The sequence below is a fragment of the Cnephaeus nilssonii genome (assembly GCF_951640355.1).
Source record: "Cnephaeus nilssonii genome assembly, chromosome: 11".
Taxonomy (NCBI): Eukaryota; Metazoa; Chordata; class Mammalia; order Chiroptera; family Vespertilionidae; genus Cnephaeus; species Cnephaeus nilssonii.
The window spans coordinates 44,183,392-44,327,570 of record NC_137082.1 but is presented as its reverse complement, the minus strand read 5'-3'; the positions used below and the strand labels follow the sequence as shown (position 1 = coordinate 44,327,570).

At 43.3% G+C, this 144,179-nt stretch overlaps 1 protein-coding gene across 5 annotated transcripts; it reads left to right on the top strand.

Annotated features, from left to right (window-relative positions):
• Positions 1-32,150: 32,150 nt before the first annotated feature.
• Positions 32,151-104,581, top strand: RNF152 (ring finger protein 152). 5 transcript variants are annotated; one of them, XM_079783652.1, is made up of 2 exons: positions 32,151-32,185; positions 96,541-104,581. In XM_079783652.1, the coding sequence occupies exon 2, from the start codon at positions 96,691-96,693 to the stop codon at positions 97,300-97,302; it is 612 nt and encodes a 203-aa protein (XP_079639778.1). In that variant the 5' UTR covers positions 32,151-32,185; positions 96,541-96,690; the 3' UTR covers positions 97,303-104,581. The 5 variants fall into 5 exon arrangements, with proteins under 5 accessions (XP_079639778.1, XP_079639776.1, XP_079639775.1 ...); XM_079783650.1 differs by lacking the exon at positions 32,151-32,185 and adding an exon at positions 32,449-32,675; XM_079783649.1 differs by lacking the exon at positions 32,151-32,185 and adding an exon at positions 32,449-32,679.
• The last annotated feature ends 39,598 nt before the right edge of the window (positions 104,582-144,179 follow it).

The following is a 144,179-nucleotide window of genomic DNA, read 5'->3' as shown; positions in this document are numbered from 1 at the left end:
GACCCCTCAGGGCACAACCTAATTTGGGGGGGGGGAGGGGGGGAAGGGGCCGGGCGCCCAGGACAGATCCCACAAATTACTTCACTGTTATTGTTATCATGTTAATTGTTGACTGTTAACTATTCTGTTTCCATCTAAGTAAAAGAAGTATGTGTCTATCATTTTACTCTTTATCCAATCCCAGAGGTTCTCCCTACCCCCCCCTACCCCTGCCTTGCTTTCTCCCACCTCTCTAATCTATCACCATTGGATTTCATGTAACCCACCTATATCTTCTCCTTTGATTGTAATGTATAAAAATAGGTGAAAAACCGCCATTCTCTAGTAGAGCATTATCCCAATCCATTGAGATTCTGCTTCCCTGCAATTGTTGACAGTTGGGCTCAAATAAACTCATAAAAATTCTTTATAGGTTTGAATGTTTCCATGCTAACAATAGCATCCTCTGAAAGTGACCAGTGAGTTTGTTTCATAGATTTAAACACATTTCATTGCTTCCAATCCATTGTTGTTATTTTTAAAATTTATTTTCATTGTTGACACTATTACAATGTCCCCCTTTTCCCCTCTTTTTTGCCCCCCTCCTCCCAGCCTGTGCCCCCTCCTTCCTCCCTCCCCTGGCTTTCACCACACTGTTGTCTGGGTCCATGGGCTGTGCATATATGTTCTTTGGCCAATCTCTTCAACTTACTTTATTCAGTCCCTCCCACCCCCTCTTCTCTGACATCCCTCAGTCTGTTTCAATGCTCCATGCCTCTGGCTCTATTTTGTTCGTCAGTTTATTTTGCTCATTGGATTCTACATATAAGTGAGATCATATGGCATTTGTGTTTCTCTGACTGGCTTATTTCACTCAGTATAATAATCTCCAGGTCCATCCATGCTGTCACAAAGGGTAAGAGTAGTATTTTATTGTGTAAATGTCTCACAGCTTTTTCTTGCTGAAATTGTCCCATTTTGGCCACTGGGAACTTTTTCAAGTTGGCCCTTGACTTATTTTGATAGAAAACCAGTGGTTGACTTGTCTTTTTGGATGAGAATAGTTCCAGGCTTATATTATATTACATTTCCTGCCCCAGACCTGGAATCAACCGTATCTCCAAGAATCCCTGTTCCTTTTAGAAACTATAATGTCATCACTTTTCACTGCTCATTGCTTCTGAGTCTTATCAATGGAGAGAAGAAGGAAATTGGTTCTAGGTCTTATCAATGGAGAGAAGAAGGAAATACATATATAAATAATTGGTTGACATGTTAATTATTTTTTAAGTATTGATTTCCCTTCTCATTTTTTCTTTACTTAGGTATACTCCCTTTCCATTGGATTATTGAGTTCATACTGATACTTCCAACTCAAATTCAGGTACTAAGGTTTTTTTCTCTAACTTTTTCAATAATACATCTGTATCACGTTTTTTGATGCTGAAAATCTGGTTCCCAATTCAAACCATCATATTTACTCATTTGCTTTACCTCAAAATACACAGATGATAGTCTCAGAATAACAATTGCCACACTACCACCAACAATGTAACTGAAAACAGTGTCTTTTTTTTAAGAAAATATGTTTTTATTGCTTTTTAGTGAGAAGGAGAGAAAGATAGAAACATGGATGAGAGAGAAACATTATCAATTGACTGATGCCTGCACGCCCCCTACTGGGGATTGAGCCTGAAATCTGGGCATTTGCCCTGCCCGGAATCGAGCTGTGACCTCTTGGTTCATGGGTTGACACTCAACCAATGAGCCACACCAGGTGGGCAAACAGTTTCATTTTTTAATAGTTCTTTTTGTCCTTAGTTATATTTCACTAAAGGATGTTCATTTAAATTCTATGCTTTAGAGTCATTGAAATAATCTATCTCAGTGTGGTTATGCTATATAGTTCAGTTCTCCACTAGCCCATTCACATGCGTCATTCTGGTTTAGCTCCTTAAGGATTTATAAAATTTAAATTTGCTTTATAGTCAAGGTATACTCCTAGAAAGCTGGCTTTTATCAGTCTTCTCCATCCTGTTCCCCTTGCTTTCATTGTTTCAGTTTTTGGCTAATCTTTTCTTCTTCTCTTTTTCCCTTTAAGTATAAGCAAATTTTAAAACTATAAGCAAATACTGTTCCACCTCCCAAATATAAAGGTACATACTATAATATACATACTTTTATTCACCTTGCTTTTGTCACTTAATATGTATGCTGCAGATCACTAAATAGGAATATTTTAAATATTAAATAAAATACAAGTCCACAGACTCTTATCCACAATTCCCAAATTCTCAGAGTTCTGAAAAGCCATAATTTTATTATAAGCTTACAGCAAACTCGTTTGGGGGGAAAAAATCAGATCTGAACACATATAAACTTATTTATTATCTTTATTTTTATATTTATGTGCATTTATATTTGATACATTTTTGATGCTGGAATATTTAATATATTTGAGTCTGGGTCCAGCCTGATAGAGGGGTTAAATAATAGATCTCCTATACACTGAATTACCTTTCCTTAACCTGAAAATTATGAACTCTGAAATATATCTGGCTCCAAGAATTTCAAATAAAGCATTCTGAACCTATCCTGTCTAATAAAAGAGAAACATGCAAATTGACTGTACCTCTGCTACGCCCACCAGCCACGCCCACCAGCCAATCAGGAGCAAGTATGCAAATTAACCCAACAAATATGGCAGCGGCCATGGAGCTGGAGCAAGCAGGAGGCTTGGGTTGCCCCTGGTGATGGAGGAAGACAAGTTTGCCACCCACCCTGGCCTGCCCTGGCCTCCGCTCAAGGCTACAAAGTTTCAATTATAGAAGATAAATAAATCCCAGATACCTGCTTCCAGCCTATGCTTGGGTCGCTGGGGGGCATGGCCAGCCTGCAAACCACCACAGGCCCCTCACCCAGGCCACCTCCTGCCCCAAGGGAACCCCCATCCTGATCCAGGACACCCTTCAGGGCAAACCAGCCGGCCCCCACCTGTGCACCAGGCCACTTACCTATCTAATAAAAGTAATATGCAAATTGACCATCACTCCAGCACACAAGATGGCTGCCCCCATGTGGACACAAGATGGCTGCCACAAGATGGCCAGCAGGGAAGGGCAGTTGGGAGGGACCAGGCCTGCAAGGGAGGGCATTTGGGGGCAATCAAGCCTGCAGGGGAAGGCAGTTAGGGGTGACCAGGCTGGCAGAGGAGGGAATTTGGGGGGCGACTGGGCCTGCAGGGAAGGGCAGTTGAAGGGGACCAGGCCTGCAGGGGAGGGCAGTTAGGGGCAATAAGGTTGGCAGAGGAGCAGTTAGGAATCAATCAGGCTGGCAGGGGAGTGATTAGGGGGTGATCAGGCTGGCAGGCAGAAGCGGTTAGGGGCAATCAGGAAGGCAGGCAGGTGAGCAGTTGGGAGCCAGCAGTCCTGGATTGTGAGAGGGATCCAGATTGGAGAGGGTGCAGGCTGGGCTGAGGGACACACACACCCGTGCACGAATTTCATGCACCGGGCCTCTAGTAATATAATACCGTATTTTTCGGCGTATAAGACAACTGGGCGTATAGAAGATTTTCCTGGGTTAAAAAGTTGTCTTATACACCAGAAAATATGGTAAATCACTTGTTAGTAACTGTTAGTCCTTTTCTTTCTCCCAACACAGGTTTTTGGATTTTTAAAAAATGATTCTCACTGTAATGCTGAGCCTCCCATTTTAGTACAACCAGGTAAATCATGCGGTTCTCTCAGTGTGAACTGTATGGGACCCAGGAACCCATGGGTTTTGTTTCCACAAGTCAAGACTGGGTGGGATTCTACGACCTCATAAATAAATCAGGAGCAAAGATTTCTGGTGAGAGGCTTACAGACTTAGGTTAGTATTTTGAAATTTTGAGTATAACTATAAAGCAGACGTGTTTTTTAACCCTTTGCACTCGCTTGCTTTTTTTCTCGATTCCTTTATTCTAATGCTAACAGTGTCGAGTCACACTCGACATCTGAGTGCAAAAGGTTAAATATATTTTTATTGATTTCAGAAAGGAAGGGAGAGGGAGAGAGAGATAGAAACATCAGTGATGAGAGAGAATCATTGATGGACTGCCTCCTGCACTCCTCATACTGGGGATCGAGCCCACAACCCTGGCATATGCCCTGACCGGGAGTCGAACAGTAACCTCCTGGTTCATAGGTTGATGCTCAGCTACACCACTGGCTAGGCTGAAGCAGACATGTTTTAAAGAAATTCCTGGCTAGAGTGTTTTCACAAAATTCCCAGATTTTGTGGCCCTCTCCTGTGTAGAGTATCATAGAATTTTGAGGTGGAAAGAGTATTGCTCATTGCTGGTAAGCATCCTCCAGAAGAACAGGGGTGACTTAGACTTGAACAAGAAGCCTTTCCTAACTTTGCCCGTTGCTTTTATGAGGAACCATTGCATTTATGATGCGTACAGCAGGCAGGTATGAAAGATAATAATACTACTGCCCTACTTTATTGCTAAGTGGTTTACAGAATTATTATGTAACTAGAGGCCCTGGTGCACGGATTTGTGCAATGGCGGAGTCCCTCTGCCTGGCCTGCGGGAATTGGGCTGAAACTGGCTCTCTGACATCCCCTTAGGGGTCCCGGATTGCGAGAGACCAGGTTGAGAGACTTCACCGGTGTACGATCAGGGTCGGGGAGGGACCACGGGAGGGCTCCAGGGCATGTCTGGCCCATCACACCAGGTCCTGATCGGCCGGACCCTAGCAGCAAGCTAACCTACTGGTCGGAGCGTCTGCCCCCTGGTGGTCAGTGAACATCATAACGACTGGTCGAATGGTCAGACAATTAGCATATTAGGCTTTTATTATATAGGACTAGAGGCCCAGTGCACAAAATTTGTGCATGAGTAGGGTCCCTAGACCTGGCTGGCAATCAGGGCCGATCTGTGGGGCGACTGGTGGGGTGATCAGGGGGGCCCCCTGCTGGCACCCGCCTTGGCTGGCCTGGGGCCTGAGGGCTGGGGGCAGCTCCTGCGTTGAGCGTCTGCCCCCTGGTGGTCAGTGCACGTCATAGTGACTAGTCGTTCCGCCGTTTGGTCGATTTGCATATTAGGCTTTTATTATATAGGATAAGCTTTATCTGGGAGATAACTTAGGCCACATTTTTTCACAAGTAAGAAAACAGAGGTCTCTCACTGTGATGACTGTATATCGTTCATAGTCCTGGCTTTCCTCCTTGTGAGCTGTTTATGCATCCCTGTCCCATGGACAGATCCCTTGAATTTGCTCTGGCCAGCAGACTGTGAGTGGAAATGACAGGGCCACTCCTGAAAAAGTGTTAAGGGCCAGCATGTTATTTCCCACATGATCTTTCCTTCTGTCACAAGACTGATCAGGTCCAAATTAGAAACCGCTCCATCAGCCAGGACCTGAGAGTGAGGATGACGTGGCACAAAGCCAGGACCACCCAGTGATGGACATGTGGTGTGAATAGGAAATAAACCTTAGTTGTTATAAACCATTGTTGTTACCAAAGCAAAGTCCATATTCCAGTCATTTCCAAAGGTGAAAACTCAAAACGTCAGGGTTTGGAATAAGGAGAGGTTTACTGATGGAAAAGGTGCCAATCGAGAAGATGAGAGACCTAGTGGTGCCTCAGATACATCTTGCTCGCTGGTCCAAGAGATTTTAAGGGGCTGGGGGAACAGGTATGTGGAAATGCTGGTGGGGCCAGTTTTAGTTAGAGGACCTCGGAATTTGACCGTTTATGTAACTGGGCGTCAACATTGGATCTTCCTGAACAAAGAACGCTTGGTTTCTGAAAGGGTTCCAGTGTTTCAGTTCCCGTTATGTCCTGGTCTTTTAGTTCAGTGGGTGGTTGGGGAGGCAAGACTTTGGTTCTGGGTACAGTTGGAGGTCAAGGTATCTCCTTTGCACATGCCGCAGGTGCATGACTTGTAGTATTGGGCTATTGTCTCTGAAAGGCAACTCAGCTCCTCATCAAACAGGATAGGACCATTTTGAGTTGGTGCTGTGGTTACACTGTCGTTTTGAGTTTTTTGTTATCACAGCATAACCTAACTTGTACCTCTGGTCATGCAGCCAATGGTTAAATGTGATAGGAACCCCCAGTGTCTAGATAAAATCTAGAAGTTTTTACTAGAGACAACAGTTATAGTTTTGATTTTTATAAAGCTTGTTTTCCTTACCTATTCTAATTTCTGAAATAGCTTGAGGTACCTAATTAATCTTCATAAAGTTCTTTGAAATCCTGTGCATATGGCAAATATTTAGTACTAAAGCACCAGTATCTTTAGATATAGCAAGTATTAAGTATTATAAATACGTTCACCATCTGACAGGGAGTGAAAACAAGGTGACTGAGAGATTAGCAATTTAGGAAGTAAAAGAAAGATGGAAAGGAGACAAGAGGCATATCATGATGGATGAGTTTGTTTGATAGTTTCATTTTGCTGGTTCTAAACTGACAGAGAGGACTTCTGAAAGAAAGGTGCTTTCGTCAACCTTTCTCATTTCTTTCACCAGAATAAGGAGATGGAAAACTTTCATTTTATGGAAAAAAAAGAAAAAAGCCCTTCCTAGGATGGAATTTTAAGAGCTCAATTTTGCCCTAGCAAGTCTGACTCAGTGGATAAAGCATTGGCCCATGGACTGAAGGGTCTCAGGTTCGATTCCAGTGAAGGGCATATACCTGGGTTGCAGGCTTGATCCCAGTCCCGGTTGGGGTGCATGGAGACAACCAATCGATGTGTTTCTCTCACATCTTTATTTTTCTCTCTGTGCCTCTCCCCCTCCCTTCCACTATCTCTAAAAAATCAATGGAAAAAAATATCCTCAGGTAAGGATTAACAACAACAAAAAAAGAGCTCAATTTTGACATTGCATCTTTTTGCTCTTATATAATCATATGAATATGCTGAATTTGGGGTTGAAACTCCCTCTCTTCCTCTCTTATTTTTCTCTTCCTCCCTCCCTCTCTTTTTCTTTCTTTTTATTAAAAGAAACACCCCCAGAGCCAAACTATCATGCTAGTATCTGAGCTCATACAAGAGGGTATATGACAGGGCCTTGTAGCTCGGGCTGCAACATGTCTTGGGTAGACTATTGAATTGTACATCCTCATGGAACTGTAAGGCTCCAGTTTACTCTATCTGTGGGTCTTTGAGGAAATCAGTTAAGAGTGGGATATGACACGATCATAAAGAATCTGGGAGAGCTCATCCCTTCCAGGAATCCTGTTTAGTGCTCCCTATTATCAAGAGACCTTGAGTCAGTGTGTCACATGCCAGGAACATCTTGCTTCTGTCTATTGAAAATATAAATTATCTCAGTAAAAAAAAATACCATGTATAAATACCAGGATTCCATGCACATATATTGAATGCCTACAGTGTACAAGACTTTCTAGTACTCATCTCCCAAAAAAGCAATTTGGAATAACTTCAGGATTGGCACAAGATTCTGAATCATCTTGAATCTAACTCATAATCACAGAACAGTGGAAGAGATTGGAATAAACCCTTGAAATGCACTAATTTTTTTGCCATTATTATTATTTTTTAATTATTTACTATTTAAAGTATTACATATATCTCCTCCCCCCCCCCCCCACATTGACCTCTCCCTAGCCGTTCCCACACACCCCCTCCCCAGCACATGCCTTCATCCCCTACTGTCTGTGTCCATGGATTATGCTTATATTGAAATGTACCAATTTGACTTGGCCTACAGAATCTCCATTTCAAGTGTAAATTGGGATGGCAAGAAAGACCCTCAGATGAGCATCCAAATGGAAGAGGCTCCAACTGGGCACTGATATAGTGGCACCTGGACTCTTGGGCAGCTGAGTGTCCAGCATCTGAGATGCTCATGAACTCCCTGACTCACCCTGGGAATTTTTATTACCAGGTAAAACATGTTTTCTTTTTTTTTGAAGGATGATTTCAACATAATAACTGTGATGAGCCACACTCTAATTGACTTGGAAGTTCCAAATCATGCCAACAATATTTTTTAAGAACATGAGCATATATATTTATACCCACAACCAGCATTCTGTTTCACTCTCTAGTTCTGACAGAACTGTAGGAAAAAATATCCTTGATTCTATCCTGGTGTCAGTATGAATTGCGTTCTTTAGTCACTCATAATTTGACGACAGCAAGGTACCCTTTCCCTTCCATCAGCCTTTCCTCACTCATAGTTGTTTGAACGGATATAAGAAAATAAGTTCTGGCAAGCAATAACTTGCAACTGCAGCTGTTTGGTGAAAAAGAAAACAAGGTAAATTCAATCCGCCGCAAGGAGAAGCCTAGTGGCTGCTGTCAGAGAAGTGGTATCAAGGACCAAAGGTCAGCTCTTTACCCCACTAATTCACTGTTTTATTACTTCCCACAGCAGTCTGGAAGGTACAGGCCACCCTTGCCTTATGTGGGAATACTTCTCAGCTGAAATACTAATTGGCCAGAGTCAATGGAGTTGGCTGGACTGTTCCTTATTATTTTGTTCTCAAGGTACCAAAGACAGGGAGGCATTTTTTTTTTTTTATGGCCAGAACCAAATATTGCTATTATAAGATCAGTAGAGGCCCGGTGCACGAAATTTGTGCACAGGTAGGGTCCCTAGGCCTGGCTGGTGATCAGGACCCATCTGTGGGGCGACTGGTGGGGTGATCAGGGCCCTCGCTTATACCTGCCTTGGTCTGGTGCCGCCCGCTTGCTGGCCTTGCACTCCCATCGCCGCTCACACCCGCCTTGGCCTGGTGCTGCCCACTCACCTGCTCCACCATCCCACCGCAGTCCCGCTCTTGTCGGGCCCATCAGGGCCGACAGCACCTCCACTGCCACCTGCTGCTAGAGCCGCATCGTCGACACCTGCCATGTTTTGAGCCGCCCCTGGTGGTCAGTGCACGTCTAACTCCCGGTCAATCAAACTTCCACCCATGGGGACAATTTGCATATTAGCCTGTTATATAGGATTTAGGAAAGGGGCTAGGAAGAGAAATATAAAAAAGTTAATCAATGAAACTAACCAAAATAAGGCCTCACCCTGCTACCCCTGGCTCTTCCCCATTCTAGTTAAGAAATGTGCTCTATAGCTCTTAGGGTGAGATGGTCGGACATCTGTTGATGGGATTTAAGTCCTGGTAGTGCAACTATTGGCAGTTTTAGCATTTACATGGCTGAGACTGGGGAGGGGGCAGGGGTGAGATAGGTAAAAACTTGCAATTCAAGAAATTGTATTGGAAAACTTATTGATAAATGATTAATAATTTCATTAAGAACTAGAGGAAAATGGCGATTTCATGACAATAAACCACAAAAAAGAATTCTGCCAATTTCAGGCAAAAAGCTGATAATTTTTGATTATTTAACAAGACTAATTGGCCATGCATGCATTCTCTATGTATTAGTTATCTATTACTGTACTGTGAGACAAATTACCTCCAAACATAGAAACCACAGATATGTGTGATCTCACCTGGTTTCTGAGGGTCAGGAATTCAGCAGTGGCTTTGCTGGTGGTCTGGCTCAGGGTCTGTCATGAGGTTGCCATCAAGAAGTTCACCAGTGTCCTGGCTGGTGTGGCTCAGTCGGCTGGGCATTGTATCTCTCTCTCTCTCTCCTCTCCCCCCTTCCTCTTTCTCTAAAATCAATTAAAAAACATATTTTAAAATATTTACTATTTGTCCTTTATTGAAAACATCTGCCACCCGCTAGTCCAGAGGTAATCTTTGGGCCGGACAAAATTAGTCTCTGTAACATGGATATGTATAGGGGGGCAAACCTTTTCCTACATAAAACAAAGTTGATTTTATAATAGAAGAATATTTAAAATAAAAAAAAACCACACAACTTTTTTTTTTTTTTTTTTTTTGCTCTGAGAATTGTGAAGCTTCTCTATATTTAGGTCAGGCTTCTCTATATTTAGTGATGGCTGCAGAAGAGGGGAGTGATCAGGCTTAAAATTGAGGCTGTAATGTTAATTGGCAGCAAGTATTAGCTTCAATGGGAAAGCCTCTAGCCTCTTTATTTAAACTGCAGTTAAGAGAGAAAATGTTCACTCTTATCCCCCAGGGCTGGGTCTGTCAAATGCAGGACTAGTTCAAGGAGGAGGGCTTCTTCCTCCCAGACCACACTCCCAAGCTGCTCCTTTCCTAACTACATGTTCTGTGTGCCTTTGTGGTAAACATTAGACCTCCGCTGCACCCATTTACCTCTCCAGCCTCACCAGCCAGCCCTGCCCCCGTGACTGTGTGTGTGCACGTCTGTGCACGTGTACCTGGGCGCGATGAACACACACACACACACACACACACACACACACACACACACACACACACACCTGTGCTTTGGCTGCATGAACTCTCTGCATACTTGAACTTTCATTCCTCCTGTCTCTGCTTTTGCCGATTCCTCACCTTGTGTATCTGTTGAAACCACTCATTGGCCCCTAAAATCTGGCTGTGAAGAACATGAAACCAAATTCAGTTTCTCTTCATTGGCGCACGTTTGGGAAATGTGCTGGTCTGTTTCAGGTTTATGTTTTCGAGCGTTCGTTCCCTTGCCTTTGGGTGAGTGAGAAGAAATTCACAGGGTCCAATGAGTGGTCTGCTGCCCGGAGTCTCCTGAGCTACATTTTAAATACAAAGAGGAAAGTCCTAAATTCACTAAACAGCTGGAGTCTGCAAACCACAGGGAAGTTTTCTGACTTTTTCAGGAAAGGACTGAAGCTTTTCAACTTCTACCACAACTTCCCAGTAAGCCCTGTCTGGGCAAAGCTAGTGTTTTGTCCTCTGAGTGGCCACAGAAGGTCTCAAGGCAGTGGCTGTGTATGAAGTCATGTAGTATACGTTTATTCTAAGAAAGAATGAGTGAACCTGGACACATGGACATAAAGGGATGCTTGGTAGGAGGGTGAACTATTATAGTCGGACTAGGGGCCCAGTGCACAGATTTGGGCACCTTGAAAGGAACTGTGGACCGTGAGGCTGCGGTGGGCACAGGGGCGGATCTCGGCCCATCCTTCGCACCCCCACCCAGCCCCTCCCGCTGCGGCCCCCAGTCTCCTGTCTGCCAGCAGCCCCACACCTGCTGCCGCTGGAGCGATTGGGGCCAGCGCCTTCAGCTGGTGCAAGCAGCTGCTGCTGCCCTGATGGCTCCTCGAGAGCAGCGGGAGGTGGAGAAGCCCTCAGGGGCGATCAGTGAGGGCAGCCACCACTCACACCCACTGATGGCGCTGAGCGATCAGGACCGGTGCCAGGCGCTGGCGGCAGGTGCGAGCCATGGCTCCAGCACTGGCTGCGGGTGTGAGCGGGGCCGCCACCGGCAGTGGGTGCAAGTGGGGCCATCGCCGGCAGCAGGTGTGAGTGGCGGCTCCAGCGCCAGCAGCAGGTGCCAGCGGGGCCAGCTCTGGCAGCAGATGTGAGCGCCGGGGGGACCGTGGTGGCACGTGGGAGCAAAGAATTTTCAGTAACCGCTAGAGGCTCGCTCCGATAACAGCCGCTGGTGCCCCACCTTGGTCTGGCGCCCCGGCTCACCTGCTCCACTATCCCGCTGTGGCCGATGCCCACCATGTTCTGTGCTCTGCCGCCTGCTGCTGATGCCTGCCATGTTCCACATGCACCCCCTGGTGGTCAGCGCATGTCATAGCGACTGGTTGTTCGGTTGTTCTGCTGTTCGGTCTCTTTGCATATTAGGGTTTTATATATATAGATTGCTATCTGACATTTTAGTGGCATATTAAACAATGCTGATGTGTCTGGCAATTTCTCTTAGCTTCTTTGCAGTGGTTGCGTCCCCATGATCCAGTGTGGGGCTGCTGTGTTCACCACCACGGTGGTGAAAAAGCATGGGTCTCAAGGTACGCATTCCCAGATTTGATTCCCAGCTTCAGCATTGACTAGTTTATTGACTGTAAGGAAGTTCCTTAAAGTTCTCCAAACATCTTTCCTCATCTTTCAAATGGGGAGAATAATACATCATTGTGTTGTTAGGAGGATTCAATGAGGTCATGTATGCCACTGAAAAAAGTGGCAAACTAGGTACGTGCCTGTGACCAGGCTAAAAATGAGCCCGGAGACTCACGTCTCATGAAAACCTAAAATAAGGGACAAAATTCTTTAGTCTAGCAAATACTCCATAAAGGAGACTATTTGTTTCATACTTATGAAGCAATTGAACATATCTCATAGCCTAGAAGAACCCTTGGGGTCTCCCTAAAGCTTTCTTGTTAAATAACTTTTAAATCCCAATGCTACTGGAGTCTTAGAAGTTGTGTTTTTTGTTATGAATGATGTCATTACTTAGGAAATAAATATCCAAACCACATCCTTTTTCAGGATTATATTGAATACACTACAAAGGTGTAGATTTTTTCTGTGTATGCAGAAACTGTATGCCTTAATGTATACTTGCTAAAGTGATTATGTAAATTTTGGAAAATAAGCAAATATTTGCTGCATAAATATTTCTAATATCTTTACTCTATATTACATATACTAGGAACTATATTTTACCTTTCTATTAGGTTTTGCAAGTATAGCTTCAGAATAATAATGATGATAATAGTCAAAATAACACTGCATAATTTTAATTGAGAATAATAAAATGCTCTGGAACTTGATAGTGAATATAAAACTCACACAACTGTGCAGTTAATTTCTTAATTTATTAGGAAAGGGTTGGCAAAGGTAAAATTCAGCCTGGGTCCTATTCATATAACACTGGTTATGAATTAGTGGCATCTGAATTAACAAAGTTTTCTTTCTTTTTTTTTTTTAAATAAATCTTTATTGTTCAGATTATTACAATTGTTTCTCCTTTTTTCCCCCCATATCTCCCCACCACCCGGTTCCCACCCCCCCTTCTGCCCTTACCTCCCCCCCGTTGTCCTTATCCATAGGTGTATGATTTTTGTCCAGTCTCTTCCCATACCCCCCACACAGACACCCCTTTCCCCCTGAGAATTATCAATCCACTCCCATTCTATGCCTCTGATTCTATTATGTTCACCAGTTTATTCTGTTCCTCAGATTTTTAATTCACTTGATTTTTAAGATCACTTGTTGATAGATATGTATTTGTTGTTCATAATTTTTATCTTTACCTTTTTCTTCTTTTTCCTCTTTTTAAAGAATACCTTTCAGCATTTCATATAATACTGGTTTGGTGGTGATGAACTCCTTTAGCTTTTTCTTATCTGTGAAGCTCTTTATCTGCCCTTCAATTCTGAATGATAACTTTGCTGGGTAGAGTAGTCTTGGTTGTAGGTTCTTGTTATTCATCACTTTGAATATTTCTTGCCATTCCCATCTGGCCTGCATAGTTTCTGTTGAGAAATCAGCTGACAGTCATATGGGTGCTCCCTTGTAGGTAACTAACTGTTTTTCTCTTGCTGCTTGTAAGATTCTCTCTTTGTCTTTTGCCCTTGGCATTTTAATTATGATGTGTCTTGGTGTGGTCCTCTTTGGATTCCTCTTGTTTGGGGTTCTGTGCGCTTCCTGAACTTGTAAGTCTATTTCTTTCACCAGGTTGGGGAAGTTTTCTGTCATTATTTCTTCAAATAGGTTTTCAGTATCTTGCTCTCTCTCTTCTTCTGGCACCCCAAAAGTTCGGATATTGGTATGCTTAAAGCCATCCCAGAGGCTCCTTACGGTATCCTCACACTTTTGGATTCTTCTTTCTTTCCGCCTCTCTGGTTGGGTGTTTTTTTCTTCCTCATATTCCAGATCTTTGGTTTGACTCTTCGGGTACGGTGGTCTACAGTTGAGTGTCTGTATATTCTTTATTTCAGACAGTGTATGCATAATTTCTGACTGGTCCTTTTCCATTTTTTTGGTATTCTCATTTAGGTCCTTGAAGGTCTCTTCAAGTTTCTCAGCGGTTTTTAGAAGATTCTTGAGTAACCTTATAAATGTGGTTCTGAATACTGTGTCGTCCATTAGTTTGCTTTCCTCCATCTCTCCTACTCATGACATACTTTGGTGTCTCGCATTTTGGCTGCCTCCCTGTGTTGATGGAGTGGCTTTGTGTGGTCAGTGACCTATAGGGGCCGGTAGCTCAGCTTCCCCAATCACCCTAGGTGGTCGCTCTTGGTACACCCCTTTGTGGGCTGAGTGGAAAGTCTTGGTGTAGTTAAAAGCCTTGATTGCTCTTGGTACACTGGGAGGAATTGACCTCCAGGCCAATTGGCTGTGAGGACCTGCTGTGTCTATAACAGAAGAATTGCTGTGCTGGAGACACAGTAGGGCTTTGGTGCTCACTGAGTCTGCCTCTTGAATGTGTCCCTTATGAGAGTGGTTGAAATATGGTGTCGTCCACACCGACCACTAGATACCCTAGTGTCTGGATCTCCAATGGGGTGCAGGTCTGAGGCCTCCCAGCAGGAGCTACAGCAAGAGCTACAGTTTTCTCCTCTTTGCTTGGGCGGTTTTGGAGCAGTCTGACTGGAGCTGCAGTTAATTTGGTTGAGCTGCCACAGAACAGGCCATTTATATGTAAAAGCTGCTGTGTGGAGCCTGGGCGGGTTTGTAGAATGTGTGGGGTGGGGTCTCAGGGCGGGGCGGGGTCTCAGGGTGTCACTAGGCCGGGGCGTGGCAAACGGCGATGGCTGCCATCAGCCATCTCTGCCTTTCCGCGTTTCCAAGTCCCCGTGTCCCTCACTCCAGCGCAGCAAACCCTGATTGCTGGGCGCACCTCTGCAGAAAAGTCACTCTCACTCTCCAACCAATGGCTGAGAGTCCAGCTTCTCCCCGTAGGCGTCTGGGTCCCCCACGTGTCCCCAGAAACTGGAGTTCAGAGTGATCGGGAGTTTGTCTCCCTTCGGTTTGAAGAAAAGCCGCGTGCCCAGTTGCCTGCCGCCAGCCTGCTTCGTGTGCGCCTCCGTACCTCAACTCTCCAGCGTTTGCGCTCCCTTCCCTTCTTAGTTGTAAATCTACCACTCAGCCAGCTTTCCCGTGGTTCTGGGTGGTAGACGTTTTGTTTTTTAGTTGTATTTTTGAAATTGTTGTGCAAGGCGGCAGTTTAGTTGTTTACCTTTGCCGCCATCTTGGTTCCTCTCCCAAAGTTTTCTTTTTAATGAAACTACTTTTAAAAAAGATTTTTTCAATTAAATAGCATTTTTTTGTGTGTGGTTGCATCCATGATGTCTCAAATACCTGAATGTGCCCATTCATGAAAGCTAAAGATGTCACCCTGAAGGCTGTTGTCTCAGAGGCAGCTTTTTAAAAAAATCCTCACCTAAGGATATGCTATTATTGATTTTAGAGAGAGAGGAAGCAAATAGGAGAGAGAGAGAGAGAGAGAGAGAGAGAGAGAGAGAGAGAAGAGAGAAACATCAATGTGAAAGAGAAACATAGATCCATTACTTCCTGCATGTCCCCGACAAAACTTGGGTATGTGTCCTGACCAGGAATTGAGCCCTCAATCTTTTGGTGTACAGGATGACACTCCAACCAATTGGGCCACACCAGCCAGGGCTTAGAGGCATCAGTTTTGAAGACATGCCTGATTCATTATTTGTGATCAAGACTGGTTATTTTAATCCTGAGCTGTGGTTTGTTCCACAGCAGTCTGCTCTCTCATGATGGCTGGGAGGCAGCATGGTACAGTGGAAAGAACTCCAGAGTCAGACAGACCTGAATTCAAATAACATTTCCACTCCTTACTAACACGTGACCTTAACTTATCTAAGCCTCAGGTTCCACATCTGTAAAATGGGTCCTTCTTCATAGGATAGTTAGCAGGATTGTACTGGATAAAGCAGGGACCGTGCTCGTCAATGCACCATGTAAATGGTGCCAGTGGTATGAACTCACTCCAGGTCTTCCTCTCCTAAGCCCGGTAGTGTCCAACATCCATAAGTGGCTTAGAGGAAATGTTTATGGAACAAAATTGAAATCACCGCTATCTGTACTGGGGGGCTCACGTGAAAAAGAATTGGGCCTCATTTGATTTTACTGTGGGACAGTTGGTTTGCAGTGGTTCTCAACCTTTCTAATGCCGCGACCCTTTAATACAGTTCCTGATGTTGTGGTGACCCCCAACCATAAAATTATTTTCGTTGCTACTTCATAACTGTAATTTTGCTACTGTTAATGAATCGTAATGTAAATATCTGTGTTTTCTGATGGTCTTAGGCTCTACAGCATCGGTTCTCAACCTATATTCACAACCCACAGATTGAGAACCGCTAGCAGGGTCGCCTAAGACCATCGGAAAACACAGATATTTACATTACGATTAATTAATGGTAGCAAAATTACAGTTATGAAGTAGCAACGAAAATAATTTTATGGTTGGGGGTCACCACAACATGAGGAACTGTATTAAAGGGCCGCGGCATTAGGAAGGTTGAGAACCACTGGGAGGAGCTCACAGAGCCCTTTTAGGTTGGATGCTAGATGAGCCTACGTAGTATAATCAGAAATAGATATTTGGTCTTTGTCCCGGGTTCCTAGCACAGAGCTCCGAAATCCCTTTGAATTTCCTGAGTTATGGGGTGATTGGGCCTTTGTTTTTTGTTTGTTTTGTTATTTATAATGAGCTCCTTTCAACCACTGAGATTTTGTTAATGAGGTGACTCTTGGTGGGGGCGGTGGATAGCTTCAGGATGCGGGCTGGTGGCCAGAAAGACCAAGCCCAATCAGAAGTTTGGAACTCCCTGGTCTCTGAGGAGGAGAGAGTGGCTGGAGTTTGAGTTTCATCACTAATGGCCAATGATTTAATCAATGATGCCTACTTAATAAAAACTTCATAAAAAAAAAAAAAAACAAATTAAGGAGTTCAGGGATCTTCCAAGTTGGTGAACATATCCATGTGCCAGGAGGATGGTGCACCCAACTCCACAAGGACAAAGGCTCCTGCATTGGGGGCCCTTCTGCACTTGCCCTGTGTAGCTCTTCATCTGGCTGTTCACTCGTACCCTTTATAATAAACTCCAATAGTAAGTAAACAGTTTCCCGAGTCCTGTGAGTTGTTCTAGCAAATTATGGAACCTGAAAGGGGGTGGGGTGTGGGAACCCTGAAATCTCTAGTCAAGTGGCAGAGAAGTGTGAGCAACCCGGGCATCCCGTTTGCGACTGGCGTTTGAAGTGAGGAGTCTTGCCGGACTGAACCCTTACAACCACTCAGTCTGATGCTAGCTCCCGGCAGTTCTTGTCAGAATCAAACTGAATGGTTGGACACCCAGTTGGTGCCAGAGAACCTGAGAGCGTACAATGACCATTTCCGCTGAGTTTTGTAACCACCCCACCCATGTCTCTTGTTTCTAAACCATTAACTGGAAGGGTGGCTGGAACAAAGTTTCTCAGAGGTGTGTGCATTTCTTCCCAGCATCTCCACAGTGTGTGTGCAGTGACACTGAGGGCGGGTCGCCTCTCTCTTCGCCATGCTGTTAGCAGATGGGCATTTTAGAGTGAGAAATTGATGGCCTGAATGAGCAGCTGTAGGGCCAAGAGTCAAGAAAATAGGGAAGTTAATTACCGGGGCAAAGGTCATCCTTGAACTGCAAATGGGGAAGCTGTGTGTATGACCTGCCACAGGTACCATTCTTAGTATGACAGCTTTATAGATATGTTCAAAACACTGCCTGATCCAGACTAAAAATATCCCTCCTGCTCCCTAGGATTTTCTCATTCACGGCAAATCCTTTCCGGAAGTGGGTAGAGTATAATAAACATAAATAACTATGTCTCATCTTCTTTATCTTGCTATATCTCTAGGATGAATCTCATTAAGAAGCTTCCATGCTCTCAGAAATCATGTCTATGACTGTGGTTCATATTTTCAATTTTGAAAAGCTTTCTCACAAACCATTTTCTTTCACTTCTGAGTCCATGAAGCAAAATTAATTTCCTTGCCTCCTTTCTGTGGTGTGTCAGCTCAGCCCTGTTGAATTGGAAGCTAGAGGACATGTGTTACAACGCTCCATGAGAACTAAAAATGTTTTCCAGGTTGTAAATTGTTTTTTGTTTATTTAATTTTGTCTTTCACGAATTATATATTCAGCATTTGCCTCAGGGGTCTTTTATACATTAACAATTCAAAAACCATTGACCTATAATCATATTAAAACTTTCATTTTATCTCTAGTTTAACTACAATAGAATCCTCTTACATGAGTTGGGCAGAAGCCTTGTGAATAGATAATCTCGCCTCTAAAATGCAAGGGCTTAATGGAGTAAGTAGGGATTGTAAATTTAAATTGTGGGCCATTTTATTATTGTAGATTCTGTCATTACCATACAGTTATAAAGCATTGCAAATTTTATTAATCTCTCTAGCCATCTCCTGATCAGTTTTATTGTATTTTTTATTTTGTCAGGATTACTGACCTGTCCAACAGGTGAAAAGGAAAGCAGTTCTCAGTGAAAGAAGCTGTCTCCAGTTTCCTCCAGGTGGTCAGTGAGACCTGGGCATCTCAGTGATTCAAAATCAAGGCCGTTTCCACAATAGCCTGGGGGTGGGGGATTAGGTTATGCCACAAAGCATCTTGTCCATACAAAAAGTAGTTTCAGGCTGGACATTTTGATGGCTTAGCTGAAATTAATTTCTCCAGCTAAATGTTGTCCTTAATCATTGAGGTTAGTCCCTTGTCCTATTCCTGAGTGGAAAACCAACAGTGTTTAAAATAACAATGATGCTAAATGTCTGCCAGGTTTTGATGATCCAGACAAGTCATAATGTCCTGTTAATGATATCTTGATCTAAATTTCACTATTCTGTTTAATTGGGGATTATATTATATCGCAAAGGGAGACAAGTCTAAAGCTGTAGCTAGCTATATTTGGCTATTTTAGTTAAACTTCTGTGTGGCTGTTTATTTTATTTGATTTTTGCACAATTATTTGGAATACCCTATAGTTAAGCCAACTGGGTCATTACAACAGTGAACAGAATTGACTATGTAGCATTTACTTTGGACATGTTAGGACAAATGAGGTGATGTTTTAAGACTGTGTAGCCAGTTTAGTGAATGGGATGATCTCAATGGATATAAACAGGACATGGCGTGACTTATTTTTCCCTTTGCAGCTCTGTGAGATCTCTGTCCCCCTGACCCGTGATGGCACCACGAGTATGTCTCATTGTTTTTGAGTGGCTTTCAGTTATGAGCACCATCTCACTTAGGAAGCTGTGACTCCCTTTCAAGGGTTAAAATGTCTCCTCTAGTCTAAATCAAAAGTTTTCCCATTCAAGCCAGAGCTTCTTTCTTCCCTACCTCTGCCTCACTCTAGGCAGGTGACAGCCCAAAAAGGCTAGTTCCTTCACTCTTCTTCCTGCTTTCCTTACCCTTCCCCTCCCCTTCCCCATGATCCAGTCTTGGTGGCTTCCCACTTCTGCCCAGGAGTGGAAGGAAGCTGTCATTCTGACACCTTATAGTTCTACATTTATCTAATTACTCTTTCCTATTTCTAATCTTTCTTAAATAAGCTAGAGGTGGACGACAGGGTTTTCCCCCCTATTATTCTCAGCATTAGGGCTGTACTCACAACATGTGACAACAAGAAATGTCCCATTGCCCAGCAAGCGTGGTTCAGTGGTTGAGTGTCAACTCATGAACCAGGAGGTCATGGTCCAATTCCTGGTCAGGGCATATGCCTGGGTTGTGGGCTTGATCCTGAGTAGGGGGCATGCAGGAGGCAGCCGATCAATGATTCTCTCTCATTATTGATGTTTCTGTCTCTCTCTCCTTCTCCCTTCCTCTCTCTGAAATCAATAAAAGCACTAAACACTTTTTTACATATATTACAGCACAGGTAGATTCGTTGGTAGCAATTTCACTTCACATAATCAGAGTTCATCAGAGATCGATACAATTCTTAGAGATTCTTTCATTTATTAGGAAAGAAGTGACTATAGAAAGTGAATGGTGAGCCCTGGCCGGTTTGGCTCAGTGGATAGAGCATTAGCCTGCGGACTGAAGGGTCCCAGGTTTGACTGGTCAAGGGCATGTACCTTGGTTGTGGCCACATCGCCAGTGGGGGGTATGCAGGAGGCAGCTAATTGATGTTTCTCTCTATCCCTCTCCCTTTCTAAAATCAATGAAGATATATTTTTTAAAAAAGTGAATGGTGAAAGAATAGCCAACGTTGACCTTTGGATGCTATTGTTATGGTCGGGGGAGAAGTCCTCATCCCCGTCAGTGGCTGGTGGGAGTGGGCTTCTTGCAATATCCTGAGAAAAGGAATCTTCTAAGACTTGCATAAGAGGACAAGGTATTATAGAAAGTTTTATTTCTGTGGAGTTATACCCCTGAATTTCCAAGGTCCCGTTTCCCTTTGTTCCACCAAGGAAGAAGTCCTATTTTGCCTTTAACAGGACTAAGATCAGAGCCAGTGTCCAGAGTTTTTGTTCCATGTTGAAGCAGTGTCCAGTCCAGCATCAGGCTAGCTTAGCTTGTGTCCCCAGCTGCAGTTCATCAATCCATTGTGTGTGGGGTCCACATGGCTACATGGCCATGGAAAGAACATAGGCAGGAGCAAAGCCAAAGGAACCAGAAAGCTAAGAGAGCCACGAGCCAAAAGAGTGAAATCTTTTGTTCGGGGGATTATGTATCCCCAAATTTTCACAGGCTTGTAGTGGCCCTGCCCATTCTTGCCAAGATCTCTGTTCCCAGGTTTGACTGACAGGCACCTTCCCTAGTCACCTCAACTTCACTGCACATGTGTCTACCTTCCCTTCCCCCAGTGACCTGCAGGGAATGGGCCAGTGGTTCCCTGGGGAGTGTGAAATTGTAGCTTCCCGGTGAAGCTGCCTGAATGGCCATGCTTATGTCTGGCCTCCCTTTTGCTCCTTTCCTATTATTAATAACTAATTATAATGTTGTCACTATTATTTTACACGTTAGGGCCTAGAAGATCTGAGTGTCTTCTTAGGTTATCTCCCTGTCCACATGATAAGGTGACATTGGTGTCCACATTGACAATGGTTTTCCCATTGGTCAGAGACAGAATCAGGGCCATCTGTCTCCTCTTGGTACCACATTGGTACCCCCTCGTGGGTGGTCTGAAGATGGAGAGGCATTCTGAGCTTGGTGCTGTCTCTACTTTAAGTTGTTTATGTTTTCATTTAACTACATTGTTAGCATTAAATCAATGTGGATGATTTTTGAAGAATATAATCTACACAATTCAATTATTTAGTGCCTGGAGCATTTTTCAAAGATTAAAATGCTGTGTAAAAATGTGTAAGCCTTTATTATTAAAATTAAATAAATGTTTGCTCCATGCAATTAAATTGCATTGTCAACATGGTTTGTATAACTCCTCAAAACACATTTTGTGTTATTTTTATTTCCATTTTTCCTAATTCCCCCAGGGAGACTTAGAAACTGCTTTCCTCTGTTGCTCCCATAGCTTTTTCTTTACACTTCTATTTTAGGTAGATTCAATTCAATTTGATTTGATTTAGTTTGGAATAACATTTATTAAGGGTAAACTATGTGCTAGTTACTGTGGTAGGCTCCAAGGAACAAAAAGTTGAGTTACACCTTCCTTCCAACATCTAGAGTGCGTGCAAATGTGTGTGTGTGTGTGTGTGTGTGTGTGTGTGTGTGTGTGTGTGAGCTTTAATGTGCTGAGGAAAGAAGATCAGCCTAAGAAAAAGTCTTATAAAAGTTTATTAAGCCAAAATGATGACAATGGTTAGGAAACAAAATCTCAATGGATTGAATAAAACGCTCCAGGGAATGGCAATTTTGCAGCTTATTTTATACATTAGAATCAAAGCAAGGGATGTAAGGAGGGTGACATGAAATTTAAAGTTAAAGACTGTCCTTTGCCTGCAGACTCAGGACGTGACTACCCACCAGGACCCACTTAAAGTTAGGAATTTTGATGTTCAAACCACCCTGTATGATTACTTTGGTTTCTGAAAAGAAGGAGAGAAACACCTTCCTGTTTACTTCTTATCTATAAACATGTTTCACAGCCTATTCAAACTCAGAAGCAAAAATACTTTTTAAACCATTTTTGTGAGGCAGCAAGTTTGATAGAATATGAGGTTAACTGAGTGTAAAGGACCAATAAAATAAATAAATGGTGAAGATAGGGGCAAAAGAAGGTGGAAGAGAAGGACTACAAAATTAATGGAGTAATTTCCATTTTTACATGCTCTGGAACAAATTAGGGAGGTTGTGACATTTTATTCCTTGGGAATTTGAAAGACTATTAGTAAAATTATTACATTCTGGAGACTTTTCTGGGGAAGTATTTTTTAAATTGTTTTTTCAGCTTATTTTTTATTATTTTTTATATTTCTGGTTTCAATTTTGGAAATAAACATTTTTCAGAAAATCACCAGAGTTTGAAATTTATTAGCATAGAGTTGAACATGGTATGATAATTGCATATTCAAGTCTATGCTAATCTATTTAAATTCCCCTCCATATTATTGTTGCACACTTTACCATTCCTAAATTTGTGTTATTTCTATTTTTTTGCTTTCTTGAATTTTTCAGCCATGGCCTATTTTGCTTATTCTCTCTCAGATTTGTTGACCATAGTTTGGTCCTTGAACCTCTTTCTTTCTTTTTTTTAAAAAAATGTTTTATTGATTTTTTTTTCTTAGAGAGATAAGGAGAGAGGGGGAGAGAGAGAGAGAGAGAGAGAGAGAGAGAGAGAGAGAGAGAGATCAATGCCTCTTGCACTCCCCCTACTGCAATACAGGCATGTGTCTTGACAAGGAATCGAACCAACAACCTCTGGGTGCATGGGACCATGCTCAACCAACTGAGCCAGAGCCTCTTTTCTTTCTTTATGGAGTTTCTTGGTGATCTCATTCACATCTAGGATTTTAACCAATGTCTACCTGGATTGCTTTAAAATCTAACCTAGATATAATGTCAGTGATCCAGGCTCACATCTGCAATTGCTTGTTGGTCTTTTCCACCTGGATATGTTACCAGCATCTCAAATACTTCTGGCTCCTATATTCACCTTCCCTTCCAGCCATTCTTCTAACTGACTGCCTGGAATCTTGAGGATGGCACTGCTACCATTGTCACCATTGTAAACAAATTCTGCAGGACTCTCCAGAGGAATTAAAGAGAGTTTTATTCTGATATGATTTGCAAATCAGAGAATGTAGCCTTCAGCATGAACTGAAGATATGCTCAGAGATAGGAAGAATAAGGCAAGGATTTTAAAAGTGAGAGTTAAAGGAAAGGGTTGCTAGGGAAACAGACCATGAATTTACATCTTTCATTTTCTGACTGGACTTTCAAGGATCAGCTGACTCAGTGGTTGAGGTCAGCAAGGTGGGGGTTGTGAGATAAGAATGATGTGTAGTTTGGTTGACTCGTGGTCAGCAGGGATATGGCCAACAGTTGGAGTCAATCTATTGTAGGTGGCAGGAATGGCCCCAGGTGTCTGACCAGTGGGGTCAGACCAAACCGAGCTTCAGCAACCTGGGTACTTGGGTTCTGGCTAGGAAAGAATTCAAAGTCCAGACCCAAACTGTAAGAGAACATTTATTGGGTCAACTACAGAGGTAGAAAAAGTAATTCCTAGAAGAAATGGGCGTAGGAAACAAGTTATAGAGGTAAAGGAGGGGCCCTTGGAGCTTGGGAGTGGGGAAACTAATGGTAATGTGGGGGCGGGGGGGAGGAAGGGGAAGGCACTGGCATGCTCCCTGAAGGGAGAGTGCACTGGGTCATCTGTCCTAAGCGTTTTAAGGGTGGAGAGCTTAGGGAAGGTCCCAGGGGAAGATCTCAATAGACTATTCAGCAGTTTTCCAGGTGTGTCCTTTCAGGGTTGTGGTCTCCACAGATTGATTGACCTGCACTAGGGCAGCTGGTCCTGATGTCAGCTGTGGCTGGTTTTGTTGCTCTGGGCCTGGAGCTGAAATACAATGGAGTCATAGATATTATCTCTAGGGAGGAAAGTTCAGGGGGCCAAACTGCTTGACCAGTGATGTGCTAGGGTAGGAAAGTCACCCTGGGGGTGAGGTCCCACCCTACAATTGATTGTCCATTGCTAGGCACCTGGGGCTTTCCACCTTGATGACCTTCTGTACCTGGCTCATGGTCCTTGCTCGTCTGTCTTACTGCCTACAACAAATCGATGCGATCGGCAGGGGAGCCGAATGGTCACAGGTAGGGTCTAATGCCTCCGTTTCCCTTGGAGCCTGCAAAATCCATTAGTAAAACAGTTTTGTGGCGAAGCTGAAGCAGACATTGCAGAGAATGCAATTCGTCAAGTAGACGGAGTCAGAGTTTAAACAGCAAAATGGCCTTCCTTGTCACCCGAGCAGGGTCAGAGACAGAATTGCAGAAGGCAGAAGGATCTAGATATTCGGTCACAAAATGATGATATTAGAATCCTCACCATCCAGGTTGTTTTCCCATGGACCACTTCTCTGGGGATAGTTGTGGGAATCCAAAGGAAAACTCTTGTGGAATGTTTCCAAGGACAAATTTCATGGCACTGAAAGGAAGTCCAGGGGACAATCCAGAGGAAGCAGTGGCCATGTCTCCTCTTTCTAGTTAGCCCCTCCCCCCATATTTGTCATATACTCACTTGCTACCAATCTATGGGTGACTGTTGTAGACCGCAAGGAGCCATTTTTCTTTTGGTTGTAACCCTGAGTGCAGCTGTTGCAGGTGGGAAGCATCCATTGGAGCCTGGTGAGATGAGGTTGTTGAAGTTAGTTCCTCAGGCTAAAAACTATGTCATCACATTGGTATTTTTCTGAAATTACTTGTCAAATCTCATCACTGATGTTTCCCCATTATCTCCAGTTTTTAGCCAAATTCCCTCCAACCCCCAATTGGCCTGGCTGGTGCTGTTTTCCAGAGGTTCTTCAAACTGGCTGCCAATTAGAATCTCTGCAGAGCTTTTAAAAACTCCCTTGCAAAAAAAAAAGAAAGAAAGAAAGAAAAGAAAAGACTGGTTTTGCTCAGTGGATAGAGAGCATTGGCCTGTGGACTAAAGGATCCCAGGTTTGATTCTAGTTAAAGGGCACATGTTCGGGTTGTGGGCTCGATCCCTAGTAGGGGCCACGCAGGAGGCAGCCAATCAATGATTATCTCTCATCATTGATGTTTCTATCTCTCTCTCCCTCTCCCTTCCTTTCTGAAATCAATAAACAAACAGACAAACAAAAAAACTCCCTTGCTCGGGCCTCACTCTAGACCAGTGGTCGGCAAACTCATTAGTCAACAGAGCCAAATATCAACAGTACAACGATTGAAATTTCTTTTGAGAGACAAATTTTTTAAACTTAAACTTCTTCTAACGCCACTTCTTCAAAATAGACTCGCCCAGGCCGTGGTATTTTGTGGAAGAGCCACACTCAAGGGGCCAAAGAGCCGCATGTGGCTCGCGAGCCGCAGTTTGCCAACCACGGCTCTAGACCAATTAAATCAGAATCTCTGGGGTGGAGCCTAGACATCTTATTGTTTAAAAGTTCATCCTGCAATTCTATTGTGTAACCATGGTGTCCATTGGGATCTGCTGCTGACCTGGTTTTTAATTGCTCTGACCTGGGAAATCATTCACATTTTGTGAGAATCAATTTCCAGTTCTATAGAATGTGATAATGCTTGCCAGCAGGATTATTGAAGGAGCAAAGGATAGAGCAGTGTGAAAAGGCTTGATATCGGTAAGGAACCAGGCACTATTATTATGATGATCACACTCTCACCAGTTCTAGTCACCTTCTGGGCACATGGGTAATGGCTTTCCAGCTGCTCTCCTCACTTCCACCATCTCTGCCCTTCAACTCACCCTCCAAGCCAGGACCAGAACAGCTTTTTAAAATCACACTTTTGCTCAAAAACTATCCTGCTTTTCATTTCCAAACAAAGTTCACCACTCTAGACATCCTCAGACAGAAACTCAAACTACTTTTCTAACTTACTTTCTATTTCCCAAGTAGAGCCAGCCAACCAGTGAATGTCTGAGTTCCTGTCATAGCCTAGCATAGGCCTAGTGCTGTGGGGCGATGCATGGACATGTGACCTGTAGAGTCACACAGGGCCCAACCCTCTAAAGGGCCCAATGCTTCCTTTAATGCTCTTGCCACCATCTTAACATTTTTGATGACTTCTGAGCCACAGTGTCAGGCTTGGAAGCCACTTGCTGACCTTGAGCTCTCATAGAAGAGACTTTGGAGCAATTGAGATGGTTTTAAGCCAAATCAAGCAGAACCACCTTGATTTTGTGGTGCATGGGAAGAATCTTGGTCTAGGATTTAGGGAAAGTGCTTTGGGTTCAGCAGACCTGGATCAAGTTCCTGTTCTCTCTTTACTGGTTATGTCACGTTGGGCAAGGTGCTTAAATTTTCTAGGCATCAGTTTCCTCATCTATGAAGAGGGGATGATCATACTACTTACAATTCTTGCCAGGATGAATGGAAATACAGTAGGTAATGGTCAGCTACACTATCTGTTACATGGGCTCAATAACCATTCACTAACAAAAATTATTGTTATTTACTGATTTTAGACTTGATTTCTCTCCTGAAGTCCCTTGCCTTGTGGCAGAACAATTTGTATTCTTTAAAGTAATCTAATATGTGAACATGCCAAACTGCTGTGGACACTCTGAAGGGGGAGATATGTACTTTACTCCACTCCCACTCCCAGCACACTCCACCCACTGGGAAGTAAGGGAAGTAATAGCAGAGGAAAGACACTGAAGCAAGAAGAGGAAGAAAGGATCTGGAGAACAATTTATTTGGCTCTGCCCTGTGCTGACCTCTTCAAAGGTCTGACCTCTGGGTGATGCCAGAGGATGCCATTTCTCCTCCTGACCACTAGAGGATGCCCTAACTTGATCCTCTGGATCCAGAAGGGACAGCAATGGAGGTTTGTTCCAATGATTGTGGCTGGTCCTGGCTGAGAGCAGACATTGGGGAGAGGGGGCTGGGTGAAGCCAGGTACAGGGGTGCCAGGTCAACTTGGGTAAGTTGCAGCTAGGGATGGAGTACTGAGATCCTGGAGGAACTGGAGCCAGGTTCTGGGAACCAGTGGGGCAAAACATTGGATTTAGACTTGGGTCTTGAAAAATAGTGGTGGAGCTTCCTCCTGCTTTTATTCCTCAAATCGGCACCATTTCATTAACTGGCAGTTGGTTTAGTGTCCAAGTAAGGGGAGGAGCTAAGTGGATGCCAGGCCCTTGACAGCTGATGGAAAGGAAAAATAGGGAGAACAGGAGGAAAGGCATGGATGAACAGAAGGCGAAGTGTACCTGGTGGGAAGGAGAATAGGACAGATGATAGAAGTGAGGGACAGGGGGTAAGAGGAGCTATACCTTCCAATCCTTCCCTGGCTGATCAAATGGAGTCACTCCAGCCCTTTAGGCAGTGAGAACAGCATCTCACATTAATTGTGCAGGAATGGAGTTCAGTGTATTAGACTTCCCTCTGCCATACTTAAAGCAAAGACACTAGCAACTTACTGGTGGGTGTACCCAAATGGTACAAAAGTGATGAGAAAACACCAGATACCTGCTGTTAAGGAGGGTGTTCAGAGGCTGGTGGCATCATAGTCTAAGTTGACCTTCAGCCAGGACACATTTTGTTCATGGTCATCATCCAAACTGATTTGTGGATGCCTAGCCTACAGCCTGTTAAACATGTTGACTGTCACTCCTGAGTATGGTCACATAATTCCAACCAGCTGTTTTGGATGCCTGTTATAGAAATCAAAGGTGAGGTTAAAGTAAAAGAGAGATGTCTTTGTTCAGCCCATCACTACTGTAGAAAAGCAATCTGAATATAGCTCCTGCGAAATCCTTTGGGGTGTCCAGAACACTTCAGTATTTCGTTCTGACGAGGCTTTGTTGTCCTTAGATAGTGCCTGGTTCTAGACAAGTTGTCCAGTTTGGTACCCCTTTCACTCATCAGAGTAATTAGTCCACTGGAATTGGCTTAAGTAGGGCCCCAAAATAAAAACCAGTTTTGATATGTGTACGACGCTATACTTAGCCGTCATTATTAGTAAACTATCATAGACTATATGTGCTTGAAGACTTTCTTTTATATTTTTAAAAAGACTATATATACTTTCAGGTGACAAATATCCCATAAGGGAAAAATGCATTTTCAAATTGAGTAAAAAAAAATTCACTCTTCTTCCCATGTTTCTCTTCTTTAACTTTCACACAAAACACTTCCCTTCTGAGACTTCTGGTCACCAAATGTGTGGATTTTTTTTCTCCCACAAGTGATTCTCTGCAACACCAGTTGGGTGTCGATAATTTAACTCATTTACTTGGACATAGTGGCAGATCCCACAGGTTCAGGGCTCAGTCCTACAAGACTGCTTCCCACCAGGAGTTGCCAAGCACAAGTCCAGGTTGTCACCCGTGCTTCTGACAGACGGTTTGTAAATCGGAGGTTCCCAGGGCATCCTCCTCAGGTTTGATTAATTTGCTCACAGAACTCAAGGACAGCACTTACTGCTTTCTGCATGGAGCTGCCATGTGCTCTCCAAATGCACCATTCTCCCCCCACCTCCATGTGTTCACCAACCCAGAAGCTCTCTGAACCCCATAGTTTTGGGATTTTTATGGAGGCTTCATTCTGTAGGCATGATCAACCATTATTTACTCCACTCTAGCCCTTCTCCCCTCTCTGGAGAATGGGGGTGGAGCTGAAAATCCCAAGCTGCTAATCATGGTTTGGCCTTTCTGATGACCAGCCCCTATCCAGGCGCACACCAAAAGTCATCCCATTAGAACCACAAAAAGACACTCCTATCACTCAGGAAATTCCAAGGGATTACAAGTGGCAGAGACCAAAATATACTTTTCTAAAACAAAAACTTTTCCATTTCATGCAAATCAATTGGGTTAAATATCTATTAGGAAGGATGATAATGTATTTGGTTAAATATGCCCCTTTGTCTGATCATTGATGGCACATGAAAGTGGTCCAGAAATTAAACAGCAACAACAAAAGTGGTCTCAACATGGGTGCCTGCTTCAATGTTTTTAAACAACTTTGTTGAGGTATAATTTATGTATCATAAAATCCACTTGCTTTAAATGTGCAACTATCACTATAATCACAAGATTCAATTTTAATGTGTAAACCTCAACCATGTTAAACGGAAACTCACTGTTATTATTGGGCTGGATTAAGATCTTTAGGGTAGAAATCACGGAGCAGGATTTGTTTCCCTGTCCTGATCTTTCTCCCTCTCTTCCTCCTTCACTCCTTTTCTTGGTTCTCTCCCTCCCACTTAGTGTGGTAGGTATAATTGGGAAGATAATTCCCGCCCCGATCAGAAGGACAGTCAGGAAAAGCAATGAAAGAGATCAACACATTTTTTTGTGGAAGGGTCATCATGGATTGAAGGGTTGTCCTGTGTATTAGGGGTCACCTTTATCTCAGCCTCACCCAGATTCTGGGAGATTTAAGGGCTCAGCTCAATAAACATTTATCGGGTACCACATGCTGCAATACAGAGATAAGAACTCAGCCCTGTCCTGATTTAAGCAGTTTTAATTCAACCTCAGGAGACTAAACATCAATCAATGCTATTGGTCTGATTCACCTTGTGACCCATTTCCAGCATCTTGACCTTTGCCATTGGGGAAATACAGGCATACTCCATTTCATTGCATTTGGTTTTATTGTGCTTCACAGATGTTGCTTTTTTTTTTACAAATCGAAGGCAAGACCCTCCACCAGACAGAGATGATGACTCACTTCATTGTGGTGGTCTGGAACCGAACCCGCAATACCTCCGAGGTCTGCCAGTACAGACCCTGATAACCAGGAAGTCTTCCCTATTGATTGACAGTGCTTGTTCCCCACTTCCTTCAGCTCTCTGTTCCATAGGCACCTCCTTGACCATGGAGCTAAAATTTCAACCCTCACCCAGCCGGCGTGACTCAGTGGTTGAGCATCAACTATGAACCAGGAGGTCACGGTTCGATTCCCAGTCAGGGCATATGTCCGGACTGGACTACGTGAACTTTAAGGGTCAACCAGAAAGCATCTGAGGTGACACGGAACTAGGCAGTTAACTCGATCCCCAGTGTGGGTGTGCAGGAGGTAGCCGATCAATGATTCTCATCACTGATGTTTCTATCTTTCTCTCCCTCTCCCTTCCTATGTATATTTATAATAAAATTTCAACCCTCTTCCAATGGAAACATCATAACCCCCTTCCCTGCTTGATTTTTCTCCCCTCCCCCTTTTCACTCTCCAATACAATTTATTTTACTTATTTATTATGTTGTGTATTCTCTGCTTTCTCTATTAGACTGTAAGTTCTGTGAGGGCAGGGATTTGGATCTGTTTTCTTCTCTGTCCTATGTTCCTGATACATAGTCCAAACTCCAGGAATATTTGTTAAGTGAATTACTGAACGTCTTCTCCTTATCTTATTCCCCAGTGGGGACCCCACCCTGACAATGTACTTTATCAAGACCTGGGACGATCCTTGATCCTATCTCACCCAGGCATGGACAGTGCCTCAGTCTGGAATGGGATTCTGGAAGCTTTGAGCTTGCAGCTCTGAACACTGCCTGGTCCCAGCCGCCTTGCTCTTGGAACTGTCTCACTTATGTATCTGTTTCCACGACATGTTGTTGCCTGTTCCTCCCCTGCCTCAAACTGTTGCTGCCAGGCTCAGCGCTGGCCCCCCAACTAGTCTTAAGAACTGGCTTATCCCAGTCTGCCCCAGTTAATTAACCTTCTCTGTGTGACAGCTTTACAGGACCGGACAGAAGGCAGAACACCCATGATGCTATGTGAATTAAAACACCAGCCAGTGGGAATGAATGACCAAGGATGGAAGCATTTACCCCAAACCATGCTGAATGCTTGAATACTCCCAGAGAATTGCTTTGAAAGCAGCTGAAAAAAAGTTTAAACATTTTGAACTCATTACTGATCCCTGAAATTAGTTTCTTAAAAGTAGTCTTTAAAGTCACTCTTGTATAATCTTAATATTTCTGGGCTACATTTTCCTAGTAAAATCTTGGGTGGTTATAACTCACTGTCCTATTCTAAGCTCCTGGCCAACATCAGTTTTCAATACTCTCATTAGTTTCTCACTGAAAAAAAAAAAATTTTTTTTTCTGTCCTAAAGTTGAGGAAAAAAATACTCTTGAAGTCTTCTGCTCCAAGATCCCTAAGGCTTTTAAAACACACGTATAACTTTCACTCCTGCCAAGTATACAGTAGAAGCTCTAACTTTAGGGAGCAAAAGCACACGTATGAGCCAGGTGAAGCTGTAACTGAGATCCTGGAGAGGACCGACAGTCATTGGGCTTTATCTGTCTCTGGGTGACCGATTTCTCCATGTGCTTGGTGATACCACATTGGAAACACTACTGGCAGGTTTTATTTGTGGGACAAGACAAGGATGGTTGAGTTGAGTGCAGGAGGAGCTCACATAGAGCCCCCTTTGGTTCACTGGGCTTCCTTCTCATCATCTTGGCAGAAGCACTTCCAGGAGCCATACATGGGGAGAGGTTAGGATGGCAGTTCTTTCTCGTGGGCACGCCTGGAGGACATAAAGCCGGCTCTGTTGGATGACTACGGGACCACTCAGTTGAACCTGGTGCTGCTGGAAGGCTTAACTCTCCCAATCATAGAACAGAGTTCTGGGTCTTCGTTCTGCAAAGAAACCCGTTCAAAAGGCACCAGACAGTACGGACACCATCCTCTACCGGGGAACTCCCTCCTCCATTCTCCTATTTTTGCAGTTAACGCCAGAAGCAAGAGACCATTGCTTTAGATTTTTTTTTTTTGGGGGGGGGGGAGGAGGGGAGGGGACTAGACATTCTAAGCACGTCCCTGCGGTAGGAGTTCGGTTTTAAGGTGGAGATTAGGGTGGGCCTGATGCCCAGTGGTTAGCGCGGCCACAGGTTCCTCAGGACTTGCACCTCCCCGCTCCTCTTACCCCATCCAATGGAAGCCAGGTGGTGGGGATGCATCCAGGCCTTCTGTCCACGAAAGCAGGACCCGCCCGGGCTGGACTATGTGAACTTTAAGGGTCAGCCAGAAAGCATCTGCGGTGACACGGAACCAGGCAGTTTCGGTTAACGTGAGGATCTCAACTCCTCCCTCGCTCGTCCTCCCCGGTCCGGAGCTGCAGACTGGTTCCCGCCGGCCTGGCGGGCTACCAGCTCCCTCCCGCCCCGCCCTTCTGTCAGCGGAGCTCGGCCTCCGTTCACACCTGCTTCCAACTTAGGTCCCACATTCACGCGTGGAAAGGACAACGTCGAGGTCCCCGCTGAGGTTGGGCCCGAGGGGGCAAGGCCGAGGGAGGGCACGAGGGAGAGTGGGCAGCTCCTCACCCCGGAGGTGGTTTGCGATTCCAGACAGACAGACAGACAGACGGACGGACCTCCCGGACAAGTAGAGGGGAGGGGTTGGAGGAGGTGGAGCCGCCGGGGAGGGCGGTACCGCGGGGAGCCGAGCCCGGCCTCCCGCCCCCACCCGCTCGGTGCGTTGGTCTGGGCGGTGACACGAAAGCTCCCGCCTGCAGCCCAGCGCCAGGCGGCGGAGTCCGGCCGGGAGCGCGGAGGGCGGCGGGGCAGGTGGGGCGCTTCCCCCCCGGGCGGGGCAGGGAGCTGGGGCTGCAGACGCCGACGCCGCGCTCCCTGCGCTCGCCCGGCTCCCGCGCCGCGCGTCTGGCGGAGCCGGTGGCGGGCGCTCCGGGACCACCCGGCAATGCTGCCTCCGTCGCCGCCTCTGTAGGGAGCGCCCGAGCCCGCCGCCAAGAGAGGTCGGTGAGTTTCGATTTGTTCCTCTGCTCTGCCTCTCCGGGGTTGGGGGCGGCGAGCGGGGCGCCCCGCGGATGTCAGCGTCCCCAAGTCTGCCTCGCCGGGAGCGGGAAGCGGGAAAGGGGAGCCGCCGCCTGGTGCATTGAGGGGTACCTCTTGGCCTGTGGATGGAGGTGGCGGGGCCGCAGGGGTTTCGGGGAAGGGAGCGAGGGGCACGGTGGGGGAGGCCCCGGGACGCGGGAGGTGGTCCCTGGAGTTGCGTCTGTTTGGAGCGCTGGCGGAGTTGGGCTGTCGACTGGGGTTGGGGAGGGGTTGGGGAGGGGAATGGCGCTGTCGGCGGCTCCGCCGAGTCCTCGGATGCCCCCTGGAGCTCCGGTCCGAAGGAGCTGTCTCCTGCCCGCGCCGCGCGCGTCCCAGCTGCGCCCCCACCCCGCACACCCTCGAGTAGGTCCCCTCGCCAGCCCCTTGTTGAGCGGCTTCCCCACCCGCAGAAGTTGCCCTCGCGCGCCCCCTGCGGCCCCACGGCCCCTCCGGGGAGGAGGGGGCGCTGTGATGGGCCAGATGTTGGGGGTCTTTTGTGCCGACGACCCATGCGCCTGGGGCGCTTGCTCCTGGAAGGGCAGCGACAGGACAAAGCAGGCTGGACTCGTGGGACTCTGCCTGAGAAGCGGCGCCCCCCGATCCCGCCTAGGGTGGGGGCGGGTGGGTGGGGGGGGAGCGTGGCATGGTTTTGGGAAGAGTAGAGAAATCGGCAAAACAGTGACAGGGACTTGATGAGGTGGCAGACGGCGTGAAGGGAAGGAGGATGCTCGCGAATGCAGCGCTGGTGTGTGTGTCTGGGCGGGTGATAGCGCGCCCCGCATTCCCATATAACCGGGTTTACCTAGTAGATTTTGCTAGTGTGTATTTGCCCCAAGATGTTATCCTCCGCTTTCTCGTATTTGGTTCTTGAGGGATTACAGTTGGTAGCAGAAGCGCTACCACCAGAGGAGAACTTGGGGGCGGGGGAGACTGCAGATGAGTTGGGGGTAGGGGGGGGAGGTGGTTATTTATCCTGTAGAGACAATTAGAAGCGTTCCGCCCCCTCGCCGCCCGCCAGCCCTCCACACCTCCGCCGCCTTCCCCCGCCGCCTCGGTGCACCCGCTCCGCCGCCGGCCCGGAGGAAGCTTGGATTTCTTTCTCTGCTGCGCGTATCTAACCCCTACTGCATGTATTTCACTGCAGGCTGAACAAAGCTCACACTCAATTGTGCTTCCTGCTTGTCAGCCTCTTGCCTCCCAAACGCGCACCATTTCCACTTGATGTCATCAGACGGAAGGGGGTGAAAGGGACTCGGTGACAGATTCAGGTAACCCCCACCCCCCAATAATCTGGGTAGCCGCCTGGGTGTCCCTGGGTCATTTGGGCCAACAGTGTTTTGCACGGGGCCGTTGGGGTGGTTTCTGCATTACACCATTCCATTCCTATCCGTGAGGAGGATGAGTGGGGGCCGCTGGAGAGAAATCGCCAATGACTTCAAACCTCCCTTTTGAAGAAGTCATTGAGGGCAGGCAGGGTGCGTGTGGGGTTGTGTCAATTACATCTGGTTTCTTTTGATGAGAATGTTGACATAATCAATACATAGTTGCATCTGAATGTGGGGTTGGGATATATGCTTGCTTTCTTATCTGTAGTAATATATTTTGGCTCCAGTGGGACATAGTGTTTGTTGAGAAGGTATCATCCTAAGGCTGATTACAAATTGGACTGGTGCTCAATGAGAGCACCGGTCAAATGTAGTGACTTTCTTACGAAACCATGTTTCTCCTCCATCCCTTCCTTGTAATAGTGTTTGCAGTATCACCCTGCCGGCTGTAAGTTGCTGGGAGGTGGAAGGGAAGGCTGTTGGGGAAGCAGAAAGAACAGAAAACAGAGCTTTAGTTAAGTTTCCATTTATAAAGCTGTGAACCATTAGGCTCTCAGTCTGCATTTTATCTTTAGGTTGTTGGTTCTTTTCCAAAATCTCTGGCCTGTTCTTTTCTTTCCAAGGATAGTCCTGTTTTGACGGCAACCTAACCAGATCTGGGGTTATCTTGAGAGAGCTCAATGAAAACGTAACCTTCAGACGCAGTAGGACACCTTGGCATTGGCATTTTCTCCTAGAGGGCAGAGTCCCCGCGTCCTGCACAAGCAGCAGGGGATAAGCGTGGTTATGGACATGGACTCGGGGTTTGTCTTGTAGGCAGGAGGGGTTGCTGAGGACTAAAGGCTACTGGTTACTGGTGTTCTTGCTTGCTCTGCAGCAGTGGCAGCAGCACAGTATCTGTGGCAGATTCTCTCTTCACCATTCTCCACCCCCCCTCCAAACCCTTAAAAAAATAAAATAACTTGAAAGATTTGTCCTTCACCTCCAGGGTAGTTTTGTCTTGAGAGGTGACTTTAAAAAAAATATAGTGACACTGGCATTTATCCTTCTACTCTAAGCATGCAGGAATCACTGGGAGAAGTAGGTGAGTTACCCAGTCCCAGCTGAGACAAAGGCCAAGGTGTTAGAAAGATCAGATTTGTAATGCTGTTAGGATAGAGGTATTTTGACAGTTTTTATGTCAGCAATAATGCAGGGTGTGTGCTGTGTTCCTGCAAGAAGGAAAACCACGTGATGGTGGTAATAGGGAATGTAACAATGCAATAGAAACAAAGGGTGTGGTGTGTGTGTGTTTTTTAATAGAAAAAATAAATACCTCACACACACAGTTCCGCATGAGAAAACAGCTACCTGCACATGTAAATGCACGTCCAGGAACAAAGATGAACATAGTGCAGTGTTAGGTTTCACTGTGGCTTTAAATTGTGTGTAGTAATAAATCACAATAAAGTGTCGTGTTGCTGTTCAATTTTTATTTTATTTTGACTTTTTTAGGTGGAGGCTCCCCCGCCCCCAGATGTCTGCAGTAGTGTGTTTAGCTTTAGGTAGGGGCAGCCCTAGAGGTTATTAGACCAACCTTTGCCTCCAGAGCTCTTGCTTCAGCATTCATTTAATTCACTTAGCAGATGTTTATCAAGCACCTAATAAATAATGGGCCTTGTGATAAGGGCCAAGGAGTGGGGGTGTGGTGTGGCGACATAAAAGTGAGCCACCTTCAGGGAGCTTACAGGGTAATAGAGAAATGATGACCTGATTCTTGTTAAGTTCAATGGTAGCTAGTGAGAAAGAGAGTAAGACTAGTATTGGACTTCTGAGGAGGGGGCATAGGGCCATTCAGCCTTTACTTGAATGCCTCTTTCATTGGGGCGCTCACTACTTTGTAAGTGACTGGGCCTGTTGTTAGAAGGTGACCTTTTCTTCATAGCCTTTAAACTCTTCAGCTGAATCTCACGAATGGTTAGATTTCACTGTTGTTGAAAGGTCATTCTGTTTTCATTTCTTACTCTTTCAGGGTTGTTTGAATGTGTCCATCCTGTCAGCACCCTCCGCATTTCAAGGTTTTATTCAGTCCCTGCTGCACTTGAATTTTGAAACAAAGTCTGCTTTTCTGAATAATCTGATTTAGAAAACAGAAGGGGGGGGCGCTTTGCAGGTTCCTCTCCTTTTAAAATAGGAATGTATCAGCAAGATAGGTTAGGTTATTCTGCAGTAACAAAACAACCTCCACATCTCAGTGGCTGAGTACTGAGTCTAGTTTCTTTCCTGTGGTGTGTGTCCAGTGTGGTCAGCAGGTAGGTCCTGCTCATTGTAGTCACTCAAGGACCCAAATCGATGGAGGTGTGATTTCGGGTGCTTGCAAGATTCCCGCAGCATTGGAAAGGAAGCTAGAGGATCTTGTTTTCATGACATGATCTGACCCAGAAGTGACTTACATTGCCTCTGCCAGGACTAGTGCTCTGACCCCATTTAGCCACAATTCAATATTTCTTGTACTGAAAAGGGAGAACGGGATGTAGGGAGCAGCACTAATAGCTTCCACAAGTGATGTGGCCTAGGCAAGTTTATAAAGTGTATACCTACTGGGCCTAGCTTAATGCTTTGTAGGTACTGGGCATTACACAAGAATCAGTTGAATGAATGAATGAATGAATGAATGAGTGATATGTATCTTAATCTAGTTCTGCCCTAATCTAATATGACTGTACACTGGTCATCAAGTAAAAAATTATAATTTTCTCTCTTTCTGCATAGTTATTTATTCTGAAGTGCTAGGCCAGGAGATATTTCCAAGGCTGGTTGATTCCAGGAGGTTTGGTGCTTAGCATTATGTAACCAGGAGGTGTTACCTACAGACTTTCTCTCCCTCACCATCTGCCACTTGTCTAAGACTTCCTGAGTTTGTTTGGAACAGCTCAGGGTAGAAAAAGTGGCAAAGGGCCTAGCATCAACCAGGGGGTGGCCTCATCCAGCAAAGACTAGGGCAACAGATGGGACCTAGAACAGGCACGAGGTGTGTAGGGTAGCCTTGGATCACACTCTTGTCACTTTGATGTTTAGAAAGAGCAATTTGGATGAGAGCTTTTTTGGTCACAGGACTAATAGGACACTCAGAGAGTTCTGGTGCGTTCGTATTTCCATCAGCAACCATGGTGACTGTGATGGTAAGTTTTAAGGCCTACCTACAAACAGGTAGGTGAAACAGGCATTGCACTCTACCTACAAACAGTTGGGTGAAACAGGCATTGCAAAGAGCTCTGGATCAAGCAGTTGGTGGCTTGTAGAGAGATTTGGCTGTGGGAAGTGCTGGTCACTCAAATATCTTGGTTCATGTTGTGATAAATACATGCATGGATTAGAATTTTTAGGATTTGATGAGCACTTTTAGCAAAAGCATGGAATTGAACAGAATAGTATTGCTTCTGACTCAATCAACTCCATGAAGTCATCTTATAAAGGCAGTTCTCTACAGATGGGTGACAGAGTGAGCTAACCGTTAGCCCTCAAGTCACGGTGACTACAGGACATGAGTGTTGGCCTGAGAACACAGAGGCTGCCCCCTGGCCCAGTGTCCCTTGAGTAACTAAAGGTTGCACCCAAAAAGCTTCTGAAGTGGGAGATGAGCAGCCAGTAGGGGAACCAGATATAGCCTTGACCTCCAAGAACCAGTGCAGGGTTGGGCTGAGAGCGAGGACAGACTGAGAGGGAAAATTAAGCCCTGAGGGAATAATCTTGGAATATATTTGGGAAGCTCCAAAATACATTTCTATATTTTGTTTGGCCTCTGACTTCCCACCACTTTAATTTCCTAACGAAGCCGGCCAGGTGGACACTTGTGGAATGAATGTGGTTCCTGGCGCTGCCCGGGCCAAGGTCACAGCCTGAAGGGAGGAAGGCTTAGGTTTTCCTGCTCCTTCCTTCATGGCTTCTGGAGCTGCGCTGGGTGTTCCAGGGTCGGCCTTAATGATAGAAGTCACAATTTGGATAAAATAAGCACTTGTTTTAAAGGATTTTCTACTTCTGCTTGACTTAGTCATTGTCAGATTTAAAGTGGAAGACCTCAAGTTGTGTATAGGCGACTTGCATTTCCTTTGAGTACTTCTCAGCCTGGGATTTCCTGGCCTGACCCTGTATGGCTGCTTGAGGCTGAGAGGACTTTCTTCGTGGATCTGGGGGTGGGGGGTGGGGTGTGTAGGGGGTGGGGCGGGGAAGCTACTTGTGCTGTGCTGGGAGGGGAGGGGATGAGTGGGGAAAGACTCCTTATTCACCAATTGATTTGTTAATTCCTGCATAGATTAAACTCATTGTAAATGTCCTGCATAATAAAAGTTATTCTAACATCACAGGGACTTCCTGGAATGTCAGATCTTCATGCAAAAAAGGGATCAAAATGACTAGGCCAGCTGTGGGACAAATACAGATGTGCCACCTTGGGACAGAGTTGGGCAAAGTCAGGATAAAGTGGAATCACAGATGCCCTATTCTAGTGGTCGGCAAACTCATTAGTCAACAGAGCCAAATATCAACAGTACAATGATTGAAATTTCCTTTGAGAGCCAAATTTTTTAAATTTAAACTTCTTCTAACGCCACTTCTTTAAAATAGACTGGCCCAGGCTGTGGTATTTTGTGGAAGAGCCACACTCAAGGGGCCAAAGAGCCGCATGTGGCTCACGAGCCGCAGTTTGCCGACCACGGCTATTCTGTGCTTTTTTTCTCTCTGCTCTTCACTACTTTCTGCTCCTCCCATCTTACTCCTACCTACCAGGAAATGTGACTTTTCTGGCTTAGTTCCCATTTATAAATTCAAATAATCACACTGGATACACTCTTCACTGAACTTCTGTACGAATTGAGATTTTGGTAAAAGCTTTGACAGGTAGACACTGTGGAAATAGGGAGCATTGTTATTATATTGATATTCTGTTTATGAATGGGTTAGCTGTCCCTCCCTAGTGACAGTTCCCACCTTTCCCTTAATTTCCATCCCCACTGCCCCATCCTGACTGAGAATCTTGTTTCTCTCTGGGCTATTACAGCGGGTACTCTCACCTCCTGGCTTCCCACTACCAATTCATATTACAAAAAACCCTTACAATGGCACGCTGTTTAATTGTTTGTTCCCTTGTGTAATAACCTTCAGTGGCTTATGGTTTTTGTTGTTGTTTGTGGGGGGGGGGGAGCTCATATTCTTTTCTTAAAAGCTATTCCAACCTTGACTTTTGCTCTGCCTGATTTTAAACCACCCCTTTAGCTAGGATAGTTAACCCACTCTTTCTCAAAAACACTGCATAGCCTCTTTCTTAATTTTGGAACATTCTGTGGTCTACGGTATCTTCTCCCTATACCCCATCTTTAAAGGTGGATTCCGCTCTTAACTCGTCTGAAAAAGTTAACTCTATCACTTCGGAACTTACCAGTCCTTCACTCCAAAGTTCTTTGGCAAAGTTGCCTCCATCTTTCATTTCATTCAAAATTCACTCATTCATTTTACAGAGGGCACTTATATATTGTCTTGTATCATCACCTAAGATTGACGTGTCTTTTTGTTTCTGTTTAATTGCAAAGAACAGAAACCCACTCAAGCTAAAGGGAGGTGTATTGAAAAGATGTTTCAGGATGTCTTTTATCATCAAGCCACACATCACCAGAGTCCTAGTGAACAGGACTCTTCCAGTCATTGCTGAGTAGGGGGAGAGAGTGAGGGGTACACATCCCTCTTTGAGCTGGTAGATATAGAGACCAGGACCAGCAGGATCTCAGTTCCTTTGCAAAATCCTTAAAGATAAAGACTTGATGAGGTTTGACCTTATTTGTATCTCTCCTCCTCCCCCTCCTCCCATGTTTGTAGAAAGTAAGTTCTTAGTAAATAATCATTCACAATACAGAAATGATTTTGACCTACTGTAATAAAGGAATTATATATACTTTTGGTCTGTAGATTTAAAGGAACTTTTAAGAGAGACTTATTTTTAAGAGCTTTGCCTACTTGCATTAATAATGATTAAAAATTGAATCAAATTAGAGCTGCCAGGCTACAGCCTGCATACCAGTGGTTGGGAGGAGAATGGTCTCTATGAGGATCATCATTCTAACAAAATGAATTGTTATTGACAGTCTGTTTTTCAACTTCAATTAGCCGGCTTCTTCCAAAGCAACAACAAAACAAAAACACCCTCTTAGTGACATAAAGCAAGCAGTATTAGAACTTTGCACCCCACCTGGTCACCCACAATCTCAAGGAGCAGACTGTGCTGTTGGGGTTTGACACCAGTGGGTAACAGTTGCCTACAACTGGCTAACATATCTTCCTAATTAACTTGTGGCCATAAGTGCCTTTGTGACAGACATCTGTTTTACCTCACTTCTTTCGAATATCACCCACCTGATAGAAGATCTTTTTTTTTTAAAAAAAATAATATTTTTATTGATTTCAGAGAGGAAGGGAGAGGGAGAGAGAGAGAGAAACATCAATGATGAGAGAATCATTGATCGGCTGCCTCCTGCATGACCCCTACTGGGGCTCGAGATGGCAACCCGGGCGTGTGCCTTCGACTGGGAATGGAACCTGGGACCCTTCAGTCTGCAAGCCAGGACACTGTATCCACCGAGCCAAACCTGCCAGGACTAGCAGATCATCTTTAACACTTGGAATGCTTGATCATTATGGATAGTATTATTATGAAAGAGGGAATGTGCTCTACTGCTTGGAGAAAATGGCCAGGAATACATTAACATTAAAATGTTCTCAGCTTGACAAATAGTGAATAGAACTAAGATAAATGTCCCCAAACAAAGTATTTAGTGTGATATTCTTTTGCAGTTGTATTGCTCTGGAGTAGGTTTGCAAATTGCTTCCTTACAGGTTAATATGAGATTAAAAGTGGTTGGAGAGCACTGGATAGAGCTCTGTACTTTGTTGAGAGAGTTTGCCCCTTTGTTGCCTGAGACATAAGGATTACTGTCACTTCATGTGGTACCAGCTAATTCAATCATGCAGGTAGAAAGCCATTTTTAACTGTGGTAAGTATCTGTCGATTCATTACTGCTCCACACGGATGCTTTAGAATACATCTTTTCACCTGTGGGGGTGGATAAAATAGCATTGGAAACACTGAACATCAATGATTTAGGTATACAATTGTTTTTATTAAATTTACTTAAATATTGAGTGCCTGCTGTTTGCCAGGCATAATTCTGCACAATTCTAACTAAAATATCTGCCTTGCTGTAACTTAAAATGTGACCTTAACTCATAATTAATTTGATTTTCTGCTTTTTAGGCAATGGCAAAGGTAAAAGGGCAGAGAATAAAAGAAATGAATCTGATGCTTTTCTCTCTCAATTCTTGATTCCCTTGCCATATATGCCCACGTTACTTGATTCAAATTCAGTTGAGTAGTTAAAAACATTATGCTGATTTTTATAGAGAGAAAGGGAGAGAGAGAGAGAGAGAGAGAGAGAGAGAGAGAGAGAGAGAGAGAGATATTTGTTGTTCTATTTATTTATGCATTCATTGGGACGATGCTCTAACCGAACTGCCAGGCCAGGGCTTCTAAAAACATTTTCAAGCGACAGGAGTTTGGGTTCAAATGTGAGCTCTGCCATATGACCTTGAGTGAATATGGTCTGACTGAACCTTTGTTTCTTCATCTGTAAAATGGGAGACAATTAACCTCGTTGAGTTATTGTAAGAGTGAGATCATTCACATAAAGCGTTGCCTTATACATCACAAGTGCTACATAAATTGAAATGTGATTGAAGTCCATTTTATTCAGCGTCTACCATCCACCAGTCATTGTGCTGAAAATCTTAGGATGAACAGTCTTGGTCTAAACGGAAGAAGCTCTTAAAAAACTAGCCACAGAGATACATAACCACATCCAAATAACTACAGCCTTTGGCATTTATGAGGAATTTCTTTTGTGTCATTGTCATGAGAGCCTTTGTAAAGCTTCGTTTAAATGGCCCAGAGTTGAAAATGATAGGCCTTCTCGGGAGGAAGCCAGAGAGAGCTGGTTCTGAGACAGCCCACAGCCAAAGGACACCACCTTTTTTCTCCTGTGGCTTCACTCCTCCCCAGCAAAACAAGGACCTCCTGCAAGGGACCTCCCTTTCCTAGGGTCTGGACTCAGTTTGTCCAGCACTAAGAGGAGACCTGGGTGGAGAGACTTTCCATTTTAAAACCAGAACAATCCCAGGAGACCCAGGGTATTTTGCTCACTCTACTTAGGGGTCCTGTCCTTGTCCTGTGATTGCTCGGAATCCTGAGTCAGGCTTTGTGGATGTTTTACATCGTTAGACATGACAGCCACCCTCAGAGATGGGGCAGGAGAGAAGGGGCAGGATAGACAGGTGGAGGCAGTGTGGCTTTGTCAATCCCCTAATTTATGAATCTGCTTTTTGGAATGGGATTATTATTATTTTAAGGAAGATAGCTGTTTAATAAAGGCAAGAAAGCTAGACAATACAAGTTAAATGTAAAGTTAGTGGGATCTTTAAGAAATTGCACTTCAACAGTGGTATTGCTGCTCTTGGCAGGGTTGAGTGGCACAGTTTGGTACACTGCAGGCACTTGTTGAAGGAATGGTGTAATCAATTCTTCAGAAATAACTTGGAGAGCGGGGTTTTATCTCCGTCTGGGTTGCTGCTTGTAGGATTTCCGTCTGGGCCCTTTGGGAGCTAATTTGAAAACGCATGAACCTAGATCTGCTCTGGGTTCCTCGGTGCACTGATGTCTGGAGTGTATTTATGTATGAGCCTCTGCTCTTCTTGACTTTTTTTTCTTCTTGGTGGAACCACATGATGCTAGCAGACAAGTTGCTTTTTCCTTTTGCAGCTAGGATGCTTCTGGAATGTGCCCATGTTATGAACATGAGCATAGTGTGGACTGGGATGGGGGTGCTTGTGAACACAGTGCCCAGTGCTTTCCTCCCAGAGAGACGGGAGAGATTTCCTAGTGAGTCTGTTCGTGCCATGAGGGGCCGGGAAGGGAACCAGGCCTGTGCCGTACTACTGAGTGGAGATGTCTGAAGCCCTGACTCCAATTTGCTGGTATTCCTTTCTCTGAATCTCTGACTCCTGAGATTGATGGTGTATTGCCGTGGTCGGAAAACTGCGGCTCGCGAGCCACATACGGCTCTTTGGCCCCTTGAGTGTGACTCTTCCACAAAATACCATGGCCTGGGCGAGTCTATTTTGAAGAAGTGGCGTTAGAAGAAGTTTAAGTTTAAAAAATTTGTCTCTCAAAAGAAATTTCAATCGTTGTACTGTTGATATTGGGCTCTGTTGACTAATGAGTTTGCCGACAACTGGTGTATTGGGACGTTTTGTGGTGGGTTGTTTTGAACTAATGACAATTTTAGCTTCAGGCTCAAAAAACTTCTGCCCTCCCCTTTTACCACCTAGAAGAACTTGAATTAGGGACCTTGGCCATAGTAAGAGATTATTATTTATTTTTTTAAAATATATTTTATTGATTTTTTACAGAGAGGAAGGGAGAGAGATAGAGAGTTAGAAACATCGATGAGAGAGAAACATCGATCAGCTGCCTCCTGCACACCCCCTACTGGGGATGTGCCTGCAACCAAGGTACATGCCCTTGACTGGAATCAAACCTGGGACCTTTCAGTCTGCAGGCTGATGCTCTATCCACTGAGCCAAACCAGTTTTGGCAGTAAGAGATTATTTTTTGACCCACCTATGTGGCAGGGCAACTTTTATTTACTAAACATCTGCTCTTATCATCCTGCAATGACCTTTTGAAGCTCCCCCAAAGTGCATGACCTCATCCCTAGCTCAGGATGTCTTACATACCTGTCTGTCTTTCTGCCTCTGAACCTCTCCTGCGCGGGCGGTTGGGGGAGAGGGGTGGGGTGGGTGAGTGTCTCTGACTTTCTGTTTTTGGTTATTTCCTCTTGCTAATCTTGTCTCCTGTCTATTTGATTATTAGACCATCCAGAAGAACCTGGAGGGCAGAGAAAAGTTTATTCCACCCCCTCAATGGCAACCGATAAGACCCTTAGATAAGCCACCATTTTTCTAGTGTTTAGCTGATGTCTCAAACAATAACGCTTTGTGTTGTTTTTTCCTTGGAAGTGTAACTGGCTATCTGGGGGTGTTAGGGTTGGTGTGGGCTGGACCTGCAGCCTATTGCCAGCAACAGTCATGAGCTGGCAGGTCGCCAGTTCTGTGAATCCCATCCACAGAGCACCTGAGGCAATTGCTCAACATCTACATCACCCCTTCCCTCAAATTTCCCTGTAATCGTTATGTCTGCCAAGATATATTCATTTATGTTCCCGATAAGCCAGAGTTCTTCATGGTCTATTACTTCGTCTAAGAAAAAGGGGAATCTTTTAGGCAAACAGAATTCATTTAATAAATTACTTTTATTTCTGTACACAAAATGAAAAACATCAATTCAAAGAATTAGTGTTTCTTTGCAGAGTCAGTAGTTCACTTCTTTTTTCCAACATTGGAATCAGGTCTATCGGAAATTAATCCTTCACACACCTTGGATTTATGACAAAATAATAAATAAAGTATTTGAGAATTGCATCCCTTGGTGGTCATACTTCCCAATAAGAAGCTCATTTACAGAAAAATGTCTTCACTAAGAAGTTAAAAAGAACATGTCGGATTTTACCCCAGACTTTTTTCACCTTATTTGTGGAACCTGTCTGTAGATACAGCAAACCCTCTCTTTAACATGCTCCTTAGAATAACTTTGAGAATTCCTTGTAAATTAGGAGGGCTGTAACAATCAGTTGTGAAGTCTAAGCGGGAGTCAGCCGGGTTCTACTTGCCTCAGCTTTCATCTAATTCCTTACCTCTGACTTATTGCAAAGGGCAGGACCATTAGATTCTGTTACTGCTTTCGGTTCAGGTGAATGGGGTGTCACTTAGACTAAAATCTTAGAAATAAATGACTGGTGGGCTGCAATCTGGAATTCTTGCCCCACCATCGGAGGAAGCGATTCTGAACACGCTGGCTCCCCTCTGGGTTCTGTAGTCCACTCCCTCATTTTAACTTCTCCTTTGAGATTCTGACTTGTAAAGAAACAAATTTCTTCCTTTTATGAGGCTTTTTAGTACTAGGTGACTGGTGTGTTCAATATAATCTATAGTACTTAACAGCTCAATACACTTTGTTTTCCCAAAGCTGATCACAGTTAAAATAAGACAAGTAGAAAGAGAGTGAGAGAGAGAGGGAGACAACAGTTTGAGGGAGGAAGAGTAAGTAAAGAGACTAATAAGGGTAAATATTTGTGTAGGAATATGGCAGTTTTAAAATTCAATTTTAGCTTCAAAATCAAGAACAATTGTTGTCTTACACTGTGATATTTGCTCTGGAATTAAAAACATTTTGCCCAAAGCAAATTGCAATTGTTCTTAATGTTCTACAAAATGACATGGAAGTTGATCAGATATTTTCTTTCCTAAACTATGTTAGATTCCACAATTTATAACAATTTTGTGGTTGGGGGATCTAACTATAGTACAAGGATAATAGTATTTAGATATTATATGCTTTAGGTATAGTGCTAAGCACTTTATGCCTGTTATCTGGGAGGTAGCTGAGCCTAGAAACTTAGGTGAGTTTATGCCAGAGCCGGGATATGCCCGAGTCCAGCAGTCCATACTCTTAACCTCATCCAGGGACCCACATTCACCATTGGGATTAAGAATTGGAAGAGGTGAAAACTTAAACAGGTTCAGTGTAACATAATTTAAGAGGTTTGACTTCTAAACTGTCCTATCTTTGGGAACCAAGGTGGATGGTTTTGGTGAACCACCCAATCAATTTGATGTGACTTTGAGGCCGTGTTGTTTGAAAGAGTTGGTGATGGAATGTTTTTTGGGAAATTTGCAGTGAGATTTCTGGTTATTATCCGAGCTTTGCCCTATTTTAACAAGTGTCTGTAAAGTGTGGTGGTGTGAAATGTTTCTGGAGGGACCACTCTACAGAATGTAGGTGTGAGAGATTCGATCAGCCGCCAAGAGCTGAAAACGTTTGTGAATACAGTATTAAAACATGTTTCAACAAAATGCCCTCCTATCCCAGTTACTATTTTCCCCCATGTCAGAAAGTGGGTTAAATCATATCCTTTCATATTGTCTTTGCTTTGTTCATGCAGTTCCCTTTCCCTGGGTCACCCTCTCACTAAACCCCCTTCCCCCCCACAAAAAAACCCAAATCACAACTCCCACAACATCTTGATGGAAGTTGTAACTGTATTCATCAAGATTTCCCTCTCATTTCACCTGCCCTATGGGTCCTCCCCCAACCCCAACCCTCTCAGACAGAATTAACTTTCCTTCCGTTTGTTCTTTTTAATCCCACTTATGCCCGTGTATGATAATTCTGAATATGGTTGCACCCCTGCTCCATTGTGAATTCTTTGTCCTTAGGGACCTTGTTTTGTTTAGGAGTTTGGATGAATGAATGGAAGAACAGAAGCAAATGAATAAACAAACTATAGATAATGTAGATTTGTTGGGATCAATTTGAGTGTATGTTAGTGGAAAATAGTGGTAGATCTGAGCATTGTTGTGTGATTGTGGCGACTGGCTAGATGCTTACCAAATTTCAACATTATTGACATCTGGGGCCAGATAATTTTTTTGTTGTAGGGAAACTGTCCTGCCCACTGTGGGATATAGCATCCTAGGACTTACTCTACCCACCAGATGCAAGCAAAGATGTCTCCAGACATTGCCAAATGTCCCCAGGAGTCAAAATGACCCCTAGTTGACAACTACTGTACAGACTACTTTCTGCATCTAGATGGACCACAGGACTGGTTCTGACTGCCAGGATAGGATGTATGTAAAAATGAGAGGCAGTTAGGAATGGGGTGCCTTTTCCATACTTTCTCTTTCTGGTCTGCTGGTCAGCTGCAGGGGTGAATGCTGAAGTCCTAGGGTATGATGGAGCCACAAGGTGGAAGGAACCTGGGTCCTGAATGACAGTGTAGAGCAGAGCCTCCCTTATGAAGCTGCTCTGGAATGCAGTATGAAGAAGAGATTAAAGCAAACCATTATTGCCTTAGTCCAATGAGATTTTGGGGTGTTTATTTTGGCAGTCAGTCTATCTTGTCTAACCTCTCACACTTGGAATGAAGATACCTTGTTGAAGCAGCCATGTTTGTATTCCAACTAGTGAATAAAAACAGAGATTCCAACCTTGGAAAAAGAGACAGATTTTTTGTTTGTTTGTTCTTGTGTAGCATCAGTCTTATTGCCATAATCCTTATAATTTCTATTTTTATCAGAAAATGAGATGATGATAAACATGAATTTGTTATTCTACCACTCTAATCATTCTGACATGTCAGTAATGAACTATAAGTAATTTTAATAAAAAATAATAAAGCATCAAGTGTCCTAGCAGTTTTCATTTTACTGTGTATGAATATGTACCTGCAATGCAAGTTCAAGTTGAGATATTTGTGGCAATTTATGTTTGTGTTCTCAAAATTTTGAGGGAAAATGACAGATGTTGGTACCCTCCAGTCACAGCTGTTTCCCACACCGCTAATAAATAAATCACTGTATGATGTGATGGCCTTTGAAACGGACTCATATATGCTTAGTGCTACTGAATGCTATGGATTAGTGTCCTTTAAAAAGCTGAACTTAAAACCTTGCTTATCAGACTCAATTCAGTGCATAGTTCTAGATTTATTTTGCAGCAATTAATTGCATTTGTGGTGTGTCTATGCAGAGCCACTGACTAAAATGGGTAAGTCAATGGGCTTCATTTGGCACCCATCTGGATGACAACAGTGGGGCAGTTTATGGCAAACAATGGCTGTTTGTGGGCCACCCCTCAATGGCCAAAAGCTTTGTGTTTGATTCAGTGGTCTTGCAGCCTGCTCTGTTTTCACAGCATTCAATCAATTGTACAAAGAGCCACCCCCAGTGAATCCCATCCTACCTGTCAGTCAAAGGGTCCCTTGTCAGGGAATAGAGCAAATCTGACTTGACAATTTTAAGATGGTAAAGTCTCTCTCGTAAAAATCTGGCTAGGCATCTGAACTGTCAAATATCTGATTCCTGTTTTTTTTTCTCCCCATAGAAAACATTTTCACAATGATAATAAGACTAACGAACACACATGGCACTAATTGTGTGCCAGGCTCTAAGTGTTTTGCATACAGTATGTGCATAATTCTCACAGTCTTATTAATATCTCTATTTTAATTTATTTATAAGAAATTGAAGCACGGGGAGACAACTGACTTACCCAAGGTCACAAAGAGAGTAAGCGTCAGAGCTGAGATTAGAACCCAGCCTGAATGGCTTGAGAGTTTGTGCTAGAAGCCACTGTGGTATGCTACCTCAGATTTTTCCTTCTGTTAAGGAGACTCACTTTCTCTGAGATGTCCTGTATTTTGATGACTTTAGCTAACATCTGTATATGATGATTAAACAAAGTTATTAATATTATTACATGGGCTTATTTCTTTTGCATGGGTTGAACATAATTTTCCAAAGCAGCTATCAGCTGATAGATACTCTTATGTCTTCCATAACTCTTGGCATATTGTCCCCTCATAAGGAAGTACTAACTTACTTAGAACATTGGTTTGATTATTTTCATACAGAGATGCTCCTTCAGGAGGTTACCCCTGTAGGAGTAGGAATACAGGTACACAAGGAACTCAAATGCCAGGTGGTTCTGGATGAAGTGCTATTGGAGTTTAGAGAGGGAAAGATTACTCCTTGTTAGAGGTTTCAGAATGGCTTTATAGAAGATGTAGCATTTGATGATGTCCTCGAAGGGTAAGCAGTAATCTGGACATGTGGGCAGGTGGAGTGGCGTTCCTGCAGTACCAAGGTGGTAGGGGAGGGTGGATCTTGTCTTCTGGACAACAAATAATGCACTATGACTGGGTCATAGAGCTGTGAGCCAGACTAATAGGAAAAAGATGAGAAATGGTGGGAACAGGGGTTTTGGATTTGTTTGGCAGGAAGCCATTGGTGGTTTGGGGGATGGGAAGGATATGGATATGAAGCTGTATATTCTGAAACTTAACCCTTTGCACTCGCTTGCTTTTTTCTCGATTTCTTTATTCTAATGCTAACCGTGTCGAGTCACACTCGACATCCGAGTGCAAAAGGTTAACTTGGCAGCAGGCGATATGGATTGGAGCAGGAAAGGACAAATGTGGGGAGACCAGCCCAGGTCCAGAGAAGATATGGTGAAGACCTGGACCCCAGGGGAGGGCGACGGGAATGGGAAGGATGCATGAATGAAAGACACATTTTAGAGACAAAATTAGCAGAATTTTAGAGACTGATTAAATGAGAGGTGGGAGGTAAACAGGTTTTCAAGTCTGAAGTACTGGATGGATAATGGTAACAAATATAACATTGCATCGAAAAGGCCAGATTTGAGAGAAATCAAAAGTTCAGTTTGGAAATGGCATTTAGTAGATGGATCAGAGCTGTGCCTTCGAGAGTAATCCCATCCAGATGGTCATTATGAGTCTGAGGTTGAACCACGTTGCCAAGTGGGGGAGAGAGCCTTTAGGGAGCTGGCTGTGGAAGGACATAGGCCGAAAGAAAAAGTCTAATTTCTGGAGCAGAGGACACGCGTTTAATGAAAACAGAGTGATATGTGACTTCATGTTCTGGTGTGACTTAGTGCATATTTATTATCCCCAACTTAGTTATGATTTTTCCTAGATTTAAAATATTTAAGCCGAAACCGGTTTGGCTCGGTGGATGGAGTGTCGGCCTGCAGACTCAAGGGTCCCGGGTTCGATTCCGGTCAAGGGCATGTGCCTTGGTTGCGGGCACATCCCCAGTGGGGGGTGTGCAAGAGGCAGCTGATCGATGTTTCTCTCTCATCGATGTTTCTAAAGAAAAAAAATAAAATAAAATATTTAAAATGTTTTACAGACCATGTGTGAAGAATGTTCCATTCCGAACCTTGCCTGGGATATTGGGAATCTGGTTGGAAGACCCTCTGCTCTTCTGGTCTGTCTGCTAACTCATCAGCCCCAGCTGTGCTGCAGGCAAGCCTGCCTTCCCCTTCTTGCCTCCTTTAGGATGCCTGCCTTCTTTTTCTTCCTCTGTCCTTCTGTTCAAATCCTAACTCTTCCGTTAATACCCTACTCATATCCTATCTGAATCCTAGATGATTGCAGCTGACAATGACCTAGGCTGCCTCCTACATCTCACAGATCTTAGTGTATGTCCTGGGGGTGGCCAGCTGCTGACATGTGGTAGATGTGTGTCCTTTGAGGGCTGTGCCTGCCCTATGCATCTTTGGTTGTTGTTTTTTTTTTATTGATTTCAGAGAGGAAGGGAGAGGGAGAGAGAGATAGAAACATCAATGAGAGAGAATCATTGATCGGCTGCCTCCTGCACAACCCCTACTGGGGATCGAGTCCACAACCTGGGCACGTGCCCCTGGCAGGAATCAAACCTGGGACCCTTCAGTCCGCAGGCCGAAGCTCTATCCACTGAGCCAAACCAGCTGGGGCCTCTATGCATCTTTGCATTCCAGGAACCTGATATATATATATATTATCAGTAAATGTTGTCATGAATTGTTATATCTCTAACTAGTTCTTTTAAAAAAATATTATTGCATTTTTATTCAGAATGTTGAGATATATCTTTTAAACTCTTTTTAAAAAAATCTTTATTGTTGAAAGTATTACATAGGTCCTACTTTTCCCTTCATTAATCTCTTCCAGCCCGCTCCCATTCTCCCCTGCACCCAGGCCCTCACCACCCCATTGTCATGTCCACAGGTTATGCATATATGCATACAAGTTCATTGGTTGATCTCTTCCCATCCACCTTCCCCTGCCTTCCCTCTGAGGTTCAGTCTGTTCATGCTTCTAAGACTGTAACTAGTTCTTAATCTCTGTAGAGACTACAGTGATCTTCCACTTTTTTAATATTCCCCCACACTATTTGGGCTATGGTAGCTTCATGCTACTGGTTGGTTAAGGACTGTATCATCAGGAACTTTTCTTTTCTCTTGGGGAGGCCCAACATCTTGGTAGTGGATTCTTGTACCTTCAGTTAGTTAGAAGTATAATATATTGGTTACCACCATTGGCTTAGCTTACATTTGTCTACTATTCAAAAGACATATTGACTATCTTGATTGATTCTTCTCTTCAGTCAGTTAATGCTCTGAGACAGTGGCAGAAAGGGGATTGGATTAGGGCAAATTACCCTGAGTTTTGCCTTTGGTTTTATGTAAGATGTTGGGAGTAGGTTTGCAGGAACCAAAATATACTCAGAGACCAAATGGTCACACAGTGGTAGAAGCTAAAAATTAGTTTTAATATTTCTGAAATTAATCAGACAAAATTCACGTAGTATGGTATGTGGGATGGTTGTGAACCAACAGAATGAAACTGCTTATTAAGGTAGATTTGGAAAATACTTGGGAGTGCAATGGCTCTAATTTTCCTTTCATGAGATTTGTTTACTAATATGATCTCATTTCCGTCAGCCTCAAAAAGCCTTTAGTAATTAGTACCAATTAGTTAGAATCTGCTACCCTGCATGCTGGCCTGTGCCATTTTCTCAGAGAACAAATCCACTTTCTTTGGGTTTTGGAGAAAGAACTCTTATGCCTTCAGAGAATGTGTGGACTGATGTTCATAAATGACTTTTAAAAAATATATATATTTTTATTGATTTCAGAGAGGAAGGGAGAGGAAAAGAGAGATAGAAATATAAATGATGAGAGAGAATCATTGATCGGCTGCCTTCTGCATGTCCCACGCTAGGGATCAAGCCCGCAACCCAGGCATGTGCCATGACCGGGAATTGAACCATGACCTCCTGGTTCATAGGTCAACGCTCAACCACTGATCCACGCCTGAGTAAAATTTTAAATATTGAATATCTTTGAATTGAATTTATAAGTTGAAGAGATAATTGCTGATGTGGACTTGGCAGTAACTAAATCCAGAGGATTTGTGAAGCTCTAAGTTACCCAATTTAATTCCCAGAATAAATTTAAGAGTAGGTTCTGTTTTTGTCCCCAATTTTTGGATGAGCAAACTGAGGCACAGAGAAGTTTATGAGCTTGCTCAAGATTATGCTGCCAAGGGCAAACCCAATGGAAATCCCAAATCTGATCAGTGGTAGCATTGGTATGCCAGTGCATTACAATACAGCGGGTTTTCTTTTCTTTTTTTATACTCACCCAAGGATGTGTTTATTAATTTTTAGAGAGAGGAATAGGGGGTGGGGGCGGTAGGAGAAACATTGATGTGAGAGAGACATATCAATCTGTTGCCTCCTATACATGCTCTAACAGAAGATCGAACCTACAACCTAGGTATGTACCCTGAATGGGAATCAAATGCTTGCACTCCAATCAACTGAGCCACTTAGCTGAGCCAGCTGAGCTACACTGGGTTTTCAGACTTTGCAGAAGTAGTTACTGTAGCAGGAGAAGAGGGAGAAAGGAGGGGGGCGGGGAGGAGGAGGAGGAGGAAGAGGAGGAGGAGGAGGAGGAGGAGGAGAAGAAGAAGAAGAAGAAGAAGAAGAAGAAGAAGAAGAAGAAGAAGAAGCAGCTATCAGAAACAAAATATACTAACAATAAATGTCTCTAGTCATTAATTTCTGGATATAAAGATGAACATGATATTAAAAATGAAATACTAAAAATGTTAGCATTTTAATTTCATTTTCTCTGTGCTATATTCATGGTAGAGTTGTAATTATCTTCTTGTGGCTGTGTTGTTTCCACACCAAAATTTTATCTGGAAATTGTAGTGCAACAAATAGCTGCTGAAATCATGATGGCAGTGATTATGTCCATGACATAATTGTGCAAGTACAGAATGATGTGGTTATTCTGAGGGAAGTTGCTTTAGTAGAATGGTGAATGCTTTTCAAATGTAGGACAAGCCAGAAAGGAAGATGGCCTAATTATGGGTTTGTAATATATAATGGAAATGGATGAGTTTTCAGGACGGTTTTAAAGATGAAAAATTAGACAGCCCAGAGTTCATTCAGAGTTTTTAACCAGACCATTAGTAATATTTTCAGCTCTGGTAGTAAGTGGTGTTTTTTTTTTTAAATATGTTTTTATTGATTTTTAGAGTGGAAGGGAGTGGGATAGAGAGACAGAAACATTGATTAGAGAGGAACATCATTGATTGGCTGCCTGCTGCATGCCTCCCACCAGGGATGGAGCCCACAACCTGGGCATGTGCTCTGACCAGGAATCGAACTGGTGACCTCTTGGTTTCTGGGTGGACGCTCAACCGCTGAGCCATACCGGCCAGGGCATCTGGTAGTAAGTTTTTAAAAAACATTGTTAATCTCTAGCCTGTCCTGTGAAGTCTTCATTTCCAGTGTTGGGAGTGACTCACATCACCAGGTTTGCTGCCTTCTCTACTTCAGGGTCCCTCTCTGGAGTCTTCTCAAGAGGTTTTAGCTTTTGCCATGAACATATCTAGGTATTGGGAGCTTACCACGTCCCAAGTAAATTGTTTCCATTTTAAAGTTGGGAAAACCTTGAGACTGAATGAGGTAGGATTCTGCAGTTCACAGGTGGGTAGAACATGCCAGGCTGCTCATCCCGGTCATGCTCGGGGAATCGGTCTGTGCCCACCTGAGCCCTTCCTTCTGATACAGCACACCACAGGACACCAGTGTGATCTCACCCTGGGGGTCTGCAGTGTCCATGGTTTCACCACTAGAGATTCATTCCTTGTGGGGTGGGAACAGCAGGAATTGTGGTCACTTGGTAGGCTGAGGGCCATGTCCCTACTCTGTGACGTATTTATCAGCCTTCTGATCATGAGTAGATGCCCTCATTTAAGATGAGACGAGCAATACCTATCTTGGGAGGTCACAGTGAAGGTTAATAATGGTCATGGTTGTGTGTGGCGCCCTTGCAAGGTGTCAGGTGCTTTTTAAAATATTATGTATATGTTAGTTCATTAAATTCTAGAAGGCTAGCTAATCATTTGAGTCTGCTTTGTGCCAGCCCCTCTGGGGAGCAAGTGCAGAAAGAGCGGGAGTATAAAAAAGCAGAGCACAGGTTGTAACATTACCTAGGCACTGCTGAGGCTTGGGGAAGGATGCTGGCAGGGACTCCAGAGGTGGTAGGAGGAGTAAGGTCAGCATTAAAAACAGAGCAGGAGGTGTGGACACAGGAAGACACAGGCACTCACTGTAATCTGGACCATTTGCCTGGGATGGGCCAATCCCTCACCTGGCTTCATTTTTCTTATTTTGGATCGAAGAAGTGAGGTCTATAAACACACTGGTAGGGAAATAGGACATTGATCCTTTTTCCTTCTTGGTTAACCTTAAAGATCTCTTTCTTTCCACATCCTTAAGAAAAGGTAGAGAGAGAAAAGTGATGTCCTGAAGCAAAACCTAAATGGAGTGGGGCTTGGGTCGCATTTGGCCAAGACACAAACACCACACTGGACCTTGGACCCATGGAGTCAGCAGGGACTTGGAAGTCTTTTCTCAAGGGGAACTAGCCAGCTGTGACGGACCAAGGGGTGAGGGGACAGACATGGGCACCTGAAAGGAAGGTGTGGTCTCCACCCTTTCTTGCTTGGGTAAAAGGAAACCAGAGCAGACGAGAGCATTTGTTCACAAAAAGCTATGTGGGAGGTAAGGAGAGGATGTGTATGACATGAAGTTGTTTTTTTAATTTAAAAAATTTTTATTTTTTATTCCTCACCTAAGGATATATTTTTATTGATTTGAGAGAGACACACACACACACAGAGAAAGACAGAGAGAGAGAAAGAAAGAGGTGAGAGAGAAACATTCATTGGTTGCCCCCCATACGTTCCCTGATCAGGGATTGAAACCACAATCTAGGTATGTGCCCTAACTGAGAATCGAACCCGCAACCCTTTAATCCTTTGGTGCAGGGTACGATGCTCCAAATAACTGAGCCACCCAGCCAGAGCTATTTATTGATTTTAGAGAGAAAGAATAAGAGAGTGAGAGAGGGAGAGAAACATCGATTTGTTCCACTTATACATGCATTCATGACCAGGGATTGAACCTGCACACAACTTAGTGTTTAGGGATGATGCTCTAACCAACTGAGCTATCTGGCCAGGGCAACCTGAAGAAAAAATTCTGTGCTTATGTATATTTGCAATAATAAATCTCATCCTCTGAGCAGTAAAGCCTGCTTCTCTTTGGAGTGCACGTCATGTCTGCGATGAAATTTGTCCCCTAAGGCTTCTTCTGTGCTTTTTACTCCCCACCCCCCACCCCGTCTCTAGAATTCTGACAGCAGGGGATTAGTGTTAAATATGTGTCCAGTAAAATAATATTCTTATATTTTAAAATTATTTCTTCCTAAGAGAGGGTGAATGAGGTTTAGGAGAAATGGAAGGATATGATTGACAAGGTATATGGTGTTGCCTAGTCTGAGTCAACCTTCGTGGGTTGAATTCAGAGTGAACAAGCTCAGTGTATAAGTCTATATCAGAAATTACAAATGCGTAAAGTGAATACTAATTTAACTGTTAGTCTCATGCTTTCCTGCCCACAGCTGCTTATATAAACTTCCTAATTTTTTGTTTTTGTATTGTTTGTATAGTTAGCAGTGGATAGAAATGGTGCAGGCAGGTGACTGGGCTGCCAGAAACCCCAGCACTCCATGGATTTTTACTAATTAGAACTTTGTGATAATTGAAATGGTTAAGACTGGGGTTTACTTTAGCTGGTCCCACTAACAAAGAAATGGAGAACCTAGGGTAGGCATTGGACAAATGATATTACCTGTAAGGCCTTAGAATGTTCAAAAAAATCTTTTCTACAAACCTCAAGTGTTTGTGACAAAGACCTTTGTCCTTACAAATGATAAATACTTTTTAGTTCTATTTAATATTAAAGAGGGAACCCTAAGAACCTCAAGGATAAGCAATTTCTTATCAATCCACCTTTAAGTCATGCATGAAGAATCCTGTATGTCATTGACCTTTTTATGAGGTTGCCTGGGTAATGCCTGCTCCTGACTTTCCTACATACTGTTCTGCTCTGCATTTTTCCTCCACTTAACTACAAGGCAAAGTACTGATTTATGCTCTTTATTCCTTTGCAGTTGCTTCTAAAGCTGGGACTGATTCCCCTGACCTGACGTGGCCTTTCAGGGTCCTGCGGGTCAGCTGAGGCTGACTGGCTGGACTTACCTCCATCCTGGGGTCTCTCAGCTGACACTGAGCAGGTGTGGCTGCTTTTGAGACATCGAATAAACAGAAGAAAAAGAGAAATATTTTCCAATATTTTTAAGTGCTTTTTTTCTGGGCGGAACACCCTTAAACATAACACAGACATGTGTTGTAAGCCTTCAGCAACTCTTGAAGGCCAACCTCTAGTCAGCAGCTTGCTCTGAATGCCTGTGCTGGCTACAGGGGAAAGCATCGGGGAGGGAAAGGAAAACTCGCTCCATTCCTTACCATGAGCCTCCTTGGACCTTGTGTGAGAAGCAGGCGCCAGGGCATCCAGACGGCCCCCTGGGGCTAATTAAGTTATAAGAAGGTGAGCAAAATGCAGTTGATAGTTGTTTTAGCTAGCATATTAGTTTCAGGTGAAATTTACATAACCGTAGAGTGGTGTTTTTTTGGTGCATTATGTGTCTTTTTAGAGCACCGTAGGTTTGGTTTCCCCAGAGAATTCAGATGCCCTGGGCATTTGTAACTGTTTTATGGGATGTAGAAGCATTATTTTACATTTTTAATGATTACTGCGAGTTACAATTGTTCTCTTTGCTTTTTGTGCTGCATTGCTGTTGGTATCAAGATTTATTTGATGCCAGGTACACAGTCAGGAATGGATTCCTGGATGGTTAAAAAAAAAAAAAAAGACTTCTTTCAGATATCTCTTTGCTCCCCTCCTGCTGCCAGGAAACGCAGATAAAAAGCAGTGTGAGTTGTGGGTTCGGTTTGTCATCTCTTTGCCTTTGTAATGCATGGGTAATCTTGAGTTCACACGCTTGCTTCCTAAGCCCATTAGCTAGCCAACAGATATCTGGGTGTTCTCCCCATCAGTGGGTGTGACATTTGGATGCTGGGTGGGGAAAAAAAATTACCCTGACAGGCAGAGCTTTTAAAAAGTGCACACAAACCCTTCCTGTCCCTGGCTGAGTCAGTTTGGGATGAGCCCTGCAGTCTGTTGTTGGTTTGGTTTTTGCTTGTTTAACTGCTGACTTGCCAGAGCACACTCATTAGTTCCGAAGGTGATGGGCCATCTGAACATGGCCCTATAAGTTACGGGGACACGGGCAGCCAGAGCTGTTGCCTTGCAGGCTTGAGGGGACACACATCTGCACCCCAGTGTCAGTAGAACGTGGGGAACGGTACTTCAGGAGCATCTAGGTGGGAGAAGGGACACCACGGGTTGGGCAGTGAGGGGAGAGGGCGGGGTGTTGGGGAACATCACAAAGCATCTCAAAGTCCTCCAGGAGGAAAAGAGGGAACAGCCAGATGGGGTGTGGATGGAGAAGAGGGTGTGGGTTAGATGAGGCTGGAAAGATAACCAAATCACCAAAAGACCCATAGACCTTGGTGGGCATCTGGGCCCCACCCCCTTAGCTTCCAATTGGCGTGGCATCCCCGATGGGTCAAGGTGTGGGCAACTGGGCAGGAAGTGTGGATGATAGTCTTAGCTCTGCCAGTTACTTTGTAATATGAGCAAGTATTTTGAACATCTGTGTTGCCATCTCTTGATCTGCAATATGGTGACAATGGGGCCACCTTCCCTGAGTTGTCTCAAGGATAAAGGAGTCATCATATGTAAAGCCCTGGCATGGAGCAGTCCTCCTGAAGGCTGGCGGGGATCTGACTTGTCATTTAGGAGTTTCCAGGGTGGTTGGAGTAAGGGAGAGATTGGAGAGGAGGGACCTGGTTTGCAGGGCTTTTGTGGTCTGGCCAGCATTTCCCAGCAAGGTATAACCTTTGGGACACTGGTCCGCTGAGCTCTGGGAGCACCCCTGACTGTTTTTCCACTAGCCTAGGGTTGTTGTAGGAATAGACATACGAAAAATGTTAGGGGGCAGAATAGCCAGGGCTAGGTGAAAGAAGCATTATATTAGCTTGTCTTGGATGACAGGGTTACTCCAGTGTCCACTTGTTCTAACAGAGAGACAGGGAGTTGAACCTTTGCTGGCTAGCCTGCCTTGTAATCCTATATAATAAAAGGCTAATATGCAAATTGTCCCCTCGACCTGGAGTTTGACCAGGGAGCGGGGCCGGCCGGCCAACTGCCCATGGGTCCCTCCTCCTGGCTGACTCAGCCCAATTGGCCTTCACCCGTTCATGAAGTCGTGCACCGGGCCTCTAGTCTAAAATAAAATGGCCATTTTTAGACTTTCACACAGTTTTCTTTGGGGAGATGTGGACAGATATCATGGGGATATTTGCCTTCAATTTAAAATGAGTTTCCTTCTAAATCTATTGGACTGTGAGTTTAAACACTTACGTTGAGAAAAGTCTTTTCTGAGGCACAAAAGCCTTCGTCCATTATGTTCCTTTTCGAGGCAAGAGAGACTCTAAATTCCACAAGTACTCTTAAGTTCTAAATTCCTAGCAGGGGATTAGCGAGGCCTTGGGTTTAGTCAGTCTGCAAAACAATTCAGCAAAGTATAAAAAGGCAATGGGGGGAAATCATGTTTCCTTTCTGTGCTGCCAACCAGGTTTGTCACATGGATTAGTCATTTAGATAGGGACAGCCATGAATCACTGCTTAGAGTTTCCCATTTAATTTTATCCTGGAAGCAATTTCCTTTCACATTTTCAAGCTGTAGTTATCATTAATGAATTTAACATTATGAAATCCAGAGAACTACTAATTCATTTTGAAGAAAGTAGACATTTAAAACTGAAAAAGAAAACTTACATTTTTTCAGTGGTATTCAATAGTTTCAAGATGACAAATGTGGAACATCTTTTTGAGGGTGTCATTGCCCAAGGGGGTCTATGTGTCTGGTGTCTTGGTTGCAGGTTTGGGGGCAAGAAAAGTGAAGTCAGGATTTCTCAGTGACCAGGGACTGGGTATTTTTCAGAGGGGAAAGATGGAAATTTGTGGAACAGGTAGCTGATTAGAGTCAGAGCTTCCACCCCAAGTTTCTTTTTTTCTTTTATGTTAGTCCCTACCCAAGGACATTTTTCCATTGATTTTGAGAGAGAGAGAAAGAGAGAGAGAGAAACATTCATGTGAGATACACACATCAATTGGCTGCTTCCTGCACACATTCCAGCCAGGGCTGGGGATTGAACCTGCAACCCAGATATGTGCCCTTGACCAAGAATTGAACCCATGACCCTTCCATGTGCGGGCTGGTGCTCTAACCACCGAGAAACCCTGGCCAGGGCATAAACTCTTTTTTAACCATACTTTACTTTTCTTAATTATTACTGCATAATAATCATCCCAAAACATAATGGCTTTACCCCCACCCCCACCCCCACCCCCAACACCTTTTTAAGAAGCCTTTTGCTTTGTCAACTGAAGTTCTTTTCAGGATGGTCATCTCATCTGGGGGCAGCCTCTGATCTCTGAGCCTCAGTTGCCCCTGTGTGTAGAATGGGGATGATAATACCTGCCCTCCTCCCCGCCATACAAATGGTCGTGATGATTGGGTGAGATCATGGGTATGAAAACACCTGGCTAGTCCCTTTCTACAAGCATGCGAGGCAGAGAGGAAGGGAGAGGGTCAGGCTGGATGGAGGAGGCAGGACCTTGTATGTAGACAGGGAGAAAAAGCAATCCCCCGCATGTCCCCATTCCTTCCCCGGCTTAAGACCTGAATTAAATAGCTTCTTAGGGAAAGAAAGTTTCCTCTGAGGGACTCAGGGCCTTGTCTTTCTCCCTGCAGTCCAACCAGGCAGGGGGTCATGTGTGGAAGCCATTCCTGAGCACAGACCTGTATTTTCTCTTTCCTGTTTGGTGCTTCTTCTAAATCAAGGGGTCTTTATGGTTACCTGGTTGTTCATTGCCCCCTTGTTTTAATTTCCTGGGGCTGCAAACCACAGAAATGTGTGATAGTTCCGGAGGATAGATCCTGGTGTCAGCAGGGCCTCGCTCCCACTGAAACCTGTAGGGGACAGTCCTTCCTGTCTCTTCCAGCTCTGGTGTTGCCGAGATCTTTGGCTCAGATGCAGCCCTCCGATCTCCACCTCTCATCGCATGGCCTTCTTTCCGTCTGCGTCTCTTCTTAAGCACCTGAGTCATGTTGGATTAAGCGCGCCCCCCCTCCCCCCCACCCCCCGCCCAGTCCAGTATGACCTCATCTTAACTAATTACATGTGCAACAACCCTATTTCCCCACAAGGCCACATCCTGGGGTATTGGAGTTAGGACTTAACGTGCCTATTTGGGAGACACCATTCAACCTAGGACAACTCCCCACCCCACGCCAGGTGTTTGGAATCCATCCACACCGCAGCTTCTAGTCCATCTTCAGAGGCAGCATATCCCACCCTGGATGGGACGCAGACCTCTGGCTGTTTCCAGAACCGGCAGCCGTGACATCATGCCTCTAATGACTGTGGAGCCCCTGGGAACACGGACTGTGAGAGTTACCTAGCATTTCGGAAGCGACTCAGAGTTTGAATTAGCACCAAACAGCCCTCCTGCTCTGCTGCCGATTTCACTTCAGTCAACTAAGCTCGAAACCCAGCAGCTGAGATGGTGCCTCTGGGAAGCACAGACGTCCTTCCAGTTTTATTGGAAACAATTGGTTTTATCAGAAGTACTGAGGTGGGAATTTGAGCAAATGCTACTGTCCCATTTTGTGAGGTCGTGCGAGTCCGCGGTGGCTTCTGAATGGTGCAGGCAGGTGACTGGGCTGCCAGGAACCCCAGCACTCGTCTGTAATACGGGGTGAGGCCAAGGGGCATCAGATGGGCCCACGATGGGGAGAAAGTGCCTCCTCTGCCCTCAGCACTCAGTGATTGGCATCACCTGAGGGTGCATAAGAAACCCAGACTTTTTCCAAATGGGGTTCACTCAGGAAGAAGGAAGCCAGGAGACCCCGAGTTTAGTCCTGGTTTTGCCCCAGTCTTACTGACTGCACTTAAGCACATTTCTTTTTCGTTTTGTTTTGTTTGTTTGTTTTTTGGTTAATCCTCGTCTGAGGATATTTTTCCATTGATTTTTAGTTTAGAGAGAGTGGAAGGGAGGGGGAGAGACAGAAAGAGAGAGAAACACCAATGTGTGAGAGGCACATCGATTGGTTGCCTCCAGTACATGGTTGGGACCAAGCCTATAACCGAGGTACCTGCCCTTGACTGGAATTGAATCCAGGACCCTTCAGTCCACAGGCGGACACTCGATCCACAGCCAAACCGGCAAGGGCAGCACAGTTCTTCTTAAAAGGGACCCCAGGCTCCTCATCTCTGTGAAAATGGTGAAATTTGCTGCATCATGATGTCCGCAGGGCAATGAATAGGTTGCTGTGTGCAAGCCGCTGGCAGACCTCAAGTAAAAGGGGTGGGGGTGGGGAGTGAGATGAGGGTGAGGACAGGCACTCGCCAGCTCTCTCCGTGAAGGAATAGTAACATTTAACACACAGGCTTGGACAGAGACATTGAGGTCAGGGCAAGGTCTGACATGCAGACGCTCGGTTGAGGAGCTGCTAGTCTCAGGGCCTGGAGCACCTGGGAGGAGCACCAGGGAGGAGCCCTGGGTGGACTTGACCTGCAGATGAAGTGGAGGAGCTGCAGGAGGGTGGCGGCCTCAACGTTTCTTCCGGCTGACAGGTTGCCGTAGGATGTTGAAGGAGACAGAATTGGTGAATATTTCCAGAGGTGGCAGTGTCTCAGGGACAGGCTCCCGGTTCTAGGGTGCAGAGATGTAGGGACGGCAGGTCCAGGTGGCTTGGGGGAGAACGAAATGGGCAGCCAGGAGTCCTTTGAGCTTTAGACCTGGAGGGTTAAGGAACCCAGAAAGGACTCATGAAGGGAGAGGAGCCCTGGGCAGGAGGTCACTGTGGAGCTGGCAGTCAGGGCGACTTGGGTGGGGTCCCAGAGGGTTGCACCCAAACTGCCTAGATGCCCCCATTAAGGGTAGGGCTGGACCTAGAAACGGGAGTGAGGGTGGGGCGGGGAGGAATTCCAGTTGGAAAAAATGAGGCTGGGCGCCTGACTCCAGGTTGGGACACACCATGCCTGGGACAGAGCAGTTGTCCTGCTTCATTTACTTCATACATGTAGTAGCAGAGAAGGTCCCAAAATAAAATGTACCCACCACCTCAGCACCGACTGGAGTTGTTTTTTGCTGCTGCTGCTGTTTGAGTTACCTGATTATTTATAACCCCTGGGCAAATGCATCATTTTGGAAAACACTGTTGAATGTAGGTGTTTATATATGCCCATGACAAACTTACTTTAAATGACTATTGATTTACAGGGCTGAGGCTGATACGTGTTCTGTGATAGGGTACCGTCCAAAATAGAATGAACAAAGGACCACAGTTAGAGCCTGGATTGCTGGCCAGGGCCTGGAAGATATGGAGGTGGAGTGTGGGATTATTTGCTACTTTTGTGCCCCTGTAGGATCAGAACGGGACCATGAACCACAAGGCGTGGTCATAGGAAAGAAGGGACAGTAGTTGAGGAGGGAACTGCAGTAATAGACCTTGCCTGTTGCTGTTGCTCGTAGAGAAACCTCCGTTTATGTGGCTGTTGAAAATTTGCTTCATTTTGCCAGGATTCAGACCTAGTCTTCTGAGTCCTTCATCGTTCAAAAGCAAGGAGGCTCAGCCAAAAGATATGCCAGTTTTGTTTTTTTTAAATATAAAAAACATTTGTTTCACCATGAAATTAACACCACGTGGACACAGTGTTTGAGGCACTGAAATGAGGAATTTGGTGATTTGGGTTTAAGTCTCAATTTTCTCATTTGCAAACGAGAAAAATGTTTACACTTTCTCCCTCGCACAGTGTTGGGTAACACAACTGCAAAAACTGATGTATCGTACAACTGATAAGTAGGAATTATCAGCACAGAGCTAAAAAGCCAGATTCTCTCTCTTTTATGCCTGTTCCTCTGCTTCTATTTTAATTATATTCTTTCCTGAGTTTTGATTGAAAAATTCTGGGTTTTACTTATTTTACTACTTAATTAATTAAAAATGTTACCGGAGTAATAGCACTATAATCTAGATGAGGCCTGTTTGAAGAGCAGGAATTGTGCAGAAGGATGTTTATAAATAATGTTTAGGTGACACTATTGTGATAATTATGGCTTTTTGAAGATGAGTTTTATAGCAAGTCCTCAATTTTCCTGTCACTTTTTTTTTTTTTTTCTGGGCTCCCACTTAAGCAAGCACATTTGTTTCACGGAACTAGCTGTTCGGGGATCTGAATCCCGAGAGAGCTCAGCAGCTCTGTGAATCCAATTTTCATTTTAGGTGGCTAATTTTGCAGACGCCAAGAGGACAGAGGTTGCTCTGTTGCTCCTTCCTCAGGCCTAATATGGACAGGAGGAAGGTGTAGCACGTCCCCTAGACACTGTTTCCGGCTTCGTCCCTGGGTCACAGTCAATTGAGTGCTGAACCCTCGGTGGCCAGAAGGGCCCTACCGGTGATGCTCTGGGGAATCTGCACCCCAAGGCTGACCCCCACGTCATCCAGCCCTTCTGTGCCTGTACTTGAGGCTCCGAGTGCTAGAGGTGGCATAAAAAGGAGGTGGCAGAGAAGTATAAGTGCCCTCAGGTGTCATTGAAACAAACTTTTGGGACCCCCAGGCTTTGTGGCTTTCCCAGGAGAGGGACCCATTGTATATTTCATCATGTCATTCTCCAGCTTGTGTGTGTTCTCCAGCTTTTAGTTGTTACAGAGTCTGGAACATCAGCTTCATTGTCTTCACTTGACTCACTATTGGAATCTAATTTCAGGTAGAAGTCAGCCAGTTCCATTTTGTTAGTGGATCGTTGGGAAGCATCTCGATTTAGAACTAGAGGAGCCCTTGGAGGTCATTTGTCCAGTCTGATGAGAACTCTTTTTTTTTTTTTTAATATATTTTATTGATTTTTTACAGAGAGGAAGAGAGAGGGATAGACAGTTAGAAACATCGATCAGCTGCCTCCTGCACACCCCCTACTGGGGATGTGCCCGCAACCAAGGTACATGCCCTTGACTGGAATCGAACCTGGGACCCTTGAGTCCGCAGGCCGACGCTCTATCCACCGAGCCAAACCGGTTTCGGCTGATGAGAACTCTTGAGACCCAGAGAAGTTGAGGGACTGGTCCAGGTTCTGCAATGAGTTAACAACAAGAGCCAGGACAAGAACTCGGGGCTCTTTAATGACCTGGGTGTAGGGAAACACCAAGGGGTCACATTGAAGTATGGAGTAAGGAATACTTAGCAGGTGTACTCTCTTGTAATTCAGCCAGGTTATTTCTGAGGCTATGGTATTACCACCATAATGAGTCACATGGAATAGAACATCCTAATTTCATTCCATGCTTGTGGCTGACTGCTGGTGAACCAGAATTCCCTTATGATGCTACCCTTGTTGAAAAGCTTTACCAAATGCATTGGTTTGCTTTTCTGAATTAGTGACCAAAGCTGACTTGTAGATATCAGGGAATCTTGCTGCCCCTTAGAATCATTCCAAATATTGGTTATGATCATGTACAATTATAGCTTCAGAGCATGAATTCGACATGGACATGAGCCACAGAATATATTACAGCACTTCCTCTTATCTTATTTCAAGTATAATGTTCTCGTTCAAATGCTTCCATTCTTTAAAAGCGTATTTGCTGTTAGTTTATAGTTTTGGGGACAGTCGATGAGTTGTTGGTTTACCAGTTGCCTTCTGATGTGGCATTGATTTTTTGTTGTTGTTCCTTCCCCATCATTTCCACATCAGATTGAACACAGACTCAGGAAAGGCAGCTTGGCGGTGAGATTTGTGTGGCTGTTTACTTCCCCCTGTTGGTAAAGTGGCTGTGATTCAGCACCAGGTTCTCCTCTCCCTGATGGGCTAGTGAGAGCAGAGAGATGTGAAACTCCAAGTCATCAATGGAAGTGTGACCCTCACATTAGAATATCGTTCATGTAGAAAGCTTTCCCCACTACTTCCAGATTATTCCAGCTAAAATATACCACTTTGTAAAAGATCACTAGAGACTCCAATTACCACCCCTCAGCCCTCTTGAGTTCCCTCAGTGGAGAGGAAGAGAGAAAGGAACCATGGAAAATCACCAAGAGGACAGTTTCCTATGGAATCCTGAATAGGTTGTTTCCAATCTGGAAGGTATGGGCATCACCTGCTATAAATTTTCCTGGAGACGGTTAATGTGTGTGTATGTCTTAGCAAGTTCAGTTGGTGTTGCTCTCCTAAAACTGAGAGCTTGCTTTTCCTCCGTGTACTTTCTTGTGTGATGAGTCTCTCAGACACTTGAGGCATCGTGGTCTTTGGCTTGCTGGTGCTTCAGAGCCATAGGGAGGGATCTGTTTTGAGACAGATTTATCCAGTTCCATGCACCACAGTTCCAAAGACTGTGGTGCATGGAACTGGATGTTGACATTGGCATGTATTTGCTGAGGAACAGAGATAACAATTGGGGCTGAAAACACTTCTTTTTTTTAACTGGTTAATTTTATTTTTCCATTGTGATTAAGTGACCTGCTCTAGGTCACACAATTATTAAATAACAGAACTATGACAGAAACCAAGAAACCTTTCCCTTTCCAGCCTTCCCAAACTTGAATTGTCTTTGTGCTTTCTTCTTTGCTTGCAACTTATGCCCTAGCAGGGTCTATGCTAAACCGATCTAAGTCCCTTTGAGCCCTCATCACCCTGTGGGCAGATGGAAATCCAGAGCTCACCTGAATGTGATTTGACTTTCATGAAAGAAATGAGCAGCAGGTGCAATTTGCTAGTTTAGAAACCCACTTCCAATGACATAAAAGAAGATAGTCTCTGTAAGAGCTGTCAATTGGAAATTTACTTAGGTATTTTGGTGCAGTTGTCCAAGCCCAAATGGAGAGATAAGAGACTTCGTTTATAGTTGCAGTGCCACCAACCAACCAACTGTGGGCTTTTGTTTTCATTCCACAGATATATACTTTTTCTTTTTAAGATTTTAAATTGATTTATAGAGAGAGAAGAGAGGAGAGAGAGAAACAGATTCCTACCCTCAGATTCACCAGAAGGAACCAGCCATGCCCATACTTTGACTTTAGCCCAAGGAGACTAATTTCCAACATCTGGGCTCTAGACCTATAAGAATAAATTCATGTGTTAAGCCACTGAGCTTGTGATAATTTGTTACATCAGCCAATAGGAAACTAATCCACTTACCTACCTCATAGTTCTCAGGATGCTTAAATGTGACTGTATTTATATATGTTTTTATTTTTATGAATATCCAAGTGCTACCTTGATGTTAGTACTTCTAAAATGAATTCTTATATTCATCTGGATTTCCAGATTAAAGTGGCCAAGATATGTCAGGAAGACCAGGTGAATAGTAAGCAGGATTTTTCAATTATGTAGGAAACAGTTTGTATCTGGAAATTTATGAAATAATTCTTAATTGTGCAATTGTGGATGATCATTAGTACCTGTGATTCACTTGTTAGTGAGCAGGCAGGTTTGTGCCTTACTTTCTGTACCTGTGGATCTCAACACTGGATGCTCAGTAGAGTCACCAGGAGAGCTTTTAAAAGTCTAGTGTCCAGGCTGCACCCCAGGACAGGTATATCAGAATTTCTGCTGGTGGAACCCGAGCATCGATAATTTTTAAGCTCTCCAGGTGACTGCAGTGTGTTGTGTCTGCTAATGAGAGTTTAAATCCAGCCTCTTTGAAGTCTGGTAGTCTAGATGTTCCTTTAAGTCTTTAGGGAAGTGCTCTGCCAAAGACTGTCATATCTTCCAATGTTATTAACATATCAGTTTATGAGCTGTGGTGTGTTTCTGCCAAGAAACACAAAAGTATTAGCCAGTATTCCTGAGATGTTCAGCACACAGATTGGTGTGCCCTGGTGGCAAACATAGTTTCAATAAGCAAACACTTTCCCTCTTACATTGCCCAAAGGTTTTTTAAAAGCAATTGTAAGGGGGAGAAAAGAAAGACGTTGAGGCTTTCTCTTCAAATGGCTGAGTGTCTTGAGAATTGATAAACATTGTTTTTACATATGGCATATGTCCTTATATCTCTAGTCTGGAGGAGAAAATAATCATTTTGACTTTGAAACCGCTGTTGAAAATATTCACTGTTGTTTCTGGGCACTTTGAGCTGCAATGTGCTGTTGAGGGTATCTCTAGGCCCCCAGCACCCTGGCCTTTGACGTCACAAGGAAAATATTGTAGATAAAATTGTTTTTATAAGTCACAAATTGACGATGTTGCTGTTGTATTTTCAGTGGGAATTCTGGGTTGAAGTTAGAAAACTGATGGAAAGCCTGTAGCATAAGCTTATTATATTTATGTATAAAAACAGATGGGGGGTGTCCTTATTTTCTAGGGTTCTTAGTGATCAAGTAGAGGCACTGACTCTAGTACCTCTAGATGGTATGTGCTTTCTTATTGGTCATTTAATCAGTTGGGCTTAATTTTCTTCTTAATGGAAACATTAAGTGCTTCGCTTTCTTAAGGGTGCCCTAGGTGAATTTGGGTGTCCTGACAGTATGGCAGTACATGAGTGTAAATATTGCCTCTGAAACTTAACTGTCTGGGGGACACTTGGGAAATTGTGTACCCTCCTGTACTTCAGTTCCACATCTGTCAAGTGGAGAATAACATACCTCTTTATAAGACTGTTGTACATATTAGCTAAGGCATCCTGATCTTCTGCTTCCTAACCCCTGACTCTTTTCCCTTTCTTCTTCCTTCCCTCTCTTCAATAAATATTAATTGGACACTTATTACTCATAGGAACTACACTATCGCCGTAAGTTTTATGCAAGTAGACACTCTTGTCAATAACTTGAATGGTTTAAACATTTGATTTAAAATATTGATACCATGTGGTGAAGGGGAGGGTTTGGGTGAGTAAAGCCTGTCTGTTTCTGATAGACCTGAAATGTAAAACCTCAATTGATTTATGTGCACTAACCATGCTGTTTCTATAACTATGGATATCAGCAGATGGTCTTAGGGACCAGGCAGAGGAAGGTGGTTGGCGTGCTGCTGATGCACTGAGAAGTCCCCTGCGAGTGGACATGGATCTCTGATCTGTTTGGCCATGCCAGTCATCTGCCAAAGCAAACATGGGGATTGGGCATATGCCTGGTGCTTTGCCAGCTATCGGGGGTCTCCCAGACCTCCCAGTGGAAGGGTGGGGTACTTACAGTGTGAATGCTGGGTAGGAGCTGCAGGAAGCTTTTAATAGATCCTGAGCTCAAAGAAGCACTTTTGGTATTTTATGGTTCATGATGTTATTTATTTTTTAACCTATATTTTTGAGTACCATTCACAAACAGGTTTACTTCACTTTCATGAATTTATACCTTTATCATAGAAAATGGATCAAAATGAAAGGCCCGTTTTCTAAGATTTCCTTTGGTATGAATTTCTTGTGTTCTAATCAAGTCTATGTAGCTTGGTCATGCTTTTCACTGGGTTTTATTAGTGATTATTAAGTTCGGTGGTGATTATAATTGCCATTTATGTTGTTTTCAACTCCACTTTTCAAGACTAAAAAAGATAATTACTTTTAGGAGCTAGGCTAATTCTAGAGAATGCTCAAAGAAATTTTGTGCTTTCACCAGTTCTACTTAGAACCACATAGGAAAAATGATAATGAGAATCATGATGGTGACAATGATTGCATTCTGTTTTCCAGTGTTAATTCTATGTGTGACAATATCCTGGCGGCTGTGCACACATGTTCTCCTTTTATCACCCAGCAAAAGGATGAGGGGCATGCTATCTTAGTTTTCACATTTTACAGATTAGGTGCATGAAGGCACAACAAGGTTGGATAACTTGTCCACGTTCAAAGGGCTCATCAGCGGAAGGTCTACCATTTGACTCCAGATGTGCCTAACTCAGATGTGCTTTCCACACTACTGTATTTCTGCCTTAGGAGAGAAGAGCCTCTAAAAGAGGTGGGAAGGATCTATTGGCTAATTCACTCCAGTATGTCCCTGACAGGTTTGGATGAGTATTTATCTTGGAGATACGGACACTGAGATGCTGAGAAATTGAAAAGTGTTTCAGGCCACAAAGTAAACTTAATCCAGAAGCCAGGTGCTCCTCAAACTCATTCCACAAAGACCCAACCTACACACTTGCACAGTCTACATCAATTCAAATGAAGTGGTGAAGGAGAGACCTGTTTTGTTTTGGGTAATACATAACCAGAGGTTATGGATCAAATTCTGGAACTTCTTTTTAAAATATATTTTAGAAAACTGCACAGGCTTTGGCAGTGGCCACTTGGGGCATGCTACTTCAACTCAGCAACGAATACTTCCTTCCTTTGGCTGTTGGGGGGAGTATATGCTCATGACACCTGGAGCTTTGTAGGTATTTGCTATCAATTGCTCAGTGACTGGTCTCTTATTTTACATTTTAAAATAATTTTAGAGGAGAGAGCAGAGTTCTCAAAACAGATCATGGGTCAAGGGAAATTCCTCAGGGTCAACTCCAAGATATCAGAAATGGAGATTATCTAAAAAGGAAACCCTGGCCATACCACATAGCAATTGCAGCTTAGTTTTTGTGTGTTGAATACTGGAGACCATTTGATTTGGACAAAGGCGTTAGTACTTGGATTATGAGCTGTTAACAACACTAATGACTTCCTGATACAGACTTGGCTTCTAAATCCTAGAGGGTCAACAGATAACAGTGAGTAAATGGGGAAGTTCACTGGCCCCTATCCAAAATCTCTTTCCATGCTTTTCCCTGGATTGGTCAAAAGTTCAGGAACTCCGTTGGCTAACAAGAGTGTGTTGAACATTCTCCACTCATCTTTCCAGATCATTCTCCCAACTTCCCAGACTTTTTTTGGGCTGCGTTATGCTGGTTCCATTGCCCTCTGGCTTCAGGTTGGGTCTGACCACTGGCAGAAGATGGAGAAACAAGATAAGAGGGAGGTTGAAGTACTTCTTCCCTCCCCTACAACCCTGCCCCCTCCCTGCTGGAGCCCCATTTCCTTTCCTGTCTATTAGCTCCTGCTGGGTGGCCATCTTCCGTGGTCCATGGCGATGAGCTTTTAATGATTCTGGTGACAGCTCCTTTCCCTGTTCTTCAGCCCTGAGGTTGAAAGGAGTCTTGACAGGACACTGAACCCTGCACAGACCTGTATACACTCCCTTCCTTAGCCTATCTCAAACTCTCCTTAGGAAAACGTAGCTGTGTCCCACTTAGGCCATGCACAGACTTTATGAAAAAGCGAAGCATATGGATGTTGCTTGCTCTTCTGTTAATAACTTCCAGAATTATCTGGGGGAAATGATGGTAGGGGAGACTACTAGTATATATGACATATAATCTTCTCTTTTTAGTATATAGAATGGTTTATCCGTGGTGTAATTATTAATGGTCAGAAAAATTGTGGAAGCACTATGTACTGCATAAATATTGGGAAATAGAAAATTTTAACTGGTGTGGTGGGATATGGCGGGAAGGGGATGGAGGATAGGGCAGTAGGAGCTTGTTTTTCCTGCTGTTTCATAGGCTTTTGTTGGCTGGTGTGATGGAAGCCCAGAAGCTGTTGCAATTGAGTGGCTGCCACGTGCCAGGCACAGTTCTAGATGCTGGGGATGCATCATCGATTCAGACACATGGGAGCTCTTGTTCTGGGGACTTAGGAGTGACTCCAAGCAAAATGAAATAGTTGACTTACAGAAGGTATTAGAAGATGGTATATGTCTGGACAAAAATAACCAAAGGAAGGGGAAAGGGGATGCTGGGAGGCATCGCAATTTTTAGAAAGACAGATGTTTGAGCACAGACTTGTAGGAGGTGAAGAGGAAAGACACATCAATGTCTGAGAGAAGAGATGAGCAAGCCTGGAGCGGAGGGACCAAGGGAGTGAGCAGGAAGAGGGGACTCTGGGGTGCAGGGGGAGGGCACCCTGGGGTACAGGGCCCTGTGGACCACTGTGAGAACTTTGGTTTTACCTCCTGAGAAACCTGTGGCTACTGTAGGTTTAAGGCAGTGGTCGGCAAACTCATTAGTCAACAGAGCCAAATATCAACAGTACAACGATTGAAATTTCTTTTGAGAGCCAAATTTTTTAAACTTAAGCTTCTTCTAACGCTACTTCTTCAAAATAGACTCACCCAGGCTGTGGTATTTTGTGGAAGAGCCACACTCAAGGGGCCAAAGAGCTGCATGTGGCTCGCGAGCCGCAGTTTGCCGACCATGGGTTTAAGGAACCCATTGACTTCTGTGGTCACACCATCACTCTGGCTGCAGTCCTGAGAGCAGACTGTAGCGGGACAACGGAGGGATTTGGAGCCACCAGGATATTGTCAATACCCATCATAGGTGTGGTGGTCTGGACCAGGGTGGAGGGCAGTGGCGGACAAAAAAAATGGTCAGATTCCAGACATTTTAAAAAAGATGAAGCTAATTGGGGTAGGTGGATTATGGTGTGACAGACTGAGGATTCATGGGTGATACTGAGGGTTTTGGCCTCGGCTCCTGGGAGTTGCCAGTAACCGAGCTGGGAGGACTGTGGGAAGAACAGGCTTTGGCGTGGTTTGGAGGAAGACCAGGAATTCCATTCTGGACATGTTAACTTTGACATGTCCACCCAGCCGTGATCTCAAATGTGTGACTGTTGTCTATGTTTGTATGATAGTTTTCAGTTTCCAATTTTACTGCCTTGGTGGCTGGCTTTCTCTGAGATGTGTTTTAAGAAAATGTTTACACCATGGCTGTGTGATTTTGAGAGCAAGCCTCAAGGCAGAATATGCAATGCCTATATTTTCCATTGACGCAAAACCATCTTTGCATAGTTAACAGATTCAGGGACACTTGTGGGAATGTATTCTGAGCCAAGAGACTTTGGCACCATTTTACCAGCTCTGACTATAACGACACCAAATCTTTGGAGGGTGAGCTGCCTTTTGGGGTATTGTGCAATGAGGGTTTCACGTCAACCACAACAGCGGACCTCATGCACATGGAAATAGCACATCTGGCAAAGCCCCGATTCGCTGTGTGTTAAAGCTTTGCTGTCCTTTTAGGTAGCTTTTTGCTTTTCAATGTTATTCTGGTATATTTTTCTTGTGCTTTCTCACCACTTTTTTTTTCTTTTCTGAAAGTTCTCTTTTCTTGTTGACAATGCCACAGTTGCTCCCAAAGTGAAGTTAGACTACGTAGGAAAAAGAGAATACCAGTGTTTACTCAGCAGCTATTACATGTTGGTTATTGAGCTGGATACCTTACTAGCTACCCATTTAATCCTCAAAACAGTACTGTGACAAGGCGGGATTATTCTTGCTTAACAGATGAGGAAACTGAAACTCACTGAGGTTAAGTGACTTGCATAAGGTCAGAAGAGGTGAAGATCCAGTCTGGATTAGTGAATTTTCAAGGACTATGGTCTCGGCCCTGCCTAAGTGAAGTTATCTTTTCAGGAATTTTAGTGCTTTTAGGTGTTGATGCATTGCTTTGTCTGCCTTTCCTCCTGCTGAAGAAGAGGAGAGCAGTGCTAATTGTCTGCTTAAAGATTCTTTCATAAATGTTTCGATGAGTTTACCAGAATGTGTGGTGCACACCTGCCGTGTGCTCAGTGCTGGTAGGTGGCAGGAAGTCCTGGAGCTTAAACTCCAGCAAACATCAAATAAGGAATTACATGGGAAACGATGTGAGGATAAGGGAGGAGCAGGTGTTTTGCAAGCATGCGTCGGTCTGTTTGGGATCACCGTTAACCCCATCTTGATCTCTCAGCCAAAGACTTGTCCAGCCAAGGAGCTGGGGAAGAAGCCCCTAACAGCAGGAACAGCACAAACAAGGGCCCGAGGTCGAGCTGAGGTTGGATTGGAAGAGAGTACTCCGGTGCCGTGGGCCGAGGGTGGATAAAGTGGTCTACTCTTTGGTACTAAATGACAATCATATACTTTAGAAAGTGTTCCCCTCTATACATCCAGAAACCACCTGGCCCCATACATATTTATCGTAATATTATTGACTATATTCCCTACACTGTATTTTAAATCCCCGTGACTATTTTGTAACTACCAATTTGTACTTATTAATCTTCCAAACCTGTTGTAATGGAAGAAACCTTTTTGACTATAAAGTTCAAACGTCAGCACCTAAATAGAGGAAAGGTTGATGCTTTCTAGCACAAAAGCTCCCAGGTGGCCCAGTTGGCTTGAGCAGCGGCCTGAATGGTATGTACTGTGTGCCCAGCTGGCATGAGCCGGTGTGTGGGCTTGGCGAGAGGTCTGGCACTCTGAGAGCCTTCATTGTTTACCAGGTTTAATCTGCGATCCCTGGCATTTCCCTGCTTAGGCAGCACAGCCAACACTGTCACCTCTACAGTGAATAAGAAAATCGTCTTAACCCAGCCTTCTGCTAGGATACAAACCCTACAGTGTCACCAACATTTTTCTGCCCTCGTGTCCGCTTATAGCCCCCAGAAGGGACAGAGGGAATAATATGAATGAAATGAACTCTTTGTTACTTGCCCTACATAAGTTGTACATCACTAGGGTGAGGAGGTGAATAAATGCCTTTTTGCAAGGTCATTGTAGATATCTAAAGGTCATCAGAGCCTTTAAAAACTAGGGTGAAGTGCATTTTGCACAGTCACTTGAGAAATCAAGTTTCATTGCATCTTATTGCCCTCACTGGAGTTCCAGGTTTTAAGCGCATATGATCTATAGCCCCGTGTTCTCATTACTTTTGTTCTCTCATAACCTGCAGAGTTACTGGGTAGATGAAAGACGAATCATTTGTCAGACTATTTGTGCTCATGATTTAGAGAAAGAGGCTTAACTTCTAGGTAAAAAATGCTGATGTGAATATCCTACAGTCCCGAACACGTCTCAGACACAAACAACAATGACAAATACACAAAAAAAACAAGAGCCAGTGTGTCTTGTTCCATCAGACACCAGATGGAGCGATGACTGTCCTTTGTCATGGTGAAGGATGGCAGTAGGGAATTGTTTTTATGATTTCCAGCATCCTGTTACTCATGGCCCTTTTCCCACTAGTTGTATGAGATTTTATAGAAGGCATGTGCTCCTGAATTGGACTTCAGCTTCCCTACAAAATAAGCATCATTTATGCTTTGTAGAGTTTTACACTTGTGCTTTTTAGATACCTAGGTACTACTACAGGTTTTAAAACAACAGCCAACAATCCTGAAGAAAGTTAATGTCTAATTTAGGGGGGCTTGTCTTACACCATTGAAAATGGCTGGAAACACACCATCAGCCTAAGTCATTTCTATCTGGAGCTGGCTTTTCTGTTAGAATGTGCATGAGTTGGAAAGAAAATAGTTTCCCCAATCACTTGAAAACAGTTGTCAAGGTGCTTTGCTGGTACAGGCCATTCTGAAATTCTTCCACAGAGCAGGTGAACAGGCACCTGGCCAGGTCTGACCTTTAAAGTGCAGGACAGTTGGGAGGAAATCTGTGTAAACCACATCCATTCTGTGGAGTCAGATGATTGTGGTTGAAGCAAGTTGCCAGAACGGGTCAGGGAAACAGGAAGTGACTGTGTGAAGCTCACGCAGGAAGGTGCCTGATAGTCAAGCACTTGACCTCTTACATGAAGGAAAGGACAGGGAAGAGATGAGCCTGGTGCCCATCTTAATTCTTGAGAAAACAAGTCTCCAGGGAAACAAAGCCCTTCTGACTGTTGGCCTGAGTCTGACAGCTGCCAGGCTTGTTAAAGAAATGACAGTGGCCTCCAGAAGCACAACAGCCGCTTGGAACACGAGAGTGTGTTCTGTGTTCACGTCTGGTGGGTGGTTAGCTGTCAATCAACAGAACTGTGCTGTGAGTTAGAAAACAGGCCACAGGGTCTTTCAGGAAATGTTCACAATGTGGAATTATTCTGACCCTCATTGTGTCCACTGGAAAATGGAACAATGGCTTTTTCATAACAAATTGTCCAGTAGGAAAAAATGTAGTAATGGGAATTTCTGGTTAAGTGTATAACTAAGTGAATATGATAAACGTGCAGTAAAAATAAACGTGAACCCTTAGAAAAAATCAGAATGGAGTTTAGTTTTGTGATTTGCTATTCTGTGTCTTGTTCTGGCTTTGAAGTAATGTGTACAAGTATAGTCATGGGGCCAAGTCCAGGCCATGCTTTGTTTTTGTAAATAAAGTTTTATTGGAACACAGGCACATCCACTCATTTGTGCATTGGATATGGCTGAGTTGAATAGTTGTCACAGATACTATATGGCCCACAAAGCCTAAAATACTATGCTGTACAGAAAAAAAATATGTTGACCTTTTTTCTAGAACTTGGCCACTCAAGGCAGCATTGGTCAGTCGTTGGCACATTGCAGTGGAGAAGCAGTGGGCGGGGGTGGACGTCCTTTGCCTGGGGCTTCAGTGATGGGACTCGAAGTTACAGGCACAATTCTCTATATTTTTCTGTACCTCTTCCTTCTCAGAGATAGAGGGGTCTGTACCCTACCACCTTCTCAGAGTGGTTTGCAACCCCCACAAAGTTAAGAATCATTAGGCTAGAAAAGGGATGGTTAGAAAGACCTCACTACTCTACACCAAAAAATGTCAGACCCAGCTTGTACTCATTTATTTATTTACTAGAGGCCCAGTGCATGAAATTCGTGCATGGATAGGGTCCTTAGCAGCTGCCGGCTGGGGGCGCCTTCCTTCTCCTGACTGCCTGCCACTGCCTCCGACACCCCCTGATCGAACTCCAGGTCGAGGGTACAATTTGCATATTAGGCTTTTATTATATAGGATTCTTAAATAAAGAATATCAGATTTGTTGCACAGGACAGCTGTGGGATATGCCATTTTATAACTATTATTAATGGATAAGGAACTATTTCATGGATATTGGTTCCTTGAGCCAGAATAGCTAGTGTCATATCACACTGTGGTTCTGGAGATATTTATTACATGCTCTCCCACCTTGGAAAAGTGAAAGCTCTATGGTCCAAAATTATAGGCCTTTGTAATGACTTTTTATGGGGACCCACTAGAAATCACTGCTTGTGAGCCTTACAATGTTATTAAACATCCATCTTTTATGGAACCCTGGTGGACTTTCTAACAAGTAGAAGGTGGAATCTAACATGGTCTGAGGCTGACTTCTGACCACCTTTCCCATGAATGGCTGTTCCATGTACACTGTGGGACTTCCTTATCCTGTACGAGGCTCCTAGAGTAGGTAGTAGGAATCAGAATATTGATATGTCATCTCTAGGTTACCCAGATGGACACATGCTCCTGAGGATGGAAGCTGGGCAGATCAGTAAAGAAGAGAGGGATAACCAAACTGTGGTGTCAGAGGTAGAGAAAGGAAAGAAGCTCAGAAAAGCAGGACTAGCTGAAGGGCACTGACCCTGGGACCAAAATGTCACCCTACAGACCTAAAAAGGTCCAGGTCATGCTACAGGACCTAAAACATTTTGTCCATTAGGAATTAATGTAGGGTAAGATGGACTCCATTATTAAGGGTGTAAATCCTTGTTGGTGCTCTTTTTCAGTGTGTGTGTGACGGGGGTGTCCTCCTTTGGGACAAAGAGGATCCCAGGGTGGTGGGTTCTGGGAACTGGGGAGGAGCTATATGCAGGGCAGGACTGACCCAGGGACTTGGAAAGTCTGCCTATGAAGCCAAGACATTAGAAGCAAACACACAGAGATATGGCCAGGAAAGAGACCAAGGATGACACATTGGATGGAACCAGGAGCCCCCAGACCAGAACATGAAACTTGGGAAGAGGAGGAGGAAGAGCTGTGAGAAGCTGGACAGACCCCTGCTTTGAGGGCACAGCTCATTGGGGTTGTGGGTTATGAAGAAAAGACAGACCAGTCCAGGTTGCAGGATCCTAGGATCTTTTGCTGGAGCTGAGGTTTATTTGTGTCATGGGAATAAGACTTTGCATGTCTCCAGTGAGCTCAGAGGTTTTATTTATTTCCTAGCTGTGTCCTCTGACAGGGCCTGAGAGTAGTAATCCCCCATGGCCATGAGCATACTCACTTATGACCCAGATCTTCGTTTCCAAATGCCATTCTGCACCAAGCTTTTTTTTTTTTTCCTACAAAGGAAATGCTAAAGGAATGATGTGCACGTTTCAAAAGTACACAAGAGCCAGCTCAAAGGAGCTCCCAGTAGGCAAATGTGGAGCATTTTCAGCATCAAAATAAAGATAGGATCATAACTCATTGAATAATATGAAATCAATGAGTCCATACTAATATGAATAAAATAAGGAAATGAGGATATTTTACCTCTCATAGAATGTCAAATTATAAATGTAGAAGAAAGGATAGAATTAAAAATCATCATTTGGCAACCATCCTATCTAATAAAGAGGGAATATGCTAATTGACCATCACACCCTCACAAAAGATGGCAGCACCCACAGCCAATAAGGATGGAATATGCTAAATTGACTCCCATGCCCTCGAAGATGGCGGTGCCCACAGCCACAAGATGGTGGCGCCCAGTCCCCTCAGCCTCGCCGGGGTGGCAGGTGCGCGGAAAGGCTGGGTCTACCCCCAGGCGGGTCCGGCCGCTCCGCGCACTTGCCTCCGGAGTCCCCCAGTCTCCTCAGGCCCCCAGTCGCCAGGGCCAGCCCTGGCAGAGGCTCAGGTAACCAGGGCCGGCCAAGGCTTGCACTGCTGGCAGTGGCAGCAGCATAGGTGTAATGGGGGCATTGCCTTCTCCTGATCACTGGTCGCCTCCTGCCCCTGAGAGCTCCCAAACTGTGAGAGGGGACAGGCCGGGTTGAGGGACCCCCCTCCAGTGCATGAATTTTTATGCACTGGGCCTCTAGTCTTGTTATAATTAATTCAGTCAAGACATTTTAAAGCATGCTAAAAAGTGGATCAAAAAGTTTGATAAGGAACAAGATATTTACATATTTTCAGAGTATTCTTCCACAAAATACTTGTTAAATATAAAAGGGAGTGTAAATTGTGGGCCATCTCACTTGATGGCATTATAGTGGAGAAACTCAGGAGACACAAGTGATCAAGTTAATATAACCACTTGCTGGGATGGAACGAGAAAATTATATTATATACTATAATGTCTACCCTCTTCCCATGGGGGGGAAATGTCTAACCTGAATCTATTCATGAGAAAGTATCAGACAAACTCAAATTGAGAGACATTCTACAAAATAACTTCCAGTAAGCTTCAAAACTGACAAGGTTATAAAAGTCAAGGGAAGACCAAGGAACTATTTCAGATTGAAGAAGAATAAAGAAACATGACCAATGAATGCAGCATGTGACCCTGGATTTTATCCCTTTGCATTGTTAGGACATTTGGTAAAATTTGAACTGTGGGGTCTGTGGTAGTGTACCAGTGTTAATGTCCTGATTTGAATGGTTCAACTGCAGTTATGTAGGAAATACTTAGAGCAGACAGGAGTAATGAGATCTCAGGTCTGCAACTTAACTTAACGGCCCCACCTCCAGTTACCATCACTTTGTGGGTTAGGGCTTCAAGATACGGACTTGGGGGCACAATAACACCATCAGTCCACAGCACCATCATTCTTTTCTTTGATCAAATGTTACCAAGTTTGGCCAGTGCAGTTCAAGCAACTTCAAGCTAACTCCTGTGGCCATTTGACATGTCCCCATCATTCTCACTTGATGGCACTATAGAACGATTTGGGGCTCATTAGTGTTGTCCCTGCCCCAGATCTGGAATCAGCCATTTCCAAAGATTTCAGGTTCATATTAGTGAGAAATGGCGTCCAAGGTCTAGGAACTAAGTGTGCTCATTATTGCTGGACTATCATTGTTTCTAGGCCTTTTTAGTGGACAAAGCTTAGAAATATATGTCTCTTATTATAATCACGTTTATAGTCTGATAGTTAAAATTTAAATTCAACACAATAAGTTCCTTCTCACCTCCCCTCATTTCAATATTTTTATTTTCCTTCTCCCATAGCAGAAAATCTTGTTTCCTAATAACATCAATTTATTTGTTGTAGCATATCTATAATAATAAAAGCATAATATGCTAATTAGACCAATAGCCGGACAACCTTCCAGACGAAGCTGGGGGAGTGGGGGGGGTGGGGGGTCGAGGCAAGCCGCCGTGGCTGTGAGGGCCGAGCCCCTTGCACGAATTTCGTGCATCGGGCCTCTAGTAGTATATACAAAATAGTTTCAGAATTACTACTACATTAGCACCAGTATTGACAATAAACCAACTAAGTAAAGTTCAAGATTGCTTGGAAGCTTTTGATATTATTGCTGTTAAAGAATGTATCTCTAATGTCTTACTGTTAATGAATGTAATGAATCTAGTGTTTATGTTCAAACGTTACATGAATGTGGTTATGTTGTCAACTTAAATTCGGTTCACTTGTTCCTATATATATTTGATTTAAGGGTTTGATTTTGTTCATCTTTTTTAATTTAGTTGCTTTCTTTGGATATGTAAATTGTTTGCATGACTCAAAAGCCATAAAGCCTACAAGGTATACTGAGAGAGGCCTGACTCCCACGCCCTTCCTTGCTCTTCCCACCCACCCTCTTATTGGTGACCATTTACATTAATTGGTTTGTCCTCTGTATTTATTTTTGTAAAAATAAGTAAATATATATTCTTACTTTCCTCCTTTCTTTCACCTTGCTTTGTTCTTCACTTAACCATATAAACCTGTTGTCATTCCAAAGCAGTTCATAGACATCTCCATTCTTTTGTGCCACCACTTCCTAACTACTCCATCATGTGGATAGAGCAGTAAGAGAAGACCTCTTGGAGTTGGTGTTGGACATTTGGGCTGAAAATTTCCAGGTCAAAAAAGGGAAGGACAGAATTTTAAGCTAAGGGAATGATGTGTGTGCAAAGGCTTAGAGGTGAGAGAGGCATGTTGTGTTGCTTTTAGAGATGTTCAAATGACTCAGAGTGTGTGATTCAAGCCAGGAGATGACAATAAAAAGGTTGGACAAGTAACCAGAGGCTACATGATTTGCTCCAGTGCCTGGTGCATAGTAGCTGCTCACCAAATCATTGGATGATAGTGGATGGTTGATTGTGGAATAGAGCAGTTTTGCAGTAGCAGTTTGTTAACCACACTCACAATAAAAGGAGTTCATGTTCCCAGTGTATTTGATATTTTATCTCATAATAAAACTGATTTTTTTATGCAAATGGAAATCAGATTATGAAAGTAGCCATAATTGAGAAGGGTCACCTGATGATGTATTGCTCCATTCTGGATTGATGGACAGGAAGGAAAAGTTCTTCAAATTGTTGTCATGATGCTCCTGTCTTTTTGTTTGCTTATTATAATCCAGCTCTGGGATAGAGTGTTTCCCTTCAGCTAAAGAAAAACAAACAGATGAGAAAACAGACACCCTGTGTTCAGTGATGTCAGCTCTACAATCACTTCCCCAGGAAATTATGTTTGTGTGTATCTGTGGTTCTGTGGTCTCATTGATATTCCATTAGAGGGGAACACAGCAATTACAGCTTGAAGGATAGGCGTAGCAGTGGAGCACTGGGAACCACTGTACACTTAAATTTCTTTGAGGCTTTGCTACCTCTTCTCTCCTTTTAAAGTAGGTTAAATTTGACCTTGCTTTAAGTTACTCAATAACTAAGGGCACTAGAGAATTATTTTCTGAAATGGACTGGCTATCTCAATAAACCAATTTAATCTGATTCCTGTGACCTACATCAGTTAGTGCTTTGAGAAAAATCTATTTTCATTTAAATCTATATTTGTTCTTTTAATCCTATTCTTGCCATGTCTCTATGAAAAGTGCTAGAATATGCACAGAGCAAGGGAATGGTTATTTTCTCTGATGGTAAATATCAGTGAATTTTATTTATTTTTTAAAATTTTATTTATTTATTTGAGAGAGAGGGAGAAAAAGACACCAATTTATTGTTTCACCCATTTTGCATGTATTGGTTGATTCTTGTCTGTGTCTTGACCCGGGATTGAACCTGCAACCTTAGCATATCAGGGCAACACTCTAACCAACTGAGCTACCCGGCCAGAGCCAACATCAGTGAATTTTAGTAGAAATATAGAGTCAGGAGTGGATGGAAGCTCACTGCCTTCACTGAACTGGCACAGTGACCTGAGATGCTTTATCATTTCTTTTGGTTTGATAAAAATTTTGAATTATTATAGATTTGCTTTGTTATTATAGGTACTCACAAAATGAGAACAGACCCACAAAAGCTTAGCAATGTCAGTAATAGCAAATTTTTATTTGGTAGCTGAAAACACATTCTTTCTATCAAGCAAGACCTAGTACTTGGGTGGGTTCTATCTTGGGCATGGCTTCTAAAATCCTAGCAATTTTATTTGCTAGCTTGAAAGACTTTTAATTTATTTTCTACTTACAAAATGCATGCTTGCTAAGTCAGACTGTTTTAAATTCAAAGGCAGCCTGGATGGTGTGGCTTTGTGGTTGAGCATCGACCTATGAACCAGAAGGTCATGGTTTGATTTCCGGTCAGGGCACATGCCCTGGTAGGGGGCAGGCAGGAGGCAGCTGATCAATGATTTTCTCTCATCACTAATGTTTCTATCTCTCTCTCCCTCTCCCTTCCTCTCTATAATCAATAAAAAATGTATTAAAAAGCAAAGAAAAATTCAAAGGCAGCATTCGGGTAATTTACTCTTTTTAGAAATTTTGTGACTATTCTAAGAAAGATAAATTAATGAGATTTTCCACCAAGGTTGAAATGAAAGCTGAAATGTAATAAGTTACTGGTAGATAAAACAGGCTTACTTTAATAGGGGGTAGTGCATGGCTATTTGGGAAATATTTTTGCCTTACTGAATTGGGGTACTAGTTTCCACCAAATAAGAATTATCAATTACTTTATTTAGCTAAAACTACTAGCTTAGGACAAATAAACATTCTGTACTATAAAGATAGATATTTGTATGTTTTAAGTAATGTGTGTATACATGTGCACTTAGCACAAAATTAAATAGCCATACAAAGTTAAATATCCATACAGTATATTGTAAATAGCAATACAGACTTTTCTTCTTATCAGATAAAAAATGCCTTAGAATGACTTTACCCCAACCAAAACAATAACCTTTTGCATGGGTAGAAATTACCCTTAAGTGTTGATTATTACTGATTAATTCTGATGTTTAAGTGACTCAATTGTTTAAAAATATGACTTAAATATTTTACTTTCCCTATAATTGAATATATTTAATGTTATGAAGAATAATTACCATAACTTCATAACAAAACCACGTTAAGTCTTAGGAATTGTCTGTTTCTTTTAGTTAAAAAAATGAATTGGATTTTATGTGGCCTGCATATATAAATATGCTTATAGGTCATGACACATATATCCCCACAGTGCTATATTTAGAATATGTATTTATATTCTAAAAGGTTACATAACTGAATAAAATGTTTTGGAAGTAAATTGTTTTTTATTTGATGATGATACCTTTAAACTTCAACATGTAACAAGAAAACTTATTTTTTATAGAAGATATTTACATGTGAAGTTCTTTAATAAAATCAATCATTGCTCTCTGTTGGACATAAAGATTGTATTTTTATAGTGTTTTTTGCTCCAAGGGAACTTGGTGGGAATAGGGGTGAGCATTGTGTCCTAAATTGCTCAGTTTTTTTTTCTCTTGCAGCTTAAATACTTGTGCATAGTCTTGGATATAAAAAATTTGATCAGCTCTGACTAGTGTTGCTCAGTTGGTTGGAGCATCATCCCATACACCAAAAGGTGGCGGGTTCAATTCCCGGTCAGGGCACATACCCAGGTTTTGGATTTGATCCTGGTTGGGGCGTGTTCTGGGAGGCAATTGATTGATGTTTGACATTTCTCTCTCTCTCTTCCTTCCTCTTTCTAAAAAATCAATAAAGCCCAGCTGTCCTGGTTCAGTGGTTGAGAGTCGAACTATGAGCCAGGAAGTCACAGTTCGATTCCCAGTCAGGGCACATGCCCAGGTTGTGGGCTCAATCCCCAGTGTAGGGCATGCAGGAGGCAGCCAATCCATGATTCTCTCTCATCTTTGATGGTTCTATCTCTCCCTCCCTCTCCCTTCCTCTCTGAAATCAATAAAAATATATTAAAAACAAACAAACATATCCTAGGGTGAGGATTAATAAAATATTTGGATCATTCATAACCTCACCTTTCAGTTTTGGGCTCCTTGGACTGAACATTCTTGTTCTTGAGGTAATAAGAGAGTGAGTGGCAGGCTTGCACTTTTATCCAGGTGTCATTGAATGAAAGTGCCCACTATGTGCTGCTATCTACCCTGCACACAGCTTCATTAATCTGTAAAGATGTCTCAGTTTTAAGAGGAGGAAGGAACTCACAGTGAATTAGGAACAAAGGGAAAGAGGGTGAATCTAGCATTTCCCCACATTGATTCTGTGATGCCAGCCACCAGCCGGTGTTTAGAGAGAAAGGAATTTACAAGGTAAGAAATGGCCGTGGGCCTGGAGATAGTGTCATTTGACAATGGCATGACCTAATAAACGGCTCTAGCACAGCTCCACAGAACCTCTTAAAAGTCTCACTGTAACTTCATAGATGTGAAGAATTTGAACACCGTTAAAATTCTGTAAACATTTGTGCCTCAGTCTCTTCCCCTCCCCTGTTTTTTCTAGAAGGCCTATTGATTAAAATATCTACTTTGCTGTGTAATAATTGATTGGTAAATATAACTTCATGTAAATAAAATTATGTGGTAAAGCTAGTTTCCCAATAGTTATCTAAATTTCACATGTAAGTCAGGACTTCCAGAGATAGACAGTGTCAAGGTTGGGAGTATTTGGCCAGCTGTGATCTTCAGACCCCTCGTGGTGTTGCATCAGAGCAGCGCTCCTCACACATGCTACCTCTGTCCAGCTGCCTGAACTGGGAACCCAGAGATCTAGTCCTCTTTCCTCCTTTGGCGCCCCCCCCCCCCCAATCCCCACTGCTTCATCCCAGCCTTGCCCATCCCCCCTTTCAGTCAAACCCCTTGCCAATTGTTCTCTGTTCTGCTGCCAGAGGAGCTTTTAAAAATAATGCACAATGGGCCCTGGCTGGTGGCTCAGTTGGTTGGAGCATTGTCCTGTACATCAAAAGGACTCCGGTTCGATCCCTGGTCAGGGCACATATCTAGGTTGTGGGTTCAATCCCCAGTTGGGGCCTGTAAGTTGTGGGGAGGGCAACCGGTTGATGTTTCTCTCTCACATCAATGTTTTTCTTTCTCCTTTCCTCTCTAAAATCAATAAAAACATATTCTTGGGTGAGGCTTAAAAAAGTATGCACAATGGGAATATTACTCAGCCATAAAAAAGGGTGACATTCTGATCCATTCTTCAATGTGGATGAATCCTGAAAACATATTTAGCAACTAGGCCAGTCACAGAAGAACAATTATTACCTGATCCCACTGATAGGAGGTACCCAGACTAGGCAAGTTCATAGAGACAGAAAGCAGAATGGAGGCTAGGGGGAGAAGGGAAGTGGGGACTTAAGTGTTTAATGGGCCCAGAGTTTCTGTTGGGAAGATGAAAAAGTTCTGGAAATAGTGATGATGTTTACAACAGGATGAATGTACTTACTGCCACTGAATTGTACACTTTCATATGGTTAAAATGGTTTTTTAAAAAAATACTGATAATGCAGGTATGATTGACAGGTCCTACTCCTTACGGGGTTCAGCCTAAAACATCCTTGGTTTCCCACCTCTTCCCACCAGATAAGAAGTAGTGCTTCTGTCCTGTCCCGGGGCCTCATTGCTCAGTACCCTCGCTGAGGATGGAAGGAGGAGGGGAAAGGACCCTGTTTTGCTTCCTTCCTCCTCCCCAACCCCCTTCCAGTCTATTCTCTCTCCCTCCCAGGCCTATCTGCCCTCCTGGGGGTCAGGTTTTGCTCTCTGCCCCTGTGGCCACCTAGTGACCTGGCCTTTCCCAGCCTGCAGGGACAGCTGCTCTGTTCGTTAGGACCAGAAGGTGGAGGAAGCGCCATTTCAGATTTGGGGCCCTGCTGTTCCCTCCAGTCTTGCTTTGGAACAAGGCCCGAGACCATGTTTTACCCTCCACCTGTTTCTTCACCTGCTTCTTCCCTGGGCTCGGATTGTGGAGGGAAGGAGGACTGTCTGCTTCATTGGTTGATGAGTCAGAACGGCTCCAACCCCACTGCCTTGCGTGGCATGCAGACTGGCCTTCTCTTTCCTACCTCACCCATCGTACCAGGAACAGCCAGGTACTGTTCTAAGTGCTGTACATATGTTAATGCACTTTACTCTGAACAGCCTATGAGGCAGGTGCTGTTGCTGTCACTCGAATGATATTTGAGTCACTTGCTGGAGATTCCAGGCTCTGGTCCCCGCTCCTACTCACACTCACTCGCTCTGCCTCGTCTAGGCCTCTGTGCTTTTGCATATGCGTGTCCTCATCCTTGAAGTTAAAATACCACCTTTTCCTGAAAAATCTATCCTGGTGTCTCCAGACAGGCCTAGGGCGTCTTCCATGTCGATGTGATCCCCATCTTAAGCTCAGATTACACACTGCTGCCGTTATTGGCATGACTGTCTTTGCCGGGGAAGGGCCCCATCGTTTTCTCTTTAGATTCCCCCAAACCTAGAATAGTGCCTTGTTCTCAATACATATTTGAATGAATGTATTCATGGTAGGATTTGTTATACTAGTGTTTTATCTGGGAAATATGAAGGTGAAGTTGAATGAATACCTTATTTCTAAAATCACAGTCTTAGGCCATGTGATAGTATGCTCAGAATATTACCATTTCCCCCTACACAAAAACCCATAGGTAGTGTTTTAAATACACAAACAAATTTAAAGGTGGAAAGTAGATGGGTGGAGGGATTGGGGTAGGTAGAAAGGACCAATGAGGCACTACGGGATCTTTTGTGGGTGATGGAAATGGCTTGATTAGCATAGTGGTTGCACAGCTGTGTACATTGGCCAAAACTCATTGAACTGTGCGTTTAAAATACATGCATTTTATTGTTGATGAATTTTATCTCAAAGTTGACTTGAATAGAAGCAAGAGGGGAAATCTTTGGGATTTATAATTTGTTTAGAAAGACGGATTAATGACTGGTGGCATTTAGTTGCAGCACTGTTCAATATCGAGTCTGGGGTTTTGTCCTTTTTTTCTTTACCTCTTACCTTGCCTAAATGGAAAATCAACCCTCATTGAGTTACTGCAGCTGGGAGGGAGAAAAAAACCGAAGTAATGAGCAGACTGACAGCTGACTCCCCACAGCGTGTAATTTCAGTACAGATGCCTGTAGGAAATCTTTGCAACTTCAGTTGGAGGCTCAGCTCCTGTGATGAATCATGGATATTGAGGGGAGGGAGGGAGATTGCAGCAATAAACACTCTGCTCAAAGAGAACGATCTTATGAATGGCTTTCGAATAGACTTATTTAAGGAAATATCTGTAAAACCTACCAGGTTTTTAATGTACCATTCTTTTCAAGTGTTTAATATAGAATGTTCTCTGGGTAATTTGAAGTCATAAGAAAAAAATGTTCAGAGGCACTTTGAAGGGATGCTCCCTGTGTGGGGGGAATTTACCCAATGTCCCTTCTGGGTGAAGGTGAGCCACCAGAAGGTGCTGGCTGCCTGGTAGAGTGGAGATTAACCTGCCAAATCTAAATTTGTTCAGCTGCTTTGTGGCTGCCATAACTATGCAAATGATCATGGGAGTGGTATCCAAAGTTCAGAGGATCATCAGGTTTCTAAAGTTCCATCCAACAGAGGGTTGCCTTTAATCTGGAGCTGTCATAATGAATTCTAGAGTCAGTGCTCATTGAAGAAATAGATCTATGTTTCTTTTTCTTTACTTTCTTTTTGTTAATCCTCATTCAAAGATATTTTCCCATTGATTTTAGAGAGAATGGAGGGGAGAGGGAGAGACAGAGAGAGAAAAACATCAATGTAAAAACTACACATCAGTTGGTTGCCTCTTGCATGTGCCCCAACCAGGGCAAGGGATCGAGCCTGCAACCAAGGTACGTGCCTTTAACCAGAATTGAACCCGGGACCCTTCAGTCTGCAGGCCAACACTCTATCCACTGAGCCAAACCAGCTAGGGCTAGATCTGTATTTCTAAGTGTGAAGGACAATTTGCAACTCTGTCTGTATTTCTTACTAATGGTCTTAGTACTTGCTGTTGGTGGGACTGGCAAATGATGGTGTGTTCATGTGCTTCGCTCAGCTCTTTTTCCTCCAGTTGTCTGGAAGTGGTCACCGAAAAAGATGTTGCATCTGTAAAGCTGATATTTCCTATCGTTTCCGCTAAATAACTATGAAAATGTTTTGCATTCTGTAGCTTGACAGGAAATTCAGGTGAGATGATTCATGTTAGAGCAATACGTTAATTTGAGGATTGGTGTCTCCAGAGTAATATAGGAATTTAGGGGATTAAGGGCAGGGCTGATGAGAAATTACATAGTTCTGGGATCAGCAAATGATGGCTTGTTGGCCAAATCTAGCTGCGGCCTGTTTTTGTAAACAGTTTTATTGGAATGTAGCCTTGCCTGATCTTTGACATGTTGTCTATTATCTATGACTGCTTGCACATTTTGATGGCAAAGAGTATCTGTGAAGCCTAAAAGCCTAAAATTCTTATTGCTTGCCCCTTTACAGAAAAGGTTGTGGGTCCCTGACATAGGTAAAATGTAACAGGAAAACATTTGAAAACAAATTGCCTTAAGGTTTCAGTTTGCACTGGAATCTGTGGTGGGGACTTGCATATGTGTGGTTTGTATTATGAAAATTCAATATTTACATTGGAAGTTTGGGCCTTCGGAGAGCAGGGCAGGGCCGGGGAGAAGAGCAGCAGAGAAAGTCCTGCTCCCCAAGGAGCTTGCCTACTGGGAGAGTCTCACAACGCCAGGCTCCCAAGCCCTTCCAGCCAACAAGGACTTCATGTGCAGCCCCTGTGCTGGGCTGTCTGTAGACTGCCCTGAGCTACCACCTTGAGGCTCAGGGCCCCATTGCTGCCCAGGTTGGTGCCGACATAGGTCAGATGTGATGCTTAATCAAATAAAGAAAATGTGGGTGTCCTTTCTTTTTTTTCTAAAATATATTTTATTGATTTTCTACAGAGAGGAAGAGAGAGGGATAGAGAGTTAGAAACATCGATGAGAGAGAAACATCAATCAGCTGCCTCCTGCACCCCCCCCCCCCCCCCCCGCACTGGGGATGTGCCCGCAACCAAGGTACATGCCCTTGACTGGAATCGAACCTGGGACCCTTGAGTCCGAAGGCCGACGCTCTATCCACTGAGCCAAACCGGCCTCGGCTGGGTGTCCTTTCTTGCTCTCCAGTGTCTCTGCAGTGGAAGTAACAGTGGGCCAGCTTGTGAGCTCCTTGGGTTCCAATACCCTTTCCGGCTCTAACAGATAATGACTGTGCTTTGCTTAGTGGTTCTAATCCCTCTGCAGAGTCAATGGAAAATATTTGATCACCTGAGGAAGAGTCTCTCTCAGTGCTCTGTCTGCCTTTCTCCTTCCCGATAGTTCCCTTTACATGATCTTCCTTCAGGTTGCACATCCAGGCTCCTTGGGGTCAGATATTTGTTTGCCATCATGTCCCTGGTGCCTTGAGCAATGCTCGGCACATGGTAGGTTCCCAGTAAATTGGTTTCCTCCCACATCATATTTGGCCCTAGGGCAGTGGTCGGCAAACTCATTAGTCAACAGAGTCAAATATCAACAGTACAAGGATGGAAATTTCTTTTGAGAGCCAAATTTTTTAAACGTAAACTTCTTCTAACGCCACTTCTTCAAAATAGACTCGCCCAGGCCGTGGTATTTTGTGGAAGAGCCAGACTCAGGGGCCAAAGAGCCGCATGTGGCTCGCGAGCCGCAGTTTGCCGACCACGGCCCTAGGGGATGCCCAACCATTGGGAAGACTTAGCATTTTTATTTGTTTTCCATTTCTTTGGCTTTACTTCTGTGCCTGACTCGTCAGTTCCTTCAGCTCAGCTCAGAATTCGAAGAGTTGGGGCAATTGATCATTTTCCCTTTGTTCTGCCCGTTTGTCTGTCTGATGGTATCTTTTATCATCCCTTCTCTCCAGGGAGCCAGGGGATCCCCTGACAGTCTTTTATATCTCTTCCCTGCTTTCATGACTGTCCACAACTTTTTATTTGCTGTCACTGGGTGACCGGAGCAAGTGAAGGTGAAGCAGTGTGTCTGCCCGTGTTAACCTTGGCCACTGTAGGAGGTGGGCAGCCACACAGGCTTCTTTTCAAGGGAGAGTTGGGACCACCTTCACCAGTAGCAAGTTTAGGTAATAGGCATATCTTACTTGATCTGAGAAGGTTGTTGATTAGACATAAAATAGTTGTTCTTTTGATTGTTGCTACCATCAAACTTGTGGTGTTTTTGTTAGGGTGTTAGTGCTAGTTAGACGCATTCATTAAACCAAAAGCATAAGGAAGAAGCTTCTAATGTAAGTTGCCTCCCATTTATTTAGATGCTCAGTAGCTCATGTCATTATGCATTTTGAGATCATTAACAGAGATTATTTATAAATTACCTGTCAGGTATAATAAGTATAGAACAATCAGCCTGACAGCTCTTGTCTTGCTGTCAGAAACCCAGGAGTGTGTTTTAGCAGTTACTTAAGTCATAGATTATTTTTACAAGATGGCACTCTAGGGATCACCCAGTCCAGTGCCCTCACAGATGAGGACACAGTGGTGCACAGAGAGGTGATTTGTTTAAGGTAACCTATATACCTAAAGGTGGAAATAGAGCTAAAATCCTCATCTCCTGTTCCCTAATAGTAATAATTACCTGATAGATATTAAAACAAACAAACCAACAAAAAACAGTGGTTATCATCACTCATAACAACACTGAAATTTATCTTTAATTCCTTGAAATGTCTTCATTCCAATATTCTTTGATTTTTAAATACACATCACTATACTGTGGATGACTCAAATTCATTCATCCTTTTTCCTGACTCGACTCAATGAAATACTCCTGAGTAAATACATTTTTGGAGACTGTGGTTTTGTTTAAGCTGCCTGTGAGCTGTATTTTTGCAGCAGCAGAATCAGCACATGCAGATAGGCAGGTATGGCACCTACACTGTGGTCAGACCCGTCAGGCCAATGGATGTCCCACTTGGCCAATCCTTTAGTAGCATGGTAAGTCCCCGCTCACCTTCTGACCTTGGCATTCTGACCCATCTGCTGCTTTCTGTCTGTTTCACCATTGATCTCTCTGTCCCGCTTGGGCCGGTCTGCCTCCAGCACTGTCACCATCCCCTGCCCCAACCCCCATGGCCATTCAAGACTTTTAGGACAATTTTCACTTTCTGGATTCTTTGCACCATCAAATACAGCCAACCAGGATGTGCTCACAGGAGAAAACAGTGCAAATATTAGAGCCAATGGAATTCTCATTTGAGGTGTGTGAGAATTTGCTGCCTTCTCCATTAACACAAAGACAGTAGTTACACCGATTGTGCTCAAAATGGATTAGGCAGTTGTGCCCTGAACAGATTGCTCTGTGCTACCAGAGGACCAAAAGTCAGTGACATCTATCCCTACCAAGCCATTCCCTTTCTTGCCACTAACCCGAGTGTTTACTAATGTCTAATATAACTAAGTGGCCTTGCCAGCTGAAATACCAAGTTAAATGGAATTGTAATTATTTTGTCTAATCCCATTTCAAATATTTGCATTTTCTTGAAGAATTAAGAAAATGGCCTGCATCAGAAAGACATGCTGTTTCAACAGTATAAGAAAAATAGTAGAGTGTCTAGTTTCATCTCTGACTGAGATTTTTCTCAACACAACCATTGAATTTAAGGTCCTCATTTAGATAGTCAAATGGAACAATTCAAGGTCAGACAGGCGTAATCAATATCAGTTCTTGCAACAGTTCTGAGGCTCCATAATTAATGCCACTGTTGCAAACCTAAATCAGGATATATGAAGAGTCTTTGAAAGAGTATAAGAGTGAAAGATTATAAGGGTAGAACTCTCTGGATTATTTATTTCTTTGGCTTTTTTTTTTTTTTTTATCCTCATGCCTGGACTTCTAAAAGCAATAGAGATTATAAAATTTCAGTGTTGGAGACCTTTGTGATTTTACCAGTCACTAAAGTCATATCCACACTTTTTATAAAGATGCTTAAAATTACAGAGTTCTTTGTTGTTGTTGTTTTTTAAAGAAGAAATTTTAGCCCTGTCTGGTGTGGCTCAGTTGGTTGGGTGTCATCCCATGCACCAAAAGGTTGCTGGCTTATTCCTGGTCAGGGCACAAGCCCAGGTTGTGGACTCAGTCCCTGGTAGGGGGCATCCAGGAGGCAGCTGATCTGTTTCATTCTCACATTGATATTTCTATCTAAAAATCAATTAAAAATATTTAAAAAATTATTTTGTGAAAAGATGTAATGTTATAAAGTGCCAGATATCTACTGCCCCAACAGTAGCAGCAATACAGACCCCTTTGGGTTTTTGTAGTTTTTCCCCAAAATCACTCCTCCCCCATATAAATACATCTCCATTCGTTTTTTAAAGTATTTTAAAACCCAGGCATGTGTTAATACTGAGTTCAATGATTAGTCAAAGCCTGTTATCTGCATATGGTACAATTGATATTATATATGAAACTAAGTACCGTTTTATGAATATACTAGAGACCCGGTGCATGAAATTCATGCACAGGGTGTGTGTCCCTCAGCCCAGCCTGCACCCTCTCCAATCTGGGACCCCTCGAGGGATGTCCGACTGCCCGCGGGCAGTCGGACATCCCTCTCACAATCCAGGATTGCTGGCTCCCAACTGCTCGCCTGCCTGCCTTCCTGATTGCCCCTAACCGCTTCTGCCTGCCAGCCTGATCATCCCCTAACCACTCCCCTGCCAGCCTGATTGATGCCTAACTGTTCTCCTGCCAGACTGTTTGTCCCTAACTGCCCTCCCCTGCAGGCCTGGTCACTCCTAACTGCCCTCCCCTGCAGGCCTGGTCACCCCCAACTTCCCTCCTCTGCCGGCCTGGTCACCCCTAATTGCCCTCCTTGCAGGCCTGGTCCCTCCCAACTGTCCTCCCCTGCTGGCCATCTTGTGTTGGCCATCTTGTGTCCACATGGGGTCAACCATCTTTGACCACATGGGGACAGCCATCTTATGATGGTCAATTTGCATATTACTCTTTTATTAGATAGGATAGAGGCCTGGTGCATGGGTGGGGGCCAGCTGGTTTGCCCTGAAGGGTGTCGCAGATCAGGGTGGGGGTTCCCTTGGGGCGTGGGGTGGCCTGGGCGAGGGGCCTGTGGTGGTTTGCAGGCTTGCCACGCCCCCTGGCAACCAAGCGGAGGCCCTGGTATCTGGGGCTTATTTTCCTTCTACAATTGAAACTTTGTAACCTTGAGCGGAGCAAAAACCTCCTGCTTGCTCCGTGGCTGCATCCATTTTTGTTGGGATTTATTTATCTTCTATAATTGAAACTTTGTAGCCTTGAGTGGAGGCCTGGGCCAGACAGGATGTGCGGAAAGCTTGGCTTCCTCCATCACCGGGGAAACCCAAGCCTCCTGCTCGTTCCGTGGCCGCAGCCATCTTGGTTGGGTTAATTTGCATACTCGCTCCTGATTGGCTGGTGGGCGTGGCTTGTGGGTGTGGTGGAGTGATGGTTAATTTGTATATTACTCTTTTATTAGATAGGGTAAGTTCTATCCCATAAGCCATAATTATTTTGAGAATGCCCTCCCTTTTGGTGGTCTGTTTTTCTTTACTTTAGGATCTTTCAAAATAAATTGTGGTGACATTTAAAAATTGTTCCAATATATTTTAGTGTATACTTGTTCTTATACATTTCAGCAAGGTATTCTTTCCTTTTAAATTTAATGAGTATTTGGGCATCCCATCTTGCCAAACACAGGTGTTTAAAGCAGTCACTGGTATGTGCTTGTGTCTTTGACTATGGACTCAGAGTTTTCTTTTCTAGCTAATGTGGCCCTTGTTTCCATTCTCTTTCTTCTATATTGACTCACATCTTTTCAGTTTATGATGAAAGGGAGGAAGAATGATTCATCATTAGCTTCGGTCCATAGTCTCATAAATGTTCTTCTTTTTACCTAACTAATCATCATCATTACTAGTTATGCTCCAGAAAGTAAACTGGAATGCAGTACAGGCTGGCTTAATAGAGATCAAATCGGTGAATAAATCAGAGAGGCTGCTGTCAAAGTGGCTTGAGTGGTTGAGCACGGAGCTGTGTCATCGTTCTGCTTTTGTGTTCAGCCTGTATGGTAAGGGTTAGAGCTTACTTGGATGGAGTTTTAAATTTGAGTAATATAATCTAATTTGAAGGAAGCTTAACAGCAATTAAGTGACCATTACTCGGAACATAAATTCATGAGTAAAATTGCATGTTGGTTTTGTTGGGGGGGGGGGGGAGGGAAGGTGTGGCAGGTCTTGGGGCAGGGCCAAGGGGAACACTCATTCCTCCCAATCTGTTTGAAAGGGCAGTTCTTTGAGAGCCCGAAGTGCCTCTGGGCAGGTCACACACAGTGTAGCAGGGACAGTCGGAACTGGCACTGTGTCCTTCACTGCCTGGCAGTATGTGGACTCTGAACTCACTTGACCTTCAGCCACAACTCCATCCTCCCTGCTTGGCCAGTGAGGAAGCGCCCTCATCGAAGTACATGCCCTTGACATGTGCCTGGCTATGCTTATCTCTTCCCTCCCTGTAGGACCTGCTGTCCCTGCCTGGGCCTGTGGGAGGGTGCTTGCAGGTTCTGTGAGAACTCTGTCTCTTTAACAGGTATCTGTATCAAAAACCTCAATGTAAGAGCTAAAACTATAAAACCCTTAGAGATGGGATCTTTAAGTTACTCTTGTCAGAAAAAAAAATCCCCTAGTCAGTGTCATACCTGCTATATAGAAATAATCCTGTGGTTGCTCACCTCCTTTCCTTTGCTCGGGCTGATTCTGACCTGAAGAGGACCTGTCCTCTGATTTTACATGTCTAAATCCTCTCCATAATCCAGACTTGTCACTGAGCCATCCTGATTCCTCCAATTCCTGTATGTCACACGGCACTTTGTGTTTATAACTGCTGAGTCCTTTCAGGCTGGGAACTTCTTAGGGGCAGTGACAAGGTCTTAGCTACAAGGAACAAAAACAATACCATCATGCTTGAAACATGGTAGATAGTCAATGAAAATTTGAATGAATAAATGAATGGAAGAGAAAAAGATATACATTCATTCTTACCTAACTTTAAATTGCTTAAGTGTTGGATTTGGGGCTGATTCTTCTTCATATCCTACAGTAGCTGGATTTGTGCATGATAGATACTCTTCTTTATTTTTTCAGCTTTATTGAGACATAATTGACAAATACAACTCTAAGATATTTAAAGTGTACAGTGTGGTAATTTGGTAAATGTATACATTGTGAAAGGACTCCCCCCATCTAGCTGATTAACATATATGCCACCTAACATGTTTCTATTCTTTATTTTTCCTTTTGGTGAGAACATTAAAGTTCTACTCTTAGTGAATTTTAATTATTCAATAAATATTTCTTGAATCAGTGGCTGGATAAATAGTTTATTATGATATGAACTTTCTGAATGCTATATTGCTATATTTTACTTTTAATAATGTAATGTAGGGACTCTTACTACAGCTAAAATATTTTTAAAATATGTTGCTCTCTTGATTGTCGCTGGTAATTTTTTTTTTTAATCCTCACCTGAGGACACATTTCTATTGATTTTGAGAGAGAGAGAGAGAGAGAGAGAGAGAGATCCGTTGCCTTCATACATGCCCCGACCAGGGATCGAACCCACCACCTTTTGGTGTACAGGATGATGCTCCAATCAACTGAGCCACCCATCCAGGGCATCACTGTTAATTTTTATCAGTGATTATTTTTACTTTAAACTTATTCTTAATTTTGACTTTAACACATGGCATCTTGTGCATTCTTAATTTCACAGAGGAAGTTAGAAAAAGAAGGTTCGCCCTAACTGATTTGGCTCAGTGGATAGAGCGTTGGCCTGTGGACTAAAGGGTCCCAGGTTCAATTCTGGTCAAGAGCACATGCCTGGGTTGCAGGCTCGATCCCCTGTAGGGGATGTGCAGGAGGCAGCCGATCAATGATTCTCTCTCATCATTGATGTTTCTATCTCTCTCTCCTCCCTTCTTCTCTACAATCAATAAAAAATATATTTTAAAAAAAGAAAAGAAAAAGAAGTTTCGCTTTTTAAGAAAAACATGAAGAGCTTTTCTATATTGTTAGCTCCTGCCTCTGTGTGTGGGTGGGCTTCTAGGACTAGCAATTATTTCTACAATAGTGGTTGAATAGTTCCTTTCAGAGTCATGGCTCCATCCAGAGACACATAATTTGGATGCTTTCAGTAGGAAATGGAGTTGGGCAGCCTTTATCACCACCGCCGGAGCACTAAGGGGTTCCTCCAGCCCCAGTTAAGTGTTACCCAGTTACCCTGCTTCTGGTGCCTACCAGGAGGCTAACACTGTGCTCCTTTTTTTTTTAATGGTGAAGGCTGCCTGCCAGTCTTCTGACAACCTTTCACTATATAATACTTGATTAGGATCAGTTCATTAATAGTCTTTGCTTGTGGTCATGTTACTTGGTACAAGCCTAAGTAGGAGCAAAATGAATAGAACTGCCTGAAAAATATTTGTGGTCCCGTGTGCCTTTGTGACCCCTGCTGCCTGAAGCTTCATTGCTGCTGGTGGTTTTGGTTGTGGTGTCTTGGATTTTGTGTCTTGTTTTTTTTTTTTGTCTCTTTTGAAATCAATTTGACAAGAATTACCTTGGTCCAAAGGACTTGGTGGAAAAAATAACAGATGCCTGGGTGTGTGTTCTTGGCATCATTCCAATGACCTATGAGTGAGGAACAGCCCTAACCCATAGAAAGTGGCAAGTTAGTTACACAAAGTTCCTAGGTTGTAAAGTTGCCTGCGTTTGGCAATGAGTACCTGCAAGAGGATGAGGAGAGTCAGCGAAAGAAGGTCAGAAGATCGAAGGAAAGAAATTTACTTTTAGAAAATGCTGCAAACTTATTGGAAGCAAGAGAGTTTCTCTAATGTATTAGAAGAATAATCCAGGTCCACTGAAATATACAAAACAAACAGTCTCCCCCTTTTATGAAATATGGGGGCACTGTGTACCCATCCACCCCAGAGGCATCTGTGCCTTTAGAAATGAGCAAAGTATTTGCCATGACAAGCCATTCACCGGCCACTGGACATTATGAGAATCCTACAGTCTCACAGGTGGGGCAGTTTGAAGCTTTTGACCTAGTGTCAAGACGTTTGAGCAGTGGCGTAAATCCATCAGATCTGCTGCCGTCTCAATCTCGTGTGAAGTAGCTAACTTTGTCTGAATTTTTTGTCTTCTTCAGAAATGAACACACCTGAGCATGCTCCATGCCAGTGAGCTCCCGGATCACCTCACACCGTTGGGAAGCCTCAGAGAAGGCAGGTGCTGGAGCAGTGGCCTCTGAGAGCAAGCTTCTTCCCTGTGGCCTTGACCTTCCTGCTCCCAGTCCACGATGGAGACGCTCTCCCAAGATTCCTTGCTGGAGTGTCAGATCTGTTTCAATTATTACAGCCCCCGGCGAAGGCCCAAGTTGCTGGATTGCAAACACACCTGCTGCTCGGTGTGCCTTCAGCAGATGAGGACGAGCCAGAAGGACGTGAGGTGCCCTTGGTGCCGAGGCATCACCAAGCTGCCTCCGGGCTTCTCCGTGTCACAGCTCCCCGACGACCCCGAGGTCCTCGCCGTTATCGCCATCCCGCACGCCTCCGAGCACACCCCGGTCTTCATCAAACTTCCCAGCAATGGGTGCTACATGCTGCCCCTTCCCATCTCCAAGGAGCGCGCGCTGCTGCCCGGAAACATGGGCTGCCGCCTGCTGCCCGGGAGCCAGCAGAAGCCAGTCACTGTGGTGACCATCCCTGCGGAGCAGCAGCCTCTGCAAGGCGGGGCTCCCCCGGAGGCAGCGGAGGAGGAGCCAGACCGGCGGGGCGTGGTGAAAAGCTCCACCTGGTCGGGGGTGTGCACTGTGATCTTGGTGGCCTGCGTCCTGGTCTTCCTGCTGGGCATCGTGCTCCACAACATGTCTTGCATCTCTAAGCGCTTCACTGTGATATCCTGTGGCTGAAGCGGGCTGCGGGCGCCGGACTGGTGGGTGCCAACGCGGGGTTGAGCAGGTGTTGATGATGGGACTCCGGTGAGAAGATGGGGGCGACGCTGATCATTTGGTGCCGAGCGCTGGCCTCCGGGCTGCCACTTGATTAACCCAAGACGGACACGGAGGGGCAGAATGGGAGGTCTCAGCCAGATGCCAGGCGGGTCGCTCTGAGCATTGATGGCAGCAGCTTCGAAGACGATTGCATGCATCCTCGTAGTCATTTACTAAATGGACTGTAACTTATGATTTTTCAAAGTCACGTGATGAGATAGACATATTCTACTTAGGTGTTGAACTGTGCAAGTGCTTACGATGTGATCTTCTCTAAATGTGGTAGATTAAAACCAAGATGCTGTGTGTACAAGTAGAATCCACCCTGAGAATGAATCCATGACCAATTCAGTGACAACACGCAGTGCTGATTTCTTTCCTTTTACAAATGAACCCCAGTCTTCACTTAGTTGCTAAGGCTTTTTATACTAAATGGCGCCCGAATTAAGCTAAGTTAAGCGGACCGTCGTTTTTTGAAGAAACTATTTGAACAAGTGTTTCCAATGTATTGTGTTTTGTTTGTCGTGTTCCTTCATTTTTCTTCCCTTGTAATTAGAGCTCGATATGTGTTTATTAAATGGAAAGCTCAACAGGGGAGCAATAAACTGAGTAATGATGAGAAATGCCTAATCCCACGGGAAAACTATATGCCAATTTTTCTCAAGCCATCTCACAAAATAAGAATTCTAAATGTAAATATTGTGTATTTATATGTGTGTGTAACTTGGTTTACCTCGGGTATTGAATCTTTTCAGAAGAATCTTGGTAGTAAGACTCAGTAGGCATGAATGAGTGCAGGGCCTGAAATGGTGCCACCTACCTCCTGGGCACTGGGACCCACCCAGTGAGGAGTCACACACTCGTCACTCCCAACGCCTGCTCCTCTTCTGTGCGGTTGAGTTGTGAGGCACAAATGGAGAGTAATAGAACCTTCTGTCTTTTCTCCCAGTTTGGGGATATTGTAATAGTCACGAGTGTTGTTAACCGATGATACACCTGGACTGGCATGTTAATAGACAGTCCACGGTTATTTTTTAAAAGAGATTATTGTCCCATGAGAGTTGAACCATTCTGAATTCCAGTTTCCTTTTGTTGTATAAGTAAGAGTATCTCTTGTATCTGGAAATGTGTTTTTATTGAGAAAAGTGGTGAGGTAAACCTACAACTCACATTTTCAATTTAAATGGACCAGTTCATCCTAAACTCTTAGAAAGATTTGCTAGATTAAATGATGAATTCCTATGCTGGGTGTGTGTGCGTGTGGAAATAGCTGTGAGCTTTACAGTCCTCTTCTAATTTCTTTTATGACATTCCTGAAGCAAGTGATATGTGACAAGGACTCCTCTCATAAATATATATGTTTATGTTCCATTGAATCCATGAAAATAGGGGAGAGGAAGATAAGCAGTGACTGGTTCCAAAAAGCAAAGCTGGAAAGAACCCTCCAAGATGGAGACAGTTTAATTTACTTATATGCTAACTAAGACCTTCAAGCAGCACAAAATATGCACATTAAAGTGATGGAAATTAGGAGAGATAAAATGACAATAAAATGATTAGAATCCAGAGCCAACACTGTTCATTGGTGTGAGCATTCAATAAAAAAAAAATATGAACTCGGGCTTTTCAAATTTTTTGTAAGACCTTTAGGAAATGTATTTGAAAGCTCAAACTAGATATTAGGTTAAAATGCCATTTTATTGTGTAAGCTATTGGGCATTATACAACAAATCTAGGATTTATTTGGTATTAATAATTTAGGTATCATATTAGCTGAATGCTATCCTCTATTATGTAACATAATATACTGTTGGGTTAGTGTCAATTTCTCCAACTGAACCAGGCTGCTGTAATGTACATCTGACCCAATTTCTATTCCTTTTTTTTTTTTTGGGGGGGGGGGGGAGAGAGAAACACCAAAAACACAGAAATGTTGCATTAAGAACACTACATTTCAAATGGACTTTACCCTTGCAATTTTAAGCCATGCCATATTCCAATTAATTTTGTAAATGATATCTACATATGTTTATGTACAGTAAGAAATGACCAGCCGTGTAGTGTAGTATTTGATAGACTTCTATGTGTCAAGTAGGTTATATATAGACACTAAAGTATGTGACAGTACAGCACCCTGTGTTTCTTAGTGTAAAAATATTGAGTCAGGTTACCATTCACGTAACTTTTACTTAAAAACAATCCGATGCTAGAGCTGCAATTAAGCAGTGCAAAGTTAATCAGCTCCATGATAGAATCTTGACTTTACAACCTAGGATAACAATAACAACCCAAAGCAGAATTTTCTATGTGAGTCTTACTGACATAAAAAACACTGTTTGAATGAATTCTGCCTACAGTTACTTGTGCACCTGTTTGTTAGGGTGTACGTGTGTGTGTGTGTGTGTGTGTGTGTGTGTGTGTGTGTATGTGTGTGTGATGTCTTAGCCTGCCAGATAGAATTTTTATAGACTTGATGTTTTAATGGTATTTGGCATCCCATTGCTCTGGCCTCTTCTGGCATTAACCCATAACATTAACAACTGATCTACCCCATGTGACCAAAGTCCAGTGGCACAATTGGCCAGAATTTACAGTTGCATATCAATGAAAAAGTCACAACTGAAAGCACAGAAAGTTAGAGTTGAAAGCAACCTCCAGTGGCTTCATTTGTAGGTGAGTCCATTGAGGCCCACAGACTGATAGAGCTGCTTGGAATTCTGCAGCAAAAGGGAGACAAGAACTTTGCACTTCTCCTTCCTAGGCCTGTCATGGGCTATGCATGATCTTCTTCAGGGTGGATGAATACCCTTTACTAACTCAACTCTTGCTTTAAAGTGTGTGTGTGTGTGCGCGCGCGTTTGTGTGTGTGTGTGTGTGCGCGCGCGTGTGGCTTTCTATACTGATATTCATTTTAGTTAGCATCTACCTCTCTGGGAAATGAAAGGAAGATTGATTTATGGGATGTGTATAGAAGTTTAAAAGAAACCATGTCATTTGAATTTTTAAAATTGCAAGCCATTGGTTTCCCTCCATCCTTCCCGTTTGTGTAAAGGCCGAGTGTTGTGTAAATAGTAAACTATAAGAAGCATGAGTTTTCACCTTTATTAATGATCTTGACATAAGCAAGAGAATGCTTAATATGTTAAGTAGAGCCAAATAGGCTATCAAAAAGCATTGTCTTTGGGACATTTTTTTGTACAATAACCTGGGGCATAAGTTGTGATGAAAAGGCAAATCATTTCTTAGTTCCAGTCATACTTTATGATCAGAAAGCTTTAAGGTATTTTCTTTAAATATATAATTAAGTTTAATCTTGCTCACAACTGAGTAGTGGATCCCTTGAAGGTTAAACCAATGGGGATGCAGCCCTTGGGATCTTCTAGGTTGTCACTGCTCAGTAGAACTTTCTGTGATGATGGAAATGTTATGTAGCCTATGCAGTCCAATACAGTAGCCACTAGCCACATTGGCTATAGGCAGTTGAAATGGGGTTAGTTTCCTGAGTTACTGGATTTTGTGTTTTAGTATTTAATTTTAAGTTATTTAAATTTAGTAACTCATGTGGTTAGTGGCTAACTCATTGGATAGCACAATTCTGGATGTTTGTGCAGTGGTATCTAGCATCAGAGTGTTAGGAGTAACAGAGTGAGGCTAAGACAGTTTGTGGTTTAGTAGTGACATGCAGTTGGCTAAAAACAAACAAACCTTTCTGGATTTAAAAAGTATATGACCTCAAGTATGATAGTAAAAATTCATTGATTGCCCTTTGGGGTTATTACTTGGATACTTTGAATCAAGGCACGATCAGTGAAGCTTAAAGAGTGCTTTATGAAGCCCCTTTTCTGGGATCATTTGCTGCATGTGAATTTATTGTCCAAAAATAGTAGTTGCACCATAGCTGTAAAACATTTGACTTGCAAGTTATGCATGACCTGTAACTGTGAAAATGTGTTTAGGGTCTTATGGCCAAAAAGTAAATGTTACTGGGGGGGAAAAAAAAGCCTCATGAAATCTCTCTTCACTTCCAGCATCTTATCCAGGCTTCACTGCTACATTAATTAGTAAGGTGTGAAGTGTAAGAACAAGCATGTTTCACAGTGCTCATAAAGAGTGTTTTTTGTTTGCCCTTGAAGTCTTCCAGCTTGTTATTGTATGTGGTGTGGGCATATGTGGGCATCATTTTTCATTTGCCAGACTAAAACATAGGTACTATTTTTAGAGTCAGATTTGACATTGTTTAATCTTGCATTTTATTTTCGTTATCACGGAAAGAATAGAAGATTTGCAGCCTGGCACAAAGACACTTTTTTTTTTTAACATTAAAAATATTACCCATGGAAGTGACTAAAATTGCTTTTTAAGTGAGTAAGTGGAAGCAGAAAATTCAGTTTGATATATATATATATATATATATATATATATATATATATATATATATATTCATAGAAAGATCAGACTCTTCCTGCTAGTACATTATTCCACTCTAGATTTTGATTTTAAAAGTTCCTATAGCTTTATTTGAAAACCCATGCTGTGTCAAAATTGGTTAGTCTGTTTTTAATTATTTTTAGAATATAATGTAAGCCAAATGCATTTGCTTCTAATTAGCAGAATTGAAGCAGGGCCCCCTTGACTGCCCCGGCCCCCACCCAGAAGAACTCATCAATGGGCATTGACCGTTCTTTTTTAGCTTGTTTTTGAAAATTACTAAAAATTATTTTTGCCAAAATGATAGCTTTTCTTTAGACTTACAAGGAAGTTAGAGGTGCAAAAGTTGTTGGAGGAGTGATATGCAAAAGATTTGAATTTCTTCTCTGAGAAAAATGCTGCTGCTAATCCGTCAGCATTTTGTTTCCACACAAGACGAGTCATCAGTCAGTTGCTCTGTCATCCTTGACCTAGAAGAAAGGAGCTGTTCCTTACCATTTCCATCATTCTCAGTAAAATATCACCCACAGAATACTCCTTACCAAAACAAACTCCAACGAAGAGTGAGATAGTCAAGATAATTCGGTAACTTTTAAAAATAGTAGTCTACTTCAAAAGTGGTGATGATTAGTTGCTGAATTTTGTTCAACACGAAACACTTCTTAGAAGTAAATGGATATTTAAGCCATTGATATTTCTGACAATTGATTCAGATATAAGTAATAGATATATATGTAGATACACAATTTAACAGTAATAAGAGTTAAACATCAAGTAAAAATGTCGTTTGTCATGTTTCCAATTTGTGGGTTATACAATGTTGAATTTAGATGTCAATATCTTAGTAAATTGTATTGACTGCATACGTTATGTCAAACTATCCACTTTTGTGAATGTCTATGTAACCAAAATCTTGAGACTTTTCAAATCTAGGAAGGGGTGGATTCTGCATACATTTTATTGGAAATCTATTGATGATTGAAGACCATAAGCAGGTGGGGAATTTAATTTCTGTCTTCCAAAAATACTTCTTGTTTGGTTTTGCTCAAGTGGTCTTGGGTAGAGCACCATTTTTCCTGAACTCTTAGAATGTGGCTCTGATTTTTCTGCACAGGTTTCCTTGCTCAGTTGAGCCAATGACCTTTATTTTTTTATTTTTTCAGGATTCACTGCCTGGGATATCCCACTATGTATATCTCACTTATGGTGTAGTGGTGCTTGAAAACACTCATCTCATTAGCTAGACTTCATTATTCTAGTCTAAGGTTTTTGATACTATTCATATTATGATCTTTTTAGGGACCATCAGTAATATTTGTGGTAAAGTACTGAGAGGTCTCTTGAAGTTTGCAACAGCATGTATTATATTTGTTTTCTGGGGGTGTTTTCTATAGCTGTTCCTGTTCTAGAGCACCACTCTAATCTCATCACTGTGGGATGTAGGGCTAGCAGCCCAAGTGAAGTCTTCTGTGACCTCCCTGGGGTGTGAGTTATTGAGCTGTTCTAACAAGAATTTTCCACCAAGGTATGCTCAGTTTTTAATTTGACATTTGCTTTCTGAGAATCCAGAAGTAGAAGGTTTGATATGATGAAGGAGCCTGCACTGTAAGAGGAAGGAAATAGAAGAGGCAAATGCCCCTTAAAGAGGAGAGGGTTAACATGGCATGTCTGTTTAAATAGTGGGAGGGTGCACTAGCTGGTATTTTACACTTGCTTCAGATGATTCCTATTCAGGTTTTCCTAGCTGAGGGATAACCCAACTATGAAGTAGATCCTGTGTGGGAGAGATGGAGATGTGGCCTTGGGTCTAGAGCAAAAGGTGGACAGATCTGACTAGCATAAAAGGGAAGGAAACCTGTAATGGGGTTAAAGCTCCAAAACAAATGGTGTAGGAGCTGGAGGTCAGTCGTGGCAGATTTCAGCTGAAAGAAACTCACCAATTGGAAATAATTGCCAAGCACAATTGGTCATTTCAGTGTGATCTCCCAAATTCAATTCAGGTTGTTTAAATTGAATACAGGGATTGTCAGCATCCTGGGCAACTTCAGAGCCTGCTCTAGAGTTGGTTGCTGAGTCATAGACAAACACTAATCACATCTCCTTAGCCATGGAATGCAATGCATGTACCTATGGATGTATCCTGACTTGAACAGGTTAATACTATTGGAAAGACTCTTTCGAGAATATTCGGTTTCTCTCTGGTTGTTGTCATTTATTGTATTTTTTTCTTCCACCACTTGTTCCTGTTTGCCCCACTTGACAGTTGCAGGTGGGAGGCTGGTTTCAGCATGGGGTGGTTATGAACTCCCTACATAAGCCATGCAGCTGCTCCACGGGGTTCCTGCCATTATGGCTCCACTGGTGGGTTCCCGGGCTTCTGGATAACTAATACTCCAGTCAAATGGCTAGATTAATGCTGTGTAGAGGCTGTTCACTCAAGTCCTTGACATGTTTCATTTAAAATTATGTGGATTATTTATTTTAGGAGCTTTTCTTTTTAAAGGGCTGAATCGCCCTACAGATAAATGAGCTGCTGGGCTGTGTAGAAAATATTGTCCAAATGTTGCCAAATATTGACTTCATAAGGGGGATACCAAGCTGCTGTTTATAAATCTGAATGTCTTGAAAGCATTCTTGCTTGCTCTCTCTGTTGTAGATGGTGTCTTAGCAAGTCCTGCGTTTTTCCAATGAACCCAATTTTAATATATGGTATTTTTGTATGCCAAACTGGTGTCTTGTCCTTTGTATATGTGGTAATGTTGATTTTATGACTACTGTTAAAACACATTTGCTATGATTAAAATTCATAAAATGATTTCAAATAGACTCATGTGTTGGTTTTTCTCCCCTGCCCCTCACAGAGATTTAAAAATATAGCTGGAATTTTCGTCATCAGCTATTCTTAGAATTTTAATAGATTGGGGTGATAAAGCAACAAGGAGCTCTCCAGCCAAGGATTTTAAGTGGAGGTGACCTTCAAGTGGTTTCTCTGAGAAGCCAAAGAATGCATTTGTAACAAGTATGCCCGAGCATGTTTTTGCAATTTTTTTTGTTTTGTTTTTTTGTTTGTGTGTGTGGCTTCTGGCGGCCCTGCCTTTATCTTCCACTTTTAGAAATGGCACTATGTGTGTATGGCCCCAAGCGGACCATCACATACTGAGTGGAGAACAATTTTATGCATGTGAGATGAGAACCGGGTGGAGGGGAGATATGGGGGGGAAAATAAGAGGAACAATTGTAATAATCTGAACACTAAAGATTTATTTAAAAAAAGAATTCCAATTTAGCATGTGGCCTATTCCTAGTTAAGGAGTTATCAATGAGCAAATATGCACAGGTGCTAGGGTAAGCATGCTTTGGCTCTGGCAAGTTAAAAAATAGTCCCCACAATGTAAAAAGTGAGAGGTTTACTGTGATTCAATACCCACTTCTTATACCAAAAATGAAGCTTTGGATTGGGAGGCCAGGTTTTTGAAAGTATGAAAATTTGTTTAGCATATTTTAGAAGTTCTGGCATAGATTTCCCTGGTCCCAAGTACAGGGACCAGGTGGGGGGTGGAACGGGAACCGGGGAGGGATACTCTTACTAGAGAGCTGCTTGCTCATGCTTGAGGTTTCCTATCAGCTAGCGATGCATTAGCTTCTCCATGTCTTGGGTCTTCCACGCCAGGACTGGATTGGAGGAGACTTCTCTGTAGACTTAAGAGAAGAGGGAGTCACAGAAGAACCCTACATGTGCATCTTGTCTGGGGATAATCTACCTTGGCAACTTCAGATGACACTATTTGGATGGCACAGGTTTTCTGCCTCTGGGGGTAAGGCTGGAAGGAGAGGGTGTCAGCTCCAAGATCTTTGCCATTCTGGCCCCTCCCTGCCAAGTGAGTAGCGGAGGGTCCAGAAGGGATGTTGGAGGGTGCACAGAGAGAGAGTGGAGCCAGGTGTCCCCTGGGTGTCATAGTCACCTTCAATCCTTACATACACATCCCCCTCCAAATACTTGGCCAAATTTCCTGAAATGAAAGCCTATCTGCCAATGCGTTACTTTTCTTACTGCTTTTGTTTCCGGTGATTATTCTTGTGAGAGAAACCCATTTTCAGTGTACACTCTGAAGGGTAGCGCCAGGGCTGGGTAAATGGCACCTGGGGGACAGGAGGAGGAACCGATCCTAGAATTAGACTGAGCCCCTGCTTTTCTTTTTATAGGTTTGAAAATTTTTGCACGATTTTACTTGAACCCCCAAAATGGTAACAGCTGAAATTGGAATCGGTCTCTCCCATTCCACGTACTTACTGCCCGCTGCGTTCCCCATCTCTTCACACTATTGTGCTTAATAAATCGTTGCTTTTATTATTATTTGCAAGAGTGAATGAATGTATAGATGTATGTGTGTGTGGATGCATGTGTATGCATGTATACACACATATATGTATACACATATATATGAACATTTCATGGACTCGACACAGAATTTTTTTTATAGGTTGAAAGAGTGACAATCCTTAGAGAGAGAGATCAGCACTCAGATTTCCCTACAAAGAAAGGATAATTTATATAGACTCATGAGGAAAATTAGGGAGAGGGACGTTCCCTTCAATCATTTGGTCCTTCATGTGGAGTTCCCACTGATCACCAGGCACTAGGACTGCTGAGACAAACAGGAAGCTGGAAATGTCCCCTGTTCCCAAGGGCCCCACAGTCTCTTGTAGGGGAGGCAGGCATTACAAAACAAATGATGGTGCATCCAGTGCAGAGAGAGGCACGTGGTGTTTGAATGCATTTAACAGGGAAAAGGTGGGCTGCCCTGGTGGGTTCAGGGTGGGGATGCAGTCAGAAAAGGCTTTCTGGAGGAAGTGGCTTCTAGGATAAGACCTGAAGCATAAATTGGGACCAGTGAGGACTGTTTGAAGAAACCCATTTCAGAAGGGACAATAAGAGACAAAGGAGGCGTGAGGCCTTTTAGGAGACAGAGCCGGCCTTTCTTGTTGGGCTCCTACCATTCATGCATTGCCTTGTACCCTGTTACGCGGAGGTGGATGACATTTCATTATGACTCTCCAGTCCCCAGGAATATCCACAAAGGAGCGTTTTACAAAAGCACAGTGTGGGGTCTGTTACACCGGAACATATTTTCATCAGACATCACTACGTGTGAAACCGGCTCCACAATGGACATTGCAGCTCATTGTGCTTGCATAACACGGGGTTGTTTTCCTCTGCCTATGCCCTGTGCAGAGAAAAGGGCACGTGGAATCTTTCGTTCCAATATTTATGTTATTAGTTTCTGAATCAGGTGGGCTTAGAATCTGTTGTTGCAGACAAAGGATACACATCAGTCTCTGTCTAAGGTAAAGTCTTGAGAAAAGCATTTCCCAAGCTATATTTTGAGATATTAGTAGGGGTTGTATGAAAAATGTTTTGTGGTTAAATGGACTGGAAAAATACTCATTTCATGTAGTGTTTTAAATTGCAGAACTTTTCAGAGCTTTAACACGAGTATTCGTTCTAGAGAAACAGAACCAATAGGATGTGTGTGTGTGTAATCTCTCCCCCCATATATGTGTACATGAGATCTAATATAGAGTGTATATCTATATATTTTATCATATATACAAATATAACACATAGTATATATCTATAGCTATGTGTATATATGTATATGTATATGTATATGTATATGTATATGTCTCTATCTAGCTGTCTGTCTATCATTTACATAGAGATTTATTTTAATTGGCTCACATAATTGTAGAGGCTGGAAAACAAAATCTTCAAAGTAGGCCACTAGGCTTCAGACCTAGAGAAGAGTCGATGTTGCAGTTTGATTCCAAAGACAGCCTGCAGGCAGAATTCCCTCTTCCTCAGGAGGTCAGCCTTTAGGATCTTCATCTGCTTGAACAGGCCCATGCACATTATGGAGAACAATCTACTTAATTTAAAGTCTACTGATTTAAATGTTAATCTCATGTAAAACATACCTTCACAGCAACATCCAGACTAGTGTTTGATCAAATATTTAGGTATTGTGGCTTATCCCAGTTGACACATATAATTAAGTATTACAATATGTTAAAGGTCCTTGCAAACCTCTAAAAGAGAAGCACAATATAGATTGCTTTCTTCCAACTTATCTGAGTAAAAAAATCCATTATTTGCAGAATACCTATTAACATCTGGTAGAACACAGTTTGGGGAATATTGACCTTGAGTAATGATTCACATTTTTAACTTACCCCAGATAATCAAAATCTGGGGGAAAATGCATTAAGTGCTTATAATCTCTCTATATAAAAGCCTAAGTGACAGTCTGACCGTCCAACCTGTAGCTATGATGCACAATGACCACTAGGGGGCAGACACTCAGTGCAGGAGCTGCTGAGCTGCAGTGACTTGGTAGCTGTGGTTCTCAGGTGATGCACCCGGAACCAGAGAGGAGGGAGCCCGATTCCGGGGTGCATCACCCGAAAATCACCCTCTCACAATCCATGACCCCTCAGGGGATGTTGGAGAGCTGGTTTCGGCCTGATCCCGGCAGGCCAGGCCCAGGAACCACACCGGTGAATGAATCTGTGCACCGTGCCTCTAGTGTGTATAATAAGATTAAACCATTAGCTCATATGTTTGCTTTTTTATTTTAAAACAATATCATGCAAATGTAAAATAACTTAATACTTGTGTTAGATTTACCTTGATGGTAGGTTGTAAGTATTTTGCATGCTAAAATTCTATGCACTGCACACATTGCTAGTAAAATGTTCTCACATTAGCAAATTATAGGGGGATGGATATATGTATACATTTGCTTTAGTAATAAGGGTGCAGATGATTCATACTTGAGCACAGTACATACATACTAGAGTAGTTTTGGAAAATTATAGCCTAAAAATTCTTAACTATTCATTAGTATATACTGTGGAGTTAAAAACAACCCACAAGAAACTAAATTGATAATCATGAGGAAAACAAACAATAATTTGCTATTAAGAAGCAAGAAGAACAGCAATTAAAAATTATGATCATTGCAAGCAATGCTCTGTGGCAGATGATCAAAACTGTCGAATACAATTTGAGCTTGCTATAGCAGGAAAGTCTAACATATTCCGGTGTTTTCTCCTCTATGAGACAAGCCATTATATAGACGTAGTGTAAAAAAAAAAAAAAGGTTATTCAAGGCTTCAAAGTAGTACTAATATTGAATCTGTGTCCCTCCCACAAATTGTAGGAGTTCAACTCTTTGCATACACACATGTGCAATAGGAGTCATGTGCAAATTCCATAATTTACAAAATTTAGTAAAGTACTGAATTAGTAAAATATTGAATTGGAGACATGCCTAAACTTTGTAAACTCCAAAAAAGCATTCATGCTTTTATTTTAACTTTTTAAATATATTTTTATTGATTTTAGAGAGGGAGAGAGAGAGATACAAACATCAATGATGAGAGAGAATCATTGATCGCCTGCTTCTTGCACGCCCCACACTGGGGATCAAGCCTGCAACCCTGGCATGTGCCCTGACCAGGACTTGAACCATGACCTCCTGATACATAGGTAAATGCTCAACCACTGAGCCACGCCTGCCAGGCCATATTTTTAAGCTCTAAAAATTTTCAAATATACGTACTCAACTATCTTTGCTTCTATGAATTTCTACCAGTTTTTTGTATTTTTAAACATGAGTCCCCACTACACAGTTAAGTTCCCCATTAAATTACATTTCTCTATCCCCACCATTTAGGACAAAGCACATCTCTTTCCTAGCTTCACGTGGGGCAACAAGAAATAGTCTCAATTTCATCCCATGCGAACTGCCTCATCCTCCAATCATCAGGAAGGGTAACATTCATTCCAAAGTAAAATGTTTGTACCTCCTGAAGTTTCAGCCCAGCTCTACTAGCTTTTTCCAAGGAAGATATTTTGAGGTTTTTGTTTTATAGAGAACACTATTAATTTCAGAATGACTTCAGTTTATATATAATTCTGGCAAATGGGGTTTTGCTTAAAAAAAAAAAAAAGGATAGACTGCGTATGTAAATTTTGAAGAGATACAGAATTAGTGAATGTGGGATTGAATAGGGAAAGAGATTTCAAACTAGGGACCCCTGATGGGGGAAATCCTGTTGAGCCTGCCTGGGATCTGTTCCTGTGGGGCTGGGACCTATCTGTGCTTTGCACTCACCTATGCACCCCCAGCACCCAGTGGAATGATTGACGCTCCATAAAGATTTGCTGAATGAATGAGTGTCTTGTCTGCTGAGATAACTCAGTAGCATCAGGCTTTAGAGGCACTGACAGTTTTGGAATACCTGGGAGGTTGGGGCTCTCTTCTTTGCAGATGTCATCACTGTCTGCCCTTAGATTCTTGCTATTGCTGTGGGGAATCGTTTGCTTTCTCCTTCCTGTCCATCAAACCCAGTTTAATGAGCTCTTCCTGTTCAGCTGTCTTCCTGCAAGAAGTCATTTCCTCTCCCTCAAAATGTTCATGCTCCAGGCTCACTGGCTTGGCAACTTCCCTTGTTAATCAGAATTCACTGATGAGTCTACACCCACCCTCTCACTTTGACCACCTGCAGATGTTGTGCACTCTCCATAGTCTGTTCATTTAAAAACATGACCAGCTCTATTTTGTTGTATTTAATTGTGGTATGTGGTGTGTGTTTAGGAGGGAGGTGACAGGGACTGGATTAGGGTGAGGCAAGTGAGGCACCTAGGAGGTGCTCACTCTCTGAGAGGCTCACTCACCTCACCCCTGTCCCAGCTCTGGGAGGAGGAAGGGCTGGTAAGTGTGAGTGGGAGCATGTGAGTATCAGTAAATGTGAGTGTGTGTGTGTGTGTATGAGTGTGTATGTGTGACTATCAGTAAATGTGTGTGTGTGTGTGTATGAGTGTGTGTGTGTGTGACTATCAGTAAATGTGTGTGTGTGAGTGTGTGTGTGTCTGACTATCAGGAAATGTGTGTGTGTGAGTGTGTGTGTGTGTGTGAGTGTGTGTGTGTCTGACTATCAGGAAATGTGTGTGTGTGTGTGTGAGTGTGTGTGTGTGTGTGTGTGTGAGAGTGTGTATTAGTCTTGACCATGACTGGGTTGAAGGAAAGATCCAGACACACATTGTTGGTTTTCCCAACAGTTGCTAAGGCAGTCTTCCATACATACTAGTAGTGGGTGCTCAGGAATCACTGGCTATCCCCAAGTAGAAAATTATCCAAATTACAGGGTCACGCTTCATCTTCCCAGTTGGAAGATCTAGAAAAGAGTAATGTGAGTTAGGCTAGCTTGAATACATAAATTTATGCAGGGGTAGACTGCAAATGTCTGCTTTAAATATACTCTACCTTAATTGCACAATGCATTTTAAATGTTAGGTAATATTTTTCTCTTCTCTCTTTAACAAACAATTTTATCAGGTGGCCTTTATAAGAATCTAAAATTAGCAGTTTCTTCATATTATAATGGGGATGATAATAATACTAGTAGTACATGATTTATAGGGTTGTTGTGAGGATTAAAGCAGTTAATGCAAATAAAGGGCTTAAAACAGTGCCCGGTATATTGTGGGGTCTCAACCAAGGGTTGCTACATGTATACGTGTGTGTGTGTGTGTGTGTGTGTGTGTGTGTGTGTGTCCGAAGTAGAACCTTGTTATTCAAAATATATGAACCTCATATTAGGAAAGACGGTAAAGATGTGAAAATCTGGGTTACTTCCCTCTTTCTGACAGTAATTGTTTGAGGTGCAACCTTATCTTTTCTTGGGGTATATACAGTAATTGTCTAGTAACCGTCACTGACTCTACTTTTGAAAAGACCTGAATTCAAATGTCAGTGGACAGTTCTAGAAATATAAGGTGAATTGAGGCTACAGCAAAAGGCAGTTGGAAGGCAAGCCCTTAGAAATAGCAATGACTGTGAAAATACAATTACCTTTAGTTTTTGAAAATTTTTATGCGTTTTGAGTGATTTTTCTTCTCTCTTCTCGCTTTTTTTTTTTTTTAAAACAAAGAGCCCATTTCTTATTTCATTAGTCTCCACTTTGCTCTTCAAGACTGAGTGACTTTAGGTACGTCTAATTCACCTGGATTTATTTGAGAACTTCAAGCACTAATTTATTTATTCCATTTATTTTTACAGCATGCCCATTACCCAGGGATTCTGGGCACATATAAATGACCTGCTAGGCAAACAAGGACTGGTGATGGATGGATAGTGAGCAATCAGCCTAAAAACATTTGTCAAAAGAACTCTTGCCTTCCAGAAATGCTTCTTTAAGCAGCTGGTCTTCCAGTTTTCTTGGATCCTGACATTTTAGGTTCATACTGCTTGCCTTTTTATTTGATATATACAACAAGAGAAGTCCCTGGCGAGGGTGGAGCGGGTAGAGAGGAGCCCCACGCAGGGCAGGGGGGACCCAGAGGTGAGGGGTGCCCCCCAACCATCTGTAAAGGACTGGGTTTTGTCCCCGGGAGGTCTAGTTTATGATTCACGAAAGACAAGGCTTTGTGGTAGATGATTCTGTGTATCCTTGAAAGGTCTCTCTAATAGTTTCAACCTCTACTCAAGGAGGGGGGAAAAAGGGAACATGCTAGTCTCCACTAACAGGAGGGAGCAAACCAGAGAGGAACAAACCAGAGGAACCAAATTGATGGTGTTCTGAAGGTCTCCACTCAGGAGAAAAGCACTAACATCGAAACGATGGAAGAGGAACCAGAATGTCATTCCTGTTCCTCCTTTGAAGTCCCACCTCTACTGAGGAAAGCTCTTAGGACAACACACTGTCCCTGTCATTTGCTTTGAGCAGGTCACCTCGCCTCTTGGAATGTCCATTTTCTTACCTGACAAAGTGAGGAAGTTGGCCTGCAGGAGAACTTTCAAAGAATGTTCCCTGGGAGCCCAGGGGCCACCAGTGGAGGAAGGTGGGGGGGGGGGGGGAGGGATGCTGAGGGAGGCTGTGGCCACCTCAGTTAGTTGGCATGTATTTGTCTGGTCAAAGGAGTTCTACCGGGAGAAGTCAACTTGAAAGTCACTCTTCATGGTGATTTCTAAGGGTCTCTCAGTTCTCTACTTTTCTCCAGCCAGCCTTTTCCTGCTAATATGCTGACTCCCATTTGGGTCTAAACTGGAGGTTTTGGCAACCTCTCCCACGGGGGTTCAGGAAATTGCCAACACAACCTTCTTCATGGCCATTCTCCTACCAGGTCATTGAGGGTGTGTACCTGGAGCCATTGATCACTTTCACAAAGTTTGATAGGATAAAATAGCAGATTTTAGAAAAGCAGTATCTAAACAATGTTGCTCTGTATGGGCCGTTCAGCCTAAAGTGCTCTCTACGTGGGAATTATTATTACAGCAGGATTCATCTCTTTGTGCAGCAATAACACGAAAACCCGGTCACTAACTACAGTGGCCGAATCAGCCCGATTGAGCACTGAAGGGAGCATAGAAGATGTTGCAGGTCTGGGAGGCACAAGTAAATGACAACTGAGCAAGAGGTGGGAGATAGGACTTTGCCTTTTTGAAGGCCCTCGTGTTTGGGACACAGGCGAATGGAGATGCCACACAAAATTAGTGTGAATGAATGGGCAGAACGGAGCTCACCTCCTGTAGCCACAGATGGCAGAGGAGCCTAAAAGCAATTAAGCCTAACTGGGTCACCAACTGCTTTTTGGTTTTCCTCCGTGCTCAGGACAGATCCTCATGCCTCTTGGCCTTTCCACGTAATGCAAAGGTTTTACAGATCCCACCCCGGCAGCTGGAAGAAGGCATCCTGTCAGCCATTCTGTGAATCCTCGTTATTCACTGTGCCGAGCTGGGTGCGGGGATAAGTGGATTCGCTGCTTACTTAGAAAACAAACCAGAAATAGTCCTGCATTCCTTCCCAGTTTGCTGGGCCATTTGTGTCTAGATCAATGACTAAGAATTCTATAGTTTGCTAAACGTTTTGGCTTTCTTTGAAATTTTCCATTTCCCTGATGGATAGCCCATTACCAAGCAGATTTCATTTCCTGGGGATGCATAAGTAGAGAAATTGTTTTGAGCTATGATGTCATGGGGTGAGAGTGGAGGGTACATCTGGACCAGAGTAAGATTTGGATCTAAGCTCAGGCTTTTCAGCTTGTTATCTGTGTAATCTTGGGGAAGATGAATTCAGCTCTCTGAACCTCACTTTCTTCATCTGTAAAATGGGGATAATAGAACTTATTCCTCTGATCTTGTATAGTTACTCTGGGGATCAAGCAAGATAATGAAGCTTGTGAAAATGCTTCAAAAAGCTTAAAATATGCATTAATGAAATGCTCCCATTAACAGTGGATGCTCATTAAATACCTGCTAAATGAAGGACTATAAAGACTGTAAGAGATAATTACAGAAAAACTGCACTTGTTTTTCTACATGATTTTGGCCACTGACCTGATTTAGATGCTCAGCAGGAGAATCCAATGGACTGTTGGCTCATGTCCCTGCCCTTTGCTCTCTCTCTTCTCCCTGTTTTTCATCCTCTTTATTTATGTGAGTGTATTTTTTCAGAAACTACAGACCAGAAAGGTTCAATAACATTCCTAGTGCCATACAAGAAGTTAATGGGGTGCCAGGGTCCAAGTGCAGACTGTTGGAAAACAGTAGATTTGGATAAATCAGGTTCTTTTCTCTTTAAGAGAATCAAAGCTCTGAATGATGTATAATAGGTGGTTTTTATGCTAAAAGCATTACTCTCTTTGTATGTATTAACCACTAACGTAGGGAAAGGGCTGAAGGAACACGGGGAAAGGAACAAAATAAAAATGGAATATTTGCTACTACACGGACCTTGAAAGCATTATGCTTAATGACATAGGCAGACACTGGAAGACAGATATTGTATTATTCCACTTACATGAGGGATCTAGAAGAAGCAAGTTCAAAGAGTCAGGGGTCCCTGGAGACTGGGAGGAGGAAAGACTGGGGAGTTGCTGTTTAATGGGTACGTGGTTCCCATTGGGGATGATGAAAAAGATTTGGGAATGGTTAGTGGTGACGCGGTGCACAGCATTGTGAATGTACCAAATGCCATAAAAGGGTTAAAATGCTAAATGTTACATATATTTTACCACAGTAAAAAAAAAAAAAAAAGATAAAAAGTGAATGGGGAGGAATGCAATAGCGGTTTTATAATCATGGACAACAGCTTCCTCCTGAGGCTGCCGGAGAGGCTTGAAGCGTGATTGAGGGCTCTGCCATTTGCTCTCAGCAAATAGTTTAATTAATCACAGCCAATCCCCCATCAGCAGCTCTCACCAGCACGGAGCAGCTCAGGACAATTACTGTTGACACAGCGAAATTATGTGCAGGGGGGCGGGCAGCGGGGAGGATAGCTGAGATTTCTTCTTCAAAATCAAGGAATTATGCAGTCAGTGCACTATATCTACTATCAATTTAGCCAAGGTTAAATATATTCTGCACACAGCCCAACTCCCAGAGTCATTTGAAATGCAAAGGCTCCATGAGAGAGAAGAGAGAACTTTTCTCAGGTTGCCCACCTCATTGACCTGCATCAGCGTTGCAAAGCGCCAGTCCAGTTCCGCCGGAAACGGACCCACAACGGTGTTTATGTGAGTTGCCAATGTTTAAAAAATCTGGCTCTTTCTTACAAATATCTGGAGTTGTAACTTTCCTTGAAAATCAGAAGGTCCGGTAGCACAGGTCCCACTCTCCTATGCAGCAGAGGGGTCCTGGCTGCCCATGAAGGCTAGGTACGTGGAATGAACGCTTCTATCCCACACAAGGCTCATGCACTCATGCTCTCTGCTCAGCCCCATGCACATTTGTGTTCTCGTCTCTGGTATAAGTCCTACCCTCCCTTTATCTCACCTCCTCAGTAGCACTTTGCCCTGTCCCCAGTCCCCTCCCATGGCGGCTCTTCATTCCTGTAGCACACAGTGTGTCTACTCCACTCCTGGCCCTTATTATGTATTATCTTTCATAAGGTAACATAGACATGACAAAATGTTCCAGATTACAAAAACAATAAGCATCGACTGTAACGTTAGATGATGATTAGCGTCGAGTCATGTGAGGCCCAGTGAAGCGATATAGCATGACTGGGGTTTAGATAAGGTGCCCAGGAAAGTCCATGCTGAATGTGACTTTGAATTATACAATTTTTTTTTCAAGTAGTAATACATGGTAGGACTGTGAGTAGTGGTACTGGGTGGGATTCCTATAGATTCTACCCCCTGGGGATTTTACAGTGGAGGAAGGAGGTGGAAGCCATTTGGACTACAATAAAATCGAAATGTGATTTTTTAAAAAATAGGAGTTAATATTTCCTGTCAGCTACATGCCAGGTTCTGTGCTAAGTAAGCACTTTCCATGATTTAACTTACCCATCCAGTGGCTACCTCATTTTTCAAAAAGACAAATAAACATGAGCTATGACTCAGAAAAGATAAGCGATTTGTCCAAGGTAACACAGCTGGGAAGCAGCAGGGCTAGGACTCAAAGCCATTTCTGTCTCCAAAGTTGTGCTCTTGACTCTGTATCCTGTTGATCTTTCTAAATGTGATAGTCGCCCTAGCCAGTTAGGCTGAGTGGATAGAGCATCAGCCTGTGGACTGAAGGGTCCCAGGTTCGATTCCGGCCAAGGGCACATGCCTGGATTGCAGGCTCGATCCCCAGTAGAGGGCGTGCAGGAGGTGGCCGATCGATGATTCTCATCATTCTCTCTCTCTCTCTCTCTCTCTCTCTCTCTCTCTCTCTCTCTCTCTCTCCCTCCCTTCCTCTCTGAAATCAATAAAAGTATATTTAAAAATATATATATATAAAATAAATGTGATAGTTATTCCCACAGAGGTGTAACTGAAAGGTGAGAGTCTACTTAGGGGAGGGATATCAAGAAAGGCTTCTCGAAGGAAGTGGCATTTGACCTGGGCCCAGACAAATTACTATAATTCAAGGGGATGGTATTTGATGAGGTTCTAATATAAAAACGTGTAGAGCTACAAGGACACAGGGCATGTAAAGAGAGGACAAAAAAATTGGGTTTGGCAAGAATTGGTGGATAGAAAGAATGGAAATGAGTTTACTAAGAAAATTTGAGGTCAGATCACAGAAGATCTTAAATGTCAGACAAAGAAGTTGGAACTTTGTTGAAAAAAAGCAATTGTAGCTATTGAAACTTTAGAGCAGAAGAGTAGAATGAGGAAAGGCTCTGTCTTAAAAATGAATAAACAAGCCAACTGTGTGAAAAGATTGGGGATAGTCTGGTCAGGGAGGTCAATTAGGAACCTTGAAAAGGACAGTGTAAGTGGATTGAAAAACCATGAAGTGAGCCGTCATGTTAGGAGTACAATGAATAGCACTTGTAATGAATAGGGTCAGGGCATACAGAAGGAAGAATAAAAGATAACCTAACCTGGTGAACAGTCTAGATAATTCTTTATTTTCTTATAATTTACATGTTGTTTCTGCTTCTAAGACTTATCTTTGATCCCAGACAAGAGTCAAAAAGGGAATTTTACTGCAAACACTTCTTTTCTTTTGTGATATTCAGTGAATGCAAATGGAACAAAGCTACTTAAATTATGAGCTTTAAAGCTTCAAATCTCTTCTCCCAATGAAAATCTCATTAGCCTGCCATTTGAAAAGTAGCACATTCAAATCTAGCTTTGTTTGGCTTGTATGGTTTGATCCCTTCAAAGTGATAGTTTTTCAGGAGTGCGGCAGGAAGCCTGAAATTTCAATTAGATAAGCCAGAGGTTTACCTGTTGGAGGAGAGAAGGTATTATCTTCCTGTTGCTAGGTGATGGGTCTCTAAAGCAATAGGCCAGTCTTAAAGGATCAGAGCTCTTTTAAAATTCTTTTTCTTTTGAAAGCAAACAACAATTTAAAACTAACCCCGCCGCCCCACTCTGGTTTTATAAAAAGTAAAGCAACCTACCTGGCATAAATCCACCAAACCTTCTGCTCTCCAAACTAAAAAACCCTGATATACATGGATGACCAGCCTTTAGTGTATTGTAGGGCATGTAAGAAAATGACCCCCAAGATTAATGCTAAGAGCCATCCTCTCTACTCTGTATGCTTCGTTGAATCACAATTTTATGACATATGTACTATTTTTCTTCCCTGTAATGGATGGCGTGATAGTTAATTTTGTGTGTTAACTTGACTTGGTTATGGTGCCCAGGTGTTTGGTCAAACACTAGTCTAGATGTTACTGTGAAAGTATTTTTTAGATGTGATTAACATCTAAATCAGTACACTGAATAAAGCAGCTTACTCTCCATAATTTGGGTGGGCCTCATCCAATCAGTTGAAGCCTTAAGAGCAAAGACTGAGTTCCCCTCCCAAAGAAATTATCCTCAAGAGCACAACGGAAAAATCCTGCCTGGGCTCACAGTCTGCTGCCCTGTGGAGCTCAGACTCAAGAGGGCAACATCAATTTTTATCAGAATTTCCACCTGCTAGCCTGTCCTACAGATGTCATACTTGCCAGCTGCCACAACTGTATGGATTGCTTTCTTCAAATCAATCTCTTTCTCTCACATATTTATCAAGTAGGTTTACAGTTGTGAGTATGCAAAACACAGAGTTTATTCTTGTATCACTATTTATTAATTACTAGTAGCCCTGTGCACGAATCCGTGTGCCAGTAGCTCTCTGCGGGGCCTGGCTGCTCTGCGCTCACTCCCCAGAGGCTCTCCACAGCCCAGAGGCCCATCTGCACCCTGGCCTGGCCAGAGGCCCATCCTCGGCCGGGCACAGAACGCTTGCCTCGTTGCTGGGGCTATGACGCAAGCGTCCTCCTCTTCTCCGCCGCCACTCCATGCCTGCTGCCCAGAGGCCCTCCACCAGGCCACTCACACTGCCCGCTCTCAGAGGCCACTCCCCAGGACTGGGGGACTCCGGTGGGGTTGAGAGAACTGGGCGCCGCCATCTTGTGGCTATGGGCACCACCATCTTTGTGATGGAGTGACAGTTAATTTGCATATTACCCTTTTATTAGATAGGATTGTATTATTTATCTGTATTATAACTATAAACCTACTTTTGCCCACCCTGTGTGTGTGTGTGTGCCCATATCCATATCCATATCTATTGGTTCTGTTTCTCATTGAAGATTACACAGGTAATAGGTAATAAGTGGTGGAAGAGGACCTGAGAGAAAGCTGCTCTCCTAAACACTAGACTATACTACCTCCTGCATAAGGATAGTGAATTACTCATGGCAATTATATTCAAACTCAATATACAAAGATAAGACTAAACAAAATTTTAAAAATAAAATTTACCAAATTCTAAATAAGGACAGATGTGGATGATAGAAGAGACCCTCTGGCTTTTTCCTACTAATTACACTTTCTCTCATCTCCAAGGGGATAGCTCCATTCTGAGTCGGCTCAGTATAGTCTCTCTTTCCTGAGCCTTTTTTTTTTTTTTTTTACCCAGCCCATGAATTTCTAGTCTTCAATCCCCTACCAATGGTTCTGACAATAATTCAGTCATAGTTTTGGACTAAAGAAGAGGAACGTAGTTTGGATTTGAGTTCTGGGAAATAGGTATTCACAGCAGTATGCAATAGAGGTCTTCTATATAGACCTTTCCTAGATATAAACTTTTTGCGTAGGTCCCCATCTCTCTTTCAGACCTCTCACCCTCCAAAATTAGACAGATCCATTTCTGTCTCATTACTCTTGTGATACCTGCCAGCATGAGTAGTAGAAAGACAAACTTCTTTCTCTGCTCTTAAAGACTCAGGGGTTGGTCCCCATGGAGATAAGGGTATACATGAAATGTATGAGGCCACTTTAAGATGAGAAAGCATGGCCCCCCAGCAGTGGAGGTTAGTGCGGTCCAGGAGTGGGTGAAGTGTGCTCCCTGAGACCCCAGAACTACATGAAGGGTGGTGATGCAACAAGGAGCCATCTTCCCTGGGCTGCATTCACTGGGAACAATTAGAGCTGAGGGTAGTATGTGGGGCCCAGGACCAAAGAGGAATTTCTTGTATAAAATAGCACTTTATAAGAAATTCATCACCTAAAAACCTATACCCAGAAATGGCAAGTAGGGATAGATTATTTACGCAAATTGCCCCAATAATTTCACCAGTACCCTCCCACATTGACTCGGCATAGCCATGTGAGATGCTTTGAGTGGTGCACAATCTCAGACTAGCTGAGATTTGGGACTTGCTCTCTGATTTCTGAAACCCTGACACCCACGCAAAGAAGTCCAGGCTAGCCTACCAGAGGATGAGAGGCCACATGGAGAAGAGATGAGCCATTCCAGCTGGAGGACTCCAGACCAACCAGTCTGCCAGCCACCGGTCTTGGGAGTGAGGCCTTCTCATCAGTTGACCTTGGCACATGAGAGTGCCCGACAGAGATCAGCTGAGCCACTCTACAAGGAACTCCCAGCTGTCCACAGAATTGTGAGCTAAATAAAATGGTGGCTGTTTCAAGCTACTTCATTTCAGGGAAGTTTATTATGCAGCGTAAACTAACTTATACATATCAGTGCCCTTCAATAAATCATTCTAACAAGATTCTAAATATGCCTATCAACTTAAATAGACCCATAAGCATTTAACCTTATGAATGAACTTGAATTCATTGCTTTTCTATACTTTATATGATTTATGACTTATACTTCAACAATCCAATTGTTACAATACACCAATATCAAAGCATATTAACTTCCTCTAAAGTCAAACTAAGAATATTCCATAGTGAATTTTAGTGTTTTTTTTTTTTGTATCTTGATGTCAGTATAATGGAAGGCCAAATTGATGTCAATATTAATAATGTATAGAATTTACATAATATTTCGCATTTCAAAAGATATCCAACTGTTTTTAATTGGATAATTTCAACAGTATTTAGATAAATGAAAAAGTATACATACAAATATATACTAACCTCAAAAGAAAGGAATTTCAAAGTGAGAGGCAAACAAGCACTTTATTGAGACTAATAAGAAGAGCTATTAGGGGATCATTAATTCAGGTAGAAGCCCAAAGAATGTTCCAAATAGGAGACACAGGCCATGGGCATTTAGGAAAAGGGAAAGGGGAACAATTACACCCATAGAAGGAAGGCATTTCTGTTGGTGCAGATAACATAACATAATGATGTCAACTCTAAACAATGCTTTTAATAATCAGTCCAGTAGTCATAATAACTGCTTTCTGATTATCTTTACAAACAGTTCTTTGGGAAACAAGGCCGATCTGGCCCAGTCAAAAGGTTATTTTGCCCTGTGCTTGACGTTCCAAGATGTGAGGTATAAGACATGTAAGGCAGTTCCTCTGACATGGCAACTCCCACGCCATTTTGAAGCGGCTCTGCTTATGTTATTGTTTACTTATGCCACCGGAACTTAAACTCTGTAAGAGCAGCTCTATTGCCTGTTGGATGAATTGTTTGGGCACAGCATCTAGAACCTGAAATCTATGTAGTAAGTGCTCAATAAATATTTCTTGTAAATGAATGAGTGAACGATTATGGACTCAAAAGACTTGGTTAAGTGTGTAGCTCCCCTTTGGGTATTATAAAACATTTCTTTGTATTCTCTATTCTCTATAAGTGGATTGCTGCCTTCACTCTTATCTTTCCAGCATACTACTAATGTTAAAAAAATATTCAAATAACTTCTTTTTAGAATTAATATGTTAAATTTCTTTAAGATCTGCAAGTCACTTACCGTTTCAAAGAGTTCTAGATTGCCCGGGTTTGTATTATCTCTATTTATACTCCTTTTAATCCAACGAGGAAGAGAACGCTCTAAGACCTGTAATAACTGATAAGGCCATTCGTTATGCAATCTGAAGGCACCAACCACGATAGTGATTAGTCATCTTTGCTTGAATGAATGCCAGTCACATTCTCAACCTTGGGCTATTACATTAGGGTAAAATATTGAGAAAACCTGGAAGAGTTTAGGCTGTGGTTTGATCAGAAATTATTTTTTTAAAGGCTATTGAATTCCAGCTGTAATGATTGCTGCCTACACATTTGAATCACTCAAGCCATTAAAATTCGTGCACGGGGGGTGTCCCTCAGCTCGGCCTGCACCCTCCCCAATCTGGGACCCCCTCGGGGGATGTCCAACTGCCGGTTTAGGCCCGATCCCTGTTTAGTCAGACATCCTTCTTGCAATCTGGGACCACTGGCTCCTAATTGCTCACCTGCCTGCTTGCCTGATTGCCCCTAACCACTCTGCCAGCCGGCCTGCTTGCCCCCAAATGCCCCCCACACCTGCCTGCTTGCCCCCAACTGCCCCCAACCCGCCTGCCTGCTTGCACCAAACTGCCACCCCCCTCCTACTGACCTGATTGCTCCCAACTGCCGACCTACTCACCCCCAACTGCCCCCCCCGCCGGCCTGCTTGCCCCCAACTGACCCCACCCCCCCGCCCCCGCTGTCCTGATTGCCCCTAACCACCTCTGCCTCTGCCCTGCCACCATGGCTTTGTCCAGAAGGACATCTGGAATGTCTCCAGGTCTAATTAGCATATTACCCTTTTATTAGTGTAGATATATATATTTTCTATATGGCATATGGGCCTGGATATAGGGGGACTCTCTGGACTCTGCTCAGTTTTCCTGTAAACCTAAAACTGCTCTGAAACATGAAATCTATTAATTAAAAGCAACCAAGGAAGATGGACATACAGAAGGTACCAACACACACACACACACACACACACACACACACACACATACACACACACAGGCAGATGCACAAACATTGTTGTTCTGATGCCTGGTCCCCAGACCAAATGAATCAGAAACTCCTGAGGCTGAGGCCTGGGCATCTGGATTTTTTAAAGCTCCCCAGAGGTTTCTAATGTGCAACTAGTTTTGTGAAGGATTGCCTTAGGTACTGCAGTTTTTCTGGCCAGTGGAAGTAGCTTCGTGATGGCAAATGGGTAAAGAAGCTTGGTTTTGCTTTAAAATGTCTATTAGATGCTGAGTGGAAATGATGTATAGAGGTGTTACGGGTCCAGAATTGAGCTCATGTCTGGAAACAGGGAAGCACTATTAAGTAATGCATTCATCACTATTGTGCTCATACACCAATTGTCTAAGAAAGCACTGTTGAAATCAGCAATCTTCTTATTTTATTCGCGCCTCGGCTGCCTGTCTGCGCAAGATAATGGTTTGAATTTAGCAACTATGAGCACAATGGGTTCAAGGAGACAGCCTCCTCCCCTCATATGTTTATAGTGAGTTAGTCTGGGGGTTGGCTCAGGGTCCTAATTACAGTAATAACTGAGCATCTTTCACAACAAGCTGCAGGCAGAATCCTAATTAATGAGCTCAATTCATCTGGAGCAAGGAGTCCACCTACTGCGCAAGAGGGACGCATATCCATCAAGCCCGAGTGAGACGGGTTCTATTAATGCCATTTGATGCCTTTGATCAGAGGCTCCCCGAGCCCTTTATAAACACTAACTCTCACTGCACTCTTGGGAAAGTTACTGATAACATGCTGACTGTCGAGTGTGAGCAAGCGAGCCTTTGCCTTGGTTCACCCTGGGAGATCTGCCTCATCAGCAGCTGGCTGGGGCCCTGGGATCCCTCGGGCTGTCCTCACAGCCCAGACTGCAGGAGGCTTGAAGAAAGAACAAGTAGTGGTTGGTAGAGGAAGAGAAGAGAAAACGTAGAAAGTGGTATTTCTGGTCCAAGTTCTGACTCACACTGACTGGGACCTGAGGCAAATCTCAGATTTCAGCACCTCCATTGAGAAATAAGGATGATGCCTCTTCCCAGTTTAAAAAATGTTCAGGATGCATGCTCCCTCTCTTTTAGGGGCTCTGCCTGCTTCTTCAAGCCCTGGACTGTGGTCCCCGACCTCGCCTCTGCAATACAGTATCCCAGTGAAGAGTAAATGAATTAGCCAGGCCTGAGTTCAAATTCTAGCTGTGTGACCTTACACTAATTACTCAACGTCCCTGGGCTGCAGTCTCCCCATGCCCCAAATGCACCGAAGTAGTTAGGACTGTTGTGAAAATTAAAGAGGTATTAGGATCCTCATTAGGATTCTGCTTGTACTTTTACTCACTTTGTGAACTGCCTCAGACAGTGTCAGGGACACAGTTCCTACAAAATGGGACAATTTTTACTGTTAGGGTTTCCCCTGTCCCTTGGTGTAAGACTGGAGTGGGTAGACCAGTTAGAAGACCATTATGCAATCCAGCCGAAATGGCACGGGGCCGAGTTGGGAGACGAGGGTGACTCAGAGCCATTTAAGATACAACGTGTTGGTTAGGCTGCCGCTTAACTCTGTGGTGGAGGTTTTGGAGGCCACCCTTTTGGCTCCTGTTTTGGTCCCACCCAGGGGTACCCCATTGTTTTCATTTCCTAAGGCTACTATAACAAAGGGTCACAAAGTGAGTGGCTTCAAACAGCAGAAATGGATTTGCTCACAGTTCTGGAGGCCAGAAGCCTGAAATGAAGGCTTCCTCTGAGGTTTTCAGGAAGAATGTTCCATGTTTCCCTCCCAGCTTCTGACAGCTGTGGCCATCCTTGGTGTTCCCTGACTTGCAGACACATTGTTCCATTCTCTGCCTTCCCCCGGCATTCTTCCCTGTGTCTGTGTGTCCAAATGTCTTTTCATTAGGACACCCATCATCAGAATAGGACCCACTCTCCTCCAGTATGACATCATCTTAACTTGATTACATCTGCAAAGACCCCTTTCGAAGTAAGGTCCCATTCATAGGTACCAGGGGCTAGGACTCCAACATATCTCTTTGGGGACACAATTCAATCTACAATGCCCTTTATGAGGTTTCAGTCACAGCAAAGACAATTCAGTAGCCAACCGTATTGTTTCATTTTCATGAATTTTATTGCCAATACTCTGCTATATGACATCTTTGCTCTGAGTAGTCTGGGAAAGAGGGTCTTGGAGGGTCAGATGACGCAACTTCCTACTTGCAGTGAGTGAGCCAAGTGTTTGAGCTTCAAGGGGGCTCTGAAAATCTGGGTGAGCTTCCAATAGGCTTTGGAGGAGGAGACAGGGGCTCCCTCAACCAGGCCTTCCCAGCAAACTCCAGCTGACTGCCTGCTTGCCACTTATCAGGGCTCTAGGGCATTAAAACTGATGCCTTATCATCTGGCAACAGATGTTGTCCCCAAGGCTTCTGGAAGCAACTTATCACATTGGCCAATATTAACATTAAATACACATTTTTACAAGAAATACAATTCAAATGTTTCAAAAGCAGACTTTGAAGAGCATACTCAATGGCAGGTTACTACATCATCCCAAAACATTACCAACGAATGTCAGTCATCTGAATACTCAAATCCTTTTTCCTAATACACAGATCATACCACCATCAAACCATTTCCTTTAGCTCTAGCTCAGCTGGTTAGAGCGTCATTCTGAAACTCCAAGGTTGTGGGTTCAATCCCCTTTCAGGGCACATACAAGAATATATCAATGAAAGCCTAAATAAGTGGAACAACAAATCTATCTACCTATCATCTATCTATCTATCTGTCTATGTATTTATCTATCTATCTCTATCTCTCAAATCAATAAAAATGTTTAAAAAATAAATAAAACCATTTCCTTTGACACTGTTAAGCTTATCAGTGGCCTCTCGGGTGAGCAGAGCATCATAAAGTTTCTCCTCAGGGACACTGGCCTACCTGAGGATTTTCCAGTTTCCCTGGGTAGGCAAGTCAACCTGATTATAACTAATGGGAAATGGGCATGAGAGAGAAGGAGAAGTAAAAGACGATGTGAACTTTCCAGTTGGGGTGTTTAATGGTAATCCTGCCACTTTAATAAAGGGCATATTGGAGAAGGAGCTGGTATAAGTGTGTAGGGCAGTGGTCGGCAAACTCATTAGTCAACAGAGCCAAATATCAAGAGTACAACGATTGAAATTTCTTTTGAGAGCCGAAAGCCTACTTCTGCGCATGGGCCACAAAGTTTCAATCACACTGTATGTGCGCGCCCGCACGTGGTATTTTGTGGAAGAGCTACACTCAAGGTGCCAAAGAGCCGCATGTGGCTCGCGAGCCGCGGTTTGCCGACCACTGGTGTAGGGGAAGGGCCAAAACGAGTTCACATGTGAACAGTTGTAGGTAGTTTCACAGTAACCGTTCCCCGCCCCTCCCCGAAGCAAATTGGCCTCAGGCCTTTTCACTGCATAACTGATTGGCTGTAAAAGGTAACAGAACAGAAAGTAAAAGGGGGATATTGTAAACTTTTGGTTTTGAAGTGTGTGAGGGATGACTGTGCTCACTGGAGGGATTTGCAAATTTCTATTTGATCATTTACTAGCATAGTGTGCAATCTGGCTTCACACCAGTCTACTCCTTACTGTATAGACCACCATGAGGACTAAGATTTGCATAACATAAAAAGGGAAGTAATGCAAGAACTTTGTCCACAGAGAAATGAAACCACACTGACAAACTACATTAAGTCTGCCAAATGTATAAACCCAATTGGCATCCATCTTTTACGGCAAAATTACCTTACGGCCAATTAGTGATACAACCAAAGTGTTTGCAGCAAAGGTGTTTATGTTAAACCTGCAGACGTTAGTTTGAGCGAGTTGGGGTTGAAGTGTTTGTGGGTCACCCAAGTGGAGACGTCCACAAGGCCAGTGACGGTGGGTGGAGGGTTCCGGGTGAGAGCTCTACCGTGCACATTGACTTCGGCATCGGGTATGTGTGCCGGTGACTGCGGCCAGAACCTGGATGCAATCACTCAGAAAGTGTGCCGAGTGAGAATAACAGAGAAGCCAGGATGGAACTGCACCCGACCGCCCCCCCCCCTCCCCCCCCCGCCACCCGGCACTAATGCATATGGGAGTAGTGGCCATGAAGAAACCTGAAGGGGAGAGAGAGGAGACTGAGACCAGCTGTAGCAGACAAGCTGGGAGTCCTGGAGGAGTCCGATGTGACAAAAGAGAGACAGAAACAATTTAAAGGAGGAGGAGGACGTCAATGGGATAAACTGCTGCTCCGTGGTCCATCCAGGTAAGGACTAAAAAGTATGCCTTGAATTTTAGAGAAGGGAGCCTTTGACTATTATTACTTCACATTGTATAGGTTAATTCTTACTTCCCTGTGGGGAAGAACCATCTGATCTATGGGTTGATTATAAAGTCTGTGAAAGCAGGTCATATATCTCTTAATACTGTCCTTGCATTCTCTGCTATACCTAGGAGAGCTGAGAGGGTGAGGTTGATGTGGACAAATGTCTCCTTGAGAAATGTGAAATAGGTTAGCTCACTCTAAACAGGAAAGTAATAGGCAAAAAGTTGAGGCTGGAAAGGATTATCAAGTTCCAAGTCAGCCCAGAACAGTGAAGAAACTTGCTTAAGAGCATATAATTATTTAATGGCAGAGCTGGGACTTGAACTTAGAACTCCTAACTTTTGGACCAATGCTTTTTCCCTTATACCATACTAGAGGCCCGATGCACGAAGTTTCGTGCAAGAATGGGCCTTCCTTCCCCTGGCTGCTGGCACTGCCTTCACTCTGGCTGGAGCCGCCTTTCTGCCTTCCCATGCTGCCCAGAGGCCCAGAGCAGCTGGGGTGGTGCAGAAGCCTGCGTCGTTGTCACAAGCGTCCCACCCCCACCTGCTCAGGGCCTGCATATGCAAATTAACCCACCATCTTTGTTGGGTTAATTTGCATACTCACTCCTGATTGGCTGGTGGTTGTCACAAAGGTATGGTCAATTAGCATGTTTCTCTTTTATTAGTGTAGGTGGGTGAATGTTTTACTGGTGATATCAGCAATTTCAGGCTGAACTTGTTTCCCCTTGAAGTGGAAATTCACAACTCTGATAGCTCTTTGTGTCCTGTTACTCTTCAGTCACGAGAGCAACTCCAATTGTGGCTTATTGTCATGTACACCTTCTTTCAGAGATTGAGAAGCAGGGTTTTGAAAGTGATCCTAGAGGTCCTCCAGGTCCTTCTTGAATACCTCCATCACTGAGCAGCTCATGGTCTCAACAAAGCAGATAAAACTTCTTGGCCACATTATTGATAATGTTAACTTACCTCTCAATTAAGCTTAAATGAGAAAGTCTGATAAGACTTATTTCAGGAATGTGGTGAGCAATAATAATCGACTAAGTGATAATTAGTTGGTCAGAATGGATTTTATTCATGTTGTGATGATGACCAGTGGCCAATATTACTAGATTAAGGTTATCACTCTTGAAGGCCAGGTTGCTTCTCAAGGAGCATATAGCTCTTCCATAACCACCTATTCATGGAGATGCTGCTTGTTACGAGCTTGAATACTGACTAAGCAAACATGGGTTACCAGAACAAGTTGCTATGGTTTTAACATTAAATGGTGACAGAAATCTTTGCTAGGATTATGGCAAAATCAAAGATGCAAAAGACCTTTGGAGGTATTGAATGCTAAGTCAATGTTTGACTTAATTCTTTTGAACAAATGATGATTCTCCTAATTTTCATGTATTAGTAGCCTCATGTAAAACCTGATAACTCATGTTTTACATTTTCTAACATGCTAAATCTCAACTGTATCTTCTCTACTTTAACATAGATCCACACCTGAGTCATTATTATTCATTTCTAAAGTTGCTTTGTAAGTTATATAATTAACCAAAATGTTTCAGTCCCCCCATAAAAAAAAAAAAAATACCAATGTTGCTATTCCTTGCCATAAAATAAAAAATTCAGCATTTTTTCTTTTAGTGGGATGAAATAATTTTATATCACTGTTAATAATGTATAATCTTTCTTTAAAGGCTTCATTTCCAGTCCCCTCTCCTCTACCAAATTATCATAAAATCTTAGTTTTCCCATGGAAAATTATAAAAATTCTGCTGTTGTTGACACTGTCTCTCAAATTATAGCACACAAGCCATGTGTTCTAATTCCATTACCCATAAAGTCATCGCTACATTTATAGGTAGATCATAATTCATTTCTAGAAATTGTTGTCATAAAGTGACTGTCATAAAGCAAGCTATATTTTCCCAGGGGAACCATATTATAATTGGGGGTTACACTTCTGATAAAAAATGCGGTATAAAATAAATAATGGCTATGCGAAATATGTGCCATAAAATCAAATATACAAACTGTTAACCTTTTCAATTAATTCAAACAGTAGTGTCTATAAATTGGTCATAAATGCACTGTGCATATTATACAACAAGCTTCCAATGGGCCATAAAGTACAAAAATAGCACATAAAAATTGTAAGTGGCCAAATCAAAGATGTGACTAAATTAGAAGCAGAAATTCATTTTAAATCATAAGTGAACAATATTTCTGCATGTTTTATTAGGCGATGGAAAGAAGTTTCTCTGGGGGGATGTTTGTACTACAAAACCCCTAAGATCATTTCAGAGAGTGAGTCCCAGGTTGTGTGAATAGTGCTATTAGCTTTTTTTTCAAAGCCTCATGGAGACAGTAACATTTGACAAAAGCCAGGACCCAGCCATGGAGTGTCTAATTAAAGGTATATGCATAAGGCTGAGACTGAAAGTGCTTTGTCTCAAGGGTAATGATGAATTGGAGATAAATCCACACCCGGGTTAAAGGGAGGGGTTGGGGAACTATAAGGAAACTATAAGGAAAAGCGAGTCAAGCAGAACAAGTCTTTCTTGAGAATTCAAAATTATAAGCTTATCTTTATAAATATTTGTTGTCAAAATTTACAATACCTGGTGATTCCTCATACCTTAAGACAGGAGGATGTGAAAGGGGCTTCAGGATAAATTGGTGCTGCAGGCATATGGCAAAAGAAATAGAAATCCTCTCTGGAAGAAACCATCTTCAACACAGGCCTCAAAGAATTCTCAAAGATAAAGTTTTATATAATACTAGAAGCCCGGTGCACGAAATTCGTGCACGGCGGGGGGTTGTCCCTCAGCGCAGCCTGTACCCTCTCCAATCTGGGACTCCTGGAGGGATGTCCGACTGCCCGTTTAGGCCCGATCCCGTTCGACTGCCCGTTTAGGCCCGATCCCAACAGGATCGGGCCTAAACGGGCAGTCGGACATCCCTCTCACAATCCAGGACTGCTGGCTCCCAACTGCTTGCCTGCCTGACTTCCTGATTGCCCCTAACCGCTTCTGCCTGCCAGCCTGATCACCCCCTAACCACTCCGCTGCCAACCTGGTTGATGCTTAACTGCTCCCCTGCCAGCCTGTTTGCCCCCAGCTTCTCTCCTCTGCTGGCCTGGTCACCCCTAACTGCCCTCCCCTGCAGGGTTGATCACCTCCAACTGCCCTCCCTTGCAGGCCGGGTGCCTCCTAACTGCCCTCTCCTGCTGGCCATCTTGTGTCCACATGAGGGCAGGATCTTTGACCACATGGGGGCAGCTATATTGTGTGTTGCAGTGATGATCAATCTGCATAGTACTCTTTTATTAGATAGGATAGAGGCCTGGTGCACGGGTTGGGGCCAGCTGGTTTGCCCTGAAGGGTGTCCCGGATCAGGGTGGGGTTCCCTTGTGGCGTGGGGCAGCCTGAGCGAGGGGCCTGTGGTGGTTTGCAGGCCGGCCATGCCCCCTGGTGACCCAAGCGGAGGCCCTGGTATCTGGAATTTATTTTCCTTCTACAATTGAAACTTTGTAGCCTGGAGCGGAGCCAAGCCTGCTGCTCCCTCCGGGGTGGCAGCCATTTTCTGTGGCAGTTAATTCACCTTCTACAATTGAAACTTTGTAGCCTTAAGCGGGTGGGCCCGGCCAGGATGTGCGGAAAGCTTTGCTTCCCCTGTTGCCGCCGGCAACCCTGGCCTGCTCTCTCAAGCTCCATTCTGCCACCATTTGTTTCAATTTGTTTACCTTCTATAACTGAAACTTTGTAGCTTGAGTGGAGGCTTAGGCCTGCAACGGCTATGGAAAGCTTGGCTTGCTCTGTTACCTGGGAAACCTTGCTCTCTGTGGCTGTAGCCATCTTGGATTGGGGTTAATTTGCATACTCGCCCTGATTGGCTGGTGGGAGTGGCTTGGCTGGTGGGCGTGGCTTATGTAGTGGAGTGCTGGTTAATTTGCATATTACCATTTTATTAGAGAGGATGAGTAATCAGTCAAAAATTACAAAATAACAAGTAAACAGAGCACAATAAATGCAAGCTATTTTAAAAGAAGTTAAGATACATGGAAGCTAAAGTAAGAAGTTCTAACATATATCTCATCTGAGTTCCAGAAAGGTGTGTGTGTGTGGAAAAAAAAAAGGGTGGACAGAGGAAATACATAAAAAGATAATACCTGAAAATCTTCCATGGCAGCTTGCTTTTCAGAGAGGGGGAAAGAGGGGCAGCCCAACGTGGAAGCCACAGTCTTTTTGTAACCTAGTTGCAAAAGTGACAGCCTATCAGTTTTGCAGTAGTCTACCATTAGAAGCAAGCCATTAAGTTCAGTCCATTGCATGAGGGTGTGACTATGAGGAGGTGGGAGACAGTGAAGGCCATCTTAGAGGCTGCCTTCATTAGTCATCAATGACATGCAAATTAACACCAAAATGAGATACCACATCTGTTAGAATGGCTAAAATAAAAATAAAAAGACAATAGCAATGTTGACAAAAATGTGGGGCAACTGGAATTTCTGGTGGGACTATACGATGGGGTATTAACATTTGTTAACATAAAGCAAAGCAAAGAAACAAATAACAAAAATAAAATAAAGTAACTGTCAAGGCCAGCAATATACAGAAAGGCCTTGACTGATAAGAGCTCAAGCTACCATTTATGTGTTCATGTGTTGTTGGCATTTAACACATTGTTTTATTAAATTCTTTCAGTGATCCTTTGGGATATGTCTTATTACCCTACTAGAGGACCGGTGCATGAGATTCGTGCATGTGTGTGTGTGGGGGGTGTTCTTCAGCCTGGCCTGTGCCCTCTCACAGTCTGGGAGCCCTCAGGGGATGTCCAACTGACAGCTTAGGCCCACTCCTCACAAGCAGTCGGACATCCTTAGTGCTGCTGCAGAGGCCGGAGAGGCTCCCACCACCGCCACTGCGCTCGCCAGCCATGAGCCCGGCTTCTGGCTGAGCAGCGCTCCCCTTGTGGGAGCGCAATGACCACCAGGGGGCAGTTCCTGCGTTGAGCATCTGCCCACTGGTGGTCAGTGCGCATCATAGCAACCAGTCTTTCCGCTGTTCAGTTGATTTGCATATTACCCTTTTATTATATAGGATTTTATAGAAAATGAATATTGACTCTTAGAGAGGTTAGGTAATTTAGTCAAGATAAGTTATAAGTGATGGAATGGGAATTCATCATTTCTTGTTTCACACTTGTGTTCCAAAATGGTATTAACAGCTGAATCAGGTGGTGAAATTGAGATAAGGCTCTGTTGTAGGCGGGGCCTCTTTTCAACCAACAGGAGGCCAGGCATAGACAGTCCCTGCAGCCACCACAGAGGGCACATTCCCAAGGGAGAGAGAAAACAGGGTTAAGGAAAATAGAGGCCATTTTCAGCCCAAAAAGATTTGTGCAGCCCCAACAAGAGGAGAACCCGAATAGAATAGAGCAGGAGGAGTGAGGAAGGGGAAATGCAAAAAGGGGTCATGTGAGACTTCCAAGGTGAGTAGTATTGGTGAGTAATGCTGTTAACATGGCGGGAGGTGGCGGAACCCGTCCCCAGCCAAACGCAGCTGACACTGCAAAGGGACGGGATCCTGCCTGCTGTCCTGAGAGGCTGCTCTCTGCAGATAAGGCTGTTAGTCAGCGTAGTCTCTCCGTCCCCCGCCCCCCTTTCCGATGAGGACAATTAACGTTACTCATTTAGAAGAAAGCCTCTCCTCAGAATTTCATCTTTCAGTAGGGAGCTGGGATAAAAACAGTTTAGCAGAAGTAACGTGGGGCATAAGAACTCAGCAAGAAGCAGAGATTTCTGATGAGGCGTGTTTGCTAGAAACTTTACGGATGCTTTTTGAGGGGCAAGCCTTATTCTGTATTGTGGGCAGAAGCCTGCATTTTCCACTTCTCTTCCCCTCTGTGACCCATTTTACTCCCAATAACCACCTCTTCTAAATTGGCTTTGCCCTGAGGAGTTGGAGGTGCAACATTTCACAAAATCATGGCCTTAACACACTTAGGTTTTGAAATGAGACTTGTGAAATATTCAGTGTCAATGATATCTCCCAAGCTGCCAGTCAGCTACATTATCCAGGTGGTAAAACCGTAGCTTTCATGGTTAGCCAAATTCCTGGGACCTCATATCCACTGTCTCCTGAAATGTCCTTAAAAATAAAACAGTCACTCAAGCCCCCAGAGCCGAGTTGGCAGCTCGGTGGCATGCTCAGTTTTTCCAACTCTAAGTCTCACTCTCCAAGTTCTGCTTACTTGTGAAAACCCACTGAAAACTCAGTTCCCATGCAATCGGTTCCCCAGCAGAGAACATTGCTTCACTTGACTTCATGTAATCGAACTTTCTGGATGAGAAGTTGCACCTCAGACATTTAGCCCTGGTGTTCACAGTCAATAAATGGATAAATTAAAGAGCTCCCTGACAGCTATGGTTTCTGAGAATAAGAATCATGTTACCTCAGTCATCTGACTTCATTTCCCTCCTCTCCCTTCTAAGGTTGAGGTGAATTTGGTGAGTGGATCATTTCTATTTTTTTCTATTAGAATTTGTAAATTTGTAACTATCAAGTTAATAACCCAAAAGGGTTTCATCATAGTAGCAATTTCAACACTTGGAGAAATTAGAATCCAACTGAAATAGGGTGGTTTCTCATGCTCAGATCTTCTTCGTTATTTTTTTTATTGTGATAAAATATAAGGTAACATAAAATTTACCATTTCAGTTTTTTTAAAGTGTATAATTTTGGGGCATCATATATTTACAGTGGTTTGCAACCTTCACCAGTATCTATTTCCAGAACTTTTTATCATTCCAAACAGAAACTGTATAGCCATTAAGCAATAACTCCCTACTTCCTCCTCCTTTCAGTCCCTGGTAACCACTATTCTACTTTCTGTCTATGAATTTGACTATTCTACATACCGCATATAGGTGGAATCATATTTATCCTTTTGAGTCTGGCTTATTTCACTGACCATAATACCTTCAAGGTTCATTTATGTTGTAGCATGTGTCAGAATTTCATTTCTTTTTATGACGAATAATATTCCAGTGTACATTTTGTTTATCCATTCATCTATTGATGGACATTTTTTTTTTCTTCTCTTTGGCTCTTGTGAATAATGCTGCTGTGAACATTGGTATTCACAGGTCATCTATTTGAGTTTAAGCTGTCAAGTTTTTTGTGTATACTTAGGAGTGAAAGTGCTAGATCACATGGTGATTCTATGTTTAATCTTTTGAGGAACCAGCCCCTAATTTTAAAAGGATTTTAAAGGATTGGGAAGGACCCATTTTTTTTTTTTTTAAGATCATACTCACTAAGAAGGTTTGGTTACCATATTTTTTGTTTTATATGTACTTCTTCTTCCTACCTCAGAATGCATCTTAAGATGTTCCAGAGAGCAGAAAGTTTGGATTCCAAGTGACTACCAGTGCCTGATACATGATCAACATTCAAAAAATATACTAGGTGTTTATACATCAAATTTGAAAATGAGACTATTTCAGAGACTCAAAGCAAAGAATAGATGGCAAGTAACTTGATGTTCTGAAGTGGGATGCTGGACCAGCTTTGCAGGACTTGCCAACGAGTTTTCTATGGGCCTGTGTAAAAAGGGATTGAGGTTGAAGACAGTAGGGTAATTCCTCTGTTAAGGTGTTGATGGGCTATGGCATTTCCCTTCACTGAGGTGGCACTATGGGGAGAAGGCTGGACTTCCGCTGATGGCAATGCAGAGGTACCCTTTAGACTAAATATAGGCCACTCCGAGGACAGCTCACCCAAGATGGCATCTACCGGGAAGGAGCTGGAGGTGCTCTTCTGAATGCAGAAGCTGATAGGAATGTCCTAGGAAGACAGTTGGAGGGGACCCTTTGCCTTTTCAGTCAAGAGACATGCAGGTGGGTGTTTTGTAAGAGGTGCCCGTGAGAGGAAGTCAGCAAGAGACTCACCCATATTCACAGAACACGTGAGCAGACGTTGGCCATGGCAGCCAAGTAAGCTTTTCCAGGGCTTCTCTTTCTCCCTAATCCCTTGGCTCGCAGTCCCACCTTCAAGCTACAGCCGTGAAGGATTCAGAAATGTAGGCTGCCCAGGTAGGGTAGAGGAAGGGAAAGGCAGGGGAACTGATAAGAGTCAATGGGGCCAGCCCTCCTCCCTGTTGGTTCCCAGCCAGGAGCAAAGCTAATTTGTGCAGGCAGGAATTTTCAATGAAGTTCATAGTTTTATTATTACACATGAGAGGATTTTAGCTACTGAATGGAGGCTGTCCTTGGTTCTAAAAGTGACCGGAGAATTTTTTCTAATCAAAGGATGCCTGACACAGATATGGGAGCTAGCCAGGAATTTATTCTAGAGGGTGCAGGGCAGAAATAGCTCAAACAGTGAAGGGAAGGAATAGAGTTGTGTTCTGCTTACATCCTATTGAGTTACTCTTTTTCAAGGCTTAAAGTGCATTAAAATAAGTTTTTGTTTTAAGAAAATTATCCATCATAAGTTTACTCAGGCTAACTAAAATGTTAACCTTATTTGCTTCCAATTATTACTTAATTTACTGAGTGTGATAACACTGCATATTTTATTAAAGTAAGAATACTTTCATCTATCTATCGTCCAGTACCTATTTTAGTAATAGTATTCAGTTTCCTTGTGGGAAATCATTTCTCCCCCATTTAATATAGCTTCATGAGACTGTTAGTCAAGATGGTTGGTGAGATGGTTACTCAAGGTGTCCTGTCTTGCCCTAGCTCAGGGCTGGCATCATGGCCCAAGCTATCCTGGAATTTAAATTTTGAGCAGAATGAGAAAAAAACTGAAAATACTTGGTGCCTATAGTTTCCAGAGGCAGCACCCCAATAAGATTATAAGTAGTTATCTAAGCTCTAAGACCTCCTCCCCTCCCCCAGATCTAAGTTCCTAAACTTAGCTCTCCCGTATCTGATCTACTAGGTACCTTGTCAACACATAGCCCTAATCACAGTTTCTATTTCTAATAACTAAAGGAACCTGATTTGTTCTGATGGGAGGATAGTATATATTTATTTATGTCATTGGTTAATACAAACAACAAAATAAATTTTTGTTTATATATGCAATTTGGTTGGGAGATACTTTCACAATGGAAATTGATGGGTGTAGTTACTATAAATGCTAAGTGGGATCGTGGCAGACACTGGAGAAATAAGACTGATGTGTCCCTGGTCCCATGAGGCTTATAGTGTAATGGGGCATGCACAGTCATAATTAGCACTTGTTTTGTTGAATATTAATTGACTATGATTGGAAAGCAAACAGGTGTTATGGGAACACATAGAAAGGTAGGGAGAGCTTTCTGGATAAGAAGTAGGAGTCACTGGGCAGAGTGGAGAGGGGCTGATAATAGTGGTTATAATGGGTAAGAAGTAGTTTTCTGGTAGAGAGAAAGGTGGGCAAAGTGTGGTACACCAAAAAGTGCCCACTACCTTCAAAGACTTGAAAGAAGACCTTTGTTGCTTGGCTATGGAAACTCGTAAGCCAAGAGACTGACTGTTGACATTGGGTGAGAGGGTGGCAGATGGACAATGCCTTAACTTCGGATAATGAATCTCTCTGTGGAACTAGGTACATGCATCATCTCTTCAGACCTGGTGCAGGGGATTTTAGAAGCCTGGGCAAGCTAGTGAGAATCTATCTATATAAAACCCTAATATGCAAATAGACCTAATGGTGGAACAACCAAACAACCAGTCGCTATGACATGCGCTGACCACGGGGGGGGGGGGGGGGAGGGGAGGGGGGCACACATGGAACATGGCAGGCATCGGCAGCAGGTGGCAGAGTGTGAAACATGGGCATCGGCCGTGGCAGGATTGTAGAGCAGGTAAGTGGGGGTGCCAGACCAAGGTGGGGCACTGGTTGCTGTCATCGGGGCAAGCCTCTGGTGGTTACTGAAAATTCTTTCCTCCCATGTGTTGTGGTCCCACCAGGCACTTGTACCTGCTGCCGGCTCCGGAGCTGCTGCTTGCACCTGCTGCCGGCGCCTGCCACTGATCCCAATTGCTTGGTGCAGTCAGCAGGTGCAAGCGGCAGCTGTCATCCCCAATTGCCCCTGAGGGCTTCTCCACCTCCCCCTGCTCCGGAGGGGCAATCAGGGTAGCAGCCGCTGCTCACACCCGCTGACAGTGTTGGCCCTGCTTGCACCCGCTGCTGGCGCTAGCTCCAATTGCTCCACGCCATCAGTAGGTGCGAGTGCGGCTGGCACCGTCAGTGCATGGGAGCAGTGGCAGGGGGAGCAGGGTTGCCGGCAGACAGAGGACCGGGGGCTGTGGCGGGAGGGCCCGGGTGGGGGCATGGAGGATGGGCCAGACCTGCCCCTGTGCCCACCACAGCCTTGCGGCCCACAGTTCCTTTCAAGGTGCATGAATTCATGTACTGGGCCCCTAGTAAGGACATATTCCTTTGTGAGTTGGGCTGGAGGGTATGCTTCAAAGACCTGTATTCACTGACTTTTTAACCTACACTTAAAAATGGTTTTGCCAGACTGAATACAATCAGAAGCAGAAACCACTACAATTATCCCTGGAGTAATAGATTCAGCCCTTTTGTTTCAATTCAGTAAGTTTGGAGAAGAGCAGAATAATAATCAGTTTGAGGAGATGATGCATGTCACAGTTGCAGAGATAAAAAATGGCAGATCTGGGACCCTAGGTCACTATCTGGTTATTCTACTCACTGTCCTGCCCAGTGAGGGAAGAACACATAAAAGGGAACAAATGACATCATGCTTCCCAAATTTCTTGCCTCTATAGATCCCTTTGAAAATCAAAGAGTTGAAAAACTCAAAGTGGGGACCACTGAACAAGGTGTGTCTTATAAATATTGAGGCTCTACAGTTTATTTTAGGGATGCCACGTAGGACTAATAAGATGGAAGATCTGAATGTTTTGAGGCAAACTGACCGGTTTCCACAAACACTTACTGAGCGCTGCCATGTGACCAGCAATGTAATCCCTTTAATTCTCTTAGACAAATTACTTACTATATGATGATCTGAATTGCCCCCAAGTAAAAGACATATATTATTGTCAGCCTACATTATCATGCATGGCATAAGCTAATGATTAATAACATGGCACAAACCTCTATTATACCATTAGAAGAACTCAAGAGAAGGAAAAATAAATTTTTATTGGACAGGGGTTCGATGGGCCTCATTTTATTTAATTTTTTTCTACAACCTTGAAAAGTATACATTAATGGCCCATTCTACAGAGATAGAAACTGATAAACTGAGGCGAGGTTAGAACTCGCCTACAGTCGTATAACCAATAAAAGCAGGGGAACCTGTGTCTCTGGAGAGTGCCCATTTTTTCCTGCCTTACCACGTTTCCCACAGAAGCATTCTCCCACCATCTCATCAGATCCTTGCTGTGCTTCCCCAGTGCTTCTAAACAGACCGTTGGTGTCATTTAAATAAGTGATGAGCATATAGGTCAGAGAGGCTTCTTCTGTACATTTCTTTTATTTGTCTGTCCTAGATGAAACTGGCCAGATTTTGGTCTGAATTATCACAGGAGAGACAGGCTTTTTGTGTGCCCATGAGTCTTTGGCTCCGTTGAATCACACCCTGTGACCCTAAAAAGTCAGAGTTGACAATAATCATTTGCTGTAATTGAAGAAGAAAGACTAATACTTGCTGAGTGATAACTGTGGTGCTGTATGGGTATTTAGGTGATATATCCTCCACTGCAATGATCCCTATTTTTTAACACTTCTGGGCCACCCTTCTTCCTACTCATCTCAAGTCTGTTACAGATTCTGACAGCTGTCAGCCCCATAGCAGCAGGATGTTGCTAGAATATAGCACATATCCAATAGTTGTTTTTTTTTAATTGAGTGCCTGAGTGCCACAAACTATGATAGTGACTTCCTTGGACACTTAAGCTCCACTGAATTCCCAGGCAGTTATTATTATCCTTACTTTCAGGTGAGAGAATGAAGTTCAAGAAGATGAAGAAACTACTTTCCACAGTTAGCAAATGGCACATTTGCATTTTCCAGGCACTCCCAAGATTCCACTCACTGCTCTGCCTAAGAAGGGGTGAAAGAATGCATCCAGGTCTAGAAAGCCCAAGGGAATTGGTTATCAATGGGGGAGTCCCAAAAAGATGGTTGCTATCGACTGAATGATTGCGTCTCCCCAAAATGTGTATGTTGAAATCCTAGTATTTGGAGGTTGGGCCTTTGGGAGACGCACTGGTTAATGAGGGTAGAGCCTTCATGAATGGGATTAATGCCCTTATACAGGAGACCCCAGAGAGCTCTTTCACTCTTTTGTTCACGTGAGGACACAGCGAGAAGATGGACATCTGCAGACCAGGAGGCAGGCTCTCACCAGGCACTCAATGTGCTTGCTGGTTCCTTGGTCTTGGATTTCAGTCACTCAGTCTATGATATTTTTGTTAAAGCAGCTAAAATGGACTAAGACGAAATTCATATTAGTTGAACATAAACATAATTTTCTGTTATTTATGGCCCAGTCCCAAGCATACCTCTGAGTCCCGTTTCCAAAGGTACTGGTCACCTTTTTATGTACTGGCACTGCTGTCTAGCTTCCGCCCCTCTCAGAGTCCTCTCCTCCCATATGTTAGACGGCCCTTTGTATCCTCAGAAGAGGTGCTCCTATGGAAATTTCAGGGTTGTCATCCTTGGTGTTTTAATAAGAAGATGCAGAAGGAATAATACCACATATAAATAGGCTTGAGTTTTGTTTATAGCTTGGCCTAAGATTTAAGTGTAATGCCCAGAGCTTTAAGCAACATAAAAACCATCTTTGGATTCCTGGGCATTTTCACTGATAGCACTCGGGAAATCCATCTGGCTTGTGATGGGTTTGTGAGTGGCAGTGAAACAGAGCTGGGGAGTGTGGTGGTGGAGTCAGCAACAAGCACAGCTTTTTATTTTCCCCTGCAAGTGCTAAGCTGTGGGGTCTTGTTTTCTTTAGAAACACAGAGCTCAGGCCATGGATCTTAATAAGAGAATTAAGTAGTTTTGGTCACATAATCTTCATGCTCTATTTTATCTACATCTTGAGCATGTTTTACAGAAAAGCCAGAACTTGCAACTGTATTTACTGAGCAGATTCCATGGCCAGGCATTCATACCAGAAGTCAGTGGAGAACACCAATTTTGTTTCTCCTGTCGGGAAGAGGAAAGAAAGACTTAGAAAATGGCCTGCCAGCAGAAATGCACTTTCGTTACTTATAACCATTCTTTATGCCTGAGTTCTGGAAGCAGCCAATCTCTGAGTACCAGAAGTCCCATAGCCCAGGGTAGCTGATCAGGATAAGCTGCCTCAGTGTCTTCAGTTGTCACTGTCATACAGCTGCTGTATCTGGCATGCTTTTTTCTTGCACTCATTATTATCAGAAGGATTCATGATTAATGACATAATTCCTGGAAAGTTCTTAAAGCTTTTCGGGAAAAAGATCACATTTAAATGAATTAGAATACAGTCTAAGACTTAAAATGGTCCAGATCCTTTCATTTCTAGGTTGCTTTTCCCTGACATGGGTTCCTTTAAGAGCTATATACTAGTAAATTCTTTCACAGTACAGAGATGCTGTCAGGATACTTAATAAAACAGGAAATGCATTCATTTACTCAGTCAGTCACTTAGTCAACAAACATTTCTTGAACACTCATTATATGCCAGAAACTATTTTAGCTATGGGTGCTATCAAGAGTTCTAAAGTGATTCCTGAGATCAGAAATTGTCCCGTGGTAGAGTGTTTTGGTGTGAAGTGTTGCATTATTCTCAAACATCACGGGGAAGTAGATTTCATTATTAGTTCCATTTTATTGATGAAGAAACTGAAACTCAGGGAAGCCAAATGCTGTGCCTAAGGACTTATATGTAAAACCTACTCTCCAAATTTCATTCTATTTCCAATACATTATGCTGTATTCTCACTTTACATGAACTTTAGTTACTATGTTTTAATCAAAATAGACCAACCAAAGTTAATACACAGACCAGACCCTTGGCATTTGAAGATTTAACTTTCTTGGCATTGACTATTTGCTAGACTATTCTTGGGTACCATTAATGAATGACCTGGAAGAGCCATGACTTAGGGATTTAAATTGCTGAGACATGATCTGAATCTCTTACCTTAGAGACTGGGGTGTGGGGACGGTCTCTCACGTTCAGAGTAGCTTATCAAGCATCTGAATCTCAATGTGACTCTGTTTCTTTATGTATTTTACATGGAAATGCTACTATGGCCTGCCAGTTATCAAAAGTACTCATGGATATTGGAACTTCAAGAGAAAGTCTCAGGAATTGTCCACCATAAATGTTAATATATTAAAAATTGTTAACATGGTAATGAACAACTTTAGTTTGAGGATTTGGAGATGGAATGGGGCAGAGGGCTTTGGTTGGGTCTTTTTTTGGTGGGAATTTGAGCAGTCATGCCCCATTATTCCAAACCTTTAAAGAGATTCCTCAGGGCCCTGCAGGCTCCCACATTTCCCAGTAGTTATTTCTTCCTAACTCAGAAAAGGTAACCTTGTGTCTGAGTGCATTCAGTGGCTTATAAACAATAGAAATTTATTTTTCACAACTCTGAAAGCTGGAAGTCCAAGATCAACGTGCCAATGTGCTTGTGTTCTGGTGATTTCTTTCTGAGAGCCTTCTGCCTGATTCATAGCTGGCACCTTGTCCCTATGTCCTCACATGGTGGAAGGGTCCAAAGGTCTCTCTGGAGCCTTTTTTACAAGGGCACTAATCTTATTCATGAGGGCACCATCCTTGCTTCATAACCTAGGTACCTTGCAAAGCTCCTCTCACCTACCACCATCATTTTTGGGATTAGGATTTCAACATACGATTTTTTTTTGGGGGGGGGGGTGCAGTTCACAAATATTAAAACAGCATGTGGGTATTTCAGGGAATAAATAGTTGTATGTAGCCTTGGAGATTGTACTGGTCTATCTACCAGGAGATTAGTAGAATGAGCAGGCGTTTTTCAGAGCTGCTGCATTTACATGTACTTTGTGCTCCTTATCTCTGATGAGAGCCTAATCTAGAGCAGTCCTTGACCCTAAAGGCTTCACTAAACATTCCATTTCCATAAAATGCCCATTCGGAAGAATTTTTATGTGAATGAAGCACTCCAATTAATGGATTTCAAAATACTTTTAAAATTTGAAATATGTATTAGTAAAATAAAACTATTAGTTAAAGGCTATTTTAAAAGAGTAAAAAAAAAAGGATGAATGGGGTTTGCAGCATCAGAATCACAAAGCAGAATTTAGGATAGTGGATTTGGATCAGAGAAGCAACCTATAATAATAAAAGTGTAATATGCTAATTAGACCAGACAGCCGAACGACCTTCCGGATGTCCTTCTGGATGAACTTCCAGACAAAGCCTGGGCTGCGAGAGCCGAGGCAAGCCGTTGCTGCTGAGGGCCAAGCCCCTGGCATGAATTTCATACATTGGGCCTCTAGTAGCTAAATAACCAACACAATTATTTCCAAAGCCTATTCCAATAAGTGGAACTCATGGCCCTACAATATGACAGCACCATATGTTCTGCTACAGGACTAGTTTTTTTTTGGGGAAAAAAATCTCATTTTTTTTTTTTTTTTTTACCATTAATCACCAATGACTTGAAACATCAAGTCAAGATTCTGTGAAAATATCCTTATTGACCACATGCTAATTTTCTTGTAACTATGGAGTTTTATTTAACCAAATATTTACATTTGATCTTTCTTGGTTACAAATAAAGATAGTTTATTTATCTCAAAACTGCCTGCTTTGCCATTTATTCCTATTATGTAAGAATTTGAGAATGTTTTTTCAGAGCTCAAGAGCAGATCTGTTATATCCTGGAATGAATTGCAGGCTGAATAAACTTCTGTTTCACTCCTTCTTTGTCCAAGAGAAGAAAAACCAGAGTTGACCTAGACAATATAAAATTAAGGAGAAATACACCTTAGTTTTGTATGGCACTGGCCTCATCCTCAACACATTATAGAGCTTCAAAGCTGGGCCTCAGCGTTATCAAATATTCTTTAACAGCAAAGAAAAATGCTGCATCTGAAAATGTAAACATCTAAATACTAATCAAAGCTTTACTGCAATCCTGCAGAAATGCATAATGAGATTTCTCAGCTGTCAGTCACTGTAATTCAGACAGCTATAATGTGATTCTGGCTTAATGTGTACTTCTCAATAACTTGGGGCCTGGAGCAGGTATTATTCTCTTCAAAAAACAACTTGAATGTTAGAGAGAATGTGGAGAAAATGGGACCCATGTACACTGTTGGTGGGATTGTAAATTGGTGAAGGCACTATGGAAAAGAGTATGGAGGTTCCTCCAAATACTAAGAATAGAGCTTGCATATGATCCAGTTACTCCACGTCTGGGTATTTATACAAAGAATATGAAAACACTAGTTTGAAAAGATATAGGCACCTCTGTGTTCATTGCAGTGTTATTTACAACTAGAGGCCCAGAGCACGAAATTTGTGCACTTGGGGGGTGGGTCCCTCAGCCCAGCCTGTGCCCTCTCGCAGTCTGGGAGCCCTTGGGGGATGTCTGACTGACGGCTTAGGTCCGCTCCCTGCAGGCCTAAGCCATCAGTCGGACATCCTTAGCACTGCCATGGAGGCAGGAGAGGCTCCCACCACTGCTGCTGCACTCGCCAGCTGTGAGCCCCGCTTATGGCTGAGTGGAACTCCCCCTGTGAGAGTGCACTGACCACCAGGGGGCAGCTCCTGCGTTAAGCGTCTGCCCCCTGGTAGTCAGTGTGCATCGTAGCAACTGGTCATTCTGCCATTTGGTCGATGTGCATATTAGCCTTTTATTATATAGGATAGCCAGGATATGGAAACAACTTACGTGTCCATCGACCAATGAATGGATAAAGAAGATGTGGTGTATATAGAATGGAATACTGTTCATCCATAAAAATGATGACAGCATGCCATTTGCTGTAACATCAATGGAACTTGAGGGCATTATGCTAAGTGAAATAAATCAGATGGAAAAAAGACAAAAATTGTATGATTTCACGCATATGTAGAATATAAAACAAAGAAACAAACAAAACAAAAACACAATACTAAATATGGATTGGTGGTTACCAGAGGGAAAGGGTGGAGGGAGGGCAAAATGGGTAAGGGTGTCAAATACATTATGACAGATGGAAACCACACTTTTGGTGGTGAGCATGCTATAGTGTATAGAGATGTAGAGTTATTAAGTTGTATACCTGAAACTTACATAATGTTATAAACCAATATTATCCCCTTCCTTGCCCCCAAGCAAAAGACAACATG

Bases quoted from the DNA above. Each gene is read 5' to 3' on its own strand.
- RNF152 (XM_079783652.1), top strand. From the start codon at position 96,691: ATGGAGACGCTCTCCCAAGATTCCTTGCTGGAGTGTCAGATCTGTTTC.